The sequence below is a fragment of the Engystomops pustulosus genome, unplaced genomic scaffold (genome assembly GCF_040894005.1).
Source record: "Engystomops pustulosus unplaced genomic scaffold, aEngPut4.maternal MAT_SCAFFOLD_20, whole genome shotgun sequence".
Lineage (NCBI taxonomy): Eukaryota > Metazoa > Chordata > Amphibia > Anura > Leptodactylidae > Engystomops > Engystomops pustulosus.
The window spans coordinates 438,887-583,065 of NW_027284961.1; positions in this window are offsets into that span (position 1 = coordinate 438,887).

The following is a 144,179-nucleotide window of genomic DNA, read 5'->3' on the forward strand; positions in this document are numbered from 1 at the left end:
TTATTTCCTATACTGCCCCTCATAATTATTTCCTATACTGCCCCTCATAATTATTTCCTATACTGCCCCTCATAATTATTTCCTATACTGCCCCTCATAATTAATTATTCCCTATGCTGCCCCTCACCATTAATTATTTCCTATACTGCCCTCATAATTAATTATTTCCTATACTGCCCCCCACCATTAATTATTTCCTATACTGCCCCCCACCATTAATTATTTCCTATGCTGCCCCTCACCATTAATTATTTCCTATACTGCCCCTCAAATTAATTATTCCTTATACTGCCCCTCAAATTAATTATTTCCTATACTGCCCCTCCACTATTAATTATTTCCTTTACTGCCCCTCCACCATTAATTATTTCCTATGCTGCTCCTCACCATTAATTATTTCCTATACTGCCCCCACCATTAATTATTCCCTATGCTACCCCTCACCATTATTTATTTCCTATACTGCCCCTCAAATTAATTATTTCCTATACTGCCCCTCCACCATTAATTATTTCCTATACTTCCCCTCCACCATTAATTATTTCTTATGCTGCCCCTCACCATTAATTATTTCCTATACTGCCCCTCATAATTATTTCCTATACTGCCCCTCATAATTATTTCCTATACTGCCCCTCATAATTAATTATTCCCTATGCTGCCCTCACCACTAATTATTTCCTATACTGCCCTCATAATTAATTATTTCCTATACTGCCCCCCACCATTAATTATTTCCTATACTGCCCCCCACCATTAATTATTTCCTATGCTGCCCCTCACCATTAATTATTTCCTATACTGCCCCTCACCATTATTTATTTCCTATACTGCCCCTCAAATTAATTATTTCCTATACTGCCCCTCCACCATTAATTATTTCCTATACTGCCCCTCAAATTAATTATTTCCTATACTGCCCCTCATAATTAATTATTCCTTATGCTGCCCCTCACCATTAATTATTTCCTATATTGCCCCTCATAATTATTCCCTATGTTGCCCCTCAAATTAATTATCTCTTATACTGCCCCTCATAATTATTCCCTATGTTGCCCCTCAAATTAATTATCTCTTATACTGCCCCTCATAATTAATTATTTCCTATACTGCCCCTCATAATTATTTCCTATACTTCCCCTCAAATTAATTATTTCCTATATTGCCCCTCAAATTAATTATTTCCTATACTGCCCCTCCACCATTAATTATTTCCTATACTGTCCCTCCACCATTAATTATTTCCTATACTGCCCCTCAAATTAATTATTTCCTATACTGCCCCTCCACCATTAATTATTTCCTATACTGCCCCTCCACCATTAATTATTTCTTATGCTGCCCCTCACCATTAATTATTTCCTATACTGCCCCTCATAATTATTTCCTATACTGCCCCTCATAATTATTTCCTATACTGCCCCTCATAACTAACTATTGGCCCCCGCCCACCACAACCTTTTTACTGCCCTTTTTAATTAAAAAATAAAAACCCTGTACTCACCACCGCGTCTTCTATCTTCTTGTAGGCCTAAGAAAGCCGGTTGGGTTCTTGTATGCCTAGTTTCTAACCTACACTGACAGCACACAACTGGATTTTAAGTCACTTTAAGTTTTGGAAAAAAAAAAAAAATTAGACTGTGCCTAATTCAATGAAACCCCTAATACAGGAGTCCCCAAACTTTTTATGTAGGGAGCCGTTCACTGTCCCCCTCAGACCGTTGGAGGGCCGGACTTAAGTTTAAAAAGAAATAGCGGTACATGTGACCGCATCCGTAATACACTGGGCCCCCCTCAATGATTTATTTAATATACTGCACTCCTACTGAACTATTTTATATATATTGTCCCAATTACTTAATTAATATACTGGGACCTCTCTCCATTAATTATTGAATATGCCTTCCCCCAATTAATTACTAGACAGCCCCTCATAATTAATTATTTCTTACACCACCACCATAAATTATTTCCTATGCTGCCCTTCCACCATTAATTATGTCTTATGCTTCCCCCCATCATTAATTATTTCCTATGCTGCCCCTCATAATTAATTATTTCCTATGCTGCCCCTCATAATTATTTCCTATACTGCCCCTCCACCATTAATTATTTCCTATACTGCCCCTCAAATTAATTATTTCCTATACTGCCCCTCATAATTAATTATTCCTTATGCTGCCCCTCACCATTAATTATTTCCTATATTGCCCCTCATAATTATTTCCTATACTGCCCCTCATAATTATTTCCTATACTGCCCCTCATAATTATTTCCTATACTGCCCCTCATAATTAATTATTCCCTATGCTGCCCCTCACCATTAATTATTTCCTATACTGCCCTCATAAATAATTATTTCCTATACTGCCCCCCTCCACCATTAATTATTTCCTATGCTGCCCCTCACCATTAATTATTTCCTATACTGCCCCTCCAAATTAATTATTCCTTATACTGCCCGTCAAATTAATTATTTCCTATACTGCCCCTCCACTATTAATTATTTCCTTTACTGCCCCTCCACCATTAATTATTTCCTATGCTGCTCCTCACCATTAATTATTTCCTATACTGCCCCCACCATTAATTATTCCCTATGCTACCCCTCACCATTATTTATTTCCTATACTGCCCCTCAAATTAATTATTTCCTATACTGCCCCTCCACCATTAATTATTTCCTATACTGCCCCTCCACCATTAATTATTTCCTATACTTTCCCTCCACCATTAATTATTTCTTATGCTGCCCCTCACCATTAATTATTTCCTATACTGCCCCTCATAATTATTTCCTATACTGCCCCTCATAATTATTTCCTATACTGCCCCTCATAATTATTTCCTATACTGCCCCTCATAATTATTTCCTATACTGCCCCTCATAATTAATTATTCCCTATGCTGCCCCTCACCATTATTTATTTCCTATACTGCTCCTCAAATTAATTATATTCTATACTGCCCCTCCACCATTAATTATTTCCTATACTGCCCCTCAAATTAATTATTTCCTATACTGCCCCTCCACCATTAATTATTTCCTATACTTCCCCTCCACCATTAATTATTTCTTATGCTGCCCCTCACCATTAATTATTTCCTATACTGCCCCTCATAATTATTTCCTATACTGCCCCTCATAACTAACTATTGGCCCCCGCCCACCACAACCTTTTTACTGCCCTTTTTAATAAAAAAAATAAAAACCCTGTACTTACCACCGCGTCTTCTATCTTCTTGTAGGCCTAAGAAAGCCGGTTGGGTTCTTGTATGCTTAGTTTCTAACCTACACTGACAGCACACAACTGGATTTTAAGTCACTTTAAGTTTTGGAAAAAAAAAATAAAAATTAGACTGTGCCTAATTCAATCAAACCCCTAATACAGGAGTCCCCAAACTTTTTATGTAGGGGGCCGTTCACTGTCCCCCTCAGACCGTTGGAGGGCCGGACTTAAGTTTAAAAAGAAATAGTGGTACTTGTGACCGCATCCGTAATACACTGGGCCCCCCTCAATTATTTATTTAATATACTGCACTCCTACTGAACTATTTTATATATATTGTCCCAATTAATTAATTAATATACTGGGACCTCTCTCCATTAATTATTGAATATGCCTTCCCCCAATTAATTACTAGACAGCCCCTCATAATTAATTATTTCTTACACCACCACCATTAATTATTTCCTATGCTGCCCTTCCACCATTAATTATGTCTTATGCTTCCCCCCATCATTAATTATTTCCTATGCTGCCCCTCATAATTAATTATTTCCTATGCTGCCCCTCATAATTATTTCCTATACTGCCCCTCCACCATTAATTATTTCCTATACTGCCCCTCAAATTAATTATTTCCTATACTGCCCCTCATAATTAATTATTCCTTATGCTGCCCCTCACCATTAATTATTTCCTATACTGCCCCTCAAATTAATTATTTCCTATACTGCCCCTCCACCATTAATTATTTCCTATACTTCCCCTCCACCATGAATTATTTCTTATGCTGCCCCTCACCATTAATTATTTCCTATACTGCCCCTCATAATTATTTCCTATACTGCCCCTCATAATTAATTATTCCCTATGCTGCCCCTCACCATTAATTATTTCCTATACTGCCCTCATAATTAATGATTTCCTATACTGCCCCCCACCATTAATTATTTCCTATACTGCCCCCCACCATTAATTATTTCCTATGCTGCCCCTCACCATTAATTATTTCCTATACTGCCCCTCAAATTAATTATTCCTTATACTGCCCCTCAAATTAATTATTTCCTATACTGCCCCTCCACTATTAATTATTTCCTTTACTGCCCCTCCACCATTAATTATTTCCTATGCTTCCCCTCCACCATGAATTATTTCTTATGCTGCCCCTCACCATTAATTATTTCCTATACTGCCCCTCATAATTATTTCCTATACTGCCCCTCATAATTATTTCCTATACTGCCCCTCATAATTAATTATTCCCTATGCTGCCCCTCACCACTAATTATTTCCTATACTGCCCTCATAATTAATTATTTCCTATACTGCCCCCCACCATTAATTATTTCCTATACTGCCCCTCACCATTAATTATTTCCTATACTGCCCCTCAAATTAATTATTCCTTATACTGCCCCTCAAATTAATTATTTCCTATACTGCCCCTCCACTATTAATTATTTCCTTTACTGCCCCTCCACCATTAATTATTTCCTATGCTGTTCCTCACCATTAATTATTTCCTATACTGCCCCTCATAATTATTTCCTAAACTGCCCCTCATAATTATTTCCTATACTGCCCCTCATAATTATTTCCTATACTGCCCCTCATAATTAATTATTCCCTATGCTGCCCCTCACCATTATTTATTTCCTATACTGCTCCTCAAATTAATTATTTCCTATACTGCCCCTCCACCATTAATTATTTCCTATACTGCCCCTCAAATTAATTATTTCCTATACTGCCCCTCAAATTAATTATCTCTTATACTGCCCCTCAGATTAATTATTTCCTATACTGCCCTCCACAATTAATTATTTCCTATACTTCCCCTCCACCCATTAATTATTTCCTATGCTGCCCCTCGCCATTAATTATTTCCTATGTTGCCCCTTACCATTAATTATTTCCTATGCTTCCCCTCACCATTAATTATTTCCTATACTGCCCCTCATAATTATTTCCTATACTGCCCCCCACCATTAATTATTTCCTATACTGCCCCTCAAATTAATTATTCCTTATACTGCCCCTCAAATTAATTATTTCCTATACTGCCCCTCCACAATTAATTATTTCCTTTACTGTCCCTCCACCATTAATTATTTCCTATGCTGCTCCTCACCATTAATTATTTCCTATACTGCCCCCACCATTAATTATTCCCTATGCTACCCCTCACCATTATTTATTTCCTATACTGCCCCTCCACCATTAATTATTTCCTATACTGCCCCTCAAATTAATTATTTCCTATACTGCCCCTCCACCATTAATTATTTCCTATACTTCCCCTCCACCATTAATTATTTCTTATGCTGCCCCTCACCATTAATTATTTCCTATACTGCCCCTCATAATTATTTCCTATACTGCCCCTCATAATTATTTCCTATACTGCCCCTCATAATTATTTCCTATACTGCCCCTCATAATTAATTATTCCCTATGCTGCCCCTCACCATTATTTATTTCCTATACTGCTCCTCAAATTAATTATTTCCTATACTGCCCCTCCACCATTAATTATTTCCTATACTGCCCCTCAAATTAATTATTTCCTATACTGCCCCTCCACCATTAATTATTTCCTATACTTCCCCTCCACCATTAATTATTTCTTATGCTGCCCCTCACCATTAATTATTTCCTATACTGCCCCTCATAATTATTTCCTATACTGCCCCTCATAATTATTTCCTATACTGCCCCTCATAACTAACTATTGGCCCCCGCCCACCACAACCTTTTTACTGCCCTTTTTAATTAAAAAATAAAAACCCTGTACTCACCACCGCGTCTTCTATCTTCTTGTAGGCCTAAGAAAGCCGGTTGGGTTCTTGTATGCCTAGTTTCTAACCTACACTGACAGCACACAACTGGATTTTAAGTCACTTTAAGTTTTGGAAAAAAAAAAAAAATCGTCAGACTGTGCCTAATTCAATCAAACCCCTAATACAGGAGTCCCCAAACTTTTTATGTAGGGGGCCGTTCACTGTCCCCCTCAGACCGTTGGAGGGCCGGACTTAAGTTTAAAAAGAAATAGCAGTACATGTGACCGCATCCGTAATACACTGGGCCCCCCTCAATGATTTATTTAATATACTGCACTCCTACTGAACTATTTTATATATATTGTCCCAATTAATTAATTAATATACTGGGACCTCTCTCCATTAATTATTGAATATGCCTTCCCCCAATTAATTACTAGACAGCCCCTCATAATTAATTATTTCTTACACCACCACCATAAATTATTTCCTATGCTGCCCTTCCACCATTAATTATGTCTTATGCTTCCCCCCATCATTAATTATTTCCTATGCTGCCCCTCATAATTAATTATTTCCTATGCTGCCCCTCATAATTATTTCCTATACTGCCCCTCCACCATTAATTATTTCCTATACTGCCCCTCAAATTAATTATTTCCTATACTGCCCCTCATAATTAATTATTCCTTATGCTGCCCCTCACCATTAATTATTTCCTATATTGCCCCTCATAATTATTCCCTATGTTGCCCCTCAAATTAATTATCTCTTATACTGCCCCTCATAATTAATTATTTCCTATACTGCCCCTCATAATTATTTCCTATACTTCCCCTCAAATTAATTATTTCCTATACTGCCCCTCAAATTAATTATTTCCTATACTTCCCCTCCACCATGAATTATTTCTTATGCTGCCCCTCACCATTAATTATTTCCTATACTGCCCCTCATAATTATTTCCTATACTGCCCCTCATAATTATTTCCTATACTGCCCCTCATAATTATTTCCTATACTGCCCCTCATAATTAATTATTCCCTATGCTGCCCCTCACCATTAATTATTTCCTATACTGCCCTCATAATTAATTATTTCCTATACTGCCCCCCCACCATTAATTATTTCCTATGCTGCCCCTCACCATTAATTATTTCCTATACTGCCCCTCCAAATTAATTATTCCTTATACTGCCCGTCAAATTAATTATTTCCTATACTGCCCCTCCACTATTAATTATTTCCTTTACTGCCCCTCCACCATTAATTATTTCCTATGCTGCTCCTCACCATTAATTATTTCCTATACTGCCCCCACCATTAATTATTCCCTATGCTACCCCTCACCATTATTTATTTCCTATACTGCCCCTCCACCATTAATTATTTCCTATACTGCCCCTCAAATTAATTATTTCCTATACTGCCCCTCCACCATTAATTATTTCCTATACTTTCCCTCCACCATTAATTATTTCTTATGCTGCCCCTCACCATTAATTATTTCCTATACTGCCCCTCATAATTATTTCCTATACTGCCCCTCATAATTATTTCCTATACTGCCCCTCATAATTATTTCCTATACTGCCCCTCATAATTAATTATTCCCTATGCTGCCCCTCACCATTATTTATTTCCTATACTGCTCCTCAAATTAATTATTTCCTATACTGCCCCTCCACCATTAATTATTTCCTATACTGCCCCTCAAATTAATTATTTCCTATACTGCCCCTCCACCATTAATTATTTCCTATACTTCCCCTCCACCATTAATTATTTCTTATGCTGCCCCTCACCATTAATTATTTCCTATACTGCCCCTCATAATTATTTCCTATACTGCCCCTCATAACTAACTATTGGCCCCCGCCCACCACAACCTTTTTACTGCCCTTTTTAATTAAAAAAATAAAAACCCTGTACTTACCACCGCATCTTCTATCTTCTTGTAGGCCTAAGAAAGCCGGTTGGGTTCTTGTATGCCTAGTTTCTAACCTACACTGACAGCACACAACTGGATTTTAAGTCACTTTAAGTTTTGGAAAAAAAAAATAAAAATTAGACTGTGCCTAATTCAATCAAATCCCTAATACAGGAGTCCCCAAACTTTTTATGTAGGGGGCCGTTCACTGTCCCCCTCAGACCGTTGGAGGGCCGGACTTAAGTTTAAAAAGAAATAGTGGTAGATGTGACCGCATCCGTAATACACTGGGCCCCCCTCAATTATTTATTTAATATACTGCACTCCTACTGAACTATTTTATATATATTGTCCCAATTACTTAATTAATATACTGGGACCTCTCTCCATTAATTATTGAATATGCCTTCCCCCAATTAATTACTAGACAGCCCCTCATAATTAATTATTTCTTACACCACCACCATTAATTATTTCCTATGCTGCCCTTCCACCATTAATTATGTCTTATGCTTCCCCCCATCATTAATTATTTCCTATGCTGCCCCTCATAATTAATTATTTCCTATGCTGCCCCTCATAATTATTTCCTATACTGCCCCTCCACCATTAATTATTTCCTATACTGCCCCTCAAATTAATTATTTCCTATACTGCCCCTCATAATTAATTATTCCTTATGCTGCCCCTCACCATTAATTATTTCCTATACTGCCCCTCAAATTAATTATTTCCTATACTGCCCCTCCACCATTAATTATTTCCTATACTTCCCCTCCACCATGAATTATTTCTTATGCTGCCCCTCACCATTAATTATTTCCTATACTGCCCCTCATAATTATTTCCTATACTGCCCCTCATAATTAATTATTCCCTATGCTGCCCCTCACCATTAATTATTTCCTATACTGCCCTCATAATTAATTATTTCCTATACTGCCCCCCACCATTAATTATTTCCTATACTGCCCCCCACCATTAATTATTTCCTATGCTGCCCCTCACCATTAATTATTTCCTATACTGCCCCTCAAATTAATTATTCCTTATACTGCCCCTCAAATTAATTATTTCCTATACTGCCCCTCCACTATTAATTATTTCCTTTACTGCCCCTCCACCATTAATTATTTCCTATGCTTCCCCTCCACCATGAATTATTTCTTATGCTGCCCCTCACCATTAATTATTTCCTATACTGCCCCTCATAATTATTTCCTATACTGCCCCTCATAATTATTTCCTATACTGCCCCTCATAATTAATTATTCCCTATGCTGCCCCTCACCATTAATTATTTCCTATACTGCCCCTCAAATTAATTATTCCTTATACTGCCCCTCAAATTAATTATTTCCTATACTGCCCCTCCACTATTAATTATTTCCTTTACTGCCCCTCCACCATTAATTATTTCCTATGCTGTTCCTCACCATTAATTATTTCCTATACTGCCCCTCATAATTATTTCCTAAACTGCCCCTCATAATTATTTCCTATACTTCCCCTCAAATTAATTATTTCCTATACTGCCCCTCAGATTAATTATTTCCTATACTGCCCTCCACAATTAATTATTTCCTATACTTCCCCTCCACCCATTAATTATTTCCTATGCTGCCCCTCGCCATTAATTATTTCTTATGTTGCCCCTTACCATTAATTATTTCCTATGCTTCCCCTCACCATTAATTATTTCCTATACTGACCCTCATAATTATTTCCTATACTGCCCCTCATAATTAATTATTCCCTATGCTGCCCCTCACCATTAATTATTTCCTACACTGCCCCTCCACCATTAATTATTTCCTATACTGCCCCTCAAATTAATTATTTCCTATACTGCCCCTCAAATTAATTATTTCCTATACTGCCCCTCCACCATGAATTATTTCCTATACTGCCCCTCAAATTAATTATTTCCTATACTGCCCCTCCACCATTAATTATTTCCTATACTTCCCCTCCACCATGAATTATTTCTTATGCTGCCCCTCACCATTAATTATTTCCTATACTGCCCTCATAATTAATTATTTCCTATACTGCCCCCCACCATTAATTATTTCCTATACTGCCCCCCACCATTAATTATTTCCTATGCTGCCCCTCACCATTAATTATTTCCTATACTGCCCCTCAAATTAATTATTCCTTATACTGCCCCTCAAATTAATTATTTCCTATACTGCCCCTCCACAATTAATTATTTCCTTTACTGTCCCTCCACCATTAATTATTTCCTATGCTGCTCCTCACCATTAATTATTTCCTATACTGCCCCCACCATTAATTATTCCCTATGCTACCCCTCACCATTATTTATTTCCTATACTGCCCCTACACTATTAATTATTTCCTATACTGCCCCTCAAATTAATTATTTCCTATACTGCCCCTCCACCATTAATTATTTCCTATACTTCCCCTCCACCATGAATTATTTCTTATGCTGCCCCTCACCATTAATTATTTCCTATACTGCCCCTCATAATTATTTCCTATACTGCCCCTCATAATTAATTATTCCCTATGCTGCCCCTCACCATTAATTATTTCCTATACTGCCCTCATAATTAATTATTTCCTATACTGCCCCCCACCATTAATTATTTCCTATACTGCCCCCCACCATTAATTATTTCCTATGCTGCCCCTCACCATTAATTATTTCCTATACTGCCCCTCAAATTAATTATTCCTTATACTGCCCCTCAAATTAATTATTTCCTATACTGCCCCTCCACTATTAATTATTTCCTTTACTGCCCCTCCACCATTAATTATTTCCTATGCTTCCCCTCCACCATGAATTATTTCTTATGCTGCCCCTCACCATTAATTATTTCCTATACTGCCCCTCATAATTATTTCCTATACTGCCCCTCATAATTATTTCCTATACTGCCCCTCATAATTAATTATTCCCTATGCTGCCCCTCACCACTAATTATTTCCTATACTGCCCTCATAATTAATTATTTCCTATACTGCCCCCCACCATTAATTATTTCCTATACTGCCCCTCACCATTAATTATTTCCTATACTGCCCCTCAAATTAATTATTCCTTATACTGCCCCTCAAATTAATTATTTCCTATATTGCCCCTCCACTATTAATTATTTCCTTTACTGCCCCTCCACCATTAATTATTTCCTATGCTGTTCCTCACCATTAATTATTTCCTATACTGCCCCTCATAATTATTTCCTAAACTGCCCCTCATAATTATTTCCTATACTGCCCCTCATAATTATTTCCTATACTGCCCCTCATAATTAATTATTCCCTATGCTGCCCCTCACCATTATTTATTTCCTATACTGCTCCTCAAATTAATTATTTCCTATACTGCCCCTCCACCATTAATTATTTCCTATACTGCCCCTCAAATTAATTATTTCCTATACTGCCCCTCAAATTAATTATCTCTTATACTGCCCCTCAGATTAATTATTTCCTATACTGCCCTCCACAATTAATTATTTCCTATACTTCCCCTCCACCCATTAATTATTTCCTATGCTGCCCCTCGCCATTAATTATTTCCTATGTTGCCCCTTACCATTAATTATTTCCTATGCTTCCCCTCACCATTAATTATTTCCTATACTGCCCCTCATAATTATTTCCTATACTGCCCCCCACCATTAATTATTTCCTATACTGCCCCTCAAATTAATTATTCCTTATACTGCCCCTCAAATTAATTATTTCCTATACTGCCCCTCCACAATTAATTATTTCCTTTACTGTCCCTCCACCATTAATTATTTCCTATGCTGCTCCTCACCATTAATTATTTCCTATACTGCCCCCACCATTAATTATTCCCTATGCTACCCCTCACCATTATTTATTTCCTATACTGCCCCTCCACCATTAATTATTTCCTATACTGCCCCTCAAATTAATTATTTCCTATACTGCCCCTCCACCATTAATTATTTCCTATACTTCCCCTCCACCATTAATTATTTCTTATGCAGCCCCTCACCATTAATTATTTCCCATACTGCCCCTCATAATTATTTCCTATACTGCCCCTCATAATTATTTCCTATACTGCCCCTCATAATTATTTCCTATACTGCCCCTCATAATTAATTATTCCCTATGCTGCCCCTCACCATTATTTATTTCCTATACTGCTCCTCAAATTAATTATTTCCTATACTGCCCCTCCACCATTAATTATTTCCTATACTGCCCCTCAAATTAATTATTTCCTATACTGCCCCTCCACCATTAATTATTTCCTATACTTCCCCTCCACCATTAATTATTTCTTATGCTGCCCCTCACCATTAATTATTTCCTATACTGCCCCTCATAATTATTTCCTATACTGCCCCTCATAATTATTTCCTATACTGCCCCTCATAACTAACTATTGGCCCCCGCCCACCACAACCTTTTTACTGCTCTTTTTAATTAAAAAATAAAAACCCTGTACTCACCACCGCGTCTTCTATCTTCTTGTAGGCCTAAGAAAGCCGGTTGGGTTCTTGTATGCCTAGTTTCTAACCTACACTGACAGCACACAACTGGATTTTAAGTCACTTTAAGTTTTGGAAAAAAAAAAAAAAATCGTCAGACTGTGCCTAATTCAATCAAACCCCTAATACAGGAGTCCCCAAACTTTTTATGTAGGGGGCCGTTCACTGTCCCCCTCAGACCGTTGGAGGGCCGGACTTAAGTTTAAAAAGAAATAGCGGTACATGTGACCGCATCCGTAATACACTGGGCCCCCCTCAATGATTTATTTAATATACTGCACTCCTACTGAACTATTTTATATATATTGTCCCAATTAATTAATTAATATACTGGGACCTCTCTCCATTAATTATTGAATATGCCTTCCCCCAATTAATTACTAGACAGCCCCTCATAATTAATTATTTCTTACACCACCACCATAAATTATTTCCTATGCTGCCCTTCCACCATTAATTATGTCTTATGCTTCCCCCCATCATTAATTATTTCCTATGCTGCCCCTCATAATTAATTATTTCCTATGCTGCCCCTCATAATTATTTCCTATACTGCCCCTCCACCATTAATTATTTCCTATACTGCCCCTCAAATTAATTATTTCCTATACTGCCCCTCATAATTAATTATTCCTTATGCTGCCCCTCACCATTAATTATTTCCTATATTGCCCCTCATAATTATTCCCTATGTTGCCCCTCAAATTAATTATCTCTTATACTGCCCCTCATAATTAATTATTTCCTATACTGCCCCTCATAATTATTTCCTATACTTCCCCTCAAATTAATTATTTCCTATACTGCCCCTCAAATTAATTATTTCCTATACTTCCCCTCCACCATGAATTATTTCTTATGCTGCCCCTCACCATTAATTATTTCCTATACTGCCCCTCATAATTATTTCCTATACTGCCCCTCATAATTATTTCCTATACTGCCCCTCATAATTATTTCCTATACTGCCCCTCATAATTAATTATTCCCTATGCTGCCCCTCACCATTAATTATTTCCTATACTGCCCTCATAATTAATTATTTCCTATACTGCCCCCCCACCATTAATTATTTCCTATGCTGCCCCTCACCATTAATTATTTCCTATACTGCCCCTCCAAATTAATTATTCCTTATACTGCCCGTCAAATTAATTATTTCCTATACTGCCCCTCCACTATTAATTATTTCCTTTACTGCCCCTCCACCATTAATTATTTCCTATGCTGCTCCTCACCATTAATTATTTCCTATACTGCCCCCACCATTAATTATTCCCTATGCTACCCCTCACCATTATTTATTTCCTATACTGCCCCTCCACCATTAATTATTTCCTATACTGCCCCTCAAATTAATTATTTCCTATACTGCCCCTCCACCATTAATTATTTCCTATACTTTCCCTCCACCATTAATTATTTCTTATGCTGCCCCTCACCATTAATTATTTCCTATACTGCCCCTCATAATTATTTCCTATACTGCCCCTCATAATTATTTCCTATACTGCCCCTCATAATTATTTCCTATACTGCCCCTCATAATTAATTATTCCCTATGCTGCCCCTCACCATTATTTATTTCCTATACTGCTCCTCAAATTAATTATTTCCTATACTGCCCCTCCACCATTAATTATTTCCTATACTGCCCCTCAAATTAATTATTTCCTATACTGCCCCTCCACCATTAATTATTTCCTATACTTCCCCTCCACCATTAATTATTTCTTATGCTGCCCCTCACCATTAATTATTTCCTATACTGCCCCTCATAATTATTTCCTATACTGCCCCTCATAACTAACTATTGGCCCCCGCCCACCACAACCTTTTTACTGCCCTTTTTAATTAAAAAAATAAAAACCCTGTACTTACCACCGCGTCTTCTATCTTCTTGTAGGCCTAAGAAAGCCGGTTGGGTTCTTGTATGCCTAGTTTCTAACCTACACTGACAGCACACAACTGGATTTTAAGTCACTTTAAGTTTTGGAAAAAAAAAATAAAAATTAGACTGTGCCTAATTCAATCAAATCCCTAATACAGGAGTCCCCAAACTTTTTATGTAGGGGGCCGTTCACTGTCCCCCTCAGACCGTTGGAGGGCCGGACTTAAGTTTAAAAAGAAATAGTGGTAGATGTGACCGCATCCGTAATACACTGGGCCCCCCTCAATTATTTATTTAATATACTGCACTCCTACTGAACTATTTTATATATATTGTCCCAATTACTTAATTAATATACTGGGACCTCTCTCCATTAATTATTGAATATGCCTTCCCCCAATTAATTACTAGACAGCCCCTCATAATTAATTATTTCTTACACCACCACCATTAATTATTTCCTATGCTGCCCTTCCACCATTAATTATGTCTTATGCTTCCCCCCATCATTAATTATTTCCTATGCTGCCCCTCATAATTAATTATTTCCTATGCTGCCCCTCATAATTATTTCCTATACTGCCCCTCCACCATTAATTATTTCCTATACTGCCCCTCAAATTAATTATTTCCTATACTGCCCCTCATAATTAATTATTCCTTATGCTGCCCCTCACCATTAATTATTTCCTATACTGCCCCTCAAATTAATTATTTCCTATACTGCCCCTCCACCATTAATTATTTCCTATACTTCCCCTCCACCATGAATTATTTCTTATGCTGCCCCTCACCATTAATTATTTCCTATACTGCCCCTCATAATTATTTCCTATACTGCCCCTCATAATTAATTATTCCCTATGCTGCCCCTCACCATTAATTATTTCCTATACTGCCCTCATAATTAATTATTTCCTATACTGCCCCCCACCATTAATTATTTCCTATACTGCCCCCCACCATTAATTATTTCCTATGCTGCCCCTCACCATTAATTATTTCCTATACTGCCCCTCAAATTAATTATTCCTTATACTGCCCCTCAAATTAATTATTTCCTATACTGCCCCTCCACTATTAATTATTTCCTTTACTGCCCCTCCACCATTAATTATTTCCTATGCTTCCCCTCCACCATGAATTATTTCTTATGCTGCCCCTCACCATTAATTATTTCCTATACTGCCCCTCATAATTATTTCCTATACTGCCCCTCATAATTATTTCCTATACTGCCCCTCATAATTAATTATTTCCTATACTGCCCCCCACCATTAATTATTTCCTATACTGCCCCTCACCATTAATTATTTCCTATACTGCCCCTCAAATTAATTATTCCTTATACTGCCCCTCAAATTAATTATTTCCTATACTGCCCCTCCACTATTAATTATTTCCTTTACTGCCCCTCCACCATTAATTATTTCCTATGCTGTTCCTCACCATTAATTATTTCCTAAACTGCCCCTCATAATTATTTCCTATACTGCCCCTCATAATTATTTCCTATACTGCCCCTCATAATTAATTATTCCCTATGCTGCCCCTCACCATTATTTATTTCCTATACTGCTCCTCAAATTAATTATTTCCTATACTGCCCCTCCACCATTAATTATTTCCTATACTGCCCCTCAAATTAATTATTTCCTATACTGCCCCTCAAATTAATTATCTCTTATACTGCCCCTCATAATTAATTATTTCCTATACTGCCCCTCATAATAATTTCCTATACTTCCCCTCAAATTAATTATTTCCTATACTGCCCCTCAGATTAATTATTTCCTATACTGCCCTCCACAATTAATTATTTCCTATACTTCCCCTCCACCCATTAATTATTTCCTATGCTGCCCCTCGTCATTAATTATTTCCTATGTTGCCCCTTACCATTAATTATTTCCTATGCTTCCCCTCACCATTAATTATTTCCTATACTGCCCCTCATAATTATTTCCTATACTGCCCCTCATAATTAATTATTCACTATGCTGCCCCTCACCATTAATTATTTCCTACACTGCCCCTCATAATTAATTATTCCCTATGCTGCCCCTCAAATTAATTATTTCCTACACTGCCCCTCCACCATTAATTATTTCCTATACTGCCCCTCCACCATTAATTATTTCCTATACTGCCCCTCAAATTAATTATTTCCTATACTGCCCCTCCACCATTAATTATTTCCTATACTTCCCCTCCACCATGAATTATTTCTTATGCTGCCCCTCACCATTAATTATTTCCTATACTGCCCTCATAATTAATTATTTCCTATACTGCCCCCCACCATTAATTATTTCCTATACTGCCCCCCACCATTAATTATTTCCTATGCTGCCCCTCCACCCATTAATTATTTCCTATGCTGCCCCTCGCCATTAATTATTTCCTATGTTGCCCCTTACCATTAATTATTTCCTATGCTTCCCCTCACCATTAATTATTTCCTATACTGCCCCTCATAATTATTTCCTATACTGCCCCTCATAATTAATTATTCCCTATACTGCCCCTCCACCATTAATTATTTCCTATACTTCCCCTCCACCATTCATTATTTCTTATGCTGCCCCTCACCATTAATTATTTCCCATACTGCCCCTCATAATTATTTCCTATACTGCCCCTCATAATTATTTCCTATACTGCCCCTCATAATTAATTATTCCCTATGCTGCCCCTCACCATTATTTATTTCCTATACTGCTCCTCAAATTAATTATTTCCTATACTGCCCCTCCACCATTAATTATTTCCTATACTGCCCCTCAAATTAATTATTTCCTATACTGCCCCTCCACCATTAATTATTTCCTATACTTCCCCTCCACCATTAATTATTTCTTATGCTGCCCCTCACCATTAATTATTTCCTATACTGGATTTTAAGTCACTTTAAGTTTTGGAAAAAAAAAAAAAATCGTCAGACTGTGCCTAATTCAATCAAACCCCTAATACAGGAGTCCCCAAACTTTTTATGTAGGGGGCCGTTCACTGTCCCCCTCAGACCGTTGGAGGGCCGGACTTAAGTTTAAAAAGAAATAGCGGTACATGTGACCGCATCCGTAATACACTGGGCCCCCCTCAATTATTTATTTAATATACTGCACTCCTACTGAACTATTTTATATATATTGTCCCAATTAATTAATTAATATACTGGGACCTCTCTCCATTAATTATTGAATATGCCTTCCCCCAATTAATTACTAGACAGCCCCTCATAATTAATTATTTCTTACACCACCACCATTAATTATTTCCTATGCTGCCCTTCCACCATTAATTATGTCTTATGCTTCCCCCCATCATTAATTATTTCCTATGCTGCCCCTCATAATTAATTATTTCCTATGCTGCCCCTCATAATTATTTCCTATACTGCCCCTCCACCATTAATTATTTCCTATACTGCCCCTCAAATTAATTATTTCCTATACTGCCCCTCATAATTAATTATTCCTTATGCTTCCCCTCACCATTAATTATTTCCTATATTGCCCCTCATAATTATTCCCTATGTTGCCCCTCAAATTAATTATCTCTTATACTGCCCCTCATAATTAATTATTTCCTATACTGCCCCTCATAATTATTTCCTATACTTCCCCTCAAAGTAATTATTTCCTATACTGCCCCTCAAATTAATTATTTCCTATACTGCCCTCCACAATTAATTATTTCCTATACTTCCCCTCCACCCATTAATTATTTCCTATGCTGCCCCTCGCCATTAATTATTTCCTATGCTGCCCCTTACCATTAATTATTTCCTATGCTTCCCCTCACCATTCATTATTTCCTATACTGCCCCTCATAATTATTTCCTATACTGCCCCTCATAATTATTTCCTATACTGCCCCTCATAATTAATTATTCCCTATGCTGCCCCTCAAATTAATTATTTCCTATACTGCCCCTCCACCATTAATTATTTCCTATACTGCCCCTCAAATTAATTATTTCCTATACTGCCCCTCCACCATTAATTATTTCCTATACTTCCCCTCCACCATGAATTATTTCTTATGCTGCCCCTCACCATTAATTATTTCCTATACTGCCCCTCATAATTATTTCCTATACTGCCCCTCATAATTATTTCCTATACTGCCCCTCATAATTATTTCCTATACTGCCCCTCATAATTAATTATTCCCTATGCTGCCCCTCACCATTACTTATTTCCTATACTGCCCTCATAATTAATTATTTCCTATACTGCCCCCCACCATTAATTATTTCCTATGCTGCCCCTCACCATTAATTATTTCCTATACTGCCCCTCAAATTAATTATTCCTTATACTGCCCCTCAAATTAATTATTTCCTATGCTGCCCCTCCACTATTAATTATTTCCTTTACTGCCCCTCCACCATTAATTATTTCCTATGCTGCTCCTCACCATTAATTATTTCCTATACTGCCCCCACCATTAATTATTCCCTATGCTACCCCTCACCATTATTTATTTCCTATACTGCCCCTCAAATTAATTATTTCCTATACTGCCCCTCCACCATTAATTATTTCCTATACTGCCCCTCAAATTAATTATTTCCTATACTGCCCCTCCACCATTAATTATTTCCTATACTTCCCCTCCACCATTAATTATTTCTTATGCTGCCCCTCACCATTAATTATTTCCTATACTGCCCCTCATAATTATTTCCTATACTGCCCCTCATAATTATTTCCTATACTGCCCCTCATAATTAATTATTCCCTATGCTGCCCCTCACCATTATTTATTTCCTATACTGCTCCTCAAATTAATTATTTCCTATACTGCCCCTCCACCATTAATTATTTCCTATACTGCCCCCCACCATTAATTATTTCCTATACTGCCCCTCCACCATTAATTATTTCCTATACTGCCCCTCAAATTAATTATCTCTTATACTGCCCCTCATAATTAATTATTTCCTATACTGCCCCTCAGATTAATTATTTCCTATACTGCCCTCCACAATTAATTATTTCCTATACTTCCCCTCCACCCATTAATTATTTCCTATGCTGCCCCTCGCCATTAATTATTTCCTATGCTGCCCCTTACCATTAATTATTTCCTATGCTTCCCCTCACCATTAATTATTTCCTATACTGCCCCTCATAATTATTTCCTATACTGCCCCTCCACCATTAATTATTTCCTATACTGCCCCTCATAATTAATTATTTCCTATGCTGCTCCTCACCATTAATTATTTCCTATACTGCCCCCACCATTAATTATTCCCTATGCTGCCCCTCACCATTATTTATTTCCTATACTGCCCCTCAAATTAATTATTTCCTTTACTGTCCCTCCACCATTAATTATTTCCTATGCTGCTCCTCACCATTAATTATTTCCTATACTGCCCCCACCATTAATTATTCCCTATGCTACCCCTCACCATTATTTATTTCCTATACTGCCCCTCAAATTAATTATTTCCTATACTGCCCCTCCACCATTAATTATTTCCTATACTGCCCCTCAAATTAATTATTTCCTATACTGCCCCTCCACCATTAATTATTTCCTATACTTCCCCTCCACCATTAATTATTTCTTATGCTGCCCCTCACCATTAATTATTTCCCATACTGCCCCTCATAATTATTTCCTATACTGCCCCTCATAATTATTTCCTATACTGCCCCTCATAATTATTTCCTATACTGCCCCTCATAATTAATTATTCCCTATGCTGCCCCTCACCATTATTTATTTCCTATACTGCTCCTCAAATTAATTATTTCCTATACTGCCCCTCCACCATTAATTATTTCCTATACTGCCCCTCAAATTAATTATTTCCTATACTGCCCCTCCACCATTAATTATTTCCTATACTTCCCCTCCACCATTAATTATTTCTTATGCTGCCCCTCACCATTAATTATTTCCTATACTGCCCCTCATAATTATTTCCTATACTGCCCCTCATAATTATTTCCTATACTGCCCCTCATAACTAACTATTGGCCCCCGCCCACCACAACCTTTTTACTGCCCTTTTTAATTAAAAAATAAAAACCCTGTACTCACCACCGCGTCTTCTATCTTCTTGTAGGCCTAAGAAAGCCGGTTGGGTTCTTGTATGCCTAGTTTCTAACCTACACTGACAGCACACAACTGGATTTTAAGTCACTTTAAGTTTTGGAAAAAAAAAAAAAAATTAGACTGTGCCTAATTCAATGAAACCCCTAATACAGGAGTCCCCAAACTTTTTATGTAGGGGGCCGTTCACTGTCCCCCTCAGACCGTTGGAGGGCCGGACTTAAGTTTAAAAAGAAATAGCGGTACATGTGACCGCATCCGTAATACACTGGGCCCCCCTCAATGATTTATTTAATATACTGCACTCCTACTGAACTATTTTATATATATTGTCCCAATTAATTAATTAATATACTGGGACCTCTCTCCATTAATTATTGAATATGCCTTCCCCCAATTAATTACTAGACAGCCCCTCATAATTAATTATTTCTTACACCACCACCATAAATTATTTCCTATGCTGCCCTTCCACCATTAATTATGTCTTATGCTTCCCCCCATCATTAATTATTTCCTATGCTGCCCCTCATAATTAATTATTTCCTATGCTGCCCCTCATAATTATTTCCTATACTGCCCCTCCACCATTAATTATTTCCTATACTGCCCCTCAAATTAATTATTTCCTATACTGCCCCTCATAATTAATTATTCCTTATGCTGCCCCTCACCATTAATTATTTCCTATATTGCCCCTCATAATTATTCCCTATGTTGCCCCTCAAATTAATTATCTCTTATACTGCCCCTCATAATTAATTATTTCCTATACTGCCCCTCATAATTATTTCCTATACTTCCCCTCAAATTAATTATTTCCTATACTGCCCCTCAAATTAATTATTTCCTATACTTCCCCTCCACCATGAATTATTTCTTATGCTGCCCCTCACCATTAATTATTTCCTATACTGCCCCTCATAATTATTTCCTATACTGCCCCTCATAATTATTTCCTATACTGCCCCTCATAATTATTTCCTATACTGCCCCTCATAATTAATTATTCCCTATGCTGCCCCTCACCATTAATTATTTCCTATACTGCCCTCATAATTAATTATTTCCTATACTGCCCCCCCCACCATTAATTATTTCCTATGCTGCCCCTCACCATTAATTATTTCCTATACTGCCCCTCCAAATTAATTATTCCTTATACTGCCCGTCAAATTAATTATTTCCTATACTGCCCCTCCACTATTAATTATTTCCTTTACTGCCCCTCCACCATTAATTATTTCCTATGCTGCTCCTCACCATTAATTATTTCCTATACTGCCCCCACCATTAATTATTCCCTATGCTACCCCTCACCATTATTTATTTCCTATACTGCCCCTCAAATTAATTATTTCCTATACTGCCCCTCCACCATTAATTATTTCCTATACTGCCCCTCCACCATTAATTATTTCCTATACTTTCCCTCCACCATTAATTATTTCTTATGCTGCCCCTCACCATTAATTATTTCCTATACTGCCCCTCATAATTATTTCCTATACTGCCCCTCATAATTATTTCCTATACTGCCCCTCATAATTATTTCCTATACTGCCCCTCATAATTAATTATTCCCTATGCTGCCCCTCACCATTATTTATTTCCTATACTGCTCCTCAAATTAATTATATTCTATACTGCCCCTCCACCATTAATTATTTCCTATACTGCCCCTCAAATTAATTATTTCCTATACTGCCCCTCCACCATTAATTATTTCCTATACTTCCCCTCCACCATTAATTATTTCTTATGCTGCCCCTCACCATTAATTATTTCCTATACTGCCCCTCATAATTATTTCCTATACTGCCCCTCATAACTAACTATTGGCCCCCGCCCACCACAACCTTTTTACTGCCCTTTTTAATTAAAAAAATAAAAACCCTGTACTTACCACCGCGTCTTCTATCTTCTTGTAGGCCTAAGAAAGCCGGTTGGGTTCTTGTATGCTTAGTTTCTAACCTACACTGACAGCACACAACTGGATTTTAAGTCACTTTAAGTTTTGGAAAAAAAAAATAAAAATTAGACTGTGCCTAATTCAATCAAACCCCTAATACAGGAGTCCCCAAACTTTTTATGTAGGGGGCCGTTCACTGTCCCCCTCAGACCGTTGGAGGGCCGGACTTAAGTTTAAAAAGAAATAGTGGTACATGTGACCGCATCCGTAATACACTGGGCCCCCCTCAATTATTTATTTAATATACTGCACTCCTACTGAACTATTTTATATATATTGTCCCAATTAATTAATTAATATACTGGGACCTCTCTCCATTAATTATTGAATATGCCTTCCCCCAATTAATTACTAGACAGCCCCTCATAATTAATTATTTCTTACACCACCACCATTAATTATTTCCTATGCTGCCCTTCCACCATTAATTATGTCTTATGCTTCCCCCCATCATTAATTATTTCCTATGCTGCCCCTCATAATTAATTATTTCCTATGCTGCCCCTCATAATTATTTCCTATACTGCCCCTCCACCATTAATTATTTCCTATACTGCCCCTCAAATTAATTATTTCCTATACTGCCCCTCATAATTAATTATTCCTTATGCTGCCCCTCACCATTAATTATTTCCTATACTGCCCCTCAAATTAATTATTTCCTATACTGCCCCTCCACCATTAATTATTTCCTATACTTCCCCTCCACCATGAATTATTTCTTATGCTGCCCCTCACCATTAATTATTTCCTATACTGCCCCTCATAATTATTTCCTATACTGCCCCTCATAATTATTTCCTATACTGCCCCCCACCATTAATTATTTCCTATACTGCCCCCCACCATTAATTATTTCCTATGCTGCCCCTCACCATTAATTATTTCCTATACTGCCCCTCAAATTAATTATTCCTTATACTGCCCCTCAAATTAATTATTTCCTATACTGCCCCTCCACTATTAATTATTTCCTTTACTGCCCCTCCACCATTAATTATTTCCTATGCTTCCCCTCCACCATGAATTATTTCTTATGCTGCCCCTCACCATTAATTATTTCCTATACTGCCCCTCATAATTATTTCCTATACTGCCCCTCATAATTATTTCCTATACTGCCCCTCATAATTATTTCCTATACTGCCCCTCATAATTAATTATTCCCTATGCTGCCCCTCACCATTAATTATTTCCTATACTGCCCTCATAATTAATTATTTCCTATACTGCCCCCCCACCATTAATTATTCCCTATGCTGCCCTTCACCATTATTTATTTCCTATTCTGCCCCTCCACCATTAATTATTTCCTATACTTCCCCTCCACCATGAATTATTTCCTATACTGCCCCTCATAATTATTTCCTATACTGCCCCTCATAATTATTTCCTATACTGCCCCTCATAACTAACTATTGGCTACCGCCCACCACAACCTTTTTACTGCCCTTTTTAATTAAAAAAATAAAAACCCTGTACTCACCACCGCGTCTTCTATCTTCTTGTAGGCCTAAGAAAGCCGGTTGGGTTCTTGTATGCCTAGTTTCTAACCTACACTGACAGCACACAACTGGATTTTAAGTCACTTTAAGTTTTGGAAAAAAAAATAAAAAATTAGACTGTGCCTAATTCAATCAAACCCCTAATACAGGAGTCCCCAAACTTTTTATGTAGGGGGCCGTTCACTGTCCCCCTCAGACCGTTGGAGGGCCGGACTTAAGTTTAAAAAGAAATAGTGGTACATGTGACCGCATCCGTAATACACTGGGCCCCCCTCAATTATTTATTTAATATACTGCACTCCTACTGAACTATTTTATATATATTGTCCCAATTAATTAATTAATATACTGGGACCTCTCTCCATTAATTATTGAATATGCCTTCCCCCAATTAATTACTAGACAGCCCCTCCTAATTAATTATTTCTTACACCACCACCATTAATTATTTCCTATGCTGCCCTTCCACCATTAATTATGTCTTATGCTTCCCCCCATCATTAATTATTTCCTATGCTGCCCCTCATAATTAATTATTTCCTATGCTGCCCCTCATAATTATTTCCTATACTGCCCCTCCACCATTAATTATTTCCTATACTGCCCCTCAAATTAATTATTTCCTATACTGCCCCTCATAATTAATTATTCCTTATGCTGCCCCTCACCATTAATTATTTCCTATACTGCCCCTCAAATTATATATTTCCTATACTGCCCCTCCACCATTAATTATTTCCTATACTTCCCCTCCACCATGAATTATTTCTTATGCTGCCCCTCACCATTAATTATTTCCTATACTGCCCCTCATAATTATTTCCTATACTGCCCCTCATAATTAATTATTCCCTATGCTGCCCCTCACCATTAATTATTTCCTATACTGCCCTCATAATTAATTATTTCCTATACTGCCCCCCACCATTAATTATTTCCTATACTGCCCCCCACCATTAATTATTTCCTATGCTGCCCCTCACCATTAATTATTTCCTATACTGCCCCTCAAATTAATTATTCCTTATACTGCCCCTCAAATTAATTATTTCCTATACTGCCCCTCCACTATTAATTATTTCCTTTACTGCCCCTCCACCATTAATTATTTCCTATGCTTCCCCTCCACCATGAATTATTTCTTATGCTGCCCCTCACCATTAATTATTTCCTATACTGCCCCTCATAATTATTTCCTATACTGCCCCTCATAATTATTTCCTATACTGCCCCTCATAATTAATTATTCCCTATGCTGCCCCTCACCACTAATTATTTCCTATACTGCCCTCATAATTAATTATTTCCTATACTGCCCCTCATAATTATTTCCTATACTTCCCCTCAAATTAATTATTTCCTATACTGCCCCTCAGATTAATTATTTCCTATACTGCCCTCCACAATTAATTATTTCCTATACTTCCCCTCCACCCATTAATTATTTCCTATGCTGCCCCTCGCCATTAATTATTTCCTATGTTGCCCCTTACCATTAATTATTTCCTATGCTTCCCCTCACCATTAATTATTTCCTATACTGCCCCTCATAATTATTTCCTATACTGCCCCTCATAATTAATTATTCCCTATGCTGCCCCTCACCATTAATTATTTCCTACACTGCCCCTCATAATTAATTATTCCCTATGCTGCCCCTCAAATTAATTATTTCCTACACTGCCCCTCCACCATTAATTATTTCCTATACTGCCCCTCCACCATTAATTATTTCCTATACTGCCCCTCAAATTAATTATTTCCTATACTGCCCCTCCACCATTAATTATTTCCTATACTTCCCCTCCACCATGAATTATTTCTTATGCTGCCCCTCACCATTAATTATTTCCTATACTGCCCTCATAATTAATTATTTCCTATACTGCCCCCCACCATTAATTATTTCCTATACTGCCCCCCACCATTAATTATTTCCTATGCTGCCCCTCCACCCATTAATTATTTCCTATGCTGCCCCTCGCCATTAATTATTTCCTATGTTGCCCCTTACCATTAATTATTTCCTATGCTTCCCCTCACCATTAATTATTTCCTATACTGCCCCTCATAATTATTTCCTATACTGCCCCTCATAATTAATTATTCCCTATACTGCCCCTCCACCATTAATTATTTCCTATACTTCCCCTCCACCATTCATTATTTCTTATGCTGCCCCTCACCATTAATTATTTCCCATACTGCCCCTCATAATTATTTCCTATACTGCCCCTCATAATTATTTCCTATACTGCCCCTCATAATTAATTATTCCCTATGCTGCCCCTCACCATTATTTATTTCCTATACTGCTCCTCAAATTAATTATTTCCTATACTGCCCCTCCACCATTAATTATTTCCTATACTGCCCCTCAAATTAATTATTTCCTATACTGCCCCTCCACCATTAATTATTTTCTATACTTCCCCTCCACCATTAATTATTTCTTATGCTGCCCCTCACCATTAATTATTTCCTATACTGGATTTTAAGTCACTTTAAGTTTTGGAAAAAAAAAAAAAAATCGTCAGACTGTGCCTAATTCAATCAAACCCCTAAAACAGGAGTCCCCAAACTTTTTATGTAGGGGGCCGTTCACTGTCCCCCTCAGACCGTTGGAGGGCCGGACTTAAGTTTAAAAAGAAATAGCGGTACATGTGACCGCATCCGTAATACACTGGGCCCCCCTCAATTATTTATTTAATATACTGCACTCCTACTGAACTATTTTATATATATTGTCCCAATTAATTAATTAATATACTGGGACCTCTCTCCATTAATTATTGAATATGCCTTCCCCCAATTAATTACTAGACAGCCCCTCATAATTAATTATTTCTTACACCACCACCATTAATTATTTCCTATGCTGCCCTTCCACCATTAATTATGTCTTATGCTTCCCCCCATCATTAATTATTTCCTATGCTGCCCCTCATAATTAATTATTTCCTATGCTGCCCCTCATAATTATTTCCTATACTGCCCCTCCACCATTAATTATTTCCTATACTGCCCCTCAAATTAATTATTTCCTATACTGCCCCTCATAATTAATTATTCCTTATGCTGCCCCTCACCATTAATTATTTCCTATATTGCCCCTCATAATTATTCCCTATGTTGCCCCTCAAATTAATTATCTCTTATACTGCCCCTCATAATTAATTATTTCCTATACTGCCCCTCATAATTATTTCCTATACTTCCCCTCAAAGTAATTATTTCCTATACTGCCCCTCAAATTAATTATTTCCTATACTGCCCTCCACAATTAATTATTTCCTATACTTCCCCTCCACCCATTAATTATTTCCTATGCTGCCCCTCGCCATTAATTATTTCCTATGCTGCCCCTTACCATTAATTATTTCCTATGCTTCCCCTCACCATTCATTATTTCCTATACTGCCCCTCATAATTATTTCCTATACTGCCCCTCATAATTATTTCCTATACTGCCCCTCATAATTAATTATTCCCTATGCTGCCCCTCAAATTAATTATTTCCTATACTGCCCCTCCACCATTAATTATTTCCTATACTGCCCCTCAAATTAATTATTTCCTATACTGCCCCTCCACCATTAATTATTTCCTATACTTCCCCTCCACCATGAATTATTTCTTATGCTGCCCCTCACCATTAATTATTTCCTATACTGCCCCTCATAATTATTTCCTATACTGCCCCTCATAATTATTTCCTATACTGCCCCTCATAATTATTTCCTATACTGCCCCTCATAATTAATTATTCCCTATGCTGCCCCTCACCATTAATTATTTCCTATACTGCCCTCATAATTAATTATTTCCTATACTGCCCCCCACCATTAATTATTTCCTATGCTGCCCCTCACCATTAATTATTTCCTATACTGCCCCTCAAATTAATTATTCCTTATACTGCCCCTCAAATTAATTATTTCCTATACTGCCCCTCCACTATTAATTATTTCCTTTACTGCCCCTCCACCATTAATTATTTCCTATGCTGCTCCTCACCATTAATTATTTCCTATACTGCCCCCACCATTAATTATTCCCTATGCTACCCCTCACCATTATTTATTTCCTATACTGCCCCTCAAATTAATTATTTCCTATACTGCCCCTCCACCATTAATTATTTCCTATACTGCCCCTCAAATTAATTATTTCCTATACTGCCGCTCCACCATTAATTATTTCCTATACTTCCCCTCCACCATTAATTATTTCTTATGCTGCCCCTCACCATTAATTATTTCCTATACTGCCCCTCATAATTATTTCCTATACTGCCCCTCATAATTATTTCCTATACTGCCCCTCATAATTAATTATTCCCTATGCTGCCCCTCACCATTATTTATTTCCTATACTGCTCCTCAAATTAATTATTTCCTATACTGCCCCTCCACCATTAATTATTTCCTATACTGCCCCCCACCATTAATTATTTCCTATACTGCCCCTCCACCATTAATTATTTCCTATACTGCCCCTCAAATTAATTATCTCTTATACTGCCCCTCATAATTAATTATTTCCTATACTGCCCCTCAGATTAATTATTTCCTATACTGCCCTCCACAATTAATTATTTCCTATACTTCCCCTCCACCCATTAATTATTTCCTATGCTGCCCCTCGCCATTAATTATTTCCTATGCTGCCCCTTACCATTAATTATTTCCTATGCTTCCCCTCACCATTAATTATTTCCTATACTGCCCCTCATAATTATTTCCTATACTGCCCCTCCACCATTAATTATTTCCTATACTGCCCCTCATAATTAATTATTTCCTATGCTGCTCCTCACCATTAATTATTTCCTATACTGCCCCCACCATTAATTATTCCCTATGCTGCCCCTCACCATTATTTATTTCCTATACTGCCGCTCAAATTAATTATTTCCTTTACTGTCCCTCCACCATTAATTATTTCCTATGCTGCTCCTCACCATTAATTATTTCCTATACTGCCCCCACCATTAATTATTCCCTATGCTACCCCTCACCATTATTTATTTCCTATACTGCCCCTCAAATTAATTATTTCCTATACTGCCCCTCCACCATTAATTATTTCCTATACTGCCCCTCAAATTAATTATTTCCTATACTGCCCCTCCACCATTAATTATTTCCTATACTTCCCCTCCACCATTAATTATTTCTTATGCTGCCCCTCACCATTAATTATTTCCCATACTGCCCCTCATAATTATTTCCTATACTGCCCCTCATAATTATTTCCTATACTGCCCCTCATAATTATTTCCTATACTGCCCCTCATAATTAATTATTCCCTATGCTGCCCCTCACCATTATTTATTTCCTATACTGCTCCTCAAATTAATTATTTCCTATACTGCCCCTCCACCATTAATTATTTCCTATACTGCCCCTCAAATTAATTATTTCCTATACTGCCCCTCCACCATTAATTATTTCCTATACTTCCCCTCCACCATTAATTATTTCTTATGCTGCCCCTCACCATTAATTATTTCCTATACTGCCCCTCATAATTATTTCCTATACTGCCCCTCATAATTATTTCCTATACTGCCCCTCATAACTAACTATTGGCCCCCGCCCACCACAACCTTTTTACTGCCCTTTTTAATTAAAAAATAAAAACCCTGTACTCACCACCGCGTCTTCTATCTTCTTGTAGGCCTAAGAAAGCCGGTTGGGTTCTTGTATGCCTAGTTTCTAACCTACACTGACAGCACACAACTGGATTTTAAGTCACTTTAAGTTTTGGAAAAAAAAAAAAAAATTAGACTGTGCCTAATTCAATGAAACCCCTAATACAGGAGTCCCCAAACTTTTTATGTAGGGGGCCGTTCACTGTCCCCCTCAGACCGTTGGAGGGCCGGACTTAAGTTTAAAAAGAAATAGCGGTACATGTGACCGCATCCGTAATACACTGGGCCCCCCTCAATGATTTATTTAATATACTGCACTCCTACTGAACTATTTTATATATATTGTCCCAATTAATTAATTAATATACTGGGACCTCTCTCCATTAATTATTGAATATGCCTTCCCCCAATTAATTACTAGACAGCCCCTCATAATTAATTATTTCTTACACCACCACCATAAATTATTTCCTATGCTGCCCTTCCACCATTAATTATGTCTTATGCTTCCCCCCATCATTAATTATTTCCTATGCTGCCCCTCATAATTAATTATTTCCTATGCTGCCCCTCATAATTATTTCCTATACTGCCCCTCCACCATTAATTATTTCCTATACTGCCCCTCAAATTAATTATTTCCTAAACTGCCCCTCATAATTAATTATTCCTTATGCTGCCCCTCACCATTAATTATTTCCTATGCTGCCCCTCATAATTATTTCCTATACTGCCCCTCATAATTATTTCCTATACTGCCCCTCATAATTAATTATTCCCTATGCTGCCCCTCACCATTAATTATTTCCTATACTGCCCCTCAAATTAATTATTCCTTATACTGCCCCTCAAATTAATTATTTCCTATACTGCCCCTCCACTATTAATTATTTCCTTTACTGCCCCTCCACCATTAATTATTTCCTATGCTGTTCCTCACCATTAATTATTTCCTATACTGCCCCTCATAATTATTTCCTAAACTGCCCCTCATAATTATTTCCTATACTTCCCCTCAAATTAATTATTTCCTATACTGCCCCTCAGATTAATTATTTCCTATACTGCCCTCCACAATTAATTATTTCCTATACTTCCCCTCCACCCATTAATTATTTCCTATGCTGCCCCTCGCCATTAATTATTTCCTATGTTGCCCCTTACCATTAATTATTTCCTATGCTTCCCCTCACCATTAATTATTTCCTATACTGCCCCTCATAATTATTTCCTATACTGCCCCTCATAATTAATTATTCCCTATGCTGCCCCTCACCATTAATTATTTCCTACACTGCCCCTCCACCATTAATTATTTCCTATACTGCCCCTCAAATTAATTATTTCCTATACTGCCCCTCAAATTAATTATTTCCTATACTGCCCCTCCACCATGAATTATTTCCTATACTGCCCCTCAAATTAATTATTTCCTATACTGCCCCTCCACCATTAATTATTTCCTATACTTCCCCTCCACCATGAATTATTTCTTATGCTGCCCCTCACCATTAATTATTTCCTATACTGCCCTCATAATTAATTATTTCCTATACTGCCCCCCACCATTAATTATTTCCTATACTGCCCCCCACCATTAATTATTTCCTATGCTGCCCCTCACCATTAATTATTTCCTATACTGCCCCTCAAATTAATTATTCCTTATACTGCCCCTCAAATTAATTATTTCCTATACTGCCCCTCCACAATTAATTATTTCCTTTACTGTCCCTCCACCATTAATTATTTCCTATGCTGCTCCTCACCATTAATTATTTCCTATACTGCCCCCACCATTAATTATTCCCTATGCTACCCCTCACCATTATTTATTTCCTATACTGCCCCTACACCATTAATTATTTCCTATACTGCCCCTCAAATTAATTATTTCCTATACTGCCCCTCCACCATTAATTATTTCCTATACTTCCCCTCCACCATTAATTATTTCTTATGCTGCCCCTCACCATTAATTATTTCCCATACTGCCCCTCATAATTATTTCCTATACTGCCCCTCATAATTATTTCCTATACTGCCCCTCATAATTATTTCCTATACTGCCCCTCATAATTAATTATTCCCTATGCTGCCCCTCACCATTATTTATTTCCTATACTGCTCCTCAAATTAATTATTTCCTATACTGCCCCTCCACCATTAATTATTTCCTATACTGCCCCTCAAATTAATTATTTCCTATACTGCCCCTCCACCATTAATTATTTCCTATACTTCCCCTCCACCATTAATTATTTCTTATGCTGCCCCTCACCATTAATTATTTCCTATACTGCCCCTCATAATTATTTCCTATACTGCCCCTCATAATTATTTCCTATACTGCCCCTCATAACTAACTATTGGCCCCCGCCCACCACAACCTTTTTACTGCCCTTTTTAATTAAAAAATAAAAACCCTGTACTCACCACCGCGTCTTCTATCTTCTTGTAGGCCTAAGAAAGCCGGTTGGGTTCTTGTATGCCTAGTTTCTAACCTACACTGACAGCACACAACTGGATTTTAAGTCACTTTAAGTTTTGGAAAAAAAAAAAAAAATCGTCAGACTGTGCCTAATTCAATCAAACCCCTAATACAGGAGTCCCCAAACTTTTTATGTAGGGGGCCGTTCACTGTCCCCCTCAGACCGTTGGAGGGCCGGACTTAAGTTTAAAAAGAAATAGCGGTACATGTGACCGCATCCGTAATACACTGGGCCCCCCTCAATTATTTATTTAATATACTGCACTCCTACTGAACTATTTTATATATATTGTCCCAATTAATTAATTAATATACTGGGACCTCTCTCCATTAATTATTGAATATGCCTTCCCCCAATTAATTACTAGACAGCCCCTCATAATTAATTATTTCTTACACCACCACCATTAATTATTTCCTATGCTGCCCTTCCACCATTAATTATGTCTTATGCTTCCCCCCATCATTAATTATTTCCTATGCTGCCCCTCATAATTAATTATTTCCTATGCTGCCCCTCATAATTATTTCCTATACTGCCCCTCCACCATTAATTATTTCCTATACTGCCCCTCAAATTAATTATTTCCTATACTGCCCCTCATAATTAATTATTCCTTATGCTGCCCCTCACCATTAATTATTTCCTATATTGCCCCTCATAATTATTCCCTATGTTGCCCCTCAAATTAATTATCTCTTATACTGCCCCTCATAATTAATTATTTCCTATACTGCCCCTCATAATTATTTCCTATACTTCCCCTCAAAGTAATTATTTCCTATACTGCCCCTCAAATTAATTATTTCCTATACTGCCCTCCACAATTAATTATTTCCTATACTTCCCCTCCACCCATTAATTATTTCCTATGCTGCCCCTCGCCATTAATTATTTCCTATGCTGCCCCTTACCATTAATTATTTCCTATGCTTCCCCTCACCATTCATTATTTCCTATACTGCCCCTCATAATTATTTCCTATACTGCCCCTCATAATTATTTCCTATACTGCCCCTCATAATTAATTATTCCCTATGCTGCCACTCAAATTAATTATTCCCTATACTGCCCCTCCACCATTAATTATTTCCTATACTGCCCCTCCACCATTAATTATTTCCTATACTGCCCCTCCACCATTAATTATTTCCTATACTTCCCCTCCACCATGAATTATTTCTTATGCTGCCCCTCACCATTAATTATTTCCTATACTGCCCCTCATAATTATTTCCTATACTGCCCCTCATAATTATTTCCTATACTGCCCCTCATAATTAATTATTCCCTATGCTGCCCCTCACCATTATTTATTTCCTATACTGCTCCTCAAATTAATTATTTCCTATACTGCCCCTCCACCATTAATTATTTCCTATACTGCCCCTCAAATTAATTATTTCCTATACTGCCCCTCCACCATTAATTATTTCCTATACTGCCCCTCAAATTAATTATCTCTTATACTGCCCCTCATAATTAATTATTTCCTATACTGCCCCTCAGATTAATTATTTCCTATACTGCCCTCCACAATTAATTATTTCCTATACTTCCCCTCCACCCATTAATTATTTCCTATGCTGCCCCTCGCCATTAATTATTTCCTATGCTGCCCCTTACCATTAATTATTTCCTATGCTTCCCCTCACCATTAATTATTTCCTATACTGTCCCTCATAATTATTTCCTATACTGCCCCTCCACCATTAATTATTTCCTATACTGCCCCTCATAATTAATTATTTCCTATGCTGCTCCTCACCATTAATTATTTCCTATACTGCCCCCACCATTAATTATTCCCTATGCTGCCCCTCACCATTATTTATTTCCTATACTGCCCCTCAAATTAATTATTTCCTTTACTGTCCCTCCACCATTAATTATTTCCTATGCTGCTCCTCACCATTAATTATTTCCTATACTGCCCCCACCATTAATTATTCCCTATGCTACCCCTCACCATTATTTATTTCCTATACTGCCCCTCAAATTAATTATTTCCTATACTGCCCCTCCACCATTAATTATTTCCTATACTGCCCCTCAAATTAATTATTTCCTATACTGCCCCTCCACCATTAATTATTTCCTATACTTCCCCTCCACCATTAATTATTTCTTATGCTGCCCCTCACCATTAATTATTTCCCATACTGCCCCTCATAATTATTTCCTATACTGCCCCTCATAATTATTTCCTATACTGCCCCTCATAATTATTTCCTATACTGCCCCTCATAATTAATTATTCCCTATGCTGCCCCTCACCATTATTTATTTCCTATACTGCTCCTCAAATTAATTATTTCCTATACTGCCCCTCCACCATTAATTATTTCCTATACTTCCCCTCCACCATTAATTATTTCTTATGCTGCCCCTCACCATTAATTATTTCCTATACTGCCCCTCATAATTATTTCCTATACTGCCCCTCATAATTATTTCCTATACTGCCCCTCATAACTAACTATTGGCCCCCGCCCACCACAACCTTTTTACTGCCCTTTTTAATTAAAAAATAAAAACCCTGTACTCACCACCGCGTCTTCTATCTTCTTGTAGGCCTAAGAAAGCCGGTTGGGTTCTTGTATGCCTAGTTTCTAACCTACACTGACAGCACACAACTGGATTTTAAGTCACTTTAAGTTTTGGAAAAAAAAAAAAAAATCGTCAGACTGTGCCTAATTCAATCAAACCCCTAATACAGGAGTCCCCAAACTTTTTATGTAGGGGGCCGTTCACTGTCCCCCTCAGACCGTTGGAGGGCCGGACTTAAGTTTAAAAAGAAATAGCGGTACATGTGACCGCATCCGTAATACACTGGGCCCCCCTCAATTATTTATTTAATATACTGCACTCCTACTGAACTATTTTATATATATTGTCCCAATTAATTAATTAATATACTGGGACCTCTCTCCATTAATTATTGAATATGCCTTCCCCCAATTAATTACTAGACAGCCCCTCATAATTAATTATTTCTTACACCACCACCATTAATTATTTCCTATGCTGCCCTTCCACCATTAATTATGTCTTATGCTTCCCCCCATCATTAATTATTTCCTATGCTGCCCCTCATAATTAATTATTTCCTATGCTGCCCCTCATAATTATTTCCTATACTGCCCCTCCACCATTAATTATTTCCTATACTGCCCCTCAAATTAATTATTTCCTATACTGCCCCTCATAATTAATTATTCCTTATGCTGCCCCTCACCATTAATTATTTCCTATATTGCCCCTCATAATTATTCCCTATGTTGCCCCTCAAATTAATTATCTCTTATACTGCCCCTCATAATTAATTATTTCCTATACTGCCCCTCATAATTATTTCCTATACTTCCCCTCAAAGTAATTATTTCCTATACTGCCCCTCAAATTAATTATTTCCTATACTGCCCTCCACAATTAATTATTTCCTATACTTCCCCTCCACCCATTAATTATTTCCTATGCTGCCCCTCGCCATTAATTATTTCCTATGCTGCCCCTTACCATTAATTATTTCCTATGCTTCCCCTCACCATTCATTATTTCCTATACTGCCCCTCATAATTATTTCCTATACTGCCCCTCATAATTATTTCCTATACTGCCCCTCATAATTAATTATTCCCTATGCTGCCACTCAAATTAATTATTCCCTATACTGCCCCTCCACCATTAATTATTTCCTATACTGCCCCTCCACCATTAATTATTTCCTATACTGCCCCTCCACCATTAATTATTTCCTATACTTCCCCTCCACCATGAATTATTTCTTATGCTGCCCCTCACCATTAATTATTTCCTATACTGCCCCTCATAATTATTTCCTATACTGCCCCTCATAATTATTTCCTATACTGCCCCTCATAATTATTTCCTATACTGCCCCTCATAATTAATTATTCCCTATGCTGCCCCTCACCATTATTTATTTCCTATACTGCTCCTCAAATTAATTATTTCCTATACTGCCCCTCCACCATTAATTATTTCCTATACTGCCCCTCAAATTAATTATTTCCTATACTGCCCCTCCACCATTAATTATTTCCTATACTGCCCCTCAAATTAATTATCTCTTATACTGCCCCTCATAATTAATTATTTCCTATACTGCCCCTCAGATTAATTATTTCCTATACTGCCCTCCACAATTAATTATTTCCTATACTTCCCCTCCACCCATTAATTATTTCCTATGCTGCCCCTCGCCATTAATTATTTCCTATGCTGCCCCTTACCATTAATTATTTCCTATGCTTCCCCTCACCATTAATTATTTCCTATACTGTCCCTCATAATTATTTCCTATACTGCCCCTCCACCATTAATTATTTCCTATACTGCCCCTCATAATTAATTATTTCCTATGCTGCTCCTCACCATTAATTATTTCCTATACTGCCCCCACCATTAATTATTCCCTATGCTGCCCCTCACCATTATTTATTTCCTATACTGCCCCTCAAATTAATTATTTCCTTTACTGTCCCTCCACCATTAATTATTTCCTATGCTGCTCCTCACCATTAATTATTTCCTATACTGCCCCCACCATTAATTATTCCCTATGCTACCCCTCACCATTATTTATTTCCTATACTGCCCCTCAAATTAATTATTTCCTATACTGCCCCTCCACCATTAATTATTTCCTATACTGCCCCTCAAATTAATTATTTCCTATACTGCCCCTCCACCATTAATTATTTCCTATACTTCCCCTCCACCATTAATTATTTCTTATGCTGCCCCTCACCATTAATTATTTCCCATACTGCCCCTCATAATTATTTCCTATACTGCCCCTCATAATTATTTCCTATACTGCCCCTCATAATTATTTCCTATACTGCCCCTCATAATTAATTATTCCCTATGCTGCCCCTCACCATTATTTATTTCCTATACTGCTCCTCAAATTAATTATTTCCTATACTGCCCCTCCACCATTAATTATTTCCTATACTGCCCCTCAAATTAATTATTTCCTATACTGCCCCTCCACCATTAATTATTTCCTATACTTCCCCTCCACCATTAATTATTTCTTATGCTGCCCCTCACCATTAATTATTTCCTCTACTGCCCCTCATAATTATTTCCTATACTGCCCCTCATAATTATTTCCTATACTGCCCCTCATAACTAACTATTGGCCCCCGCCCACCACAACCTTTTTACTGCCCTTTTTAATTAAAAAATAAAAACCCTGTACTCACCACCGCGTCTTCTATCTTCTTGTAGGCCTAAGAAAGCCGGTTGGGTTCTTGTATGCCTAGTTTCTAACCTACACTGACAGCACACAACTGGATTTTAAGTCACTTTAAGTTTTGGAAAAAAAAAAAAAAATCGTCAGACTGTGCCTAATTCAATCAAACCCCTAATACAGGAGTCCCCAAACTTTTTATGTAGGGGGCCGTTCACTGTCCCCCTCAGACCGTTGGAGGGCCGGACTTAAGTTTAAAAAGAAATAGCGGTACATGTGACCGCATCCGTAATACACTGGGCCCCCCTCAATTATTTATTTAATATACTGCACTCCTACTGAACTATTTTATATATATTGTCCCAATTAATTAATTAATATACTGGGACCTCTCTCCATTAATTATTGAATATGCCTTCCCCCAATTAATTACTAGACAGCCCCTCATAATTAATTATTTCTTACACCACCACCATTAATTATTTCCTATGCTGCCCTTCCACCATTAATTATGTCTTATGCTTCCCCCCATCATTAATTATTTCCTATGCTGCCCCTCATAATTAATTATTTCCTATGCTGCCCCTCATAATTATTTCCTATACTGCCCCTCCACCATTAATTATTTCCTATACTGCCCCTCAAATTAATTATTTCCTATACTGCCCCTCATAATTAATTATTCCTTATGCTGCCCCTCACCATTAATTATTTCCTATATTGCCCCTCATAATTATTCCCTATGTTGCCCCTCAAATTAATTATCTCTTATACTTCCCCTCAAAGTAATAATTTCCTATACTGCCCCTCAAATTAATTATTTCCTATACTGCCCTCCACAATTAATTATTTCCTATACTTCCCCTCCACCCATTAATTATTTCCTATGCTGCCCCTCGCCATTAATTATTTCCTATGCTGCCCCTTACCATTAATTATTTCCTATGCTTCCCCTCACCATTCATTATTTCCTATACTGCCCCTCATAATTATTTCCTATACTGCCCCTCATAATTATTTCCTATACTGCCCCTCATAATTAATTATTCCCTATGCTGCCCCTCAAATTAATTATTCCCTATACTGCCCCTCCACCATTAATTATTTCCTATACTGCCCCTCCACCATTAATTATTTCCTATACTGCCCCTCCACCATTAATTATTTCCTATACTTCCCCTCCACCATGAATTATTTCTTATGCTGCCCCTCACCATTAATTATTTCCTATACTGCCCCTCATAATTATTTCCTATACTGCCCCTCATAATTATTTCCTATACTGCCCCTCATAATTATTTCCTATACTGCCCCTCATAATTAATTATTCCCTATGCTGCCCCTCACCATTAATTATTTCCTATACTGCCCTCATAATTAATTATTTCCTATACTGCCCCCCACCATTAATTATTTCCTATACTGCCCCCCACCATTAATTATTTCCTATGCTGCCCCTCACCATTAATTATTTCCTATACTGCCCCTCAAATTAATTATTCCTTATACTGCCCCTCAAATTAATTATTTCCTATACTGCCCCTCCACTATTAATTATTTCCTTTACTGCCCCTCCACCATTAATTATTTCCTATGCTGCTCCTCACCATTAATTATTTCCTATACTGCCCCCACCATTAATTATTCCCTATGCTACCCCTCACCATTATTTATTTCCTATACTGCCCCTCAAATTAATTATTTCCTATACTGCCCCTCCACCATTAATTATTTCCTATACTTCCCCTCCACCATTAATTATTTCTTATGCTGCCCCTCACCATTAATTATTTCCTATACTGCCCCTCATAATTATTTCCTATACTGCCCCTCATAATTATTTCCTATACTGCCCCTCATAATTAATTATTCCCTATGCTGCCCCTCACCACTAATTATTTCCTATACTGCCCTCATAATTGATTATTTCCTATACTGCCCCCACCATTAATTATTTCCTATACTGCCCCTCACCATTAATTATTTCCTATACTGCCCCTCAAATTAATTATTCCTTATACTGCCCCTCAAATTAATTATTTCCTATACTGCCCCTCCACTATTAATTATTTCCTTTACTGCCCCTCCACCATTAATTATTTCCTATGCTGTTCCTCACCATTAATTATTTCCTATACTGCCCCTCATAATTATTTCCTAAACTGCCCCTCATAATTATTTCCTATACTGCCCCTCATAATTATTTCCTATACTGCCCCTCATAATTAATTATTCCCTATGCTGCCCCTCACCATTATTTATTTCCTATACTGCTCCTCAAATTAATTATTTCCTATACTGCCCCTCCACCATTAATTATTTCCTATACTGCCCCTCAAATTAATTATTTCCTATACTGCCCCTCAAATTAATTATCTCTTATACTGCCCCTCATAATTAATTATTTCCTATACTGCCCCTCATAATTATTTCCTATACTTCCCCTCAAATTAATTATTTCCTATACTGCCCCTCAGATTAATTATTTCCTATACTGCCCTCCACAATTAATTATTTCCTATACTTCCCCTCCACCCATTAATTATTTCCTATGCTGCCCCTCGCCATTAATTATTTCCTATGTTGCCCCGTACCATTAATTATTTCCTATGCTTCCCCTCACCATTAATTATTTCCTATACTGCCCCTCATAATTATTTCCTATACTGCCCCTCATAATTAATTATTCCCTATGCTGCCCCTCACCATTAATTATTTCCTACACTGCCCCTCCACCATTAATTATTTCCTATACTTCCCCTCAAATTAATTATTTCCTATACTGCCCCTCAAATTAATTATTTCCTATACTTCCCCTCCACCATGAATTATTTCTTATGCTGCCCCTCACCATTAATTATTTCCTATACTGCCCCTCATAATTATTTCCTATACTGCCCCTCATAATTATTTCCTATACTGCCCCTCATAATTATTTCCTATACTGCCCCTCATAATTAATTATTCCCTATGCTGCCCCTCACCATTAATTATTTCCTATACTGCCCTCATAATTAATTATTTCCTATACTGCCCCCCCACCATTAATTATTTCCTATGCTGCCCCTCACCATTAATTATTTCCTATACTGCCCCTCCAAATTAATTATTCCTTATACTGCCCGTCAAATTAATTATTTCCTATACTGCCCCTCCACTATTAATTATTTCCTTTACTGCCCCTCCACCATTAATTATTTCCTATGCTGCTCCTCACCATTAATTATTTCCTATACTGCCCCCACCATTAATTATTCCCTATGCTACCCCTCACCATTATTTATTTCCTATACTGCCCCTCAAATTAATTATTTCCTATACTGCCCCTCCACCATTAATTATTTCCTATACTGCCCCTCCACCATTAATTATTTCCTATACTTTCCCTCCACCATTAATTATTTCTTATGCTGCCCCTCACCATTAATTATTTCCTATACTGCCCCTCATAATTATTTCCTATACTGCCCCTCATAATTATTTCCTATACTGCCCCTCATAATTATTTCCTATACTGCCCCTCATAATTAATTATTCCCTATGCTGCCCCTCACCATTATTTATTTCCTATACTGCTCCTCAAATTAATTATTTCCTATACTGCCCCTCCACCATTAATTATTTCCTATACTGCCCCTCAAATTAATTATTTCCTATACTGCCCCTCCACCATTAATTATTTCCTATACTTCCCCTCCACCATTAATTATTTCTTATGCTGCCCCTCACCATTAATTATTTCCTATACTGCCCCTCATAATTATTTCCTATACTGCCCCTCATAACTAACTATTGGCCCCCGCCCACCACAACCTTTTTACTGCCCTTTTTAATTAAAAAAATAAAAACCCTGTACTTACCACCGCGTCTTCTATCTTCTTGTAGGCCTAAGAAAGCCGGTTGGGTTCTTGTTTGCCTAGTTTCTAACCTACACTGACAGCACACAACTGGATTTTAAGTCACTTTAAGTTTTGGAAAAAAAAAATAAAAATTAGACTGTGCCTAATTCAATATAACCCCTAATACAGGAGTCCCCAAACTTTTTATGTAGGGGGCCGTTCACTGTCCCCCTCAGACCGTTGGAGGGCCGGACTTAAGTTTAAAAAGAAATAGTGGTACATGTGACCGCATCCGTAATACACTGGGCCCCCCTCAATTATTTATTTAATATACTGCACTCCTACTGAACTATTTTATATATATTGTCCCAATTAATTAATTAATATACTGGGACCTCTCTCCATTAATTATTGAATATGCCTTCCCCCAATTAATTACTAGACAGCCCCTCATAATTAATTATTTCTTACACCACCACCATTAATTATTTCCTATGCTGCCCTTCCACCATTAATTATGTCTTATGCTTCCCCCCATCATTAATTATTTCCTATGCTGCCCCTCATAATTAATTATTTCCTATGCTGCCCCTCATAATTATTTCCTATACTGCCCCTCCACCATTAATTATTTCCTATACTGCCCCTCAAATTAATTATTTCCTATACTGCCCCTCATAATTAATTATTCCTTATGCTGCCCCTCACCATTAATTATTTCCTATACTGCCCCTCAAATTAATTATTTCCTATACTGCCCCTCCACCATTAATTATTTCCTATACTTCCCCTCCACCATGAATTATTTCTTATGCTGCCCCTCACCATTAATTATTTCCTATACTGCCCCTCATAATTATTTCCTATACTGCCCCTCATAATTAATTATTCCCTATGCTGCCCCTCACCATTAATTATTTCCTATACTGCCCTCATAATAAATTATTTCCTATACTGCCCCCCACCATTAATTATTTCCTATACTGCCCCCCACCATTAATTATTTCCTATGCTGCCCCTCACCATTAATTATTTCCTATACTGCCCCTCAAATTAATTATTCCTTATACTGCCCCTCAAATTAATTATTTCCTATACTGCCCCTCCACTATTAATTATTTCCTTTACTGCCCCTCCACCATTAATTATTTCCTATGCTTCCCCTCCACCATGAATTATTTCTTATGCTGCCCCTCACCATTAATTATTTCCTATACTGCCCCTCATAATTATTTCCTATACTGCCCCTCATAATTATTTCCTATACTTCCCCTCCACCCATTAATTATTTCCTATGCTGCCCCTCGCCATTAATTATTTCCTATGTTGCCCCTTACCATTAATTATTTCCTATGCTTCCCCTCACCATTAATTATTTCCTATACTGCCCCTCATAATTATTTCCTATACTGCCCCTCATAATTAATTATTCCCTATGCTGCCCCTCACCATTAATTATTTCCTACACTGCCCCTCCACCATTAATTATTTCCTATACTGCCCCTCAAATTAATTATTTCCTATACTGCCCCTCAAATTAATTATTTCCTATACTGCCCCTCCACCATGAATTATTTCCTATACTGCCCCTCAAATTAATTATTTCCTATACTGCCCCTCCACCATTAATTATTTCCTATACTTCCCCTCCACCATGAATTATTTCTTATGCTGCCCCTCACCATTAATTATTTCCTATACTGCCCTCATAATTAATTATTTCCTATACTGCCCCCCACCATTAATTATTTCCTATACTGCCCCCCACCATTAATTATTTCCTATGCTGCCCCTCACCATTAATTATTTCCTATACTGCCCCTCAAATTAATTATTCCTTATACTGCCCCTCAAATTAATTATTTCCTATACTGCCCCTCCACAATTAATTATTTCCTTTACTGTCCCTCCACCATTAATTATTTCCTATGCTGCTCCTCACCATTAATTATTTCCTATACTGCCCCCACCATTAATTATTCCCTATGCTACCCCTCACCATTATTTATTTCCTATACTGCCCCTCCACCATTAATTATTTCCTATACTGCCCCTCAAATTAATTATTTCCTATACTGCCCCTCCACCATTAATTATTTCCTATACTTCCCCTCCACCATTAATTATTTCTTATGCTGCCCCTCACCATTAATTATTTCCCATACTGCCCCTCATAATTATTTCCTATACTGCCCCTCATAATTATTTCCTATACTGCCCCTCATAATTATTTCCTATACTGCCCCTCATAATTAATTATTCCCTATGCTGCCCCTCACCATTATTTATTTCCTATACTGCTCCTCAAATTAATTATTTCCTATACTGCCCCTCCACCATTAATTATTTCCTATACTGCCCCTCAAATTAATTATTTCCTATACTGCCCCTCCACCATTAATTATTTCCTATACTTCCCCTCCACCATTAATTATTTCTTATGCTGCCCCTCACCATTAATTATTTCCTATACTGCCCCTCATAATTATTTCCTATACTGCCCCTCATAATTATTTCCTATACTGCCCTTCATAACTAACTATTGGCCCCCGCCCACCACAACCTGTTTACTGCCCTTTTTAATTAAAAAATAAAAACCCTGTACTCACCACCGCGTCTTCTATCTTCTTGTAGGCCTAAGAAAGCCGGTTGGGTTCTTGTATGCCTAGTTTCTAACCTACACTGACAGCACACAACTGGATTTTAAGTCACTTTAAGTTTTGGAAAAAAAAAAAAAAATCGTCAGACTGTGCCTAATTCAATCAAACCCCTAATACAGGAGTCCCCAAACTTTTTATGTAGGGGGCCGTTCACTGTCCCCCTCAGACCGTTGGAGGGCCGGACTTAAGTTTAAAAAGAAATAGCGGTACATGTGACCGCATCCGTAATACACTGGGCCCCCCTCAATTATTTATTTAATATACTGCACTCCTACTGAACTATTTTATATATATTGTCCCAATTAATTAATTAATATACTGGGACCTCTCTCCATTAATTATTGAATATGCCTTCCCCCAATTAATTACTAGACAGCCCCTCATAATTAATTATTTCTTACACCACCACCATTAATTATTTCCTATGCTGCCCTTCCACCATTAATTATGTCTTATGCTTCCCCCCATCATTAATTATTTCCTATGCTGCCCCTCATAATTAATTATTTCCTATGCTGCCCCTCATAATTATTTCCTATACTGCCCCTCCACCATTAATTATTTCCTATACTGCCCCTCAAATTAATTATTTCCTATACTGCCCCTCATAATTAATTATTCCTTATGCTGCCCCTCACCATTAATTATTTCCTATATTGCCCCTCATAATTATTCCCTATGTTGCCCCTCAAATTAATTATCTCTTATACTGCCCCTCATAATTAATTATTTCCTATACTGCCCCTCATAATTATTTCCTATACTTCCCCTCAAAGTAATTATTTCCTATACTGCCCCTCAAATTAATTATTTCCTATACTGCCCTCCACAATTAATTATTTCCTATACTTCCCCTCCACCCATTAATTATTTCCTATGCTGCCCCTCGCCATTAATTATTTCCTATGCTGCCCCTTACCATTAATTATTTCCTATGCTTCCCCTCACCATTCATTATTTCCTATACTGCCCCTCATAATTATTTCCTATACTGCCCCTCATAATTATTTCCTATACTGCCCCTCATAATTAATTATTCCCTATGCTGCCCCTCAAATTAATTATTCCCTATACTGCCCCTCCACCATTAATTATTTCCTATACTGCCCCTCCACCATTAATTATTTCCTATACTGCCCCTCCACCATTAATTATTTCCTATACTTCCCCTCCTCCATGAATTATTTCTTATGCTGCCCCTCACCATTAATTATTTCCTATACTGCCCCTCATAATTATTTCCTATACTGCCCCTCATAATTATTTCCTATACTGCCCCTCATAATTATTTCCTATACTGCCCCTCATAATTAATTATTCCCTATGCTGCCCCTCACCATTAATTATTTCCTATACTGCCCTCATAATTAATTATTTCCTATACTGCCCCCCACCATTAATTATTTCCTATACTGCCCCCCACCATTAATTATTTCCTATGCTGCCCCTCACCATTAATTATTTCCTATACTGCCCCTCAAATTAATTATTCCTTATACTGCCCCTCAAATTAATTATTTCCTATACTGCCCCTCCACTATTAATTATTTCCTTTACTGCCCCTCCACCATTAATTATTTCCTATGCTGCTCCTCACCATTAATTATTTCCTATACTGCCCCCACCATTAATTATTCCCTATGCTACCCCTCACCATTATTTATTTCCTATACTGCCCCTCAAATTAATTATTTCCTATACTGCCCCTCCACCATTAATTATTTCCTATACTTCCCCTCCACCATTAATTATTTCTTATGCTGCCCCTCACCATTAATTATTTCCTATACTGCCCCTCATAATTATTTCCTATACTGCCCCTCATAATTATTTCCTATACTGCCCCTCATAATTAATTATTCCCTATGCTGCCCCTCACCACTAATTATTTCCTATACTGCCCTCATAATTAATTATTTCCTATACTGCCCCCCACCATTAATTATTTCCTATACTGCCCCTCACCATTAATTATTTCCTATACTGCCCCTCAAATTAATTATTCCTTATACTGCCCCTCAAATTAATTATTTCCTATACTGCCCCTCCACTATTAATTATTTCCTTTACTGCCCCTCCACCATTAATTATTTCCTATGCTGTTCCTCACCATTAATTATTTCCTATACTGCCCCTCATAATTATTTCCTAAACTGCCCCTCATAATTATTTCCTATACTGCCCCTCATAATTATTTCCTATACTGCCCCTCATAATTAATTATTCCCTATGCTGCCCCTCACCATTATTTATTTCCTATACTGCTCCTCAAATTAATTATTTCCTATACTGCCCCTCCACCATTAATTATTTCCTATACTGCCCCTCAAATTAATTATTTCCTATACTGCCCCTCAAATTAATTATCTCTTATACTGCCCCTCATAATTAATTATTTCCTATACTGCCCCTCATAATTATTTCCTATACTTCCCCTCAAATTAATTATTTCCTATACTGCCCCTCAGATTAATTATTTCCTATACTGCCCTCCACAATTAATTATTTCCTATACTTCCCCTCCACCCATTAATTATTTCCTATGCTGCCCCTCGCCATTAATTATTTCCTATGTTGCCCCTTACCATTAATTATTTCCTATGCTTCCCCTCACCATTAATTATTTCCTATACTGCCCCTCATAATTATTTCCTATACTGCCCCTCATAATTAATTATTCCCTATGCTGCCCCTCACCATTAATTATTTCCTACACTGCCCCTCCACCATTAATTATTTCCTATACTTCCCCTCAAATTAATTATTTCCTATACTGCCCCTCAAATTAATTATTTCCTATACTTCCCCTCCACCATGAATTATTTCTTATGCTGCCCCTCACCATTAATTATTTCCTATACTGCCCCTCATATTTATTTCCTATACTGCCCCTCATAATTATTTCCTATACTGCCCCTCATAATTATTTCCTATACTGCCCCTCATAATTAATTATTCCCTATGCTGCCCCTCACCATTAATTATTTCCTATACTGCCCTCATAATTAATTATTTCCTATACTGCCCCTCATAATTATTTCCTATACTGCCCCTCATAATTATTTCCTATACTGCCCCTCATAATTATTTCCTATACTGCCCCTCATAATTAATTATTCCCTATGCTGCCCCTCACCATTAATTATTTCCTATACTGCCCTCATAATTAATTATTTCCTATACTGCCCCCCCCCACCATTAATTATTTCCTATGCTGCCCCTCACCATTAATTATTTCCTATACTGCCCCTCCAAATTAATTATTCCTTATACTGCCCGTCAAATTAATTATTTCCTATACTGCCCCTCCACTATTAATTATTTCCTTTACTGCCCCTCCACCATTAATTATTTCCTATGCTGCTCCTCACCATTAATTATTTCCTATACTGCCCCCACCATTAATTATTCCCTATGCTACCCCTCACCATTATTTATTTCCTATACTGCCCCTCAAATTAATTATTTCCTATACTGCCCCTCCACCATTAATTATTTCCTATACTGCCCCTCCACAATTAATTATTTCCTATACTTTCCCTCCACCATTAATTATTTCTTATGCTGCCCCTCACCATTAATTATTTCCTATACTGCCCCTCATAATTATTTCCTATACTGCCCCTCATAATTATTTCCTATACTGCCCCTCATAATTATTTCCTATACTGCCCCTCATAATTAATTATTCCCTATGCTGCCCCTCACCATTATTTATTTCCTATACTGCTCCTCAAATTAATTATTTCCTATACTGCCCCTCCACCATTAATTATTTCCTATACTGCCCCTCAAATTAATTATTTCCTATACTGCCCCTCCACCATTAATTATTTCCTATACTTCCCCTCCACCATTAATTATTTCTTATGCTGCCCCTCACCATTAATTATTTCCTATACTGCCCCTCATAATTATTTCCTATACTGCCCCTCATAACTAACTATTGGCCCCCGCCCACCACAACCTTTTTACTGCCCTTTTTAATTAAAAAAATAAAAACCCTGTACTTACCACCGCGTCTTCTATCTTCTTGTAGGCCTAAGAAAGCCGGTTGGGTTCTTGTATGCCTAGTTTCTAACCTACACTGACAGCACACAACTGGATTTTAAGTCACTTTAAGTTTTGGAAAAAAAAAATAAAAATTAGACTGTGCCTAATTCAATATAACCCCTAATACAGGAGTCCCCAAACTTTTTATGTAGGGGGCCGTTCACTGTCCCCCTCAGACCGTTGGAGGGCCGGACTTAAGTTTAAAAAGAAATAGTGGTACATGTGACCGCATCCGTAATACACTGGGCCCCCCTCAATTATTTATTTAATATACTGCACTCCTACTGAACTATTTTATATATATTGTCCCAATTAATTAATTAATATACTGGGACCTCTCTCCATTAATTATTGAATATGCCTTCCCCCAATTAATTACTAGACAGCCCCTCATAATTAATTATTTCTTACACCACCACCATTAAATATTTCCTATGCTGCCCTTCCACCATTAATTATGTCTTATGCTTCCCCCCATCATTAATTATTTCCTATGCTGCCCCTCATAATTAATTATTTCCTATGCTGCCCCTCATAATTATTTCCTATACTGCCCCTCCACCATTAATTATTTCCTATACTGCCCCTCAAATTAATTATTTCCTATACTGCCCCTCATAATTAATTATTCCTTATGCTGCCCCTCACCATTAATTATTTCCTATACTGCCCCTCAAATTAATTATTTCCTATACTGCCCCTCCACCATTAATTATTTCCTATACTTCCCCTCCACCATGAATTATTTCTTATGCTGCCCCTCACCATTAATTATTTCCTATACTGCCCCTCATAATTATTTCCTATACTGCCCCTCATAATTAATTATTCCCTATGCTGCCCCTCACCATTAATTATTTCCTATACTGCCCTCATAATTAATTATTTCCTATACTGCCCCCCACCATTAATTATTTCCTATACTGCGCCCCACCATTAATTATTTCCTATGCTGCCCCTCACCATTAATTATTTCCTATACTGCCCCTCAAATTAATTATTCCTTATACTGCCCCTCAAATTAATTATTTCCTATACTGCCCCTCCACTATTAATTATTTCCTTTACTGCCCCTCCACCATTAATTATTTCCTATGCTTCCCCTCCACCATGAATTATTTCTTATGCTGCCCCTCACCATTAATTATTTCCTATACTGCCCCTCATAATTATTTCCTATACTGCCCCTCATAATTATTTCCTATACTGCCCCTCATAATTAATTATTCCCTATGCTGCCCCTCACCACTAATTATTTCCTATACTGCCCTCATAATTAATTATTTCCTATACTGCCCCCCACCATTAATTATTTCCTATACTGCCCCTCACCATTAATTATTTCCTATACTGCCCCTCATAATTATTTCCTATACTGCCCCTCATAATTAATTATTCCCTATGCTGCCCCTCACCATTATTTATTTCCTATACTGCTCCTCAAATTAATTATTTCCTATACTGCCCCTCCACCATTAATTATTTCCTATACTGCCCCTCAAATTAATTATTTCCTATACTGCCCCTCAAATTAATTATCTCTTATACTGCCCCTCAGATTAATTATTTCCTATACTGCCCTCCACAATTAATTATTTCCTATACTTCCCCTCCACCCATTAATTATTTCCTATGCTGCCCCTCGCCATTAATTATTTCCTATGTTGCCCCTTACCATTAATTATTTCCTATGCTTCCCCTCACCATTAATTATTTCCTATACTGCCCCTCATAATTATTTCCTATACTGCCCCCCACCATTAATTATTTCCTATACTGCCCCTCAAATTAATTATTCCTTATACTGCCCCTCAAATTAATTATTTCCTATACTGCCCCTCCACAATTAATTATTTCCTTTACTGTCCCTCCACCATTAATTATTTCCTATGCTGCTCCTCACCATTAATTATTTCCTATACTGCCCCCACCATTAATTATTCCCTATGCTACCCCTCACCATTATTTATTTCCTATACTGCCCCTCCACCATTAATTATTTCCTATACTGCCCCTCAAATTAATTATTTCCTATACTGCCCCTCCACCATTAATTATTTCCTATACTTCCCCTCCACCATTAATTATTTCTTATGCTGCCCCTCACCATTAATTATTTCCCATACTGCCCCTCATAATTATTTCCTATACTGCCCCTCATAATTATTTCCTATACTGCCCCTCATAATTATTTCCTATACTGCCCCTCATAATTAATTATTCCCTATGCTGCCCCTCACCATTATTTATTTCCTATACTGCTCCTCAAATTAATTATTTCCTATACTGCCCCTCCACCATTAATTATTTCCTATACTGCCCCTCAAATTAATTATTTCCTATACTGCCCCTCCACCATTAATTATTTCCTATACTTCCCCTCCACCATTAATTATTTCTTATGCTGCCCCTCACCATTAATTATTTCCTATACTGCCCCTCATAATTATTTCCTATACTGCCCCTCATAATTATTTCCTATACTGCCCCTCATAACTAACTATTGGCCCCCGCCCACCACAACCTTTTTACTGCCCTTTTTAATTAAAAAATAAAAACCCTGTACTCACCACCGCGTCTTCTATCTTCTTGTAGGCCTAAGAAAGCCGGTTGGGTTCTTGTATGCCTAGTTTCTAACCTACACTGACAGCACACAACTGGATTTTAAGTCACTTTAAGTTTTGGAAAAAAAAAAAAAATTAGACTGTGCCTAATTCAATGAAACCCCTAATACAGGAGTCCCCAAACTTTTTATGTAGGGGGCCGTTCACTGTCCCCCTCAGACCGTTGGAGGGCCGGACTTAAGTTTAAAAAGAAATAGCGGTACATGTGACCGCATCCGTAATACACTGGGCCCCCCTCAATGATTTATTTAATATACTGCACTCCTACTGAACTATTTTATATATATTGTCCCAATTAATTAATTAATATACTGGGACCTCTCTCCATTAATTATTGAATATGCCTTCCCCCAATTAATTACTAGACAGCCCCTCATAATTAATTATTTCTTACACCACCACCATAAATTATTTCCTATGCTGCCCTTCCACCATTAATTATGTCTTATGCTTCCCCCCATCATTAATTATTTCCTATGCTGCCCCTCATAATTAATTATTTCCTATGCTGCCCCTCATAATTATTTCCTATACTGCCCCTCCACCATTAATTATTTCCTATACTGCCCCTCAAATTAATTATTTCCTATACTGCCCCTCATAATTAATTATTCCTTATGCTGCCCCTCACCATTAATTATTTCCTATATTGCCCCTCATAATTATTCCCTATGTTGCCCCTCAAATTAATTATCTCTTATACTGCCCCTCATAATTAATTATTTCCTATACTGCCCCTCATAATTATTTCCTATACTTCCCCTCAAATTAATTATTTCCTATACTGCCCCTCAAATTAATTATTTCCTATACTTCCCCTCCACCATGAATTATTTCTTATGCTGCCCCTCACCATTAATTATTTCCTATACTGCCCCTCATAATTATTTCCTATACTGCCCCTCATAATTATTTCCTATACTGCCCCTCATAATTATTTCCTATACTGCCCCTCATAATTAATTATTCCCTATGCTGCCCCTCACCATTAATTATTTCCTATACTGCCCTCATAATTAATTATTTCCTATACTGCCCCCCCACCATTAATTATTTCCTATGCTGCCCCTCACCATTAATTATTTCCTATACTGCCCCTCCAAATTAATTATTCCTTATACTGCCCGTCAAATTAATTATTTCCTATACTGCCCCTCCACTATTAATTATTTCCTTTACTGCCCCTCCACCATTAATTATTTCCTATGCTGCTCCTCACCATTAATTATTTCCTATACTGCCCCCACCATTAATTATTCCCTATGCTACCCCTCACCATTATTTATTTCCTATACTGCCCCTCCACCATTAATTATTTCCTATACTGCCCCTCAAATTAATTATTTCCTATACTGCCCCTCCACCATTAATTATTTCCTATACTTTCCCTCCACCATTAATTATTTCTTATGCTGCCCCTCACCATTAATTATTTCCTATACTGCCCCTCATAATTATTTCCTATACTGCCCCTCATAATTATTTCCTATACTGCCCCTCATAATTATTTCCTATACTGCCCCTCATAATTAATTATTCCCTATGCTGCCCCTCACCATTATTTATTTCCTATACTGCTCCTCAAATTAATTATTTCCTATACTGCCCCTCCACCATTAATTATTTCCTATACTGCCCCTCAAATTAATTATTTCCTATACTGCCCCTCCACCATTAACTATTTCCTATACTGCCCCTCAAATTAATTATCTCTTATACTGCCCCTCATAATTAATTATTTCCTATACTGCCCCTCAGATTAATTATTTCCTATACTGCCCTCCACAATTAATTATTTCCTATACTTCCCCTCCACCCATTAATTATTTCCTATGCTGCCCCTCGCCATTAATTATTTCCTATGCTGCCCCTTACCATTAATTATTTCCTATGCTTCCCCTCACCATTAATTATTTCCTATACTGCCCCTCATAATTATTTCCTATACTGCCCCTCCACCATTAATTATTTCCTATACTGCCCCTCATAATTAATTATTTCCTATGCTGCTCCTCACCATTAATTATTTCCTATACTGCCCCCACCATTAATTATTCCCTATGCTGCCCCTCACCATTATTTATTTCCTATACTGCCCCTCAAATTAATTATTTCCTTTACTGTCCCTCCAACATTAATTATTTCCTATGCTGCTCCTCACCATTAATTATTTCCTATACTGCCCCCACCATTAATTATTTCCTATGCTACCCCTCACCATTATTTATTTCCTATACTGCCCCTCAAATTAATTATTTCCTATACTGCCCCTCCACCATTAATTATTTCCTATACTGCCCCTCAAATTAATTATTTCCTATACTGCCCCTCCACCATTAATTATTTCCTATACTTCCCCTCCACCATTAATTATTTCTTATGCTGCCCCTCACCATTAATTATTTCCCATACTGCCCCTCATAATTATTTCCTATACTGCCCCTCATAATTATTTCCTATACTGCCCCTCATAATTATTTCCTATACTGCCCCTCATAATTAATTATTCCCTATGCTGCCCCTCACCATTATTTATTTCCTATACTGCTCCTCAAATTAATTATTTCCTATACTGCCCCTCCACCATTAATTATTTCCTATACTTCCCCTCCACCATTAATTATTTCTTATGCTGCCCCTCACCATTAATTATTTCCTATACTGCCCCTCATAATTATTTCCTATACTGCCCCTCATAACTAACTATTGGCCCCCGCCTACCACAACCTTTTTACTGCCCTTTTTAATTAAAAAAATAAAAACCCTGTACTTACCACCGCGTCTTCTATCTTCTTGTAGGCCTAAGAAAGCCGGTTGGGTTCTTGTATGCCTAGTTTCTAACCTACACTGACAGCACACAACTGGATTTTAAGTCACTTTAAGTTTTGGAAAAAAAAAATAAAAATTAGACTGTGCCTAATTCAATATAACCCCTAATACAGGAGTCCCCAAACTTTTTATGTAGGGGGCCGTTCACTGTCCCCCTCAGACCGTTGGAGGGCCGGACTTAAGTTTAAAAAGAAATAGTGGTACATGTGACCGCATCCGTAATACACTGGGCCCCCCTCAATTATTTATTTAATATACTGCACTCCTACTGAACTATTTTATATATATTGTCCCAATTAATTAATTAATATACTGGGACCTCTCTCCATTAATTATTGAATATGCCTTCCCCCAATTAATTACTAGACAGCCCCTCATAATTAATTATTTCTTACACCACCACCATTAATTATTTCCTATGCTGCCCTTCCACCATTAATTATGTCTTATGCTTCCCCCCATCATTAATTATTTCCTATGCTGCCCCTCATAATTAATTATTTCCTATGCTGCCCCTCATAATTATTTCCTATACTGCCCCTCCACCATTAATTATTTCCTATACTGCCCCTCAAATTAATTATTTCCTATACTGCCCCTCATAATTAATTATTCCTTATGCTGCCCCTCACCATTAATTATTTCCTATACTGCCCCTCAAATTAATTTTTTCCTATACTGCCCCTCCACCATTAATTATTTCCTATACTTCCCCTCCACCATGAATTATTTCTTATGCTGCCCCTCACCATTAATTATTTCCTATACTGCCCCTCATAATTATTTCCTATACTGCCCCTCATAATTAATTATTCCCTATGCTGCCCCTCACCATTAATTATTTCCTATACTGCCCTCATAATTAATTATTTCCTATACTGCCCCCCACCATTAATTATTTCCTATACTGCCCCCCACCATTAATTATTTCCTATGCTGCCCCTCACCATTAATTATTTCCTATACTGCCCCTCAAATTAATTATTCCTTATACTGCCCCTCAAATTAATTATTTCCTATACTGCCCCTCCACTATTAATTATTTCCTTTACTGCCCCTCCACCATTAATTATTTCCTATGCTTCCCCTCCACCATGAATTATTTCTTATGCTGCCCCTCACCATTAATTATTTCCTATACTGCCCCTCATAATTATTTCCTATACTGCCCCTCATAATTATTTCCTATACTGCCCCTCATAATTAATTATTCCCTATGCTGCCCCTCACCACTAATTATTTCCTATACTGCCCTCATAATTAATTATTTCCTATACTGCCCCCCACCATTAATTATTTCCTATACTGCCCCTCACCATTAATTATTTCCTATACTGCCCCTCAAATTAATTATTCCTTATACTGCCCCTCAAATTAATTATTTCCTATACTGCCCCTCCACTATTAATTATTTCCTTTACTGCCCCTCCACCATTAATTATTTCCTATGCTGTTCCTCACCATTAATTATTTCCTATACTGCCCCTCATAATTATTTCCTAAACTGCCCCTCATAATTATTTCCTATACTGCCCCTCATAATTATTTCCTATACTGCCCCTCATAATTAATTATTCCCTATGCTGCCCCTCACCATTATTTATTTCCTATACTGCTCCTCAAATTAATTATTTCCTATACTGCCCCTCCACCATTAATTATTTCCTATACTGCCCCTCAAATTAATTATTTCCTATACTGCCCCTCCACCATTAATTATTTCCTATACTTCCCCTCCACCATTAATTATTTCTTATGCTGCCCCTCACCATTAATTATTTCCTATACTGGATTTTAAGTCACTTTAAGTTTTGGAAAAAAAAAAAAAAATCGTCAGACTGTGCCTAATTCAATCAAACCCCTAATACAGGAGTCCCCAAACTTTTTATGTAGGGGGCCGTTCACTGTCCCCCTCAGACCGTTGGAGGGCCGGACTTAAGTTTAAAAAGAAATAGCGGTACATGTGACCGCATCCGTAATACACTGGGCCCCCCTCAATTATTTATTTAATATACTGCACTCCTACTGAACTATTTTATATATATTGTCCCAATTAATTAATTAATATACTGGGACCTCTCTCCATTAATTATTGAATATGCCTTCCCCCAATTAATTACTAGACAGCCCCTCATAATTAATTATTTCTTACACCACCACCATTAATTATTTCCTATGCTGCCCTTCCACCATTAATTATGTCTTATGCTTCCCCCCATCATTAATTATTTCCTATGCTGCCCCTCATAATTAATTATTTCCTATGCTGCCCCTCATAATTATTTCCTATACTGCCCCTCCACCATTAATTATTTCCTATACTGCCCCTCAAATTAATTATTTCCTATACTGCCCCTCATAATTAATTATTCCTTATGCTGCCCCTCACCATTAATTATTTCCTATATTGCCCCTCATAATTATTCCCTATGTTGCCCCTCAAATTAATTATCTCTTATACTGCCCCTCATAATTAATTATTTCCTATACTGCCCCTCATAATTATTTCCTATACTTCCCCTCAAAGTAATTATTTCCTATACTGCCCCTCAAATTAATTATTTCCTATACTGCCCTCCACAATTAATTATTTCCTATACTTCCCCTCCACCCATTAATTATTTCCTATGCTGCCCCTCGCCATTAATTATTTCCTATGCTGCCCCTTACCATTAATTATTTCCTATGCTTCCCCTCACCATTCATTATTTCCTATACTGCCCCTCATAATTATTTCCTATACTGCCCCTCATAATTATTTCCTATACTGCCCCTCATAATTAATTATTCCCTATGCTGCCCCTCAAATTAATTATTTCCTATACTGCCCCTCCACCATTAATTATTTCCTATACTGCCCCTCAAATTAATTATTTCCTATACTGCCCCTCCACCATTAATTATTTCCTATACTTCCCCTCCACCATGAATTATTTCTTATGCTGCCCCTCACCATTAATTATTTCCTATACTGCCCCTCATAATTATTTCCTATACTGCCCCTCATAATTATTTCCTATACTGCCCCTCATAATTATTTCCTATACTGCCCCTCATAATTAATTATTCCCTATGCTGCCCCTCACCATTAATTATTTCCTATACTGCCCTCATAATTAATTATTTCCTATACTGCCCCCCACCATTAATTATTTCCTATGCTGCCCCTCACCATTAATTATTTCCTATACTGCCCCTCAAATTAATTATTCCTTATACTGCCCCTCAAATTAATTATTTCCTATACTGCCCCTCCACTATTAATTATTTCCTTTACTGCCCCTCCACCATTAATTATTTCCTATGCTGCTCCTCACCATTAATTATTTCCTATACTGCCCCCACCATTAATTATTCCCTATGCTACCCCTCACCATTATTTATTTCCTATACTGCCCCTCAAATTAATTATTTCCTATACTGCCCCTCCACCATTAATTATTTCCTATACTGCCCCTCAAATTAATTATTTCCTATACTGCCCCTCCACCATTAATTATTTCCTATACTTCCCCTCCACCATTAATTATTTCTTATGCTGCCCCTCACCATTAATTATTTCCTATACTGCCCCTCATAATTATTTCCTATACTGCCCCTCATAATTATTTCCTATACTGCCCCTCATAATTAATTATTCCCTATGCTGCCCCTCACCATTATTTATTTCCTATACTGCTCCTCAAATTAATTATTTCCTATACTGCCCCTCCACCATTAATTATTTCCTATACTGCCCCCCACCATTAATTATTTCCTATACTGCCCCTCCACCATTAATTATTTCCTATACTGCCCCTCAAATTAATTATCTCTTATACTGCCCCTCATAATTAATTATTTCCTATACTGCCCCTCAGATTAATTATTTCCTATACTGCCCTCCACAATTAATTATTTCCTATACTTCCCCTCCACCCATTAATTATTTCCTATGCTGCCCCTCGCCATTAATTATTTCCTATGCTGCCCCTTACCATTAATTATTTCCTATGCTTCCCCTCACCATTAATTATTTCCTATACTGCCCCTCATAATTATTTCCTATACTGCCCCTCCACCATTAATTATTTCCTATACTGCCCCTCATAATTAATTATTTCCTATGCTGCTCCTCACCATTAATTATTTCCTATACTGCCCCCACCATTAATTATTCCCTATGCTGCCCCTCACCATTATTTATTTCCTATACTGCCCCTCAAATTAATTATTTCCTTTACTGTCCCTCCACCATTAATTATTTCCTATGCTGCTCCTCACCATTAATTATTTCCTATACTGCCCCCACCATTAATTATTCCCTATGCTACCCCTCACCATTATTTATTTCCTATACTGCCCCTCAAATTAATTATTTCCTATACTGCCCCTCCACCATTAATTATTTCCTATACTGCCCCTCAAATTAATTATTTCCTATACTGCCCCTCCACCATTAATTATTTCCTATACTTCCCCTCCACCATTAATTATTTCTTATGCTGCCCCTCACCATTAATTATTTCCCATACTGCCCCTCATAATTATTTCCTATACTGCCCCTCATAATTATTTCCTATACTGCCCCTCATAATTATTTCCTATACTGCCCCTCATAATTAATTATTCCCTATGCTGCCCCTCACCATTATTTATTTCCTATACTGCTCCTCAAATTAATTATTTCCTATACTGCCCCTCCACCATTAATTATTTCCTATACTGCCCCTCAAATTAATTATTTCCTATACTGCCCCTCCACCATTAATTATTTCCTATACTTCCCCTCCACCATTAATTATTTCTTATGCTGCCCCTCACCATTAATTATTTCCTATACTGCCCCTCATAATTATTTCCTATACTGCCCCTCATAATTATTTCCTATACTGCCCCTCATAACTAACTATTGGCCCCCGCCCACCACAACCTTTTTACTGCCCTTTTTAATTAAAAAATAAAAACCCTGTACTCACCACCGCGTCTTCTATCTTCTTGTAGGCCTAAGAAAGCCGGTTGGGTTCTTGTATGCCTAGTTTCTAACCTACACTGACAGCACACAACTGGATTTTAAGTCACTTTAAGTTTTGGAAAAAAAAAAAAAAATTAGACTGTGCCTAATTCAATGAAACCCCTAATACAGGAGTCCCCAAACTTTTTATGTAGGGGGCCGTTCACTGTCCCCCTCAGACCGTTGGAGGGCCGGACTTAAGTTTAAAAAGAAATAGCGGTACATGTGACCGCATCCGTAATACACTGGGCCCCCCTCAATGATTTATTTAATATACTGCACTCCTACTGAACTATTTTATATATATTGTCCCAATTAATTAATTAATATACTGGGACCTCTCTCCATTAATTATTGAATATGCCTTCCCCCAATTAATTACTAGACAGCCCCTCATAATTAATTATTTCTTACACCACCACCATAAATTATTTCCTATGCTGCCCTTCCACCATTAATTATGTCTTATGCTTCCCCCCATCATTAATTATTTCCTATGCTGCCCCTCATAATTAATTATTTCCTATGCTGCCCCTCATAATTATTTCCTATACTGCCCCTCCACCATTAATTATTTCCTATACTGCCCCTCAAATTAATTATTTCCTAAACTGCCCCTCATAATTAATTATTCCTTATGCTGCCCCTCACCATTAATTATTTCCTATGCTGCCCCTCATAATTATTTCCTATACTGCCCCTCATAATTATTTCCTATACTGCCCCTCATAATTAATTATTCCCTATGCTGCCCCTCACCATTAATTATTTCCTATACTGCCCCTCAAATTAATTATTCCTTATACTGCCCCTCAAATTAATTATTTCCTATACTGCCCCTCCACTATTAATTATTTCCTTTACTGCCCCTCCACCATTAATTATTTCCTATGCTGTTCCTCACCATTAATTATTTCCTATACTGCCCCTCATAATTATTTCCTAAACTGCCCCTCATAATTATTTCCTATACTTCCCCTCAAATTAATTATTTCCTATACTGCCCCTCAGATTAATTATTTCCTATACTGCCCTCCACAATTAATTATTTCCTATACTTCCCCTCCACCCATTAATTATTTCCTATGCTGCCCCTCGCCATTAATTATTTCCTATGTTGCCCCTTACCATTAATTATTTCCTATGCTTCCCCTCACCATTAATTATTTCCTATACTGCCCCTCATAATTATTTCCTATACTGCCCCTCATAATTAATTATTCCCTATGCTGCCCCTCACCATTAATTATTTCCTACACTGCCCCTCCACCATTAATTATTTCCTATACTGCCCCTCAAATTAATTATTTCCTATACTGCCCCTCAAATTAATTATTTCCTATACTGCCCCTCCACCATGAATTATTTCCTATACTGCCCCTCAAATTAATTATTTCCTATACTGCCCCTCCACCATTAATTATTTCCTATACTTCCCCTCCACCATGAATTATTTCTTATGCTGCCCCTCACCATTAATTATTTCCTATACTGCCCTCATAATTAATTATTTCCTATACTGCCCCCCACCATTAATTATTTCCTATACTGCCCCCCACCATTAATTATTTCCTATGCTGCCCCTCACCATTAATTATTTCCTATACTGCCCCTCAAATTAATTATTCCTTATACTGCCCCTCAAATTAATTATTTCCTATACTGCCCCTCCACAATTAATTATTTCCTTTACTGTCCCTCCACCATTAATTATTTCCTATGCTGCTCCTCACCATTAATTATTTCCTATACTGCCCCCACCATTAATTATTCCCTATGCTACCCCTCACCATTATTTATTTCCTATACTGCCCCTACACCATTAATTATTTCCTATACTGCCCCTCAAATTAATTATTTCCTATACTGCCCCTCCACCATTAATTATTTCCTATACTTCCCCTCCACCATTAATTATTTCTTATGCTGCCCCTCACCATTAATTATTTCCCATACTGCCCCTCATAATTATTTCCTATACTGCCCCTCATAATTATTTCCTATACTGCCCCTCATAATTATTTCCTATACTGCCCCTCATAATTAATTATTCCCTATGCTGCCCCTCACCATTATTTATTTCCTATACTGCTCCTCAAATTAATTATTTCCTATACTGCCCCTCCACCATTAATTATTTCCTATACTGCCCCTCAAATTAATTATTTCCTATACTGCCCCTCCACCATTAATTATTTCCTATACTTCCCCTCCACCATTAATTATTTCTTATGCTGCCCCTCACCATTAATTATTTCCTATACTGCCCCTCATAATTATTTCCTATACTGCCCCTCATAATTATTTCCTATACTGCCCCTCATAACTAACTATTGGCCCCCGCCCACCACAACCTTTTTACTGCCCTTTTTAATTAAAAAATAAAAACCCTGTACTCACCACCGCGTCTTCTATCTTCTTGTAGGCCTAAGAAAGCCGGTTGGGTTCTTGTATGCCTAGTTTCTAACCTACACTGACAGCACACAACTGGATTTTAAGTCACTTTAAGTTTTGGAAAAAAAAAAAAAATCGTCAGACTGTGCCTAATTCAATCAAACCCCTAATACAGGAGTCCCCAAACTTTTTATGTAGGGGGCCGTTCACTGTCCCCCTCAGACCGTTGGAGGGCCGGACTTAAGTTTAAAAAGAAATAGCGGTACATGTGACCGCATCCGTAATACACTGGGCCCCCCTCAATTATTTATTTAATATACTGCACTCCTACTGAACTATTTTATATATATTGTCCCAATTAATTAATTAATATACTGGGACCTCTCTCCATTAATTATTGAATATGCCTTCCCCCAATTAATTACTAGACAGCCCCTCATAATTAATTATTTCTTACACCACCACCATTAATTATTTCCTATGCTGCCCTTCCACCATTAATTATGTCTTATGCTTCCCCCCATCATTAATTATTTCCTATGCTGCCCCTCATAATTAATTATTTCCTATGCTGCCCCTCATAATTATTTCCTATACTGCCCCTCCACCATTAATTATTTCCTATACTGCCCCTCAAATTAATTATTTCCTATACTGCCCCTCATAATTAATTATTCCTTATGCTGCCCCTCACCATTAATTATTTCCTATATTGCCCCTCATAATTATTCCCTATGTTGCCCCTCAAATTAATTATCTCTTATACTGCCCCTCATAATTAATTATTTCCTATACTGCCCCTCATAATTATTTCCTATACTTCCCCTCAAAGTAATTATTTCCTATACTGCCCCTCAAATTAATTATTTCCTATACTGCCCTCCACAATTAATTATTTCCTATACTTCCCCTCCACCCATTAATTATTTCCTATGCTGCCCCTCGCCATTAATTATTTCCTATGCTGCCCCTTACCATTAATTATTTCCTATGCTTCCCCTCACCATTCATTATTTCCTATACTGCCCCTCATAATTATTTCCTATACTGCCCCTCATAATTATTTCCTATACTGCCCCTCATAATTAATTATTCCCTATGCTGCCACTCAAATTAATTATTCCCTATACTGCCCCTCCACCATTAATTATTTCCTATACTGCCCCTCCACCATTAATTATTTCCTATACTGCCCCTCCACCATTAATTATTTCCTATACTTCCCCTCCACCATGAATTATTTCTTATGCTGCCCCTCACCATTAATTATTTCCTATACTGCCCCTCATAATTATTTCCTATACTGCCCCTCATAATTATTTCCTATACTGCCCCTCATAATTATTTCCTATACTGCCCCTCATAATTAATTATTCCCTATGCTGCCCCTCACCATTATTTATTTCCTATACTGCTCCTCAAATTAATTATTTCCTATACTGCCCCTCCACCATTAATTATTTCCTATACTTCCCCTCCACCATGAATTATTTCTTATGCTGCCCCTCACCATTAATTATTTCCTATACTGCCCCTCATAATTATTTCCTATACTGCCCCTCATAATTATTTCCTATACTGCCCCTCATAATTATTTCCTATACTGCCCCTCATAATTAATTATTCCCTATGCTGCCCCTCACCATTAATTATTTCCTATACTGCCCTCATAATTAATTATTTCCTATACTGCCCCCCACCATTAATTATTTCCTATACTGCCCCCCACCATTAATTATTTCCTATGCTGCCCCTCACCATTAATTATTTCCTATACTGCCCCTCAAATTAATTATTCCTTATACTGCCCCTCAAATTAATTATTTCCTATACTGCCCCTCCACTATTAATTATTTCCTTTACTGCCCCTCCACCATTAATTATTTCCTATGCTGCTCCTCACCATTAATTATTTCCTATACTGCCCCCACCATTAATTATTCACTATGCTACCCCTCACCATTATTTATTTCCTATACTGCCCCTCAAATTAATTATTTCCTATACTGCCCCTCCACCATTAATTATTTCCTATACTTCCCCTCCACCATTAATTATTTCTTATGCTGCCCCTCACCATTAATTATTTCCTATACTGCCCCTCATAATTATTTCCTATACTGCCCCTCATAATTATTTCCTATACTGCCCCTCATAATTAATTATTCCCTATGCTGCCCCTCACCACTAATTATTTCCTATACTGCCCTCATAATTAATTATTTCCTATACTGCCCCCCACCATTAATTATTTCCTATACTGCCCCTCACCATTAATTATTTCCTATACTGCCCCTCAAATTAATTATTCCTTATACTGCCCCTCAAATTAATTATTTCCTATACTGCCCCTCCACTATTAATTATTTCCTTTACTGCCCCTCCACCATTAATTATTTCCTATGCTGTTCCTCACCATTAATTATTTCCTATACTGCCCCTCATAATTATTTCCTAAACTGCCCCTCATAATTATTTCCTATACTGCCCCTCATAATTATTTCCTATACTGCCCCTCATAATTAATTATTCCCTATGCTGCCCCTCACCATTATTTATTTCCTATACTGCTCCTCAAATTAATTATTTCCTATACTGCCCCTCCACCATTAATTATTTCCTATACTGCCCCTCAAATTAATTATTTCCTATACTGCCCCTCAAATTAATTATCTCTTATACTGCCCCTCATAATTAATTATTTCCTATACTGCCCCTCATAATTATTTCCTATACTTCCCCTCAAATTAATTATTTCCTATACTGCCCCTCAGATTAATTATTTCCTATACTGCCCTCCACAATTAATTATTTCCTATACTTCCCCTCCACCCATTAATTATTTCCTATGCTGCCCCTCGCCATTAATTATTTCCTATGTTGCCCCTTACCATTAATTATTTCCTATGCTTCCCCTCACCATTAATTATTTCCTATACTGCCCCTCATAATTATTTCCTATACTGCCCCTCATAATTAATTATTCCCTATGCTGCCCCTCACCATTAATTATTTCCTACACTGCCCCTCCACCATTAATTATTTCCTATACTTCCCCTCAAATTAATTATTTCCTATACTGCCCCTCAAATTAATTATTTCCTATACTTCCCCTCCACCATGAATTATTTCTTATGCTGCCCCTCACCATTAATTATTTCCTATACTGCCCCTCATAATTATTTCCTATACTGCCCCTCATAATTATTTCCTATACTGCCCCTCATAATTATTTCCTATACTGCCCCTCATAATTAATTATTCCCTATGCTGCCCCTCACCATTAATTATTTCCTATACTGCCCTCATAATTAATTATTTCCTATACTGCCCCCCCCCCACCATTAATTATTTCCTATGCTGCCCCTCACCATTAATTATTTCCTATACTGCCCCTCCAAATTAATTATTCCTTATACTGCCCGTCAAATTAATTATTTCCTATACTGCCCCTCCACTATTAATTATTTCCTTTACTGCTCCTCCACCATTAATTATTTCCTATGCTGCTCCTCACCATTAATTATTTCCTATACTGCCCCCACCATTAATTATTCCCTATGCTACCCCTCACCATTATTTATTTCCTATACTGCCCCTCAAATTAATTATTTCCTATACTGCCCCTCCACCATTAATTATTTCCTATACTGCCCCTCCACCATTAATTATTTCCTATACTTTCCCTCCACCATTAATTATTTCTTATGCTGCCCCTCACCATTAATTATTTCCTATACTGCCCCTCATAATTATTTCCTATACTGCCCCTCATAATTATTTCCTATACTGCCCCTCATAATTATTTCCTATACTGCCCCTCATAATTAATTATTCCCTATGCTGCCCCTCACCATTATTTATTTCCTATACTGCTCCTCAAATTAATTATTTCCTATACTGCCCCTCCACCATTAATTATTTCCTATACTGCCCCTCAAATTAATTATTTCCTATACTGCCCCTCCACCATTAATTATTTCCTATACTTCCCCTCCACCATTAATTATTTCTTATGCTGCCCCTCACCATTAATTATTTCCTATACTGCCCCTCATAATTATTTCCTATACTGCCCCTCATAATTATTTCCTATACTGCCCCTCATAACTAACTATTGGCCCCCGCCCACCACAACCTTTTTACTGCCCTTTTTAATTAAAAAATAAAAACCCTGTACTCACCACCGCGTCTTCTATCTTCTTGTAGGCCTAAGAAAGCCGGTTGGGTTCTTGTATGCCTAGTTTCTAACCTACACTGACAGCACACAACTGGATTTTAAGTCACTTTAAGTTTTGGAAAAAAAAAATAAAAATTAGACTGTGCCTAATTCAATATAACCCCTAATACAGGAGTCCCCAAACTTTTTATGTAGGGGGCCGTTCACTGTCCCCCTCAGACCGTTGGAGGGCCGGACTTAAGTTTAAAAAGAAATAGCGGTACATGTGACCGCATCCGTAATACACTGGGCCCCCCTCAATTATTTATTTAATATACTGCACTCCTACTGAACTATTTTATATATATTGTCCCAATTAATTAATTAATATACTGGGACCTCTCTCCATTAATTATTGAATATGCCTTCCCCCAATTAATTACTAGACAGCCCCTCATAATTAATTATTTCTTACACCACCACCATTAATTATTTCCTATGCTGCCCTTCCACCATTAATTATGTCTTATGCTTCCCCCCATCATTAATTATTTCCTATGCTGCCCCTCATAATTAATTATTTCCTATGCTGCCCCTCATAATTATTTCCTATACTGCCCCTCCACCATTAATTATTTCCTATACTGCCCCTCAAATTAATTATTTCCTATACTGCCCCTCATAATTAATTATTCCTTATGCTGCCCCTCACCATTAATTATTTCCTATATTGCCCCTCATAATTATTCCCTATGTTGCCCCTCAAATTAATTATCTCTTATACTGCCCCTCATAATTAATTATTTCCTATACTGCCCCTCAAATTAATTATTTCCTATACTGCCCTCCACAATTAATTATTTCCTATACTTCCCCTCCACCCATTAATTATTTCCTATGCTGCCCCTCGCCATTAATTATTTCCTATGCTGCCCCTTACCATTAATTATTTCCTATGCTTCCCCTCACCATTCATTATTTCCTATACTGCCCCTCATAATTATTTCCTATACTGCCCCTCATAATTATTTCCTATACTGCCCCTCATAATTAATTATTCCCTATGCTGCCCCTCAAATTAATTATTTCCTATACTGCCCCTCCACCATTAATTATTTCCTATACTGCCCCTCAAATTAATTATTTCCTATACTGCCCCTCCACCATTAATTATTTCCTATACTTCCCCTCCACCATGAATTATTTCTTATGCTGCCCCTCATAATTATTTCCTATACTGCCCCTCATAATTATTTCCTATACTGCCCCTCATAATTATTTCCTATACTGCCCCTCATAATTAATTATTCCCTATGCTGCCCCTCACCATTAATTATTTCCTATACTGCCCTCATAATTAATTATTTCCTATACTGCCCCCCACCATTAATTATTTCCTATACTGCCCCCCACCATTAATTATTTCCTATGCTGCCCCTCACCATTAATTATTTCCTATACTGCCCCTCAAATTAATTATTCCTTATACTGCCCCTCAAATTAATTATTTCCTATACTGCCCCTCCACTATTAATTATTTCCTTTACTGCCCCTCCACCATTAATTATTTCCTATGCTGCTCCTCACCATTAATTATTTCCTATACTGCCCCCACCATTAATTATTCCCTATGCTACCCCTCACCATTATTTATTTCCTATACTGCCCCTCAAATTAATTATTTCCTATACTGCCCCTCCACCATTAATTATTTCCTATACTTCCCCTCCACCATTAATTATTTCTTATGCTGCCCCTCACCATTAATTATTTCCTATACTGCCCCTCATAATTATTTCCTATACTGCCCCTCATAATTAATTATTCCCTATGCTGCCCCTCACCATTATTTATTTCCTATACTGCTCCTCAAATTAATTATTTCCTATACTGCCCCTCCACCATTAATTATTTCCTATACTGCCCCTCAAATTAATTATTTCCTATACTGCCCCTCCACCATTAACTATTTCCTATACTGCCCCTCAAATTAATTATTTCTTATACTGCCCCTCATAATTAATTATTTCCTATACTGCCCCTCAGATTAATTATTTCCTATACTGCCCTCCACAATTAATTATTTCCTATACTTCCCCTCCACCCATTAATTATTTCCTATGCTGCCACTCGCCATTAATTATTTCCTATGCTGCCCCTTACCATTAATTATTTCCTATGCTTCCCCTCACCATTAATTATTTCCTATACTGCCCCTCATAATTATTTCCTATACTGCCCCTCCACCATTAATTATTTCCTATACTGCCCCTCATAATTAATTATTTCCTATGCTGCTCCTCACCATTAATTATTTCCTATACTGCCCCCACCATTAATTATTCCCTATGCTGCCCCTCACCATTATTTATTTCCTATACTGCCCCTCAAATTAATTATTTCCTTTACTGTCCCTCCACCATTAATTATTTCCTATGCTGCTCCTCACCATTAATTATTTCCTATACTGCCCCCACCATTAATTATTCCCTATGCTACCCCTCACCATTATTTATTTCCTATACTGCCCCTCAAATTAATTATTTCCTATACTGCCCCTCCACCATTAATTATTTCCTATACTGCCCCTCAAATTAATTATTTCCTATACTGCCCCTCCACCATTAATTATTTCCTATACTTCCCCTCCACCATTAATTATTTCTTATGCTGCCCCTCACCATTAATTATTTCCCATACTGCCCCTCATAATTATTTCCTATACTGCCCCTCATAATTATTTCCTATACTGCCCCTCATAATTATTTCCTATACTGCCCCTCATAATTAATTATTCCCTATGCTGCCCCTCACCATTATTTATTTCCTATACTGCTCCTCAAATTAATTATTTCCTATACTGCCCCTCCACCATTAATTATTTCCTATACTGCCCCTCAAATTAATTATTTCCTATACTGCCCCTCCACCATTAATTATTTCCTATACTTCCCCTCCACCATTAATTATTTCTTATGCTGCCCCTCACCATTAATTATTTCCTATACTGCCCCTCATAATTATTTCCTATACTGCCCCTCATAATTATTTCCTATACTGCCCCTCATAACTAACTATTGGCCCCCGCCCACCACAACCTTTTTACTGCCCTTTTTAATTAAAAAATAAAAACCCTGTACTCACCACCGCGTCTTCTATCTTCTTGTAGGCCTAAGAAAGCCGGTTGGGTTCTTGTATGCCTAGTTTCTAACCTACACTGACAGCACACAACTGGATTTTAAGTCACTTTAAGTTTTGGAAAAAAAAAAAAAAATCGTCAGACTGTGCCTAATTCAATCAAACCCCTAATACAGGAGTCCCCAAACTTTTTATGTAGGGGGCCGTTCACTGTCCCCCTCAGACCGTTGGAGGGCCGGACTTAAGTTTAAAAAGAAATAGCGGTACATGTGACCGCATCCGTAATACACTGGGCCCCCCTCAATTATTTATTTAATATACTGCACTCCTACTGAACTATTTTATATATATTGTCCCAATTAATTAATTAATATACTGGGACCTCTCTCCATTAATTATTGAATATGCCTTCCCCCAATTAATTACTAGACAGCCCCTCATAATTAATTATTTCTTACACCACCACCATTAATTATTTCCTATGCTGCCCTTCCACCATTAATTATGTCTTATGCTTCCCCCCATCATTAATTATTTCCTATGCTGCCCCTCATAATTAATTATTTCCTATGCTGCCCCTCATAATTATTTCCTATACTGCCCCTCCACCATTAATTATTTCCTATACTGCCCCTCAAATTAATTATTTCCTATACTGCCCCTCATAATTAATTATTCCTTATGCTGCCCCTCACCATTAATTATTTCCTATATTGCCCCTCATAATTATTCCCTATGTTGCCCCTCAAATTAATTATCTCTTATACTGCCCCTCATAATTAATTATTTCCTATACTGCCCCTCAAATTAATTATTTCCTATACTGCCCTCCACAATTAATTATTTCCTATACTTCCCCTCCACCCATTAATTATTTCCTATGCTGCCCCTCGCCATTAATTATTTCCTATGCTGCCCCTTACCATTAATTATTTCCTATGCTTCCCCTCACCATTCATTATTTCCTATACTGCCCCTCATAATTATTTCCTATACTGCCCCTCATAATTATTTCCTATACTGCCCCTCATAATTAATTATTCCCTATGCTGCCCCTCAAATTAATTATTTCCTATACTGCCCCTCCACCATTAATTATTTCCTATACTGCCCCTCAAATTAATTATTTCCTATACTGCCCCTCCACCATTAATTATTTCCTATACTTCCCCTCCACCATGAATTATTTCTTATGCTGCCCCTCATAATTATTTCCTATACTGCCCCTCATAATTATTTCCTATACTGCCCCTCATAATTATTTCCTATACTGCCCCTCATAATTAATTATTCCCTATGCTGCCCCTCACCATTTATTATTTCCTATACTGCCCTCATAATTAATTATTTCCTATACTGCCCCCCACCATTAATTATTTCCTATACTGCCCCCCACCATTAATTATTTCCTATGCTGCCCCTCACCATTAATTATTTCCTATACTGCCCCTCAAATTAATTATTCCTTATACTGCCCCTCAAATTAATTATTTCCTATACTGCCCCTCCACTATTAATTATTTCCTTTACTGCCCCTCCACCATTAATTATTTCCTATGCTGCTCCTCACCATTAATTATTTCCTATACTGCCCCCACCATTAATTATTCCCTATGCTACCCCTCACCATTATTTATTTCCTATACTGCCCCTCAAATTAATTATTTCCTATACTGCCCCTCCACCATTAATTATTTCCTATACTGCCCCTCAAATTAATTATTTCCTATACTGCCCCTCCACCATTAATTATTTCCTATACTTCCCCTCCACCATTAATTATTTCTTATGCTGCCCCTCACCATTAATTATTTCCTATACTGCCCCTCATAATTATTTCCTATACTGCCCCTCATAATTAATTATTCCCTATGCTGCCCCTCACCATTATTTATTTCCTATACTGCTCCTCAAATTAATTATTTCCTATACTGCCCCTCCACCATTAATTATTTCCTATACTGCCCCTCAAATTAATTATTTCCTATACTGCCCCTCCACCATTAACTATTTCCTATACTGCCCCTCAAATTAATTATCTCTTATACTGCCCCTCATAATTAATTATTTCCTATACTGCCCCTCAGATTAATTATTTCCTATACTGCCCTCCACAATTAATTATTTCCTATACTTCCCCTCCACCCATTAATTATTTCCTATGCTGCCCCTCGCCATTAATTATTTCCTATGCTGCCCCTTACCATTAATTATTTCCTATGCTTCCCCTCACCATTAATTATTTCCTATACTGCCCCTCATAATTATTTCCTATACTGCCCCTCCACCATTAATTATTTCCTATACTGCCCCTCATAATTAATTATTTCCTATGCTGCTCCTCACCATTAATTATTTCCTATACTGCCCCCACCATTAATTATTCCCTATGCTGCCCCTCACCATTATTTATTTCCTATACTGCCCCTCAAATTAATTATTTCCTTTACTGTCCCTCCACCATTAATTATTTCCTATGCTGCTCCTCACCATTAATTATTTCCTATACTGCCCCCACCATTAATTATTCCCTATGCTACCCCTCACCATTATTTATTTCCTATACTGCCCCTCAAATTAATTATTTCCTATACTGCCCCTCCACCATTAATTATTTCCTATACTGCCCCTCAAATTAATTATTTCCTATACTGCCCCTCCACCATTAATTATTTCCTATACTTCCCCTCCACCATTAATTATTTCTTATGCTGCCCCTCACCATTAATTATTTCCCATACTGCCCCTCATAATTATTTCCTATACTGCCCCTCATAATTATTTCCTATACTGCCCCTCATAATTATTTCCTATACTGCCCCTCATAATTAATTATTCCCTATGCTGCCCCTCACCATTATTTATTTCCTATACTGCTCCTCAAATTAATTATTTCCTATACTGCCCCTCCACCATTAATTATTTCCTATACTGCCCCTCAAATTAATTATTTCCTATACTGCCCCTCCACCATTAATTATTTCCTATACTTCCCCTCCACCATTAATTATTTCTTATGCTGCCCCTCACCATTAATTATTTCCTCTACTGCCCCTCATAATTATTTCCTATACTGCCCCTCATAATTATTTCCTATACTGCCCCTCATAACTAACTATTGGCCCCCGCCCACCACAACCTTTTTACTGCCCTTTTTAATTAAAAAATAAAAACCCTGTACTCACCACCGCGTCTTCTATCTTCTTGTAGGCCTAAGAAAGCCGGTTGGGTTCTTGTATGCCTAGTTTCTAACCTACACTGACAGCACACAACTGGATTTTAAGTCACTTTAAGTTTTGGAAAAAAAAAAAAAAATCGTCAGACTGTGCCTAATTCAATCAAACCCCTAATACAGGAGTCCCCAAACTTTTTATGTAGGGGGCCGTTCACTGTCCCCCTCAGACCGTTGGAGGGCCGGACTTAAGTTTAAAAAGAAATAGCGGTACATGTGACCGCATCCGTAATACACTGGGCCCCCCTCAATTATTTATTTAATATACTGCACTCCTACTGAACTATTTTATATATATTGTCCCAATTAATTAATTAATATACTGGGACCTCTCTCCATTAATTATTGAATATGCCTTCCCCCAATTAATTACTAGACAGCCCCTCATAATTAATTATTTCTTACACCACCACCATTAATTATTTCCTATGCTGCCCTTCCACCATTAATTATGTCTTATGCTTCCCCCCATCATTAATTATTTCCTATGCTGCCCCTCATAATTAATTATTTCCTATGCTGCCCCTCATAATTATTTCCTATACTGCCCCTCCACCATTAATTATTTCCTATACTGCCCCTCAAATTAATTATTTCCTATACTGCCCCTCATAATTAATTATTCCTTATGCTGCCCCTCACCATTAATTATTTCCTATATTGCCCCTCATAATTATTCCCTATGTTGCCCCTCAAATTAATTATCTCTTATACTTCCCCTCAAAGTAATAATTTCCTATACTGCCCCTCAAATTAATTATTTCCTATACTGCCCTCCACAATTAATTATTTCCTATACTTCCCCTCCACCCATTAATTATTTCCTATGCTGCCCCTCGCCATTAATTATTTCCTATGCTGCCCCTTACCATTAATTATTTCCTATGCTTCCCCTCACCATTCATTATTTCCTATACTGCCCCTCATAATTATTTCCTATACTGCCCCTCATAATTATTTCCTATACTGCCCCTCATAATTAATTATTCCCTATGCTGCCCCTCAAATTAATTATTCCCTATACTGCCCCTCCACCATTAATTATTTCCTATACTGCCCCTCCACCATTAATTATTTCCTATACTGCCCCTCCACCATTAATTATTTCCTATACTTCCCCTCCACCATGAATTATTTCTTATGCTGCCCCTCACCATTAATTATTTCCTATACTGCCCCTCATAATTATTTCCTATACTGCCCCTCATAATTATTTCCTATACTGCCCCTCATAATTATTTCCTATACTGCCCCTCATAATTAATTATTCCCTATGCTGCCCCTCACCATTAATTATTTCCTATACTGCCCTCATAATTAATTATTTCCTATACTGCCCCCCACCATTAATTATTTCCTATACTGCCCCCCACCATTAATTATTTCCTATGCTGCCCCTCACCATTAATTATTTCCTATACTGCCCCTCAAATTAATTATTCCTTATACTGCCCCTCAAATTAATTATTTCCTATACTGCCCCTCCACTATTAATTATTTCCTTTACTGCCCCTCCACCATTAATTATTTCCTATGCTGCTCCTCACCATTAATTATTTCCTATACTGCCCCCACCATTAATTATTCCCTATGCTACCCCTCACCATTATTTATTTCCTATACTGCCCCTCAAATTAATTATTTCCTATACTGCCCCTCCACCATTAATTATTTCCTATACTTCCCCTCCACCATTAATTATTTCTTATGCTGCCCCTCACCATTAATTATTTCCTATACTGCCCCTCATAATTATTTCCTATACTGCCCCTCATAATTATTTCCTATACTGCCCCTCATAATTAATTATTCCCTATGCTGCCCCTCACCACTAATTATTTCCTATACTGCCCTCATAATTAATTATTTCCTATACTGCCCCCCACCATTAATTATTTCCTATACTGCCCCTCACCATTAATTATTTCCTATACTGCCCCTCAAATTAATTATTCCTTATACTGCCCCTCAAATTAATTATTTCCTATACTGCCCCTCCACTATTAATTATTTCCTTTACTGCCCCTCCACCATTAATTATTTCCTATGCTGTTCCTCACCATTAATTATTTCCTATACTGCCCCTCATAATTATTTCCTAAACTGCCCCTCATAATTATTTCCTATACTGCCCCTCATAATTATTTCCTATACTGCCCCTCATAATTAATTATTCCCTATGCTGCCCCTCACCATTATTTATTTCCTATACTGCTCCTCAAATTAATTATTTCCTATACTGCCCCTCCACCATTAATTATTTCCTATACTGCCCCTCAAATTAATTATTTCCTATACTGCCCCTCAAATTAATTATCTCTTATACTGCCCCTCATAATTAATTATTTCCTATACTGCCCCTCATAATTATTTCCTATACTTCCCCTCAAATTAATTATTTCCTATACTGCCCCTCAGATTAATTATTTCCTATACTGCCCTCCACAATTAATTATTTCCTATACTTCCCCTCCACCCATTAATTATTTCCTATGCTGCCCCTCGCCATTAATTATTTCCTATGTTGCCCCGTACCATTAATTATTTCCTATGCTTCCCCTCACCATTAATTATTTCCTATACTGCCCCTCATAATTATTTCCTATACTGCCCCTCATAATTAATTATTCCCTATGCTGCCCCTCACCATTAATTATTTCCTACACTGCCCCTCCACCATTAATTATTTCCTATACTTCCCCTCAAATTAATTATTTCCTATACTGCCCCTCAAATTAATTATTTCCTATACTTCCCCTCCACCATGAATTATTTCTTATGCTGCCCCTCACCATTAATTATTTCCTATACTGCCCCTCATAATTATTTCCTATACTGCCCCTCATAATTATTTCCTATACTGCCCCTCATAATTATTTCCTATACTGCCCCTCATAATTAATTATTCCCTATGCTGCCCCTCACCATTAATTATTTCCTATACTGCCCTCATAATTAATTATTTCCTATACTGCCCCCCCACCATTAATTATTTCCTATGCTGCCCCTCACCATTAATTATTTCCTATACTGCCCCTCCAAATTAATTATTCCTTATACTGCCCGTCAAATTAATTATTTCCTATACTGCCCCTCCACTATTAATTATTTCCTTTACTGCCCCTCCACCATTAATTATTTCCTATGCTGCTCCTCACCATTAATTATTTCCTATACTGCCCCCACCATTAATTATTCCCTATGCTACCCCTCACCATTATTTATTTCCTATACTGCCCCTCAAATTAATTATTTCCTATACTGCCCCTCCACCATTAATTATTTCCTATACTGCCCCTCCACCATTAATTATTTCCTATACTTTCCCTCCACCATTAATTATTTCTTATGCTGCCCCTCACCATTAATTATTTCCTATACTGCCCCTCATAATTATTTCCTATACTGCCCCTCATAATTATTTCCTATACTGCCCCTCATAATTATTTCCTATACTGCCCCTCATAATTAATTATTCCCTATGCTGCCCCTCACCATTATTTATTTCCTATACTGCTCCTCAAATTAATTATTTCCTATACTGCCCCTCCACCATTAATTATTTCCTATACTGCCCCTCAAATTAATTATTTCCTATACTGCCCCTCCACCATTAATTATTTCCTATACTTCCCCTCCACCATTAATTATTTCTTATGCTGCCCCTCACCATTAATTATTTCCTATACTGCCCCTCATAATTATTTCCTATACTGCCCCTCATAACTAACTATTGGCCCCCGCCCACCACAACCTTTTTACTGCCCTTTTTAATTAAAAAAATAAAAACCCTGTACTTACCACCGCGTCTTCTATCTTCTTGTAGGCCTAAGAAAGCCGGTTGGGTTCTTGTATGCCTAGTTTCTAACCTACACTGACAGCACACAACTGGATTTTAAGTCACTTTAAGTTTTGGAAAAAAAAAATAAAAATTAGACTGTGCCTAATTCAATATAACCCCTAATACAGGAGTCCCCAAACTTTTTATGTAGGGGGCCGTTCACTGTCCCCCTCAGACCGTTGGAGGGCCGGACTTAAGTTTAAAAAGAAATAGTGGTACATGTGACCGCATCCGTAATACACTGGGCCCCCCTCAATTATTTATTTAATATACTGCACTCCTACTGAACTATTTTATATATATTGTCCCAATTAATTAATTAATATACTGGGACCTCTCTCCATTAATTATTGAATATGCCTTCCCCCAATTAATTACTAGACAGCCCCTCATAATTAATTATTTCTTACACCACCACCATTAATTATTTCCTATGCTGCCCTTCCACCATTAATTATGTCTTATGCTTCCCCCCATCATTAATTATTTCCTATGCTGCCCCTCATAATTAATTATTTCCTATGCTGCCCCTCATAATTATTTCCTATACTGCCCCTCCACCATTAATTATTTCCTATACTGCCCCTCAAATTAATTATTTCCTATACTGCCCCTCATAATTAATTATTCCTTATGCTGCCCCTCACCATTAATTATTTCCTATACTGCCCCTCAAATTAATTATTTCCTATACTGCCCCTCCACCATTAATTATTTCCTATACTTCCCCTCCACCATGAATTATTTCTTATGCTGCCCCTCACCATTAATTATTTCCTATACTGCCCCTCATAATTATTTCCTATACTGCCCCTCATAATTAATTATTCCCTATGCTGCCCCTCACCATTAATTATTTCCTATACTGCCCTCATAATAAATTATTTCCTATACTGCCCCCCACCATTAATTATTTCCTATACTGCCCCCCACCATTAATTATTTCCTATGCTGCCCCTCACCATTAATTATTTCCTATACTGCCCCTCAAATTAATTATTCCTTATACTGCCCCTCAAATTAATTATTTCCTATACTGCCCCTCCACTATTAATTATTTCCTTTACTGCCCCTCCACCATTAATTATTTCCTATGCTTCCCCTCCACCATGAATTATTTCTTATGCTGCCCCTCACCATTAATTATTTCCTATACTGCCCCTCATAATTATTTCCTATACTGCCCCTCATAATTATTTCCTATACTTCCCCTCCACCCATTAATTATTTCCTATGCTGCCCCTCGCCATTAATTATTTCCTATGTTGCCCCTTACCATTAATTATTTCCTATGCTTCCCCTCACCATTAATTATTTCCTATACTGCCCCTCATAATTATTTCCTATACTGCCCCTCATAATTAATTATTCCCTATGCTGCCCCTCACCATTAATTATTTCCTACACTGCCCCTCCACCATTAATTATTTCCTATACTGCCCCTCAAATTAATTATTTCCTATACTGCCCCTCAAATTAATTATTTCCTATACTGCCCCTCCACCATGAATTATTTCCTATACTGCCCCTCAAATTAATTATTTCCTATACTGCCCCTCCACCATTAATTATTTCCTATACTTCCCCTCCACCATGAATTATTTCTTATGCTGCCCCTCACCATTAATTATTTCCTATACTGCCCTCATAATTAATTATTTCCTATACTGCCCCCCACCATTAATTATTTCCTATACTGCCCCCCACCATTAATTATTTCCTATGCTGCCCCTCACCATTAATTATTTCCTATACTGCCCCTCAAATTAATTATTCCTTATACTGCCCCTTAAATTAATTATTTCCTATACTGCCCCTCCACAATTAATTATTTCCTTTACTGTCCCTCCACCATTAATTATTTCCTATGCTGCTCCTCACCATTAATTATTTCCTATACTGCCCCCACCATTAATTATTCCCTATGCTACCCCTCACCATTATTTATTTCCTATACTGCCCCTCCACCATTAATTATTTCCTATACTGCCCCTCAAATTAATTATTTCCTATACTGCCCCTCCACCATTAATTATTTCCTATACTTCCCCTCCACCATTAATTATTTCTTATGCTGCCCCTCACCATTAATTATTTCCCATACTGCCCCTCATAATTATTTCCTATACTGCCCCTCATAATTATTTCCTATACTGCCCCTCATAATTATTTCCTATACTGCCCCTCATAATTAATTATTCCCTATGCTGCCCCTCACCATTATTTATTTCCTATACTGCTCCTCAAATTAATTATTTCCTATACTGCCCCTCCACCATTAATTATTTCCTATACTTCCCCTCCACCATTAATTATTTCTTATGCTGCCCCTCACCATTAATTATTTCCTATACTGCCCCTCATAATTATTTCCTATACTGCCCCTCATAATTATTTCCTATACTGCCCTTCATAACTAACTATTGGCCCCCGCCCACCACAACCTGTTTACTGCCCTTTTTAATTAAAAAATAAAAACCCTGTACTCACCACCGCGTCTTCTATCTTCTTGTAGGCCTAAGAAAGCCGGTTGGGTTCTTGTATGCCTAGTTTCTAACCTACACTGACAGCACACAACTGGATTTTAAGTCACTTTAAGTTTTGGAAAAAAAAAAAAAAATCGTCAGACTGTGCCTAATTCAATCAAACCCCTAATACAGGAGTCCCCAAACTTTTTATGTAGGGGGCCGTTCACTGTCCCCCTCAGACCGTTGGAGGGCCGGACTTAAGTTTAAAAAGAAATAGCGGTACATGTGACCGCATCCGTAATACACTGGGCCCCCCTCAATTATTTATTTAATATACTGCACTCCTACTGAACTATTTTATATATATTGTCCCAATTAATTAATTAATATACTGGGACCTCTCTCCATTAATTATTGAATATGCCTTCCCCCAATTAATTACTAGACAGCCCCTCATAATTAATTATTTCTTACACCACCACCATTAATTATTTCCTATGCTGCCCTTCCACCATTAATTATGTCTTATGCTTCCCCCCATCATTAATTATTTCCTATGCTGCCCCTCATAATTAATTATTTCCTATGCTGCCCCTCATAATTATTTCCTATACTGCCCCTCCACCATTAATTATTTCCTATACTGCCCCTCAAATTAATTATTTCCTATACTGCCCCTCATAATTAATTATTCCTTATGCTGCCCCTCACCATTAATTATTTCCTATATTGCCCCTCATAATTATTCCCTATGTTGCCCCTCAAATTAATTATCTCTTATACTGCCCCTCATAATTAATTATTTCCTATACTGCCCCTCATAATTATTTCCTATACTTCCCCTCAAAGTAATTATTTCCTATACTGCCCCTCAAATTAATTATTTCCTATACTGCCCTCCACAATTAATTATTTCCTATACTTCCCCTCCACCCATTAATTATTTCCTATGCTGCCCCTCGCCATTAATTATTTCCTATGCTGCCCCTTACCATTAATTATTTCCTATGCTTCCCCTCACCATTCATTATTTCCTATACTGCCCCTCATAATTATTTCCTATACTGCCCCTCATAATTATTTCCTATACTGCCCCTCATAATTAATTATTCCCTATGCTGCCCCTCAAATTAATTATTCCCTATACTGCCCCTCCACCATTAATTATTTCCTATACTTCCCCTCCACCATTAATTATTTCCTATACTGCCCCTCCACCATTAATTATTTCCTATACTTCCCCTCCTCCATGAATTATTTCTTATGCTGCCCCTCACCATTAATTATTTCCTATACTGCCCCTCATAATTATTTCCTATACTGCCCCTCATAATTATTTCCTATACTGCCCCTCATAATTATTTCCTATACTGCCCCTCATAATTAATTATTCCCTATGCTGCCCCTCACCATTAATTATTTCCTATACTGCCCTCATAATTAATTATTTCCTATACTGCCCCCCACCATTAATTATTTCCTATACTGCCCCCCACCATTAATTATTTCCTATGCTGCCCCTCACCATTAATTATTTCCTATACTGCCCCTCAAATTAATTATTCCTTATACTGCCCCTCAAATTAATTATTTCCTATACTGCCCCTCCACTATTAATTATTTCCTTTACTGCCCCTCCACCATTAATTATTTCCTATGCTGCTCCTCACCATTAATTATTTCCTATACTGCCCCCACCATTAATTATTCCCTATGCTACCCCTCACCATTATTTATTTCCTATACTGCCCCTCAAATTAATTATTTCCTATACTGCCCCTCCACCATTAATTATTTCCTATACTTCCCCTCCACCATTAATTATTTCTTATGCTGCCCCTCACCATTAATTATTTCCTATACTGCCCCTCATAATTATTTCCTATACTGCCCCTCATAATTATTTCCTATACTGCCCCTCATAATTAATTATTCCCTATGCTGCCCCTCACCACTAATTATTTCCTATACTGCCCTCATAATTAATTATTTCCTATACTGCCCCCCACCATTAATTATTTCCTATACTGCCCCTCACCATTAATTATTTCCTATACTGCCCCTCAAATTAATTATTCCTTATACTGCCCCTCAAATTAATTATTTCCTATACTGCCCCTCCACTATTAATTATTTCCTTTACTGCCCCTCCACCATTAATTATTTCCTATGCTGTTCCTCACCATTAATTATTTCCTATACTGCCCCTCATAATTATTTCCTAAACTGCCCCTCATAATTATTTCCTATACTGCCCCTCATAATTATTTCCTATACTGCCCCTCATAATTAATTATTCCCTATGCTGCCCCTCACCATTATTTATTTCCTATACTGCTCCTCAAATTAATTATTTCCTATACTGCCCCTCCACCATTAATTATTTCCTATACTGCCCCTCAAATTAATTATTTCCTATACTGCCCCTCAAATTAATTATCTCTTATACTGCCCCTCATAATTAATTATTTCCTATACTGCCCCTCATAATTATTTCCTATACTTCCCCTCAAATTAATTATTTCCTATACTGCCCCTCAGATTAATTATTTCCTATACTGCCCTCCACAATTAATTATTTCCTATACTTCCCCTCCACCCATTAATTATTTCCTATGCTGCCCCTCGCCATTAATTATTTCCTATGTTGCCCCTTACCATTAATTATTTCCTATGCTTCCCCTCACCATTAATTATTTCCTATACTGCCCCTCATAATTATTTCCTATACTGCCCCTCATAATTAATTATTCCCTATGCTGCCCCTCACCATTAATTATTTCCTACACTGCCCCTCCACCATTAATTATTTCCTATACTTCCCCTCAAATTAATTATTTCCTATACTGCCCCTCAAATTAATTATTTCCTATACTTCCCCTCCACCATGAATTATTTCTTATGCTGCCCCTCACCATTAATTATTTCCTATACTGCCCCTCATATTTATTTCCTATACTGCCCCTCATAATTATTTCCTATACTGCCCCTCATAATTATTTCCTATACTGCCCCTCATAATTAATTATTCCCTATGCTGCCCCTCACCATTAATTATTTCCTATACTGCCCTCATAATTAATTATTTCCTATACTGCCCCTCATAATTATTTCCTATACTGCCCCTCATAATTATTTCCTATACTGCCCCTCATAATTATTTCCTATACTGCCCCTCATAATTAATTATTCCCTATGCTGCCCCTCACCATTAATTATTTCCTATACTGCCCTCATAATTAATTATGTCCTATACTGCCCCCCCCCACCATTAATTATTTCCTATGCTGCCCCTCACCATTAATTATTTCCTATACTGCCCCTCCAAATTAATTATTCCTTATACTGCCCGTCAAATTAATTATTTCCTATACTGCCCCTCCACTATTAATTATTTCCTTTACTGCCCCTCCACCATTAATTATTTCCTATGCTGCTCCTCACCATTAATTATTTCCTATACTGCCCCCACCATTAATTATTCCCTATGCTACCCCTCACCATTATTTATTTCCTATACTGCCCCTCAAATTAATTATTTCCTATACTGCCCCTCCACCATTAATTATTTCCTATACTGCCCCTCCACAATTAATTATTTCCTATACTTTCCCTCCACCATTAATTATTTCTTATGCTGCCCCTCACCATTAATTATTTCCTATACTGCCCCTCATAATTATTTCCTATACTGCCCCTCATAATTATTTCCTATACTGCCCCTCATAATTATTTCCTATACTGCCCCTCATAATTAATTATTCCCTATGCTGCCCCTCACCATTATTTATTTCCTATACTGCTCCTCAAATTAATTATTTCCTATACTGCCCCTCCACCATTAATTATTTCCTATACTGCCCCTCAAATTAATTATTTCCTATACTGCCCCTCCACCATTAATTATTTCCTATACTTCCCCTCCACCATTAATTATTTCTTATGCTGCCCCTCACCATTAATTATTTCCTATACTGCCCCTCATAATTATTTCCTATACTGCCCCTCATAACTAACTATTGGCCCCCGCCCACCACAACCTTTTTACTGCCCTTTTTAATTAAAAAAATAAAAACCCTGTACTTACCACCGCGTCTTCTATCTTCTTGTAGGCCTAAGAAAGCCGGTTGGGTTCTTGTATGCCTAGTTTCTAACCTACACTGACAGCACACAACTGGATTTTAAGTCACTTTAAGTTTTGGAAAAAAAAAATAAAAATTAGACTGTGCCTAATTCAATATAACCCCTAATACAGGAGTCCCCAAACTTTTTATGTAGGGGGCCGTTCACTGTCCCCCTCAGACCGTTGGAGGGCCGGACTTAAGTTTAAAAAGAAATAGTGGTACATGTGACCGCATCCGTAATACACTGGGCCCCCCTCAATTATTTATTTAATATACTGCACTCCTACTGAACTATTTTATATATATTGTCCCAATTAATTAATTAATATACTGGGACCTCTCTCCATTAATTATTGAATATGCCTTCCCCCAATTAATTACTAGACAGCCCCTCATAATTAATTATTTCTTACACCACCACCATTAAATATTTCCTATGCTGCCCTTCCACCATTAATTATGTCTTATGCTTCCCCCCATCATTAATTATTTCCTATGCTGCCCCTCATAATTAATTATTTCCTATGCTGCCCCTCATAATTATTTCCTATACTGCCCCTCCACCATTAATTATTTCCTATACTGCCCCTCAAATTAATTATTTCCTATACTGCCCCTCATAATTAATTATTCCTTATGCTGCCCCTCACCATTAATTATTTCCTATACTGCCCCTCAAATTAATTATTTCCTATACTGCCCCTCCACCATTAATTATTTAAAGAAATAGTGGTACATGTGACCGCATCCGTAATACACTGGGCCCCCCCTCAATTATTTATTTAATATACCGCACTCCTACTGAACTATTTTATATATATTGTCCCAATTAATTAATTAATATACTGGGACCTCTCGCCATTAAATATTGAATATTCCTTCCCCCCATTAATTACTAGACAGCCCCTCATAATTAATTATTTCTTACACCACCACCATTAATTATTTCCTATGCTGCCCCTCACCATTAATTATTTCCTATACTGCCCCTCAAATTAATTATTCCTTATACTGCCCCTCAAATTAATTATTTCCTATACTGCCCCTCCACTATTAATTATTTCCTTTACTGCCCCTCCACCATTAATTATTTCCTATGCTTCCCCTCCACCATGAATTATTTCTTATGCTGCCCCTCACCATTAATTATTTCCTATACTGCCCCTCATAATTATTTCCTATACTGCCCCTCATAATTATTTCCTATACTGCCCCTCATAATTAATTATTCCCTATGCTGCCCCTCACCACTAATTATTTCCTATACTGCCCTCATAATTAATTATTTCCTATACTGCCCCCCACCATTAATTATTTCCTATACTGCCCCTCACCATTAATTATTTCCTATACTGCCCCTCAAATTAATTATTCCTTATACTGCCCCTCAAATTAATTATTTCCTATACTGCCCCTCCACTATTAATTATTTCCTTTACTGCCCCTCCACCATTAATTATTTCCTATGCTGTTCCTCACCATTAATTATTTCCTATACTGCCCCTCATAATTATTTCCTAAACTGCCCCTCATAATTATTTCCTATACTGCCCCTCATAATTATTTCCTATACTGCCCCTCATAATTAATTATTCCCTATGCTGCCCCTCACCATTATTTATTTCCTATACTGCTCCTCAAATTAATTATTTCCTATACTGCCCCTCCACCATTAATTATTTCCTATACTGCCCCTCAAATTAATTATTTCCTATACTGCCCCTCAAATTAATTATCTCTTATACTGCCCCTCAGATTAATTATTTCCTATACTGCCCTCCACAATTAATTATTTCCTATACTTCCCCTCCACCCATTAATTATTTCCTATGCTGCCCCTCGCCATTAATTATTTCCTATGTTGCCCCTTACCATTAATTATTTCCTATGCTTCCCCTCACCATTAATTATTTCCTATACTGCCCCTCATAATTATTTCCTATACTGCCCCCCACCATTAATTATTTCCTATACTGCCCCTCAAATTAATTATTCCTTATACTGCCCCTCAAATTAATTATTTCCTATACTGCCCCTCCACAATTAATTATTTCCTTTACTGTCCCTCCACCATTAATTATTTCCTATGCTGCTCCTCACCATTAATTATTTCCTATACTGCCCCCACCATTAATTATTCCCTATGCTACCCCTCACCATTATTTATTTCCTATACTGCCCCTCCACCATTAATTATTTCCTATACTGCCCCTCAAATTAATTATTTCCTATACTGCCCCTCCACCATTAATTATTTCCTATACTTCCCCTCCACCATTAATTATTTCTTATGCTGCCCCTCACCATTAATTATTTCCCATACTGCCCCTCATAATTATTTCCTATACTGCCCCTCATAATTATTTCCTATACTGCCCCTCATAATTATTTCCTATACTGCCCCTCATAATTAATTATTCCCTATGCTGCCCCTCACCATTATTTATTTCCTATACTGCTCCTCAAATTAATTATTTCCTATACTGCCCCTCCACCATTAATTATTTCCTATACTGCCCCTCAAATTAATTATTTCCTATACTGCCCCTCCACCATTAATTATTTCCTATACTTCCCCTCCACCATTAATTATTTCTTATGCTGCCCCTCACCATTAATTATTTCCTATACTGCCCCTCATAATTATTTCCTATACTGCCCCTCATAATTATTTCCTATACTGCCCCTCATAACTAACTATTGGCCCCCGCCCACCACAACCTTTTTACTGCCCTTTTTAATTAAAAAATAAAAACCCTGTACTCACCACCGCGTCTTCTATCTTCTTGTAGGCCTAAGAAAGCCGGTTGGGTTCTTGTATGCCTAGTTTCTAACCTACACTGACAGCACACAACTGGATTTTAAGTCACTTTAAGTTTTGGAAAAAAAAAAAAAAATCGTCAGACTGTGCCTAATTCAATCAAACCCCTAATACAGGAGTCCCCAAACTTTTTATGTAGGGGGCCGTTCACTGTCCCCCTCAGACCGTTGGAGGGCCGGACTTAAGTTTAAAAAGAAATAGCGGTACATGTGACCGCATCCGTAATACACTGGGCCCCCCTCAATTATTTATTTAATATACTGCACTCCTACTGAACTATTTTATATATATTGTCCCAATTAATTAATTAATATACTGGGACCTCTCTCCATTAATTATTGAATATGCCTTCCCCCAATTAATTACTAGACAGCCCCTCATAATTAATTATTTCTTACACCACCACCATTAATTATTTCCTATGCTGCCCTTCCACCATTAATTATGTCTTATGCTTCCCCCCATCATTAATTATTTCCTATGCTGCCCCTCATAATTAATTATTTCCTATGCTGCCCCTCATAATTATTTCCTATACTGCCCCTCCACCATTAATTATTTCCTATACTGCCCCTCAAATTAATTATTTCCTATACTGCCCCTCATAATTAATTATTCCTTATGCTGCCCCTCACCATTAATTATTTCCTATATTGCCCCTCATAATTATTCCCTATGTTGCCCCTCAAATTAATTATCTCTTATACTGCCCCTCATAATTAATTATTTCCTATACTGCCCCTCATAATTATTTCCTATACTTCCCCTCAAAGTAATTATTTCCTATACTGCCCCTCAAATTAATTATTTCCTATACTGCCCTCCACAATTAATTATTTCCTATACTTCCCCTCCACCCATTAATTATTTCCTATGCTGCCCCTCGCCATTAATTATTTCCTATGCTGCCCCTTACCATTAATTATTTCCTATGCTTCCCCTCACCATTCATTATTTCCTATACTGCCCCTCATAATTATTTCCTATACTGCCCCTCATAATTATTTCCTATACTGCCCCTCATAATTAATTATTCCCTATGCTGCCCCTCAAATTAATTATTTCCTATACTGCCCCTCCACCATTAATTATTTCCTATACTGCCCCTCAAATTAATTATTTCCTATACTGCCCCTCCACCATTAATTATTTCCTATACTTCCCCTCCACCATGAATTATTTCTTATGCTGCCCCTCATAATTATTTCCTATACTGCCCCTCATAATTATTTCCTATACTGCCCCTCATAATTATTTCCTATACTGCCCCTCATAATTAATTATTCCCTATGCTGCCCCTCACCATTAATTATTTCCTATACTGCCCTCATAATTAATTATTTCCTATACTGCCCCCCACCATTAATTATTTCCTATACTGCCCCCCACCATTAATTATTTCCTATGCTGCCCCTCACCATTAATTATTTCCTATACTGCCCCTCAAATTAATTATTCCTTATACTGCCCCTCAAATTAATTATTTCCTATACTGCCCCTCCACTATTAATTATTTCCTTTACTGCCCCTCCACCATTAATTATTTCCTATGCTGCTCCTCACCATTAATTATTTCCTATACTGCCCCCACCATTAATTATTCCCTATGCTACCCCTCACCATTATTTATTTCCTATACTGCCCCTCAAATTAATTATTTCCTATACTGCCCCTCCACCATTAATTATTTCCTATACTGCCCCTCAAATTAATTATTTCCTATACTGCCCCTCCACCATTAATTATTTCCTATACTTCCCCTCCACCATTAATTATTTCTTATGCTGCCCCTCACCATTAATTATTTCCTATACTGCCCCTCATAATTATTTCCTATACTGCCCCTCATAATTAATTATTCCCTATGCTGCCCCTCACCATTATTTATTTCCTATACTGCTCCTCAAATTAATTATTTCCTATACTGCCCCTCCACCATTAATTATTTCCTATACTGCCCCTCAAATTAATTATTTCCTATACTGCCCCTCCACCATTAATTATTTCCTATACTGCCCCTCAAATTAATTATCTCTTATACTGCCCCTCATAATTAATTATTTCCTATACTGCCCCTCAGATTAATTATTTCCTATACTGCCCTCCACAATTAATTATTTCCTATACTTCCCCTCCACCCATTAATTATTTCCTATGCTGCCCCTCGCCATTAATTATTTCCTATGCTGCCCCTTACCATTAATTATTTCCTATGCTTCCCCTCACCATTAATTATTTCCTATACTGTCCCTCATAATTATTTCCTATACTGCCCCTCCACCATTAATTATTTCCTATACTGCCCCTCATAATTAATTATTTCCTATGCTGCTCCTCACCATTAATTATTTCCTATACTGCCCCCACCATTAATTATTCCCTATGCTGCCCCTCACCATTATTTATTTCCTATACTGCCCCTCAAATTAATTATTTCCTTTACTGTCCCTCCACCATTAATTATTTCCTATGCTGCTCCTCACCATTAATTATTTCCTATACTGCCCCCACCATTAATTATTCCCTATGCTACCCCTCACCATTATTTATTTCCTATACTGCCCCTCAAATTAATTATTTCCTATACTGCCCCTCCACCATTAATTATTTCCTATACTGCCCCTCATAATTAATTATTCCCTATGCTGCCCCTCACCATTATTTATTTCCTATACTGCTCCTCAAATTAATTATTTCCTATACTGCCCCTCCACCATTAATTATTTCCTATACTGCCCCTCAAATTAATTATTTCCTATACTGCCCCTCCACCATTAATTATTTCCTATACTTCCCCTCCACCATTAATTATTTCTTATGCTGCCCCTCACCATTAATTATTTCCTATACTGCCCCTCATAATTATTTCCTATACTGCCCCTCATAATTATTTCCTATACTGCCCCTCATAACTAACTATTGGCCCCCGCCCACCACAACCTTTTTACTGCCCTTTTTAATTAAAAAATAAAAACCCTGTACTCACCACCGCGTCTTCTATCTTCTTGTAGGCCTAAGAAAGCCGGTTGGGTTCTTGTATGCCTAGTTTCTAACCTACACTGACAGCACACAACTGGATTTTAAGTCACTTTAAGTTTTGGAAAAAAAAAAAAAAATTAGACTGTGCCTAATTCAATGAAACCCCTAATACAGGAGTCCCCAAACTTTTTATGTAGGGGGCCGTTCACTGTCCCCCTCAGACCGTTGGAGGGCCGGACTTAAGTTTAAAAAGAAATAGCGGTACATGTGACCGCATCCGTAATACACTGGGCCCCCCTCAATGATTTATTTAATATACTGCACTCCTACTGAACTATTTTATATATATTGTCCCAATTAATTAATTAATATACTGGGACCTCTCTCCATTAATTATTGAATATGCCTTCCCCCAATTAATTACTAGACAGCCCCTCATAATTAATTATTTCTTACACCACCACCATAAATTATTTCCTATGCTGCCCTTCCACCATTAATTATGTCTTATGCTTCCCCCCATCATTAATTATTTCCTATGCTGCCCCTCATAATTAATTATTTCCTATGCTGCCCCTCATAATTATTTCCTATACTGCCCCTCCACCATTAATTATTTCCTATACTGCCCCTCAAATTAATTATTTCCTATACTGCCCCTCATAATTAATTATTCCTTATGCTGCCCCTCACCATTAATTATTTCCTATATTGCCCCTCATAATTATTCCCTATGTTGCCCCTCAAATTAATTATCTCTTATACTGCCCCTCATAATTAATTATTTCCTATACTGCCCCTCATAATTATTTCCTATACTTCCCCTCAAATTAATTATTTCCTATACTGCCCCTCAAATTAATTATTTCCTATACTTCCCCTCCACCATGAATTATTTCTTATGCTGCCCCTCACCATTAATTATTTCCTATACTGCCCCTCATAATTATTTCCTATACTGCCCCTCATAATTATTTCCTATACTGCCCCTCATAATTATTTCCTATACTGCCCCTCATAATCAATTATTCCCTATGCTGCCCCTCACCATTAATTATTTCCTATACTGCCCTCATAATTAATTATTTCCTATACTGCCCCCCCACCATTAATTATTTCCTATGCTGCCCCTCACCATTAATTATTTCCTATACTGCCCCTCCAAATTAATTATTCCTTATACTGCCCGTCAAATTAATTATTTCCTATACTGCCCCTCCACTATTAATTATTTCCTTTACTGCCCCTCCACCATTAATTATTTCCTATGCTGCTCCTCACCATTAATTATTTCCTATACTGCCCCCACCATTAATTATTCCCTATGCTACCCCTCACCATTATTTATTTCCTATACTGCCCCTCCACCATTAATTATTTCCTATACTGCCCCTCAAATTAATTATTTCCTATACTGCCCCTCCACCATTAATTATTTCCTATACTTTCCCTCCACCATTAATTATTTCTTATGCTGCCCCTCACCATTAATTATTTCCTATACTGCCCCTCATAATTATTTCCTATACTGCCCCTCATAATTATTTCCTATACTGCCCCTCATAATTATTTCCTATACTGCCCCTCATAATTAATTATTCCCTATGCTGCCCCTCACCATTATTTATTTCCTATACTGCTCCTCAAATTAATTATTTCCTATACTGCCCCTCCACCATTAATTATTTCCTATACTGCCCCTCAAATTAATTATTTCCTATACTGCCCCTCCACCATTAACTATTTCCTATACTGCCCCTCAAATTAATTATCTCTTATACTGCCCCTCATAATTAATTATTTCCTATACTGCCCCTCAGATTAATTATTTCCTATACTGCCCTCCACAATTAATTATTTCCTATACTTCCCCTCCACCCATTAATTATTTCCTATGCTGCCCCTCGCCATTAATTATTTCCTATGCTGCCCCTTACCATTAATTATTTCCTATGCTTCCCCTCACCATTAATTATTTCCTATACTGCCCCTCATAATTATTTCCTATACTGCCCCTCCACCATTAATTATTTCCTATACTGCCCCTCATAATTAATTATTTCCTATGCTGCTCCTCACCATTAATTATTTCCTATACTGCCCCCACCATTAATTATTCCCTATGCTGCCCCTCACCATTATTTATTTCCTATACTGCCCCTCAAATTAATTATTTCCTTTACTGTCCCTCCAACATTAATTATTTCCTATGCTGCTCCTCACCATTAATTATTTCCTATACTGCCCCCACCATTAATTATTTCCTATGCTACCCCTCACCATTATTTATTTCCTATACTGCCCCTCAAATTAATTATTTCCTATACTGCCCCTCCACCATTAATTATTTCCTATACTGCCCCTCAAATTAATTATTTCCTATACTGCCCCTCCACCATTAATTATTTCCTATACTTCCCCTCCACCATTAATTATTTCTTATGCTGCCCCTCACCATTAATTATTTCCCATACTGCCCCTCATAATTATTTCCTATACTGCCCCTCATAATTATTTCCTATACTGCCCCTCATAATTAATTATTCCCTATGCTGCCCCTCACCATTATTTATTTCCTATACTGCTCCTCAAATTAATTATTTCCTATACTGCCCCTCCACCATTAATTATTTCCTATACTTCCCCTCCACCATTAATTATTTCTTATGCTGCCCCTCACCATTAATTATTTCCTATACTGCCCCTCATAATTATTTCCTATACTGCCCCTCATAACTAACTATTGGCCCCCGCCTACCACAACCTTTTTACTGCCCTTTTTAATTAAAAAAATAAAAACCCTGTACTTACCACCGCGTCTTCTATCTTCTTGTAGGCCTAAGAAAGCCGGTTGGGTTCTTGTATGCCTAGTTTCTAACCTACACTGACAGCACACAACTGGATTTTAAGTCACTTTAAGTTTTGGAAAAAAAAAATAAAAATTAGACTGTGCCTAATTCAATATAACCCCTAATACAGGAGTCCCCAAACTTTTTATGTAGGGGGCCGTTCACTGTCCCCCTCAGACCGTTGGAGGGCCGGACTTAAGTTTAAAAAGAAATAGTGGTACATGTGACCGCATCCGTAATACACTGGGCCCCCCTCAATTATTTATTTAATATACTGCACTCCTACTGAACTATTTTATATATATTGTCCCAATTAATTAATTAATATACTGGGACCTCTCTCCATTAATTATTGAATATGCCTTCCCCCAATTAATTACTAGACAGCCCCTCATAATTAATTATTTCTTACACCACCACCATTAATTATTTCCTATGCTGCCCTTCCACCATTAATTATGTCTTATGCTTCCCCCCATCATTAATTATTTCCTATGCTGCCCCTCATAATTAATTATTTCCTATGCTGCCCCTCATAATTATTTCCTATACTGCCCCTCCACCATTAATTATTTCCTATACTGCCCCTCAAATTAATTATTTCCTATACTGCCCCTCATAATTAATTATTCCTTATGCTGCCCCTCACCATTAATTATTTCCTATACTGCCCCTCAAATTAATTTTTTCCTATACTGCCCCTCCACCATTAATTATTTCCTATACTTCCCCTCCACCATGAATTATTTCTTATGCTGCCCCTCACCATTAATTATTTCCTATACTGCCCCTCATAATTATTTCCTATACTGCCCCTCATAATTAATTATTCCCTATGCTGCCCCTCACCATTAATTATTTCCTATACTGCCCTCATAATTAATTATTTCCTATACTGCCCCCCACCATTAATTATTTCCTATACTGCCCCCCACCATTAATTATTTCCTATGCTGCCCCTCACCATTAATTATTTCCTATACTGCCCCTCAAATTAATTATTCCTTATACTGCCCCTCAAATTAATTATTTCCTATACTGCCCCTCCACTATTAATTATTTCCTTTACTGCCCCTCCACCATTAATTATTTCCTATGCTTCCCCTCCACCATGAATTATTTCTTATGCTGCCCCTCACCATTAATTATTTCCTATACTGCCCCTCATAATTATTTCCTATACTGCCCCTCATAATTATTTCCTATACTGCCCCTCATAATTAATTATTCCCTATGCTGCCCCTCACCACTAATTATTTCCTATACTGCCCTCATAATTAATTATTTCCTATACTGCCCCCCACCATTAATTATTTCCTATACTGCCCCTCACCATTAATTATTTCCTATACTGCCCCTCAAATTAATTATTCCTTATACTGCCCCTCAAATTAATTATTTCCTATACTGCCCCTCCACTATTAATTATTTCCTTTACTGCCCCTCCACCATTAATTATTTCCTATGCTGTTCCTCACCATTAATTATTTCCTATACTGCCCCTCATAATTATTTCCTAAACTGCCCCTCATAATTATTTCCTATACTGCCCCTCATAATTATTTCCTATACTGCCCCTCATAATTAATTATTCCCTATGCTGCCCCTCACCATTATTTATTTCCTATACTGCTCCTCAAATTAATTATTTCCTATACTGCCCCTCCACCATTAATTATTTCCTATACTGCCCCTCAAATTAATTATTTCCTATACTGCCCCTCCACCATTAATTATTTCCTATACTTCCCCTCCACCATTAATTATTTCTTATGCTGCCCCTCACCATTAATTATTTCCTATACTGGATTTTAAGTCACTTTAAGTTTTGGAAAAAAAAAAAAAAATCGTCAGACTGTGCCTAATTCAATCAAACCCCTAATACAGGAGTCCCCAAACTTTTTATGTAGGGGGCCGTTCACTGTCCCCCTCAGACCGTTGGAGGGCCGGACTTAAGTTTAAAAAGAAATAGCGGTACATGTGACCGCATCCGTAATACACTGGGCCCCCCTCAATTATTTATTTAATATACTGCACTCCTACTGAACTATTTTATATATATTGTCCCAATTAATTAATTAATATACTGGGACCTCTCTCCATTAATTATTGAATATGCCTTCCCCCAATTAATTACTAGACAGCCCCTCATAATTAATTATTTCTTACACCACCACCATTAATTATTTCCTATGCTGCCCTTCCACCATTAATTATGTCTTATGCTTCCCCCCATCATTAATTATTTCCTATGCTGCCCCTCATAATTAATTATTTCCTATGCTGCCCCTCATAATTATTTCCTATACTGCCCCTCCACCATTAATTATTTCCTATACTGCCCCTCAAATTAATTATTTCCTATACTGCCCCTCATAATTAATTATTCCTTATGCTGCCCCTCACCATTAATTATTTCCTATATTGCCCCTCATAATTATTCCCTATGTTGCCCCTCAAATTAATTATCTCTTATACTGCCCCTCATAATTAATTATTTCCTATACTGCCCCTCATAATTATTTCCTATACTTCCCCTCAAAGTAATTATTTCCTATACTGCCCCTCAAATTAATTATTTCCTATACTGCCCTCCACAATTAATTATTTCCTATACTTCCCCTCCACCCATTAATTATTTCCTATGCTGCCCCTCGCCATTAATTATTTCCTATGCTGCCCCTTACCATTAATTATTTCCTATGCTTCCCCTCACCATTCATTATTTCCTATACTGCCCCTCATAATTATTTCCTATACTGCCCCTCATAATTATTTCCTATACTGCCCCTCATAATTAATTATTCCCTATGCTGCCCCTCAAATTAATTATTTCCTATACTGCCCCTCCACCATTAATTATTTCCTATACTGCCCCTCAAATTAATTATTTCCTATACTGCCCCTCCACCATTAATTATTTCCTATACTTCCCCTCCACCATGAATTATTTCTTATGCTGCCCCTCACCATTAATTATTTCCTATACTGCCCCTCATAATTATTTCCTATACTGCCCCTCATAATTATTTCCTATACTGCCCCTCATAATTAATTATTCCTATGCTGCCCCTCACCATTAATTATTCCCTATACTGCCCCTCATAATTAATTATTTCCTATACTGCCCTCACCATTAATTATTTCCTATACTGCCCCCCACCATTAATTATTTCCTATGCTGCCCCTCACCATTAATTATTTCCTATACTGCCCCTCAAATTAATTATTCCTTATACTGCCCCTCAAATTAATTATTTCCTATACTGCCCCTCCACTATTAATTATTTCCTTTACTGCCCCTCCACCATTAATTATTTCCTATGCTGCTCCTCACCATTAATTATTTCCTATACTGCCCCCACCATTAATTATTCCCTATGCTACCCCTCACCATTATTTATTTCCTATACTGCCCCTCAAATTAATTATTTCCTATACTGCCCCTCCACCATTAATTATTTCCTATACTTCCCCTCCACCATTAATTATTTCTTATGCTGCCCCTCACCATTAATTATTTCCTATACTGCCCCTCATAATTATTTCCTATACTGCCCCTCATAATTATTTCCTATACTGCCCCTCATAATTAATTATTCCCTATGCTGCCCCTCACCACTAATTATTTCCTATACTGCCCTCATAATTAATTATTTCCTATACTGCCCCCCACCATTAATTATTTCCTATACTGCCCCTCACCATTAATTATTTCCTATACTGCCCCTCAAATTAATTATTCCTTATACTGCCCCTCAAATTAATTATTTCCTATACTGCCCCTCCACTATTAATTATTTCCTTTACTGCCCCTCCACCATTAATTATTTCCTATGCTGTTCCTCACCATTAATTATTTCCTATACTGCCCCTCATAATTATTTCCTAAACTGCCCCTCATAATTATTTCCTATACTGCCCCTCATAATTATTTCCTATACTGCCCCTCATAATTAATTATTCCCTATGCTGCCCCTCACCATTATTTATTTCCTATACTGCTCCTCAAATTAATTATTTCCTATACTGCCCCTCCACCATTAATTATTTCCTATACTGCCCCTCAAATTAATTATTTCCTATACTGCCCCTCAAATTAATTATCTCTTATACTGCCCCTCATAATTAATTATTTCCTATACTGCCCCTCATAATTATTTCCTATACTTCCCCTCAAATTAATTATTTCCTATACTGCCCCTCAGATTAATTATTTCCTATACTGCCCTCCACAATTAATTATTTCCTATACTTCCCCTCCACCCATTAATTATTTCCTATGCTGCCCCTCGCCATTAATTATTTCCTATGTTGCCCCTTACCATTAATTATTTCCTATGCTTCCCCTCACCATTAATTATTTCCTATACTGCCCCTCATAATTATTTCCTATACTGCCCCTCATAATTAATTATTCCCTATGCTGCCCCTCACCATTAATTATTTCCTACACTGCCCCTCCACCATTAATTATTTCCTATACTTCCCCTCAAATTAATTATTTCCTATACTGCCCCTCAAATTAATTATTTCCTATACTTCCCCTCCACCATGAATTATTTCTTATGCTGCCCCTCACCATTAATTATTTCCTATACTGCCCCTCATATTTATTTCCTATACTGCCCCTCATAATTATTTCCTATACTGCCCCTCATAATTATTTCCTATACTGCCCCTCATAATTAATTATTCCCTATGCTGCCCCTCACCATTAATTATTTCCTATACTGCCCTCATAATTAATTATTTCCTATACTGCCCCTCATAATTATTTCCTATACTGCCCCTCATAATTATTTCCTATACTGCCCCTCATAATTATTTCCTATACTGCCCCTCATAATTAATTATTCCCTATGCTGCCCCTCACCATTAATTATTTCCTATACTGCCCTCATAATTAATTATTTCCTATACTGCCCCCCCCCCACCATTAATTATTTCCTATGCTGCCCCTCACCATTAATTATTTCCTATACTGCCCCTCCAAATTAATTATTCCTTATACTGCCCGTCAAATTAATTATTTCCTATACTGCCCCTCCACTATTAATTATTTCCTTTACTGCCCCTCCACCATTAATTATTTCCTATGCTGCTCCTCACCATTAATTATTTCCTATACTGCCCCCACCATTAATTATTCCCTATGCTACCCCTCACCATTATTTATTTCCTATACTGCCCCTCAAATTAATTATTTCCTATACTGCCCCTCCACCATTAATTATTTCCTATACTGCCCCTCCACAATTAATTATTTCCTATACTTTCCCTCCACCATTAATTATTTCTTATGCTGCCCCTCACCATTAATTATTTCCTATACTGCCCCTCATAATTATTTCCTATACTGCCCCTCATAATTATTTCCTATACTGCCCCTCATAATTATTTCCTATACTGCCCCTCATAATTAATTATTCCCTATGCTGCCCCTCACCATTATTTATTTCCTATACTGCTCCTCAAATTAATTATTTCCTATACTGCCCCTCCACCATTAATTATTTCCTATACTGCCCCTCAAATTAATTATTTCCTATACTGCCCCTCCACCATTAATTATTTCCTATACTTCCCCTCCACCATTAATTATTTCTTATGCTGCCCCTCACCATTAATTATTTCCTATACTGCCCCTCATAATTATTTCCTATACTGCCCCTCATAACTAACTATTGGCCCCCGCCCACCACAACCTTTTTACTGCCCTTTTTAATTAAAAAAATAAAAACCCTGTACTTACCACCGCGTCTTCTATCTTCTTGTAGGCCTAAGAAAGCCGGTTGGGTTCTTGTATGCCTAGTTTCTAACCTACACTGACAGCACACAACTGGATTTTAAGTCACTTTAAGTTTTGGAAAAAAAAAATAAAAATTAGACTGTGCCTAATTCAATATAACCCCTAATACAGGAGTCCCCAAACTTTTTATGTAGGGGGCCGTTCACTGTCCCCCTCAGACCGTTGGAGGGCCGGACTTAAGTTTAAAAAGAAATAGTGGTACATGTGACCGCATCCGTAATACACTGGGCCCCCCTCAATTATTTATTTAATATACTGCACTCCTACTGAACTATTTTATATATATTGTCCCAATTAATTAATTAATATACTGGGACCTCTCTCCATTAATTATTGAATATGCCTTCCCCCAATTAATTACTAGACAGCCCCTCATAATTAATTATTTCTTACACCACCACCATTAAATATTTCCTATGCTGCCCTTCCACCATTAATTATGTCTTATGCTTCCCCCCATCATTAATTATTTCCTATGCTGCCCCTCATAATTAATTATTTCCTATGCTGCCCCTCATAATTATTTCCTATACTGCCCCTCCACCATTAATTATTTCCTATACTGCCCCTCAAATTAATTATTTCCTATACTGCCCCTCATAATTAATTATTCCTTATGCTGCCCCTCACCATTAATTATTTCCTATACTGCCCCTCAAATTAATTATTTCCTATACTGCCCCTCCACCATTAATTATTTCCTATACTTCCCCTCCACCATGAATTATTTCTTATGCTGCCCCTCACCATTAATTATTTCCTATACTGCCCCTCATAATTATTTCCTATACTGCCCCTCATAATTAATTATTCCCTATGCTGCCCCTCACCATTAATTATTTCCTATACTGCCCTCATAATTAATTATTTCCTATACTGCCCCCCACCATTAATTATTTCCTATACTGCGCCCCACCATTAATTATTTCCTATGCTGCCCCTCACCATTAATTATTTCCTATACTGCCCCTCAAATTAATTATTCCTTATACTGCCCCTCAAATTAATTATTTCCTATACTGCCCCTCCACTATTAATTATTTCCTTTACTGCCCCTCCACCATTAATTATTTCCTATGCTTCCCCTCCACCATGAATTATTTCTTATGCTGCCCCTCACCATTAATTATTTCCTATACTGCCCCTCATAATTATTTCCTATACTGCCCCTCATAATTATTTCCTATACTGCCCCTCATAATTAATTATTCCCTATGCTGCCCCTCACCACTAATTATTTCCTATACTGCCCTCATAATTAATTATTTCCTATACTGCCCCCCACCATTAATTATTTCCTATACTGCCCCTCACCATTAATTATTTCCTATACTGCCCCTCAAATTAATTATTCCTTATACTGCCCCTCAAATTAATTATTTCCTATACTGCCCCTCCACTATTAATTATTTCCTTTACTGCCCCTCCACCATTAATTATTTCCTATGCTGTTCCTCACCATTAATTATTTCCTATACTGCCCCTCATAATTATTTCCTAAACTGCCCCTCATAATTATTTCCTATACTGCCCCTCATAATTATTTCCTATACTGCCCCTCATAATTAATTATTCCCTATGCTGCCCCTCACCATTATTTATTTCCTATACTGCTCCTCAAATTAATTATTTCCTATACTGCCCCTCCACCATTAATTATTTCCTATACTGCCCCTCAAATTAATTATTTCCTATACTGCCCCTCAAATTAATTATCTCTTATACTGCCCCTCAGATTAATTATTTCCTATACTGCCCTCCACAATTAATTATTTCCTATACTTCCCCTCCACCCATTAATTATTTCCTATGCTGCCCCTCGCCATTAATTATTTCCTATGTTGCCCCTTACCATTAATTATTTCCTATGCTTCCCCTCACCATTAATTATTTCCTATACTGCCCCTCATAATTATTTCCTATACTGCCCCCCACCATTAATTATTTCCTATACTGCCCCTCAAATTAATTATTCCTTATACTGCCCCTCAAATTAATTATTTCCTATACTGCCCCTCCACAATTAATTATTTCCTTTACTGTCCCTCCACCATTAATTATTTCCTATGCTGCTCCTCACCATTAATTATTTCCTATACTGCCCCCACCATTAATTATTCCCTATGCTACCCCTCACCATTATTTATTTCCTATACTGCCCCTCCACCATTAATTATTTCCTATACTGCCCCTCAAATTAATTATTTCCTATACTGCCCCTCCACCATTAATTATTTCCTATACTTCCCCTCCACCATTAATTATTTCTTATGCTGCCCCTCACCATTAATTATTTCCCATACTGCCCCTCATAATTATTTCCTATACTGCCCCTCATAATTATTTCCTATACTGCCCCTCATAATTATTTCCTATACTGCCCCTCATAATTAATTATTCCCTATGCTGCCCCTCACCATTATTTATTTCCTATACTGCTCCTCAAATTAATTATTTCCTATACTGCCCCTCCACCATTAATTATTTCCTATACTGCCCCTCAAATTAATTATTTCCTATACTGCCCCTCCACCATTAATTATTTCCTATACTTCCCCTCCACCATTAATTATTTCTTATGCTGCCCCTCACCATTAATTATTTCCTATACTGCCCCTCATAATTATTTCCTATACTGCCCCTCATAATTATTTCCTATACTGCCCCTCATAACTAACTATTGGCCCCCGCCCACCACAACCTTTTTACTGCCCTTTTTAATTAAAAAATAAAAACCCTGTACTCACCACCGCGTCTTCTATCTTCTTGTAGGCCTAAGAAAGCCGGTTGGGTTCTTGTATGCCTAGTTTCTAACCTACACTGACAGCACACAACTGGATTTTAAGTCACTTTAAGTTTTGGAAAAAAAAAAAAAAATCGTCAGACTGTGCCTAATTCAATCAAACCCCTAATACAGGAGTCCCCAAACTTTTTATGTAGGGGGCCGTTCACTGTCCCCCTCAGACCGTTGGAGGGCCGGACTTAAGTTTAAAAAGAAATAGCGGTACATGTGACCGCATCCGTAATACACTGGGCCCCCCTCAATTATTTATTTAATATACTGCACTCCTACTGAACTATTTTATATATATTGTCCCAATTAATTAATTAATATACTGGGACCTCTCTCCATTAATTATTGAATATGCCTTCCCCCAATTAATTACTAGACAGCCCCTCATAATTAATTATTTCTTACACCACCACCATTAATTATTTCCTATGCTGCCCTTCCACCATTAATTATGTCTTATGCTTCCCCCCATCATTAATTATTTCCTATGCTGCCCCTCATAATTAATTATTTCCTATGCTGCCCCTCATAATTATTTCCTATACTGCCCCTCCACCATTAATTATTTCCTATACTGCCCCTCAAATTAATTATTTCCTATACTGCCCCTCATAATTAATTATTCCTTATGCTGCCCCTCACCATTAATTATTTCCTATATTGCCCCTCATAATTATTCCCTATGTTGCCCCTCAAATTAATTATCTCTTATACTGCCCCTCATAATTAATTATTTCCTATACTGCCCCTCATAATTATTTCCTATACTTCCCCTCAAAGTAATTATTTCCTATACTGCCCCTCAAATTAATTATTTCCTATACTGCCCTCCACAATTAATTATTTCCTATACTTCCCCTCCACCCATTAATTATTTCCTATGCTGCCCCTCGCCATTAATTATTTCCTATGCTGCCCCTTACCATTAATTATTTCCTATGCTTCCCCTCACCATTCATTATTTCCTATACTGCCCCTCATAATTATTTCCTATACTGCCCCTCATAATTATTTCCTATACTGCCCCTCATAATTAATTATTCCCTATGCTGCCCCTCAAATTAATTATTTCCTATACTGCCCCTCCACCATTAATTATTTCCTATACTGCCCCTCAAATTAATTATTTCCTATACTGCCCCTCCACCATTAATTATTTCCTATACTTCCCCTCCACCATGAATTATTTCTTATGCTGCCCCTCATAATTATTTCCTATACTGCCCCTCATAATTATTTCCTATACTGCCCCTCATAATTATTTCCTATACTGCCCCTCATAATTAATTATTCCCTATGCTGCCCCTCACCATTAATTATTTCCTATACTGCCCTCATAATTAATTATTTCCTATACTGCCCCCCACCATTAATTATTTCCTATACTGCCCCCCACCATTAATTATTTCCTATGCTGCCCCTCACCATTAATTATTTCCTATACTGCCCCTCAAATTAATTATTCCTTATACTGCCCCTCAAATTAATTATTTCCTATACTGCCCCTCCACTATTAATTATTTCCTTTACTGCCCCTCCACCATTAATTATTTCCTATGCTGCTCCTCACCATTAATTATTTCCTATACTGCCCCCACCATTAATTATTCCCTATGCTACCCCTCACCATTATTTATTTCCTATACTGCCCCTCAAATTAATTATTTCCTATACTGCCCCTCCACCATTAATTATTTCCTATACTGCCCCTCAAATTAATTATTTCCTATACTGCCCCTCCACCATTAATTATTTCCTATACTTCCCCTCCACCATTAATTATTTCTTATGCTGCCCCTCACCATTAATTATTTCCTATACTGCCCCTCATAATTATTTCCTATACTGCCCCTCATAATTAATTATTCCCTATGCTGCCCCTCACCATTATTTATTTCCTATACTGCTCCTCAAATTAATTATTTCCTATACTGCCCCTCCACCATTAATTATTTCCTATACTGCCCCTCAAATTAATTATTTCCTATACTGCCCCTCCACCATTAATTATTTCCTATACTGCCCCTCAAATTAATTATCTCTTATACTGCCCCTCATAATTAATTATTTCCTATACTGCCCCTCAGATTAATTATTTCCTATACTGCCCTCCACAATTAATTATTTCCTATACTTCCCCTCCACCCATTAATTATTTCCTATGCTGCCCCTCGCCATTAATTATTTCCTATGCTGCCCCTTACCATTAATTATTTCCTATGCTTCCCCTCACCATTAATTATTTCCTATACTGTCCCTCATAATTATTTCCTATACTGCCCCTCCACCATTAATTATTTCCTATACTGCCCCTCATAATTAATTATTTCCTATGCTGCTCCTCACCATTAATTATTTCCTATACTGCCCCCACCATTAATTATTCCCTATGCTGCCCCTCACCATTATTTATTTCCTATACTGCCCCTCAAATTAATTATTTCCTTTACTGTCCCTCCACCATTAATTATTTCCTATGCTGCTCCTCACCATTAATTATTTCCTATACTGCCCCCACCATTAATTATTCCCTATGCTACCCCTCACCATTATTTATTTCCTATACTGCCCCTCAAATTAATTATTTCCTATACTGCCCCTCCACCATTAATTATTTCCTATACTGCCCCTCATAATTAATTATTCCCTATGCTGCCCCTCACCATTATTTATTTCCTATACTGCTCCTCAAATTAATTATTTCCTATACTGCCCCTCCACCATTAATTATTTCCTATACTGCCCCTCAAATTAATTATTTCCTATACTGCCCCTCCACCATTAATTATTTCCTATACTTCCCCTCCACCATTAATTATTTCTTATGCTGCCCCTCACCATTAATTATTTCCTATACTGCCCCTCATAATTATTTCCTATACTGCCCCTCATAATTATTTCCTATACTGCCCCTCATAACTAACTATTGGCCCCCGCCCACCACAACCTTTTTACTGCCCTTTTTAATTAAAAAATAAAAACCCTGTACTCACCACCGCGTCTTCTATCTTCTTGTAGGCCTAAGAAAGCCGGTTGGGTTCTTGTATGCCTAGTTTCTAACCTACACTGACAGCACACAACTGGATTTTAAGTCACTTTAAGTTTTGGAAAAAAAAAAAAAAATTAGACTGTGCCTAATTCAATGAAACCCCTAATACAGGAGTCCCCAAACTTTTTATGTAGGGGGCCGTTCACTGTCCCCCTCAGACCGTTGGAGGGCCGGACTTAAGTTTAAAAAGAAATAGCGGTACATGTGACCGCATCCGTAATACACTGGGCCCCCCTCAATGATTTATTTAATATACTGCACTCCTACTGAACTATTTTATATATATTGTCCCAATTAATTAATTAATATACTGGGACCTCTCTCCATTAATTATTGAATATGCCTTCCCCCAATTAATTACTAGACAGCCCCTCATAATTAATTATTTCTTACACCACCACCATAAATTATTTCCTATGCTGCCCTTCCACCATTAATTATGTCTTATGCTTCCCCCCATCATTAATTATTTCCTATGCTGCCCCTCATAATTAATTATTTCCTATGCTGCCCCTCATAATTATTTCCTATACTGCCCCTCCACCATTAATTATTTCCTATACTGCCCCTCAAATTAATTATTTCCTATACTGCCCCTCATAATTAATTATTCCTTATGCTGCCCCTCACCATTAATTATTTCCTATATTGCCCCTCATAATTATTCCCTATGTTGCCCCTCAAATTAATTATCTCTTATACTGCCCCTCATAATTAATTATTTCCTATACTGCCCCTCATAATTATTTCCTATACTTCCCCTCAAATTAATTATTTCCTATACTGCCCCTCAAATTAATTATTTCCTATACTTCCCCTCCACCATGAATTATTTCTTATGCTGCCCCTCACCATTAATTATTTCCTATACTGCCCCTCATAATTATTTCCTATACTGCCCCTCATAATTATTTCCTATACTGCCCCTCATAATTATTTCCTATACTGCCCCTCATAATTAATTATTCCCTATGCTGCCCCTCACCATTAATTATTTCCTATACTGCCCTCATAATTAATTATTTCCTATACTGCCCCCCCACCATTAATTATTTCCTATGCTGCCCCTCACCATTAATTATTTCCTATACTGCCCCTCCAAATTAATTATTCCTTATACTGCCCGTCAAATTAATTATTTCCTATACTGCCCCTCCACTATTAATTATTTCCTTTACTGCCCCTCCACCATTAATTATTTCCTATGCTGCTCCTCACCATTAATTATTTCCTATACTGCCCCCACCATTAATTATTCCCTATGCTACCCCTCACCATTATTTATTTCCTATACTGCCCCTCCACCATTAATTATTTCCTATACTGCCCCTCAAATTAATTATTTCCTATACTGCCCCTCCACCATTAATTATTTCCTATACTTTCCCTCCACCATTAATTATTTCTTATGCTGCCCCTCACCATTAATTATTTCCTATACTGCCCCTCATAATTATTTCCTATACTGCCCCTCATAATTATTTCCTATACTGCCCCTCATAATTATTTCCTATACTGCCCCTCATAATTAATTATTCCCTATGCTGCCCCTCACCATTATTTATTTCCTATACTGCTCCTCAAATTAATTATTTCCTATACTGCCCCTCCACCATTAATTATTTCCTATACTGCCCCTCAAATTAATTATTTCCTATACTGCCCCTCCACCATTAACTATTTCCTATACTGCCCCTCAAATTAATTATCTCTTATACTGCCCCTCATAATTAATTATTTCCTATACTGCCCCTCAGATTAATTATTTCCTATACTGCCCTCCACAATTAATTATTTCCTATACTTCCCCTCCACCCATTAATTATTTCCTATGCTGCCCCTCGCCATTAATTATTTCCTATGCTGCCCCTTACCATTAATTATTTCCTATGCTTCCCCTCACCATTAATTATTTCCTATACTGCCCCTCATAATTATTTCCTATACTGCCCCTCCACCATTAATTATTTCCTATACTGCCCCTCATAATTAATTATTTCCTATGCTGCTCCTCACCATTAATTATTTCCTATACTGCCCCCACCATTAATTATTCCCTATGCTGCCCCTCACCATTATTTATTTCCTATACTGCCCCTCAAATTAATTATTTCCTTTACTGTCCCTCCAACATTAATTATTTCCTATGCTGCTCCTCACCATTAATTATTTCCTATACTGCCCCCACCATTAATTATTTCCTATGCTACCCCTCACCATTATTTATTTCCTATACTGCCCCTCAAATTAATTATTTCCTATACTGCCCCTCCACCATTAATTATTTCCTATACTGCCCCTCAAATTAATTATTTCCTATACTGCCCCTCCACCATTAATTATTTCCTATACTTCCCCTCCACCATTAATTATTTCTTATGCTGCCCCTCACCATTAATTATTTCCCATACTGCCCCTCATAATTATTTCCTATACTGCCCCTCATAATTATTTCCTATACTGCCCCTCATAATTAATTATTCCCTATGCTGCCCCTCACCATTATTTATTTCCTATACTGCTCCTCAAATTAATTATTTCCTATACTGCCCCTCCACCATTAATTATTTCCTATACTTCCCCTCCACCATTAATTATTTCTTATGCTGCCCCTCACCATTAATTATTTCCTATACTGCCCCTCATAATTATTTCCTATACTGCCCCTCATAACTAACTATTGGCCCCCGCCTACCACAACCTTTTTACTGCCCTTTTTAATTAAAAAAATAAAAACCCTGTACTTACCACCGCGTCTTCTATCTTCTTGTAGGCCTAAGAAAGCCGGTTGGGTTCTTGTATGCCTAGTTTCTAACCTACACTGACAGCACACAACTGGATTTTAAGTCACTTTAAGTTTTGGAAAAAAAAAATAAAAATTAGACTGTGCCTAATTCAATATAACCCCTAATACAGGAGTCCCCAAACTTTTTATGTAGGGGGCCGTTCACTGTCCCCCTCAGACCGTTGGAGGGCCGGACTTAAGTTTAAAAAGAAATAGTGGTACATGTGACCGCATCCGTAATACACTGGGCCCCCCTCAATTATTTATTTAATATACTGCACTCCTACTGAACTATTTTATATATATTGTCCCAATTAATTAATTAATATACTGGGACCTCTCTCCATTAATTATTGAATATGCCTTCCCCCAATTAATTACTAGACAGCCCCTCATAATTAATTATTTCTTACACCACCACCATTAATTATTTCCTATGCTGCCCTTCCACCATTAATTATGTCTTATGCTTCCCCCCATCATTAATTATTTCCTATGCTGCCCCTCATAATTAATTATTTCCTATGCTGCCCCTCATAATTATTTCCTATACTGCCCCTCCACCATTAATTATTTCCTATACTGCCCCTCAAATTAATTATTTCCTATACTGCCCCTCATAATTAATTATTCCTTATGCTGCCCCTCACCATTAATTATTTCCTATACTGCCCCTCAAATTAATTTTTTCCTATACTGCCCCTCCACCATTAATTATTTCCTATACTTCCCCTCCACCATGAATTATTTCTTATGCTGCCCCTCACCATTAATTATTTCCTATACTGCCCCTCATAATTATTTCCTATACTGCCCCTCATAATTAATTATTCCCTATGCTGCCCCTCACCATTAATTATTTCCTATACTGCCCTCATAATTAATTATTTCCTATACTGCCCCCCACCATTAATTATTTCCTATACTGCCCCCCACCATTAATTATTTCCTATGCTGCCCCTCACCATTAATTATTTCCTATACTGCCCCTCAAATTAATTATTCCTTATACTGCCCCTCAAATTAATTATTTCCTATACTGCCCCTCCACTATTAATTATTTCCTTTACTGCCCCTCCACCATTAATTATTTCCTATGCTTCCCCTCCACCATGAATTATTTCTTATGCTGCCCCTCACCATTAATTATTTCCTATACTGCCCCTCATAATTATTTCCTATACTGCCCCTCATAATTATTTCCTATACTGCCCCTCATAATTAATTATTCCCTATGCTGCCCCTCACCACTAATTATTTCCTATACTGCCCTCATAATTAATTATTTCCTATACTGCCCCCCACCATTAATTATTTCCTATACTGCCCCTCACCATTAATTATTTCCTATACTGCCCCTCAAATTAATTATTCCTTATACTGCCCCTCAAATTAATTATTTCCTATACTGCCCCTCCACTATTAATTATTTCCTTTACTGCCCCTCCACCATTAATTATTTCCTATGCTGTTCCTCACCATTAATTATTTCCTATACTGCCCCTCATAATTATTTCCTAAACTGCCCCTCATAATTATTTCCTATACTGCCCCTCATAATTATTTCCTATACTGCCCCTCATAATTAATTATTCCCTATGCTGCCCCTCACCATTATTTATTTCCTATACTGCTCCTCAAATTAATTATTTCCTATACTGCCCCTCCACCATTAATTATTTCCTATACTGCCCCTCAAATTAATTATTTCCTATACTGCCCCTCCACCATTAATTATTTCCTATACTTCCCCTCCACCATTAATTATTTCTTATGCTGCCCCTCACCATTAATTATTTCCTATACTGGATTTTAAGTCACTTTAAGTTTTGGAAAAAAAAAAAAAAATCGTCAGACTGTGCCTAATTCAATCAAACCCCTAATACAGGAGTCCCCAAACTTTTTATGTAGGGGGCCGTTCACTGTCCCCCTCAGACCGTTGGAGGGCCGGACTTAAGTTTAAAAAGAAATAGCGGTACATGTGACCGCATCCGTAATACACTGGGCCCCCCTCAATTATTTATTTAATATACTGCACTCCTACTGAACTATTTTATATATATTGTCCCAATTAATTAATTAATATACTGGGACCTCTCTCCATTAATTATTGAATATGCCTTCCCCCAATTAATTACTAGACAGCCCCTCATAATTAATTATTTCTTACACCACCACCATTAATTATTTCCTATGCTGCCCTTCCACCATTAATTATGTCTTATGCTTCCCCCCATCATTAATTATTTCCTATGCTGCCCCTCATAATTAATTATTTCCTATGCTGCCCCTCATAATTATTTCCTATACTGCCCCTCCACCATTAATTATTTCCTATACTGCCCCTCAAATTAATTATTTCCTATACTGCCCCTCATAATTAATTATTCCTTATGCTGCCCCTCACCATTAATTATTTCCTATATTGCCCCTCATAATTATTCCCTATGTTGCCCCTCAAATTAATTATCTCTTATACTGCCCCTCATAATTAATTATTTCCTATACTGCCCCTCATAATTATTTCCTATACTTCCCCTCAAAGTAATTATTTCCTATACTGCCCCTCAAATTAATTATTTCCTATACTGCCCTCCACAATTAATTATTTCCTATACTTCCCCTCCACCCATTAATTATTTCCTATGCTGCCCCTCGCCATTAATTATTTCCTATGCTGCCCCTTACCATTAATTATTTCCTATGCTTCCCCTCACCATTCATTATTTCCTATACTGCCCCTCATAATTATTTCCTATACTGCCCCTCATAATTATTTCCTATACTGCCCCTCATAATTAATTATTCCCTATGCTGCCCCTCAAATTAATTATTTCCTATACTGCCCCTCCACCATTAATTATTTCCTATACTGCCCCTCAAATTAATTATTTCCTATACTGCCCCTCCACCATTAATTATTTCCTATACTTCCCCTCCACCATGAATTATTTCTTATGCTGCCCCTCACCATTAATTATTTCCTATACTGCCCCTCATAATTATTTCCTATACTGCCCCTCATAATTATTTCCTATACTGCCCCTCATAATTATTTCCTATACTGCCCCTCATAATTAATTATTCCCTATGCTGCCCCTCACCATTAATTATTTCCTATACTGCCCTCATAATTAATTATTTCCTATACTGCCCCCCACCATTAATTATTTCCTATGCTGCCCCTCACCATTAATTATTTCCTATACTGCCCCTCAAATTAATTATTCCTTATACTGCCCCTCAAATTAATTATTTCCTATACTGCCCCTCCACTATTAATTATTTCCTTTACTGCCCCTCCACCATTAATTATTTCCTATGCTGCTCCTCACCATTAATTATTTCCTATACTGCCCCCACCATTAATTATTCCCTATGCTACCCCTCACCATTATTTATTTCCTATACTGCCCCTCAAATTAATTATTTCCTATACTGCCCCTCCACCATTAATTATTTCCTATACTGCCCCTTAAATTAATTATTTCCTATACTGCCCCTCCACCATTAATTATTTCCTATACTTCCCCTCCACCATTAATTATTTCTTATGCTGCCCCTCACCATTAATTATTTCCTATACTGCCCCTCATAATTATTTCCTATACTGCCCCTCATAATTATTTCCTATACTGCCCCTCATAATTAATTATTCCCTATGCTGCCCCTCACCATTATTTATTTCCTATACTGCTCCTCAAATTAATTATTTCCTATACTGCCCCTCCACCATTAATTATTTCCTATACTGCCCCCCACCATTAATTATTTCCTATACTGCCCCTCCACCATTAATTATTTCCTATACTGCCCCTCAAATTAATTATCTCTTATACTGCCCCTCATAATTAATTATTTCCTATACTGCCCCTCAGATTAATTATTTCCTATACTGCCCTCCACAATTAATTATTTCCTATACTTCCCCTCCACCCATTAATTATTTCCTATGCTGCCCCTCGCCATTAATTATTTCCTATGCTGCCCCTTACCATTAATTATTTCCTATGCTTCCCCTCACCATTAATTATTTCCTATACTGCCCCTCATAATTATTTCCTATACTGCCCCTCCACCATTAATTATTTCCTATACTGCCCCTCATAATTAATTATTTCCTATGCTGCTCCTCACCATTAATTATTTCCTATACTGCCCCCACCATTAATTATTCCCTATGCTGCCCCTCACCATTATTTATTTCCTATACTGCCCCTCAAATTAATTATTTCCTTTACTGTCCCTCCACCATTAATTATTTCCTATGCTGCTCCTCACCATTAATTATTTCCTATACTGCCCCCACCATTAATTATTCCCTATGCTACCCCTCACCATTATTTATTTCCTATACTGCCCCTCAAATTAATTATTTCCTATACTGCCCCTCCACCATTAATTATTTCCTATACTGCCCCTCAAATTAATTATTTCCTATACTGCCCCTCCACCATTAATTATTTCCTATACTTCCCCTCCACCATTAATTATTTCTTATGCTGCCCCTCACCATTAATTATTTCCCATACTGCCCCTCATAATTATTTCCTATACTGCCCCTCATAATTATTTCCTATACTGCCCCTCATAATTATTTCCTATACTGCCCCTCATAATTAATTATTCCCTATGCTGCCCCTCACCATTATTTATTTCCTATACTGCTCCTCAAATTAATTATTTCCTATACTGCCCCTCCACCATTAATTATTTCCTATACTGCCCCTCAAATTAATTATTTCCTATACTGCCCCTCCACCATTAATTATTTCCTATACTTCCCCTCCACCATTAATTATTTCTTATGCTGCCCCTCACCATTAATTATTTCCTATACTGCCCCTCATAATTATTTCCTATACTGCCCCTCATAATTATTTCCTATACTGCCCCTCATAACTAACTATTGGCCCCCGCCCACCACAACCTTTTTACTGCCCTTTTTAATTAAAAAATAAAAACCCTGTACTCACCACCGCGTCTTCTATCTTCTTGTAGGCCTAAGAAAGCCGGTTGGGTTCTTGTATGCCTAGTTTCTAACCTACACTGACAGCACACAACTGGATTTTAAGTCACTTTAAGTTTTGGAAAAAAAAAAAAAAATTAGACTGTGCCTAATTCAATGAAACCCCTAATACAGGAGTCCCCAAACTTTTTATGTAGGGGGCCGTTCACTGTCCCCCTCAGACCGTTGGAGGGCCGGACTTAAGTTTAAAAAGAAATAGCGGTACATGTGACCGCATCCGTAATACACTGGGCCCCCCTCAATGATTTATTTAATATACTGCACTCCTACTGAACTATTTTATATATATTGTCCCAATTAATTAATTAATATACTGGGACCTCTCTCCATTAATTATTGAATATGCCTTCCCCCAATTAATTACTAGACAGCCCCTCATAATTAATTATTTCTTACACCACCACCATAAATTATTTCCTATGCTGCCCTTCCACCATTAATTATGTCTTATGCTTCCCCCCATCATTAATTATTTCCTATGCTGCCCCTCATAATTAATTATTTCCTATGCTGCCCCTCATAATTATTTCCTATACTGCCCCTCCACCATTAATTATTTCCTATACTGCCCCTCAAATTAATTATTTCCTAAACTGCCCCTCATAATTAATTATTCCTTATGCTGCCCCTCACCATTAATTATTTCCTATGCTGCCCCTCATAATTATTTCCTATACTGCCCCTCATAATTATTTCCTATACTGCCCCTCATAATTAATTATTCCCTATGCTGCCCCTCACCATTAATTATTTCCTATACTGCCCCTCAAATTAATTATTCCTTATACTGCCCCTCAAATTAATTATTTCCTATACTGCCCCTCCACTATTAATTATTTCCTTTACTGCCCCTCCACCATTAATTATTTCCTATGCTGTTCCTCACCATTAATTATTTCCTATACTGCCCCTCATAATTATTTCCTAAACTGCCCCTCATAATTATTTCCTATACTTCCCCTCAAATTAATTATTTCCTATACTGCCCCTCAGATTAATTATTTCCTATACTGCCCTCCACAATTAATTATTTCCTATACTTCCCCTCCACCCATTAATTATTTCCTATGCTGCCCCTCGCCATTAATTATTTCCTATGTTGCCCCTTACCATTAATTATTTCCTATGCTTCCCCTCACCATTAATTATTTCCTATACTGCCCCTCATAATTATTTCCTATACTGCCCCTCATAATTAATTATTCCCTATGCTGCCCCTCACCATTAATTATTTCCTACACTGCCCCTCCACCATTAATTATTTCCTATACTGCCCCTCAAATTAATTATTTCCTATACTGCCCCTCAAATTAATTATTTCCTATACTGCCCCTCCACCATGAATTATTTCCTATACTGCCCCTCAAATTAATTATTTCCTATACTGCCCCTCCACCATTAATTATTTCCTATACTTCCCCTCCACCATGAATTATTTCTTATGCTGCCCCTCACCATTAATTATTTCCTATACTGCCCTCATAATTAATTATTTCCTATACTGCCCCCCACCATTAATTATTTCCTATACTGCCCCCCACCATTAATTATTTCCTATGCTGCCCCTCACCATTAATTATTTCCTATACTGCCCCTCAAATTAATTATTCCTTATACTGCCCCTCAAATTAATTATTTCCTATACTGCCCCTCCACAATTAATTATTTCCTTTACTGTCCCTCCACCATTAATTATTTCCTATGCTGCTCCTCACCATTAATTATTTCCTATACTGCCCCCACCATTAATTATTCCCTATGCTACCCCTCACCATTATTTATTTCCTATACTGCCCCTACACCATTAATTATTTCCTATACTGCCCCTCAAATTAATTATTTCCTATACTGCCCCTCCACCATTAATTATTTCCTATACTTCCCCTCCACCATTAATTATTTCTTATGCTGCCCCTCACCATTAATTATTTCCCATACTGCCCCTCATAATTATTTCCTATACTGCCCCTCATAATTATTTCCTATACTGCCCCTCATAATTATTTCCTATACTGCCCCTCATAATTAATTATTCCCTATGCTGCCCCTCACCATTATTTATTTCCTATACTGCTCCTCAAATTAATTATTTCCTATACTGCCCCTCCACCATTAATTATTTCCTATACTGCCCCTCAAATTAATTATTTCCTATACTGCCCCTCCACCATTAATTATTTCCTATACTTCCCCTCCACCATTAATTATTTCTTATGCTGCCCCTCACCATTAATTATTTCCTATACTGCCCCTCATAATTATTTCCTATACTGCCCCTCATAATTATTTCCTATACTGCCCCTCATAACTAACTATTGGCCCCCGCCCACCACAACCTTTTTACTGCCCTTTTTAATTAAAAAATAAAAACCCTGTACTCACCACCGCGTCTTCTATCTTCTTGTAGGCCTAAGAAAGCCGGTTGGGTTCTTGTATGCCTAGTTTCTAACCTACACTGACAGCACACAACTGGATTTTAAGTCACTTTAAGTTTTGGAAAAAAAAAAAAAAATCGTCAGACTGTGCCTAATTCAATCAAACCCCTAATACAGGAGTCCCCAAACTTTTTATGTAGGGGGCCGTTCACTGTCCCCCTCAGACCGTTGGAGGGCCGGACTTAAGTTTAAAAAGAAATAGCGGTACATGTGACCGCATCCGTAATACACTGGGCCCCCCTCAATTATTTATTTAATATACTGCACTCCTACTGAACTATTTTATATATATTGTCCCAATTAATTAATTAATATACTGGGACCTCTCTCCATTAATTATTGAATATGCCTTCCCCCAATTAATTACTAGACAGCCCCTCATAATTAATTATTTCTTACACCACCACCATTAATTATTTCCTATGCTGCCCTTCCACCATTAATTATGTCTTATGCTTCCCCCCATCATTAATTATTTCCTATGCTGCCCCTCATAATTAATTATTTCCTATGCTGCCCCTCATAATTATTTCCTATACTGCCCCTCCACCATTAATTATTTCCTATACTGCCCCTCAAATTAATTATTTCCTATACTGCCCCTCATAATTAATTATTCCTTATGCTGCCCCTCACCATTAATTATTTCCTATATTGCCCCTCATAATTATTCCCTATGTTGCCCCTCAAATTAATTATCTCTTATACTGCCCCTCATAATTAATTATTTCCTATACTGCCCCTCATAATTATTTCCTATACTTCCCCTCAAAGTAATTATTTCCTATACTGCCCCTCAAATTAATTATTTCCTATACTGCCCTCCACAATTAATTATTTCCTATACTTCCCCTCCACCCATTAATTATTTCCTATGCTGCCCCTCGCCATTAATTATTTCCTATGCTGCCCCTTACCATTAATTATTTCCTATGCTTCCCCTCACCATTCATTATTTCCTATACTGCCCCTCATAATTATTTCCTATACTGCCCCTCATAATTATTTCCTATACTGCCCCTCATAATTAATTATTCCCTATGCTGCCACTCAAATTAATTATTCCCTATACTGCCCCTCCACCATTAATTATTTCCTATACTGCCCCTCCACCATTAATTATTTCCTATACTGCCCCTCCACCATTAATTATTTCCTATACTTCCCCTCCACCATGAATTATTTCTTATGCTGCCCCTCACCATTAATTATTTCCTATACTGCCCCTCATAATTATTTCCTATACTGCCCCTCATAATTATTTCCTATACTGCCCCTCATAATTATTTCCTATACTGCCCCTCATAATTAATTATTCCCTATGCTGCCCCTCACCATTATTTATTTCCTATACTGCTCCTCAAATTAATTATTTCCTATACTGCCCCTCCACCATTAATTATTTCCTATACTGCCCCTCAAATTAATTATTTCCTATACTGCCCCTCCACCATTAATTATTTCCTATACTGCCCCTCAAATTAATTATCTCTTATACTGCCCCTCATAATTAATTATTTCCTATACTGCCCCTCAGATTAATTATTTCCTATACTGCCCTCCACCATTAATTATTTCCTATACTGCCCCTCATAATTAATTATTTCCTATGCTGCTCCTCACCATTAATTATTTCCTATACTGCCCCCACCATTAATTATTCCCTATGCTGCCCCTCACCATTATTTATTTCCTATACTGCCCCTCAAATTAATTATTTCCTTTACTGTCCCTCCACCATTAATTATTTCCTATGCTGCTCCTCACCATTAATTATTTCCTATACTGCCCCCACCATTAATTATTCCCTATGCTACCCCTCACCATTATTTATTTCCTATACTGCCCCTCAAATTAATTATTTCCTATACTGCCCCTCCACCATTAATTATTTCCTATACTGCCCCTCAAATTAATTATTTCCTATACTGCCCCTCCACCATTAATTATTTCCTATACTTCCCCTCCACCATTAATTATTTCTTATGCTGCCCCTCACCATTAATTATTTCCCATACTGCCCCTCATAATTATTTCCTATACTGCCCCTCATAATTATTTCCTATACTGCCCCTCATAATTATTTCCTATACTGCCCCTCATAATTAATTATTCCCTATGCTGCCCCTCACCATTATTTATTTCCTATACTGCTCCTCAAATTAATTATTTCCTATACTGCCCCTCCACCATTAATTATTTCCTATACTGCCCCTCAAATTAATTATTTCCTATACTGCCCCTCCACCATTAATTATTTCCTATACTTCCCCTCCACCATTAATTATTTCTTATGCTGCCCCTCACCATTAATTATTTCCTATACTGCCCCTCATAATTATTTCCTATACTGCCCCTCATAATTATTTCCTATACTGCCCCTCATAACTAACTATTGGCCCCCGCCCACCACAACCTTTTTACTGCCCTTTTTAATTAAAAAATAAAAACCCTGTACTCACCACCGCGTCTTCTATCTTCTTGTAGGCCTAAGAAAGCCGGTTGGGTTCTTGTATGCCTAGTTTCTAACCTACACTGACAGCACACAACTGGATTTTAAGTCACTTTAAGTTTTGGAAAAAAAAAAAAAAATCGTCAGACTGTGCCTAATTCAATCAAACCCCTAATACAGGAGTCCCCAAACTTTTTATGTAGGGGGCCGTTCACTGTCCCCCTCAGACCGTTGGAGGGCCGGACTTAAGTTTAAAAAGAAATAGCGGTACATGTGACCGCATCCGTAATACACTGGGCCCCCCTCAATTATTTATTTAATATACTGCACTCCTACTGAACTATTTTATATATATTGTCCCAATTAATTAATTAATATACTGGGACCTCTCTCCATTAATTATTGAATATGCCTTCCCCCAATTAATTACTAGACAGCCCCTCATAATTAATTATTTCTTACACCACCACCATTAATTATTTCCTATGCTGCCCTTCCACCATTAATTATGTCTTATGCTTCCCCCCATCATTAATTATTTCCTATGCTGCCCCTCATAATTAATTATTTCCTATGCTGCCCCTCATAATTATTTCCTATACTGCCCCTCCACCATTAATTATTTCCTATACTGCCCCTCAAATTAATTATTTCCTATACTGCCCCTCATAATTAATTATTCCTTATGCTGCCCCTCACCATTAATTATTTCCTATATTGCCCCTCATAATTATTCCCTATGTTGCCCCTCAAATTAATTATCTCTTATACTGCCCCTCATAATTAATTATTTCCTATACTGCCCCTCATAATTATTTCCTATACTTCCCCTCAAAGTAATTATTTCCTATACTGCCCCTCAAATTAATTATTTCCTATACTGCCCTCCACAATTAATTATTTCCTATACTTCCCCTCCACCCATTAATTATTTCCTATGCTGCCCCTCGCCATTAATTATTTCCTATGCTGCCCCTTACCATTAATTATTTCCTATGCTTCCCCTCACCATTCATTATTTCCTATACTGCCCCTCATAATTATTTCCTATACTGCCCCTCATAATTATTTCCTATACTGCCCCTCATAATTAATTATTCCCTATGCTGCCACTCAAATTAATTATTCCCTATACTGCCCCTCCACCATTAATTATTTCCTATACTGCCCCTCCACCATTAATTATTTCCTATACTGCCCCTCCACCATTAATTATTTCCTATACTTCCCCTCCACCATGAATTATTTCTTATGCTGCCCCTCACCATTAATTATTTCCTATACTGCCCCTCATAATTATTTCCTATACTGCCCCTCATAATTATTTCCTATACTGCCCCTCATAATTATTTCCTATACTGCCCCTCATAATTAATTATTCCCTATGCTGCCCCTCACCATTATTTATTTCCTATACTGCTCCTCAAATTAATTATTTCCTATACTGCCCCTCCACCATTAATTATTTCCTATACTGCCCCTCAAATTAATTATTTCCTATACTGCCCCTCCACCATTAATTATTTCCTATACTGCCCCTCAAATTAATTATCTCTTATACTGCCCCTCATAATTAATTATTTCCTATACTGCCCCTCAGATTAATTATTTCCTATACTGCCCTCCACAATTAATTATTTCCTATACTTCCCCTCCACCCATTAATTATTTCCTATGCTGCCCCTCGCCATTAATTATTTCCTATGCTGCCCCTTACCATTAATTATTTCCTATGCTTCCCCTCACCATTAATTATTTCCTATACTGTCCCTCATAATTATTTCCTATACTGCCCCTCCACCATTAATTATTTCCTATACTGCCCCTCATAATTAATTATTTCCTATGCTGCTCCTCACCATTAATTATTTCCTATACTGCCCCCACCATTAATTATTCCCTATGCTGCCCCTCACCATTATTTATTTCCTATACTGCCCCTCAAATTAATTATTTCCTTTACTGTCCCTCCACCATTAATTATTTCCTATGCTGCTCCTCACCATTAATTATTTCCTATACTGCCCCCACCATTAATTATTCCCTATGCTACCCCTCACCATTATTTATTTCCTATACTGCCCCTCAAATTAATTATTTCCTATACTGCCCCTCCACCATTAATTATTTCCTATACTGCCCCTCAAATTAATTATTTCCTATACTGCCCCTCCACCATTAATTATTTCCTATACTTCCCCTCCACCATTAATTATTTCTTATGCTGCCCCTCACCATTAATTATTTCCCATACTGCCCCTCATAATTATTTCCTATACTGCCCCTCATAATTATTTCCTATACTGCCCCTCATAATTATTTCCTATACTGCCCCTCATAATTAATTATTCCCTATGCTGCCCCTCACCATTATTTATTTCCTATACTGCTCCTCAAATTAATTATTTCCTATACTGCCCCTCCACCATTAATTATTTCCTATACTGCCCCTCAAATTAATTATTTCCTATACTGCCCCTCCACCATTAATTATTTCCTATACTTCCCCTCCACCATTAATTATTTCTTATGCTGCCCCTCACCATTAATTATTTCCTATACTGCCCCTCATAATTATTTCCTATACTGCCCCTCATAATTATTTCCTATACTGCCCCTCATAACTAACTATTGGCCCCCGCCCACCACAACCTTTTTACTGCCCTTTTTAATTAAAAAATAAAAACCCTGTACTCACCACCGCGTCTTCTATCTTCTTGTAGGCCTAAGAAAGCCGGTTGGGTTCTTGTATGCCTAGTTTCTAACCTACACTGACAGCACACAACTGGATTTTAAGTCACTTTAAGTTTTGGAAAAAAAAAAAAAAATCGTCAGACTGTGCCTAATTCAATCAAACCCCTAATACAGGAGTCCCCAAACTTTTTATGTAGGGGGCCGTTCACTGTCCCCCTCAGACCGTTGGAGGGCCGGACTTAAGTTTAAAAAGAAATAGCGGTACATGTGACCGCATCCGTAATACACTGGGCCCCCCTCAATTATTTATTTAATATACTGCACTCCTACTGAACTATTTTATATATATTGTCCCAATTAATTAATTAATATACTGGGACCTCTCTCCATTAATTATTGAATATGCCTTCCCCCAATTAATTACTAGACAGCCCCTCATAATTAATTATTTCTTACACCACCACCATTAATTATTTCCTATGCTGCCCTTCCACCATTAATTATGTCTTATGCTTCCCCCCATCATTAATTATTTCCTATGCTGCCCCTCATAATTAATTATTTCCTATGCTGCCCCTCATAATTATTTCCTATACTGCCCCTCCACCATTAATTATTTCCTATACTGCCCCTCAAATTAATTATTTCCTATACTGCCCCTCATAATTAATTATTCCTTATGCTGCCCCTCACCATTAATTATTTCCTATATTGCCCCTCATAATTATTCCCTATGTTGCCCCTCAAATTAATTATCTCTTATACTGCCCCTCATAATTAATTATTTCCTATACTGCCCCTCATAATTATTTCCTATACTTCCCCTCAAAGTAATTATTTCCTATACTGCCCCTCAAATTAATTATTTCCTATACTGCCCTCCACAATTAATTATTTCCTATACTTCCCCTCCACCCATTAATTATTTCCTATGCTGCCCCTCGCCATTAATTATTTCCTATGCTGCCCCTTACCATTAATTATTTCCTATGCTTCCCCTCACCATTCATTATTTCCTATACTGCCCCTCATAATTATTTCCTATACTGCCCCTCATAATTAATTATTCCCTATGCTGCCCCTCAAATTAATTATTCCCTATACTGCCCCTCCACCATTAATTATTTCCTATACTGCCCCTCCACCATTAATTATTTCCTATACTGCCCCTCCACCATTAATTATTTCCTATACTTCCCCTCCACCATGAATTATTTCTTATGCTGCCCCTCACCATTAATTATTTCCTATACTGCCCCTCATAATTATTTCCTATACTGCCCCTCATAATTATTTCCTATACTGCCCCTCATAATTATTTCCTATACTGCCCCTCATAATTAATTATTCCCTATGCTGCCCCTCACCATTAATTATTTCCTATACTGCCCTCATAATTAATTATTTCCTATACTGCCCCCCACCATTAATTATTTCCTATACTGCCCCCCACCATTAATTATTTCCTATGCTGCCCCTCACCATTAATTATTTCCTATACTGCCCCTCAAATTAATTATTCCTTATACTGCCCCTCAAATTAATTATTTCCTATACTGCCCCTCCACTATTAATTATTTCCTTTACTGCCCCTCCACCATTAATTATTTCCTATGCTGCTCCTCACCATTAATTATTTCCTATACTGCCCCCACCATTAATTATTCACTATGCTACCCCTCACCATTATTTATTTCCTATACTGCCCCTCAAATTAATTATTTCCTATACTGCCCCTCCACCATTAATTATTTCCTATACTTCCCCTCCACCATTAATTATTTCTTATGCTGCCCCTCACCATTAATTATTTCCTATACTGCCCCTCATAATTATTTCCTATACTGCCCCTCATAATTATTTCCTATACTGCCCCTCATAATTAATTATTCCCTATGCTGCCCCTCACCACTAATTATTTCCTATACTGCCCTCATAATTAATTATTTCCTATACTGCCCCCCACCATTAATTATTTCCTATACTGCCCCTCACCATTAATTATTTCCTATACTGCCCCTCAAATTAATTATTCCTTATACTGCCCCTCAAATTAATTATTTCCTATACTGCCCCTCCACTATTAATTATTTCCTTTACTGCCCCTCCACCATTAATTATTTCCTATGCTGTTCCTCACCATTAATTATTTCCTATACTGCCCCTCATAATTATTTCCTAAACTGCCCCTCATAATTATTTCCTATACTGCCCCTCATAATTATTTCCTATACTGCCCCTCATAATTAATTATTCCCTATGCTGCCCCTCACCATTATTTATTTCCTATACTGCTCCTCAAATTAATTATTTCCTATACTGCCCCTCCACCATTAATTATTTCCTATACTGCCCCTCAAATTAATTATTTCCTATACTGCCCCTCAAATTAATTATCTCTTATACTGCCCCTCATAATTAATTATTTCCTATACTGCCCCTCATAATTATTTCCTATACTTCCCCTCAAATTAATTATTTCCTATACTGCCCCTCAGATTAATTATTTCCTATACTGCCCTCCACAATTAATTATTTCCTATACTTCCCCTCCACCCATTAATTATTTCCTATGCTGCCCCTCGCCATTAATTATTTCCTATGTTGCCCCTTACCATTAATTATTTCCTATGCTTCCCCTCACCATTAATTATTTCCTATACTGCCCCTCATAATTATTTCCTATACTGCCCCTCATAATTAATTATTCCCTATGCTGCCCCTCACCATTAATTATTTCCTACACTGCCCCTCCACCATTAATTATTTCCTATACTTCCCCTCAAATTAATTATTTCCTATACTGCCCCTCAAATTAATTATTTCCTATACTTCCCCTCCACCATGAATTATTTCTTATGCTGCCCCTCACCATTAATTATTTCCTATACTGCCCCTCATAATTATTTCCTATACTGCCCCTCATAATTATTTCCTATACTGCCCCTCATAATTATTTCCTATACTGCCCCTCATAATTAATTATTCCCTATGCTGCCCCTCACCATTAATTATTTCCTATACTGCCCTCATAATTAATTATTTCCTATACTGCCCCCCCCCACCATTAATTATTCCCTATGCTACCCCTCACCATTATTTATTTCCTATACTGCCCCTCAAATTAATTATTTCCTATACTGCCCCTCCACCATTAATTATTTCCTATACTGCCCCTCCACCATTAATTATTTCCTATACTTTCCCTCCACCATTAATTATTTCTTATGCTGCCCCTCACCATTAATTATTTCCTATACTGCCCCTCATAATTATTTCCTATACTGCCCCTCATAATTATTTCCTATACTGCCCCTCATAATTATTTCCTATACTGCCCCTCATAATTAATTATTCCCTATGCTGCCCCTCACCATTATTTATTTCCTATACTGCTCCTCAAATTAATTATTTCCTATACTGCCCCTCCACCATTAATTATTTCCTATACTGCCCCTCAAATTAATTATTTCCTATACTGCCCCTCCACCATTAATTATTTCCTATACTTCCCCTCCACCATTAATTATTTCTTATGCTGCCCCTCACCATTAATTATTTCCTATACTGCCCCTCATAATTATTTCCTATACTGCCCCTCATAACTAACTATTGGCCCCCGCCTACCACAACCTTTTTACTGCCCTTTTTAATTAAAAAAATAAAAACCCTGTACTTACCACCGCGTCTTCTATCTTCTTGTAGGCCTAAGAAAGCCGGTTGGGTTCTTGTATGCCTAGTTTCTAACCTACACTGACAGCACACAACTGGATTTTAAGTCACTTTAAGTTTTGGAAAAAAAAAATAAAAATTAGACTGTGCCTAATTCAATATAACCCCTAATACAGGAGTCCCCAAACTTTTTATGTAGGGGGCCGTTCACTGTCCCCCTCAGACCGTTGGAGGGCCGGACTTAAGTTTAAAAAGAAATAGTGGTACATGTGACCGCATCCGTAATACACTGGGCCCCCCTCAATTATTTATTTAATATACTGCACTCCTACTGAACTATTTTATATATATTGTCCCAATTAATTAATTAATATACTGGGACCTCTCTCCATTAATTATTGAATATGCCTTCCCCCAATTAATTACTAGACAGCCCCTCATAATTAATTATTTCTTACACCACCACCATTAATTATTTCCTATGCTGCCCTTCCACCATTAATTATGTCTTATGCTTCCCCCCATCATTAATTATTTCCTATGCTGCCCCTCATAATTAATTATTTCCTATGCTGCCCCTCATAATTATTTCCTATACTGCCCCTCCACCATTAATTATTTCCTATACTGCCCCTCAAATTAATTATTTCCTATACTGCCCCTCATAATTAATTATTCCTTATGCTGCCCCTCACCATTAATTATTTCCTATACTGCCCCTCAAATTAATTTTTTCCTATACTGCCCCTCCACCATTAATTATTTCCTATACTTCCCCTCCACCATGAATTATTTCTTATGCTGCCCCTCACCATTAATTATTTCCTATACTGCCCCTCATAATTATTTCCTATACTGCCCCTCATAATTAATTATTCCCTATGCTGCCCCTCACCATTAATTATTTCCTATACTGCCCTCATAATTAATTATTTCCTATACTGCCCCCCACCATTAATTATTTCCTATACTGCCCCCCACCATTAATTATTTCCTATGCTGCCCCTCACCATTAATTATTTCCTATACTGCCCCTCAAATTAATTATTCCTTATACTGCCCCTCAAATTAATTATTTCCTATACTGCCCCTCCACTATTAATTATTTCCTTTACTGCCCCTCCACCATTAATTATTTCCTATGCTTCCCCTCCACCATGAATTATTTCTTATGCTGCCCCTCACCATTAATTATTTCCTATACTGCCCCTCATAATTATTTCCTATACTGCCCCTCATAATTATTTCCTATACTGCCCCTCATAATTAATTATTCCCTATGCTGCCCCTCACCACTAATTATTTCCTATACTGCCCTCATAATTAATTATTTCCTATACTGCCCCCCACCATTAATTATTTCCTATACTGCCCCTCACCATTAATTATTTCCTATACTGCCCCTCAAATTAATTATTCCTTATACTGCCCCTCAAATTAATTATTTCCTATACTGCCCCTCCACTATTAATTATTTCCTTTACTGCCCCTCCACCATTAATTATTTCCTATGCTGTTCCTCACCATTAATTATTTCCTATACTGCCCCTCATAATTATTTCCTAAACTGCCCCTCATAATTATTTCCTATACTGCCCCTCATAATTATTTCCTATACTGCCCCTCATAATTAATTATTCCCTATGCTGCCCCTCACCATTATTTATTTCCTATACTGCTCCTCAAATTAATTATTTCCTATACTGCCCCTCCACCATTAATTATTTCCTATACTGCCCCTCAAATTAATTATTTCCTATACTGCCCCTCCACCATTAATTATTTCCTATACTTCCCCTCCACCATTAATTATTTCTTATGCTGCCCCTCACCATTAATTATTTCCTATACTGCCCCTCATAATTATTTCCTATACTGCCCCTCATAATTATTTCCTATACTGCCCCTCATAACTAACTATTGGCCCCCGCCCACCACAACCTTTTTACTGCCCTTTTTAATTAAAAAATAAAAACCCTGTACTCACCACCGCGTCTTCTATCTTCTTGTAGGCCTAAGAAAGCCGGTTGGGTTCTTGTATGCCTAGTTTCTAACCTACACTGACAGCACACAACTGGATTTTAAGTCACTTTAAGTTTTGGAAAAAAAAAAAAAAATCGTCAGACTGTGCCTAATTCAATCAAACCCCTAATACAGGAGTCCCCAAACTTTTTATGTAGGGGGCCGTTCACTGTCCCCCTCAGACCGTTGGAGGGCCGGACTTAAGTTTAAAAAGAAATAGCGGTACATGTGACCGCATCCGTAATACACTGGGCCCCCCTCAATTATTTATTTAATATACTGCACTCCTACTGAACTATTTTATATATATTGTCCCAATTAATTAATTAATATACTGGGACCTCTCTCCATTAATTATTGAATATGCCTTCCCCCAATTAATTACTAGACAGCCCCTCATAATTAATTATTTCTTACACCACCACCATTAATTATTTCCTATGCTGCCCTTCCACCATTAATTATGTCTTATGCTTCCCCCCATCATTAATTATTTCCTATGCTGCCCCTCATAATTAATTATTTCCTATGCTGCCCCTCATAATTATTTCCTATACTGCCCTCCACAATTAATTATTTCCTATACTTCCCCTCCACCCATTAATTATTTCCTATGCTGCCCCTCGCCATTAATTATTTCCTATGCTGCCCCTTACCATTAATTATTTCCTATGCTTCCCCTCACCATTCATTATTTCCTATACTGCCCCTCATAATTATTTCCTATACTGCCCCTCATAATTATTTCCTATACTGCCCCTCATAATTAATTATTCCCTATGCTGCCCCTCAAATTAATTATTTCCTATACTGCCCCTCCACCATTAATTATTTCCTATACTGCCCCTCAAATTAATTATTTCCTATACTGCCCCTCCACCATTAATTATTTCCTATACTTCCCCTCCACCATGAATTATTTCTTATGCTGCCCCTCATAATTATTTCCTATACTGCCCCTCATAATTATTTCCTATACTGCCCCTCATAATTATTTCCTATACTGCCCCTCATAATTAATTATTCCCTATGCTGCCCCTCACCATTAATTATTTCCTATACTGCCCTCATAATTAATTATTTACTATACTGCCCCCCACCATTAATTATTTCCTATACTGCCCCCCACCATTAATTATTTCCTATGCTGCCCCTCACCATTAATTATTTCCTATACTGCCCCTCAAATTAATTATTCCTTATACTGCCCCTCAAATTAATTATTTCCTATACTGCCCCTCCACTATTAATTATTTCCTTTACTGCCCCTCCACCATTAATTATTTCCTATGCTGCTCCTCACCATTAATTATTTCCTATACTGCCCCCACCATTAATTATTCCCTATGCTACCCCTCACCATTATTTATTTCCTATACTGCCCCTCAAATTAATTATTTCCTATACTGCCCCTCCACCATTAATTATTTCCTATACTTCCCCTCCACCATTAATTATTTCTTATGCTGCCCCTCACCATTAATTATTTCCTATACTGCCCCTCATAATTATTTCCTATACTGCCCCTCATAATTAATTATTCCCTATGCTGCCCCTCACCATTATTTATTTCCTATACTGCTCCTCAAATTAATTATTTCCTATACTGCCCCTCCACCATTAATTATTTCCTATACTGCCCCTCAAATTAATTATTTCCTATACTGCCCCTCCACCATTAACTATTTCCTATACTGCCCCTCAAATTAATTATTTCTTATACTGCCCCTCATAATTAATTATTTCCTATACTGCCCCTCAGATTAATTATTTCCTATACTGCCCTCCACAATTAATTATTTCCTATACTTCCCCTCCACCCATTAATTATTTCCTATGCTGCCACTCGCCATTAATTATTTCCTATGCTGCCCCTTACCATTAATTATTTCCTATGCTTCCCCTCACCATTAATTATTTCCTATACTGCCCCTCATAATTATTTCCTATACTGCCCCTCCACCATTAATTATTTCCTATACTGCCCCTCATAATTAATTATTTCCTATGCTGCTCCTCACCATTAATTATTTCCTATACTGCCCCCACCATTAATTATTCCCTATGCTGCCCCTCACCATTATTTATTTCCTATACTGCCCCTCAAATTAATTATTTCCTTTACTGTCCCTCCACCATTAATTATTTCCTATGCTGCTCCTCACCATTAATTATTTCCTATACTGCCCCCACCATTAATTATTCCCTATGCTACCCCTCACCATTATTTATTTCCTATACTGCCCCTCAAATTAATTATTTCCTATACTGCCCCTCCACCATTAATTATTTCCTATACTGCCCCTCAAATTAATTATTTCCTATACTGCCCCTCCACCATTAATTATTTCCTATACTTCCCCTCCACCATTAATTATTTCTTATGCTGCCCCTCACCATTAATTATTTCCCATACTGCCCCTCATAATTATTTCCTATACTGCCCCTCATAATTATTTCCTATACTGCCCCTCATAATTATTTCCTATACTGCCCCTCATAATTAATTATTCCCTATGCTGCCCCTCACCATTATTTATTTCCTATACTGCTCCTCAAATTAATTATTTCCTATACTGCCCCTCCACCATTAATTATTTCCTATACTGCCCCTCAAATTAATTATTTCCTATACTGCCCCTCCACCATTAATTATTTCCTATACTTCCCCTCCACCATTAATTATTTCTTATGCTGCCCCTCACCATTAATTATTTCCTATACTGCCCCTCATAATTATTTCCTATACTGCCCCTCATAATTATTTCCTATACTGCCCCTCATAACTAACTATTGGCCCCCGCCCACCACAACCTTTTTACTGCCCTTTTTAATTAAAAAATAAAAACCCTGTACTCACCACCGCGTCTTCTATCTTCTTGTAGGCCTAAGAAAGCCGGTTGGGTTCTTGTATGCCTAGTTTCTAACCTACACTGACAGCACACAACTGGATTTTAAGTCACTTTAAGTTTTGGAAAAAAAAAAAAAAATCGTCAGACTGTGCCTAATTCAATCAAACCCCTAATACAGGAGTCCCCAAACTTTTTATGTAGGGGGCCGTTCACTGTCCCCCTCAGACCGTTGGAGGGCCGGACTTAAGTTTAAAAAGAAATAGCGGTACATGTGACCGCATCCGTAATACACTGGGCCCCCCTCAATTATTTATTTAATATACTGCACTCCTACTGAACTATTTTATATATATTGTCCCAATTAATTAATTAATATACTGGGACCTCTCTCCATTAATTATTGAATATGCCTTCCCCCAATTAATTACTAGACAGCCCCTCATAATTAATTATTTCTTACACCACCACCATTAATTATTTCCTATGCTGCCCTTCCACCATTAATTATGTCTTATGCTTCCCCCCATCATTAATTATTTCCTATGCTGCCCCTCATAATTAATTATTTCCTATGCTGCCCCTCATAATTATTTCCTATACTGCCCCTCCACCATTAATTATTTCCTATACTGCCCCTCAAATTAATTATTTCCTATACTGCCCCTCATAATTAATTATTCCTTATGCTGCCCCTCCCCATTAATTATTTCCTATATTGCCCCTCATAATTATTCCCTATGTTGCCCCTCAAATTAATTATCTCTTATACTGCCCCTCATAATTAATTATTTCCTATACTGCCCCTCAAATTAATTATTTCCTATACTGCCCTCCACAATTAATTATTTCCTATACTTCCCCTCCACCCATTAATTATTTCCTATGCTGCCCCTCGCCATTAATTATTTCCTATGCTGCCCCTTACCATTAATTATTTCCTATGCTTCCCCTCACCATTCATTATTTCCTATACTGCCCCTCATAATTATTTCCTATACTGCCCCTCATAATTATTTCCTATACTGCCCCTCATAATTAATTATTCCCTATGCTGCCCCTCAAATTAATTATTTCCTATACTGCCCCTCCACCATTAATTATTTCCTATACTGCCCCTCAAATTAATTATTTCCTATACTGCCCCTCCACCATTAATTATTTCCTATACTTCCCCTCCACCATGAATTATTTCTTATGCTGCCCCTCATAATTATTTCCTATACTGCCCCTCATAATTATTTCCTATACTGCCCCTCATAATTATTTCCTATACTGCCCCTCATAATTAATTATTCCCTATGCTGCCCCTCACCATTAATTATTTCCTATACTGCCCTCATAATTAATTATTTCCTATACTGCCCCCCACCATTAATTATTTCCTATACTGCCCCCCACCATTAATTATTTCCTATGCTGCCCCTCACCATTAATTATTTCCTATACTGCCCCTCAAATTAATTATTCCTTATACTGCCCCTCAAATTAATTATTTCCTATACTGCCCCTCCACTATTAATTATTTCCTTTACTGCCCCTCCACCATTAATTATTTCCTATGCTGCTCCTCACCATTAATTATTTCCTATACTGCCCCCACCATTAATTATTCCCTATGCTACCCCTCACCATTATTTATTTCCTATACTGCCCCTCAAATTAATTATTTCCTATACTGCCCCTCCACCATTAATTATTTCCTATACTGCCCCTCAAATTAATTATTTCCTATACTGCCCCTCCACCATTAATTATTTCCTATACTTCCCCTCCACCATTAATTATTTCTTATGCTGCCCCTCACCATTAATTATTTCCTATACTGCCCCTCATAATTATTTCCTATACTGCCCCTCATAATTAATTATTCCCTATGCTGCCCCTCACCATTATTTATTTCCTATACTGCTCCTCAAATTAATTATTTCCTATACTGCCCCTCCACCATTAATTATTTCCTATACTGCCCCTCAAATTAATTATTTCCTATACTGCCCCTCCACCATTAACTATTTCCTATACTGCCCCTCAAATTAATTATCTCTTATACTGCCCCTCATAATTAATTATTTCCTATACTGCCCCTCAGATTAATTATTTCCTATACTGCCCTCCACAATTAATTATTTCCTATACTTCCCCTCCACCCATTAATTATTTCCTATGCTGCCCCTCGCCATTAATTATTTCCTATGCTGCCCCTTACCATTAATTATTTCCTATGCTTCCCCTCACCATTAATTATTTCCTATACTGCCCCTCATAATTATTTCCTATACTGCCCCTCCACCATTAATTATTTCCTATACTGCCCCTCATAATTAATTATTTCCTATGCTGCTCCTCACCATTAATTATTTCCTATACTGCCCCCACCATTAATTATTCCCTATGCTGCCCCTCACCATTATTTATTTCCTATACTGCCCCTCAAATTAATTATTTCCTTTACTGTCCCTCCACCATTAATTATTTCCTATGCTGCTCCTCACCATTAATTATTTCCTATACTGCCCCCACCATTAATTATTCCCTATGCTACCCCTCACCATTATTTATTTCCTATACTGCCCCTCAAATTAATTATTTCCTATACTGCCCCTCCACCATTAATTATTTCCTATACTGCCCCTCAAATTAATTATTTCCTATACTGCCCCTCCACCATTAATTATTTCCTATACTTCCCCTCCACCATTAATTATTTCTTATGCTGCCCCTCACCATTAATTATTTCCCATACTGCCCCTCATAATTATTTCCTATACTGCCCCTCATAATTATTTCCTATACTGCCCCTCATAATTATTTCCTATACTGCCCCTCATAATTAATTATTCCCTATGCTGCCCCTCACCATTATTTATTTCCTATACTGCTCCTCAAATTAATTATTTCCTATACTGCCCCTCCACCATTAATTATTTCCTATACTGCCCCTCAAATTAATTATTTCCTATACTGCCCCTCCACCATTAATTATTTCCTATACTTCCCCTCCACCATTAATTATTTCTTATGCTGCCCCTCACCATTAATTATTTCCTCTACTGCCCCTCATAATTATTTCCTATACTGCCCCTCATAATTATTTCCTATACTGCCCCTCATAACTAACTATTGGCCCCCGCCCACCACAACCTTTTTACTGCCCTTTTTAATTAAAAAATAAAAACCCTGTACTCACCACCGCGTCTTCTATCTTCTTGTAGGCCTAAGAAAGCCGGTTGGGTTCTTGTATGCCTAGTTTCTAACCTACACTGACAGCACACAACTGGATTTTAAGTCACTTTAAGTTTTGGAAAAAAAAAAAAAAATCGTCAGACTGTGCCTAATTCAATCAAACCCCTAATACAGGAGTCCCCAAACTTTTTATGTAGGGGGCCGTTCACTGTCCCCCTCAGACCGTTGGAGGGCCGGACTTAAGTTTAAAAAGAAATAGCGGTACATGTGACCGCATCCGTAATACACTGGGCCCCCCTCAATTATTTATTTAATATACTGCACTCCTACTGAACTATTTTATATATATTGTCCCAATTAATTAATTAATATACTGGGACCTCTCTCCATTAATTATTGAATATGCCTTCCCCCAATTAATTACTAGACAGCCCCTCATAATTAATTATTTCTTACACCACCACCATTAATTATTTCCTATGCTGCCCTTCCACCATTAATTATGTCTTATGCTTCCCCCCATCATTAATTATTTCCTATGCTGCCCCTCATAATTAATTATTTCCTATGCTGCCCCTCATAATTATTTCCTATACTGCCCCTCCACCATTAATTATTTCCTATACTGCCCCTCAAATTAATTATTTCCTATACTGCCCCTCATAATTAATTATTCCTTATGCTGCCCCTCACCATTAATTATTTCCTATATTGCCCCTCATAATTATTCCCTATGTTGCCCCTCAAATTAATTATCTCTTATACTTCCCCTCAAAGTAATAATTTCCTATACTGCCCCTCAAATTAATTATTTCCTATACTGCCCTCCACAATTAATTATTTCCTATACTTCCCCTCCACCCATTAATTATTTCCTATGCTGCCCCTCGCCATTAATTATTTCCTATGCTGCCCCTTACCATTAATTATTTCCTATGCTTCCCCTCACCATTCATTATTTCCTATACTGCCCCTCATAATTATTTCCTATACTGCCCCTCATAATTATTTCCTATACTGCCCCTCATAATTAATTATTCCCTATGCTGCCCCTCAAATTAATTATTCCCTATACTGCCCCTCCACCATTAATTATTTCCTATACTGCCCCTCCACCATTAATTATTTCCTATACTGCCCCTCCACCATTAATTATTTCCTATACTTCCCCTCCACCATGAATTATTTCTTATGCTGCCCCTCACCATTAATTATTTCCTATACTGCCCCTCATAATTATTTCCTATACTGCCCCTCATAATTATTTCCTATACTGCCCCTCATAATTATTTCCTATACTGCCCCTCATAATTAATTATTCCCTATGCTGCCCCTCACCATTAATTATTTCCTATACTGCCCTCATAATTAATTATTTCCTATACTGCCCCCCACCATTAATTATTTCCTATACTGCCCCCCACCATTAATTATTTCCTATGCTGCCCCTCACCATTAATTATTTCCTATACTGCCCCTCAAATTAATTATTCCTTATACTGCCCCTCAAATTAATTATTTCCTATACTGCCCCTCCACTATTAATTATTTCCTTTACTGCCCCTCCACCATTAATTATTTCCTATGCTGCTCCTCACCATTAATTATTTCCTATACTGCCCCCACCATTAATTATTCCCTATGCTACCCCTCACCATTATTTATTTCCTATACTGCCCCTCAAATTAATTATTTCCTATACTGCCCCTCCACCATTAATTATTTCCTATACTTCCCCTCCACCATTAATTATTTCTTATGCTGCCCCTCACCATTAATTATTTCCTATACTGCCCCTCATAATTATTTCCTATACTGCCCCTCATAATTATTTCCTATACTGCCCCTCATAATTAATTATTCCCTATGCTGCCCCTCACCACTAATTATTTCCTATACTGCCCTCATAATTAATTATTTCCTATACTGCCCCCCACCATTAATTATTTCCTATACTGCCCCTCACCATTAATTATTTCCTATACTGCCCCTCAAATTAATTATTCCTTATACTGCCCCTCAAATTAATTATTTCCTATACTGCCCCTCCACTATTAATTATTTCCTTTACTGCCCCTCCACCATTAATTATTTCCTATGCTGTTCCTCACCATTAATTATTTCCTATACTGCCCCTCATAATTATTTCCTAAACTGCCCCTCATAATTATTTCCTATACTGCCCCTCATAATTATTTCCTATACTGCCCCTCATAATTAATTATTCCCTATGCTGCCCCTCACCATTATTTATTTCCTATACTGCTCCTCAAATTAATTATTTCCTATACTGCCCCTCCACCATTAATTATTTCCTATACTGCCCCTCAAATTAATTATTTCCTATACTGCCCCTCAAATTAATTATCTCTTATACTGCCCCTCATAATTAATTATTTCCTATACTGCCCCTCATAATTATTTCCTATACTTCCCCTCAAATTAATTATTTCCTATACTGCCCCTCAGATTAATTATTTCCTATACTGCCCTCCACAATTAATTATTTCCTATACTTCCCCTCCACCCATTAATTATTTCCTATGCTGCCCCTCGCCATTAATTATTTCCTATGTTGCCCCGTACCATTAATTATTTCCTATGCTTCCCCTCACCATTAATTATTTCCTATACTGCCCCTCATAATTATTTCCTATACTGCCCCTCATAATTAATTATTCCCTATGCTGCCCCTCACCATTAATTATTTCCTACACTGCCCCTCCACCATTAATTATTTCCTATACTTCCCCTCAAATTAATTATTTCCTATACTGCCCCTCAAATTAATTATTTCCTATACTTCCCCTCCACCATGAATTATTTCTTATGCTGCCCCTCACCATTAATTATTTCCTATACTGCCCCTCATAATTATTTCCTATACTGCCCCTCATAATTATTTCCTATACTGCCCCTCATAATTATTTCCTATACTGCCCCTCATAATTAATTATTCCCTATGCTGCCCCTCACCATTAATTATTTCCTATACTGCCCTCATAATTAATTATTTCCTATACTGCCCCCCCACCATTAATTATTTCCTATGCTGCCCCTCACCATTAATTATTTCCTATACTGCCCCTCCAAATTAATTATTCCTTATACTGCCCGTCAAATTAATTATTTCCTATACTGCCCCTCCACTATTAATTATTTCCTTTACTGCCCCTCCACCATTAATTATTTCCTATGCTGCTCCTCACCATTAATTATTTCCTATACTGCCCCCACCATTAATTATTCCCTATGCTACCCCTCACCATTATTTATTTCCTATACTGCCCCTCAAATTAATTATTTCCTATACTGCCCCTCCACCATTAATTATTTCCTATACTGCCCCTCCACCATTAATTATTTCCTATACTTTCCCTCCACCATTAATTATTTCTTATGCTGCCCCTCACCATTAATTATTTCCTATACTGCCCCTCATAATTATTTCCTATACTGCCCCTCATAATTATTTCCTATACTGCCCCTCATAATTATTTCCTATACTGCCCCTCATAATTAATTATTCCCTATGCTGCCCCTCACCATTATTTATTTCCTATACTGCTCCTCAAATTAATTATTTCCTATACTGCCCCTCCACCATTAATTATTTCCTATACTGCCCCTCAAATTAATTATTTCCTATACTGCCCCTCCACCATTAATTATTTCCTATACTTCCCCTCCACCATTAATTATTTCTTATGCTGCCCCTCACCATTAATTATTTCCTATACTGCCCCTCATAATTATTTCCTATACTGCCCCTCATAACTAACTATTGGCCCCCGCCCACCACAACCTTTTTACTGCCCTTTTTAATTAAAAAAATAAAAACCCTGTACTTACCACCGCGTCTTCTATCTTCTTGTAGGCCTAAGAAAGCCGGTTGGGTTCTTGTATGCCTAGTTTCTAACCTACACTGACAGCACACAACTGGATTTTAAGTCACTTTAAGTTTTGGAAAAAAAAAATAAAAATTAGACTGTGCCTAATTCAATATAACCCCTAATACAGGAGTCCCCAAACTTTTTATGTAGGGGGCCGTTCACTGTCCCCCTCAGACCGTTGGAGGGCCGGACTTAAGTTTAAAAAGAAATAGTGGTACATGTGACCGCATCCGTAATACACTGGGCCCCCCTCAATTATTTATTTAATATACTGCACTCCTACTGAACTATTTTATATATATTGTCCCAATTAATTAATTAATATACTGGGACCTCTCTCCATTAATTATTGAATATGCCTTCCCCCAATTAATTACTAGACAGCCCCTCATAATTAATTATTTCTTACACCACCACCATTAATTATTTCCTATGCTGCCCTTCCACCATTAATTATGTCTTATGCTTCCCCCCATCATTAATTATTTCCTATGCTGCCCCTCATAATTAATTATTTCCTATGCTGCCCCTCATAATTATTTCCTATACTGCCCCTCCACCATTAATTATTTCCTATACTGCCCCTCAAATTAATTATTTCCTATACTGCCCCTCATAATTAATTATTCCTTATGCTGCCCCTCACCATTAATTATTTCCTATACTGCCCCTCAAATTAATTATTTCCTATACTGCCCCTCCACCATTAATTATTTCCTATACTTCCCCTCCACCATGAATTATTTCTTATGCTGCCCCTCACCATTAATTATTTCCTATACTGCCCCTCATAATTATTTCCTATACTGCCCCTCATAATTAATTATTCCCTATGCTGCCCCTCACCATTAATTATTTCCTATACTGCCCTCATAATAAATTATTTCCTATACTGCCCCCCACCATTAATTATTTCCTATACTGCCCCCCACCATTAATTATTTCCTATGCTGCCCCTCACCATTAATTATTTCCTATACTGCCCCTCAAATTAATTATTCCTTATACTGCCCCTCAAATTAATTATTTCCTATACTGCCCCTCCACTATTAATTATTTCCTTTACTGCCCCTCCACCATTAATTATTTCCTATGCTTCCCCTCCACCATGAATTATTTCTTATGCTGCCCCTCACCATTAATTATTTCCTATACTGCCCCTCATAATTATTTCCTATACTGCCCCTCATAATTATTTCCTATACTTCCCCTCCACCCATTAATTATTTCCTATGCTGCCCCTCGCCATTAATTATTTCCTATGTTGCCCCTTACCATTAATTATTTCCTATGCTTCCCCTCACCATTAATTATTTCCTATACTGCCCCTCATAATTATTTCCTATACTGCCCCTCATAATTAATTATTCCCTATGCTGCCCCTCACCATTAATTATTTCCTACACTGCCCCTCCACCATTAATTATTTCCTATACTGCCCCTCAAATTAATTATTTCCTATACTGCCCCTCAAATTAATTATTTCCTATACTGCCCCTCCACCATGAATTATTTCCTATACTGCCCCTCAAATTAATTATTTCCTATACTGCCCCTCCACCATTAATTATTTCCTATACTTCCCCTCCACCATGAATTATTTCTTATGCTGCCCCTCACCATTAATTATTTCCTATACTGCCCTCATAATTAATTATTTCCTATACTGCCCCCCACCATTAATTATTTCCTATACTGCCCCCCACCATTAATTATTTCCTATGCTGCCCCTCACCATTAATTATTTCCTATACTGCCCCTCAAATTAATTATTCCTTATACTGCCCCTCAAATTAATTATTTCCTATACTGCCCCTCCACAATTAATTATTTCCTTTACTGTCCCTCCACCATTAATTATTTCCTATGCTGCTCCTCACCATTAATTATTTCCTATACTGCCCCCACCATTAATTATTCCCTATGCTACCCCTCACCATTATTTATTTCCTATACTGCCCCTCCACCATTAATTATTTCCTATACTGCCCCTCAAATTAATTATTTCCTATACTGCCCCTCCACCATTAATTATTTCCTATACTTCCCCTCCACCATTAATTATTTCTTATGCTGCCCCTCACCATTAATTATTTCCCATACTGCCCCTCATAATTATTTCCTATACTGCCCCTCATAATTATTTCCTATACTGCCCCTCATAATTATTTCCTATACTGCCCCTCATAATTAATTATTCCCTATGCTGCCCCTCACCATTATTTATTTCCTATACTGCTCCTCAAATTAATTATTTCCTATACTGCCCCTCCACCATTAATTATTTCCTATACTTCCCCTCCACCATTAATTATTTCTTATGCTGCCCCTCACCATTAATTATTTCCTATACTGCCCCTCATAATTATTTCCTATACTGCCCCTCATAATTATTTCCTATACTGCCCCTCATAACTAACTATTGGCCCCCGCCCACCACAACCTTTTTACTGCCCTTTTTAATTAAAAAATAAAAACCCTGTACTCACCACCGCGTCTTCTATCTTCTTGTAGGCCTAAGAAAGCCGGTTGGGTTCTTGTATGCCTAGTTTCTAACCTACACTGACAGCACACAACTGGATTTTAAGTCACTTTAAGTTTTGGAAAAAAAAAAAAAAATCGTCAGACTGTGCCTAATTCAATCAAACCCCTAATACAGGAGTCCCCAAACTTTTTATGTAGGGGGCCGTTCACTGTCCCCCTCAGACCGTTGGAGGGCCGGACTTAAGTTTAAAAAGAAATAGCGGTACATGTGACCGCATCCGTAATACACTGGGCCCCCCTCAATTATTTATTTAATATACTGCACTCCTACTGAACTATTTTATATATATTGTCCCAATTAATTAATTAATATACTGGGACCTCTCTCCATTAATTATTGAATATGCCTTCCCCCAATTAATTACTAGACAGCCCCTCATAATTAATTATTTCTTACACCACCACCATTAATTATTTCCTATGCTGCCCTTCCACCATTAATTATGTCTTATGCTTCCCCCCATCATTAATTATTTCCTATGCTGCCCCTCATAATTAATTATTTCCTATGCTGCCCCTCATAATTATTTCCTATACTGCCCCTCCACCATTAATTATTTCCTATACTGCCCCTCAAATTAATTATTTCCTATACTGCCCCTCATAATTAATTATTCCTTATGCTGCCCCTCACCATTAATTATTTCCTATATTGCCCCTCATAATTATTCCCTATGTTGCCCCTCAAATTAATTATCTCTTATACTGCCCCTCATAATTAATTATTTCCTATACTGCCCCTCATAATTATTTCCTATACTTCCCCTCAAAGTAATTATTTCCTATACTGCCCCTCAAATTAATTATTTCCTATACTGCCCTCCACAATTAATTATTTCCTATACTTCCCCTCCACCCATTAATTATTTCCTATGCTGCCCCTCGCCATTAATTATTTCCTATGCTGCCCCTTACCATTAATTATTTCCTATGCTTCCCCTCACCATTCATTATTTCCTATACTGCCCCTCATAATTATTTCCTATACTGCCCCTCATAATTAATTATTCCCTATGCTGCCCCTCAAATTAATTATTCCCTATACTGCCCCTCCACCATTAATTATTTCCTATACTGCCCCTCCACCATTAATTATTTCCTATACTGCCCCTCCACCATTAATTATTTCCTATACTTCCCCTCCACCATGAATTATTTCTTATGCTGCCCCTCACCATTAATTATTTCCTATACTGCCCCTCATAATTATTTCCTATACTGCCCCTCATAATTATTTCCTATACTGCCCCTCATAATTATTTCCTATACTGCCCCTCATAATTAATTATTCCCTATGCTGCCCCTCACCATTAATTATTTCCTATACTGCCCTCATAATTAATTATTTCCTATACTGCCCCCCACCATTAATTATTTCCTATACTGCCCCCCACCATTAATTATTTCCTATGCTGCCCCTCACCATTAATTATTTCCTATACTGCCCCTCAAATTAATTATTCCTTATACTGCCCCTCAAATTAATTATTTCCTATACTGCCCCTCCACTATTAATTATTTCCTTTACTGCCCCTCCACCATTAATTATTTCCTATGCTGCTCCTCACCATTAATTATTTCCTATACTGCCCCCACCATTAATTATTCACTATGCTACCCCTCACCATTATTTATTTCCTATACTGCCCCTCAAATTAATTATTTCCTATACTGCCCCTCCACCATTAATTATTTCCTATACTTCCCCTCCACCATTAATTATTTCTTATGCTGCCCCTCACCATTAATTATTTCCTATACTGCCCCTCATAATTATTTCCTATACTGCCCCTCATAATTATTTCCTATACTGCCCCTCATAATTAATTATTCCCTATGCTGCCCCTCACCACTAATTATTTCCTATACTGCCCTCATAATTAATTATTTCCTATACTGCCCCCCACCATTAATTATTTCCTATACTGCCCCTCACCATTAATTATTTCCTATACTGCCCCTCAAATTAATTATTCCTTATACTGCCCCTCAAATTAATTATTTCCTATACTGCCCCTCCACTATTAATTATTTCCTTTACTGCCCCTCCACCATTAATTATTTCCTATGCTGTTCCTCACCATTAATTATTTCCTATACTGCCCCTCATAATTATTTCCTAAACTGCCCCTCATAATTATTTCCTATACTGCCCCTCATAATTATTTCCTATACTGCCCCTCATAATTAATTATTCCCTATGCTGCCCCTCACCATTATTTATTTCCTATACTGCTCCTCAAATTAATTATTTCCTATACTGCCCCTCCACCATTAATTATTTCCTATACTGCCCCTCAAATTAATTATTTCCTATACTGCCCCTCAAATTAATTATCTCTTATACTGCCCCTCATAATTAATTATTTCCTATACTGCCCCTCATAATTATTTCCTATACTTCCCCTCAAATTAATTATTTCCTATACTGCCCCTCAGATTAATTATTTCCTATACTGCCCTCCACAATTAATTATTTCCTATACTTCCCCTCCATCCATTAATTATTTCCTATGCTGCCCCTCGCCATTAATTATTTCCTATGTTGCCCCTTACCATTAATTATTTCCTATGCTTCCCCTCACCATTAATTATTTCCTATACTGCCCCTCATAATTATTTCCTATACTGCCCCTCATAATTAATTATTCCCTATGCTGCCCCTCACCATTAATTATTTCCTACACTGCCCCTCCACCATTAATTATTTCCTATACTTCCCCTCAAATTAATTATTTCCTATACTGCCCCTCAAATTAATTATTTCCTATACTTCCCCTCCACCATGAATTATTTCTTATGCTGCCCCTCACCATTAATTATTTCCTATACTGCCCCTCATAATTATTTCCTATACTGCCCCTCATAATTATTTCCTATACTGCCCCTCATAATTATTTCCTATACTGCCCCTCATAATTAATTATTCCCTATGCTGCCCCTCACCATTAATTATTTCCTATACTGCCCTCATAATTAATTATTTCCTATACTGCCCCCCCCCCACCATTAATTATTTCCTATGCTGCCCCTCACCATTAATTATTTCCTATACTGCCCCTCCAAATTAATTATTCCTTATACTGCCCGTCAAATTAATTATTTCCTATACTGCCCCTCCACTGTTAATTATTTCCTTTACTGCCCCTCCACCATTAATTATTTCCTATGCTGCTCCTCACCATTAATTATTTCCTATACTGCCCCCACCATTAATTATTCCCTATGCTACCCCTCACCATTATTTATTTCCTATACTGCCCCTCAAATTAATTATTTCCTATACTGCCCCTCCACCATTAATTATTTCCTATACTTTCCCTCCACCATTAATTATTTCTTATGCTGCCCCTCACCATTAATTATTTCCTATACTGCCCCTCATAATTATTTCCTATACTGCCCCTCATAATTATTTCCTATACTGCCCCTCATAATTATTTCCTATACTGCCCCTCATAATTAATTATTCCCTATGCTGCCCCTCACCATTATTTATTTCCTATACTGCTCCTCAAATTAATTATTTCCTATACTGCCCCTCCACCATTAATTATTTCCTATACTGCCCCTTAAATTAATTATTTCCTATACTGCCCCTCCACCATTAATTATTTCCTATACTTCCCCTCCACCATTAATTATTTCTTATGCTGCCCCTCACCATTAATTATTTCCTATACTGCCCCTCATAATTATTTCCTATACTGCCCCTCATAACTAACTATTGGCCCCCGCCTACCACAACCTTTTTACTGCCCTTTTTAATTAAAAAAATAAAAACCCTGTACTTACCACCGCGTCTTCTATCTTCTTGTAGGCCTAAGAAAGCCGGTTGGGTTCTTGTATGCCTAGTTTCTAACCTACACTGACAGCACACAACTGGATTTTAAGTCACTTTAAGTTTTGGAAAAAAAAAATAAAAATTAGACTGTGCCTAATTCAATATAACCCCTAATACAGGAGTCCCCAAACTTTTTATGTAGGGGGCCGTTCACTGTCCCCCTCAGACCGTTGGAGGGCCGGACTTAAGTTTAAAAAGAAATAGTGGTACATGTGACCGCATCCGTAATACACTGGGCCCCCCTCAATTATTTATTTAATATACTGCACTCCTACTGAACTATTTTATATATATTGTCCCAATTAATTAATTAATATACTGGGACCTCTCTCCATTAATTATTGAATATGCCTTCCCCCAATTAATTACTAGACAGCCCCTCATAATTAATTATTTCTTACACCACCACCATTAATTATTTCCTATGCTGCCCTTCCACCATTAATTATGTCTTATGCTTCCCCCCATCATTAATTATTTCCTATGCTGCCCCTCATAATTAATTATTTCCTATGCTGCCCCTCATAATTATTTCCTATACTGCCCCTCCACCATTAATTATTTCCTATACTGCCCCTCAAATTAATTATTTCCTTTACTGCCCCTCATAATTAATTATTCCTTATGCTGCCCCTCACCATTAATTATTTCCTATACTGCCCCTCAAATTAATTTTTTCCTATACTGCCCCTCCACCATTAATTATTTCCTATACTTCCCCTCCACCATGAATTATTTCTTATGCTGCCCCTCACCATTAATTATTTCCTATACTGCCCCTCATAATTATTTCCTATACTGCCCCTCATAATTAATTATTCCCTATGCTGCCCCTCACCATTAATTATTTCCTATACTGCCCTCATAATTAATTATTTCCTATACTGCCCCCCACCATTAATTATTTCCTATACTGCCCCCCACCATTAATTATTTCCTATGCTGCCCCTCACCATTAATTATTTCCTATACTGCCCCTCAAATTAATTATTCCTTATACTGCCCCTCAAATTAATTATTTCCTATACTGCCCCTCCACTATTAATTATTTCCTTTACTGCCCCTCCACCATTAATTATTTCCTATGCTTCCCCTCCACCATGAATTATTTCTTATGCTGCCCCTCACCATTAATTATTTCCTATACTGCCCCTCATAATTATTTCCTATACTGCCCCTCATAATTATTTCCTATACTGCCCCTCATAATTAATTATTCCCTATGCTGCCCCTCACCACTAATTATTTCCTATACTGCCCTCATAATTAATTATTTCCTATACTGCCCCCCACCATTAATTATTTCCTATACTGCCCCTCACCATTAATTATTTCCTATACTGCCCCTCAAATTAATTATTCCTTATACTGCCCCTCAAATTAATTATTTCCTATACTGCCCCTCCACTATTAATTATTTCCTTTACTGCCCCTCCACCATTAATTATTTCCTATGCTTCCCCTCCACCATGAATTATTTCTTATGCTGCCCCTCACCATTAATTATTTCCTATACTGCCCCTCATAATTATTTCCTATACTGCCCCTCATAATTATTTCCTATACTTCCCCTCCACCCATTAATTATTTCCTATGCTGCCCCTCGCCATTAATTATTTCCTATGTTGCCCCTTACCATTAATTATTTCCTATGCTTCCCCTCACCATTAATTATTTCCTATACTGCCCCTCATAATTATTTCCTATACTGCCCCTCATAATTAATTATTCCCTATGCTGCCCCTCACCATTAATTATTTCCTACACTGCCCCTCCACCATTAATTATTTCCTATACTGCCCCTCAAATTAATTATTTCCTATACTGCCCCTCAAATTAATTATTTCCTATACTGCCCCTCCACCATGAATTATTTCCTATACTGCCCCTCAAATTAATTATTTCCTATACTGCCCCTCCACCATTAATTATTTCCTATACTTCCCCTCCACCATGAATTATTTCTTATGCTGCCCCTCACCATTAATTATTTCCTATACTGCCCTCATAATTAATTATTTCCAATACTGCCCCCCACCATTAATTATTTCCTATACTGCCCCCCACCATTAATTATTTCCTATGCTGCCCCTCACCATTAATTATTTCCTATACTGCCCCTCAAATTAATTATTCCTTATACTGCCCCTCAAATTAATTATTTCCTATACTGCCCCTCCACAATTAATTATTTCCTTTACTGTCCCTCCACCATTAATTATTTCCTATGCTGCTCCTCACCATTAATTATTTCCTATACTGCCCCCACCATTAATTATTCCCTATGCTACCCCTCACCATTATTTATTTCCTATACTGCCCCTACACCATTAATTATTTCCTATACTGCCCCTCAAATTAATTATTTCCTATACTGCCCCTCCACCATTAATTATTTCCTATACTTCCCCTCCACCATTAATTATTTCTTATGCTGCCCCTCACCATTAATTATTTCCCATACTGCCCCTCATAATTATTTCCTATACTGCCCCTCATAATTATTTCCTATACTGCCCCTCATAATTATTTCCTATACTGCCCCTCATAATTAATTATTCCCTATGCTGCCCCTCACCATTATTTATTTCCTATACTGCTCCTCAAATTAATTATTTCCTATACTGCCCCTCCACCATTAATTATTTCCTATACTGCCCCTCAAATTAATTATTTCCTATACTGCCCCTCCACCATTAATTATTTCCTATACTTCCCCTCCACCATTAATTATTTCTTATGCTGCCCCTCACCATTAATTATTTCCTATACTGCCCCTCATAATTATTTCCTATACTGCCCCTCATAATTATTTCCTATACTGCCCTTCATAACTAACTATTGGCCCCCGCCCACCACAACCTGTTTACTGCCCTTTTTAATTAAAAAATAAAAACCCTGTACTCACCACCGCGTCTTCTATCTTCTTGTAGGCCTAAGAAAGCCGGTTGGGTTCTTGTATGCCTAGTTTCTAACCTACACTGACAGCACACAACTGGATTTTAAGTCACTTTAAGTTTTGGAAAAAAAAAAAAAAATCGTCAGACTGTGCCTAATTCAATCAAACCCCTAATACAGGAGTCCCCAAACTTTTTATGTAGGGGGCCGTTCACTGTCCCCCTCAGACCGTTGGAGGGCCGGACTTAAGTTTAAAAAGAAATAGCGGTACATGTGACCGCATCCGTAATACACTGGGCCCCCCTCAATTATTTATTTAATATACTGCACTCCTACTGAACTATTTTATATATATTGTCCCAATTAATTAATTAATATACTGGGACCTCTCTCCATTAATTATTGAATATGCCTTCCCCCAATTAATTACTAGACAGCCCCTCATAATTAATTATTTCTTACACCACCACCATTAATTATTTCCTATGCTGCCCTTCCACCATTAATTATGTCTTATGCTTCCCCCCATCATTAATTATTTCCTATGCTGCCCCTCATAATTAATTATTTCCTATGCTGCCCCTCATAATTATTTCCTATACTGCCCCTCCACCATTAATTATTTCCTATACTGCCCCTCAAATTAATTATTTCCTATACTGCCCCTCATAATTAATTATTCCTTATGCTGCCCCTCACCATTAATTATTTCCTATATTGCCCCTCATAATTATTCCCTATGTTGCCCCTCAAATTAATTATCTCTTATACTGCCCCTCATAATTAATTATTTCCTATACTGCCCCTCATAATTATTTCCTATACTTCCCCTCAAAGTAATTATTTCCTATACTGCCCCTCAAATTAATTATTTCCTATACTGCCCTCCACAATTAATTATTTCCTATACTTCCCCTCCACCCATTAATTATTTCCTATGCTGCCCCTCGCCATTAATTATTTCCTATGCTGCCCCTTACCATTAATTATTTCCTATGCTTCCCCTCACCATTCATTATTTCCTATACTGCCCCTCATAATTATTTCCTATACTGCCCCTCATAATTAATTATTCCCTATGCTGCCCCTCAAATTAATTATTCCCTATACTGCCCCTCCACCATTAATTATTTCCTATACTGCCCCTCCACCATTAATTATTTCCTATACTGCCCCTACACCATTAATTATTTCCTATACTTCCCCTCCACCATGAATTATTTCTTATGCTGCCCCTCACCATTAATTATTTCCTATACTGCCCCTCATAATTATTTCCTATACTGCCCCTCATAATTATTTCCTATACTGCCCCTCATAATTATTTCCTATACTGCCCCTCATAATTAATTATTCCCTATGCTGCCCCTCACCATTAATTATTTCCTATACTGCCCTCATAATTAATTATTTCCTATACTGCCCCCCACCATTAATTATTTCCTATACTGCCCCCCACCATTAATTATTTCCTATGCTGCCCCTCACCATTAATTATTTCCTATACTGCCCCTCAAATTAATTATTCCTTATACTGCCCCTCAAATTAATTATTTCCTATACTGCCCCTCCACTATTAATTATTTCCTTTACTGCCCCTCCACCATTAATTATTTCCTATGCTGCTCCTCACCATTAATTATTTCCTATACTGCCCCCACCATTAATTATTCACTATGCTACCCCTCACCATTATTTATTTCCTATACTGCCCCTCAAATTAATTATTTCCTATACTGCCCCTCCACCATTAATTATTTCCTATACTTCCCCTCCACCATTAATTATTTCTTATGCTGCCCCTCACCATTAATTATTTCCTATACTGCCCCTCATAATTATTTCCTATACTGCCCCTCATAATTATTTCCTATACTGCCCCTCATAATTAATTATTCCCTATGCTGCCCCTCACCACTAATTATTTCCTATACTGCCCTCATAATTAATTA